General features: G+C 35.3%; 10 protein-coding genes and 1 pseudogene across 12 annotated transcripts; 5 read left to right on the forward strand and 6 right to left on the reverse strand.

Annotated features, from left to right (window-relative positions):
* Nucleotides 1-13,444: 13,444 nt before the first annotated feature.
* On the reverse strand, nucleotides 13,445-15,506 carry LOC120205370 (cytochrome P450 CYP72A219-like). The gene is made up of 3 exons (XM_039205292.1): nucleotides 15,245-15,506; nucleotides 14,611-14,831; nucleotides 13,445-14,530 (listed from the first exon to the last, which is right to left on the reverse strand). The coding sequence occupies exons 1-3, from the start codon at nucleotides 15,504-15,506 to the stop codon at nucleotides 13,445-13,447; spliced, it is 1,569 nt and encodes a 522-aa protein (XP_039061223.1).
* A 2,019-nt stretch (nucleotides 15,507-17,525) lies between these two features.
* LOC120205105 (phospholipid-transporting ATPase 2) lies at nucleotides 17,526-31,634 on the forward strand. 2 transcript variants are annotated; one of them, XM_039205061.1, is made up of 25 exons: nucleotides 17,526-17,666; nucleotides 18,022-18,238; nucleotides 18,651-18,864; nucleotides 19,073-19,189; nucleotides 19,592-19,684; nucleotides 19,777-19,951; nucleotides 20,922-21,088; nucleotides 21,967-22,071; nucleotides 22,741-22,838; nucleotides 23,216-23,358; nucleotides 24,155-24,251; nucleotides 24,399-24,508; nucleotides 24,592-24,756; nucleotides 25,576-25,730; nucleotides 25,850-25,930; nucleotides 26,066-26,186; nucleotides 26,984-27,090; nucleotides 27,837-27,968; nucleotides 29,215-29,368; nucleotides 29,508-29,625; nucleotides 29,729-29,902; nucleotides 30,041-30,092; nucleotides 30,253-30,380; nucleotides 30,739-30,889; nucleotides 31,081-31,634. In XM_039205061.1, exons 2-25 carry the CDS (start codon nucleotides 18,114-18,116, stop codon nucleotides 31,414-31,416), a joined length of 3,318 nt encoding a protein of 1,105 aa, XP_039060992.1. In that variant the 5' UTR covers nucleotides 17,526-17,666; nucleotides 18,022-18,113; the 3' UTR covers nucleotides 31,417-31,634. The 2 variants fall into 2 exon arrangements, with proteins under 2 accessions (XP_039060992.1, XP_039061052.1); XM_039205121.1 differs by lacking the exons at nucleotides 30,041-30,092; nucleotides 30,253-30,380; nucleotides 30,739-30,889; nucleotides 31,081-31,634 and having other exon boundaries at nucleotides 29,746-29,896.
* Nucleotides 31,635-32,098: 464 nt separating this feature from the next.
* On the reverse strand, nucleotides 32,099-42,656 carry LOC120205272 (putative E3 ubiquitin-protein ligase RING1a). The gene is made up of 10 exons (XM_039205213.1): nucleotides 42,420-42,656; nucleotides 42,263-42,305; nucleotides 40,873-40,931; nucleotides 34,495-34,576; nucleotides 34,290-34,410; nucleotides 34,133-34,174; nucleotides 33,233-33,721; nucleotides 32,877-32,984; nucleotides 32,422-32,598; nucleotides 32,099-32,322 (listed from the first exon to the last, which is right to left on the reverse strand). The coding sequence occupies exons 1-10, from the start codon at nucleotides 42,454-42,456 to the stop codon at nucleotides 32,290-32,292; spliced, it is 1,191 nt and encodes a 396-aa protein (XP_039061144.1). The 5' UTR covers nucleotides 42,457-42,656; the 3' UTR covers nucleotides 32,099-32,289.
* A 3,123-nt stretch (nucleotides 42,657-45,779) lies between these two features.
* On the forward strand, nucleotides 45,780-47,495 carry LOC120205474 (ADP,ATP carrier protein 3, mitochondrial-like). The gene is made up of 3 exons (XM_039205361.1): nucleotides 45,780-46,263; nucleotides 46,709-47,080; nucleotides 47,186-47,495. Exons 1-3 carry the CDS (start codon nucleotides 45,802-45,804, stop codon nucleotides 47,483-47,485), a joined length of 1,134 nt encoding a protein of 377 aa, XP_039061292.1. The 5' UTR covers nucleotides 45,780-45,801; the 3' UTR covers nucleotides 47,486-47,495.
* A 520-nt stretch (nucleotides 47,496-48,015) lies between these two features.
* LOC120205572 (switch 2) lies at nucleotides 48,016-53,588 on the reverse strand. Its single transcript, XM_039205456.1, has 9 exons — nucleotides 53,115-53,588; nucleotides 52,903-53,009; nucleotides 51,455-52,382; nucleotides 50,685-50,932; nucleotides 49,896-50,022; nucleotides 49,537-49,812; nucleotides 49,046-49,304; nucleotides 48,343-48,700; nucleotides 48,016-48,209 (listed from the first exon to the last, which is right to left on the reverse strand). Exons 1-8 carry the CDS (start codon nucleotides 53,502-53,504, stop codon nucleotides 48,390-48,392), a joined length of 2,646 nt encoding a protein of 881 aa, XP_039061387.1. The 5' UTR covers nucleotides 53,505-53,588; the 3' UTR covers nucleotides 48,016-48,209; nucleotides 48,343-48,389.
* A 19,634-nt stretch (nucleotides 53,589-73,222) lies between these two features.
* LOC120205669 lies at nucleotides 73,223-74,263 on the reverse strand. Its single transcript, XM_039205537.1, has 2 exons — nucleotides 74,010-74,263; nucleotides 73,223-73,899 (listed from the first exon to the last, which is right to left on the reverse strand). Exons 1-2 carry the CDS (start codon nucleotides 74,226-74,228, stop codon nucleotides 73,249-73,251), a joined length of 870 nt encoding a protein of 289 aa, XP_039061468.1. The 5' UTR covers nucleotides 74,229-74,263; the 3' UTR covers nucleotides 73,223-73,248.
* Nucleotides 74,264-78,846: 4,583 nt separating this feature from the next.
* LOC120202261 lies at nucleotides 78,847-79,523 on the forward strand. Its single transcript, XM_039202986.1, has one exon. It carries the CDS (start codon nucleotides 79,107-79,109, stop codon nucleotides 79,521-79,523), a length of 417 nt encoding a protein of 138 aa, XP_039058917.1. The 5' UTR covers nucleotides 78,847-79,106.
* A 364-nt stretch (nucleotides 79,524-79,887) lies between these two features.
* On the reverse strand, nucleotides 79,888-81,555 carry LOC120203225 (pentatricopeptide repeat-containing protein At2g20710, mitochondrial-like). Its single transcript, XM_039203820.1, has 2 exons — nucleotides 81,239-81,555; nucleotides 79,888-81,138 (listed from the first exon to the last, which is right to left on the reverse strand). The coding sequence occupies exons 1-2, from the start codon at nucleotides 81,512-81,514 to the stop codon at nucleotides 79,927-79,929; spliced, it is 1,488 nt and encodes a 495-aa protein (XP_039059751.1). The 5' UTR covers nucleotides 81,515-81,555; the 3' UTR covers nucleotides 79,888-79,926.
* Nucleotides 81,556-85,468: 3,913 nt separating this feature from the next.
* LOC120144737 lies at nucleotides 85,469-85,990 on the forward strand. Its single transcript, XM_039158958.1, has one exon. It carries the CDS (start codon nucleotides 85,469-85,471, stop codon nucleotides 85,988-85,990), a length of 522 nt encoding a protein of 173 aa, XP_039014889.1.
* A 1,359-nt stretch (nucleotides 85,991-87,349) lies between these two features.
* On the forward strand, nucleotides 87,350-89,027 carry LOC120204219 (annotated as a pseudogene).
* Nucleotides 89,028-89,336: 309 nt separating this feature from the next.
* Nucleotides 89,337-91,613, reverse strand: LOC120205763. Of its 2 annotated transcripts, XM_039205647.1 has the most exons (6): nucleotides 91,253-91,612; nucleotides 91,038-91,170; nucleotides 90,861-90,964; nucleotides 90,602-90,773; nucleotides 90,379-90,510; nucleotides 89,337-90,307 (listed from the first exon to the last, which is right to left on the reverse strand). In XM_039205647.1, exons 1-6 carry the CDS (start codon nucleotides 91,291-91,293, stop codon nucleotides 89,390-89,392), a joined length of 1,500 nt encoding a protein of 499 aa, XP_039061578.1. In that variant the 5' UTR covers nucleotides 91,294-91,612; the 3' UTR covers nucleotides 89,337-89,389. The 2 variants fall into 2 exon arrangements, with proteins under 2 accessions (XP_039061578.1, XP_039061534.1); XM_039205603.1 differs by having other exon boundaries at nucleotides 90,602-90,964; nucleotides 91,253-91,613.
* Between the last annotated feature and the right edge of the window lie 26,249 nt (nucleotides 91,614-117,862).

Here is a 117,862-nt window from a genome sequence, read left to right on the forward strand (position 1 = left end):
AATAATTGAATGAAATTTAAATTCCAATTTGACAATATCATATACAGATGCCACTGTTTGATCTGAATTAGTTTTGTATATATTTCAAATAAAATATGAAACATAAAAGTATTTATTTATAATTTTTTACATTTATTTGATTAATTTGCTTAAAAACAATTTTATCACAATGATGATTATTTTCAGTTTGTCTTATATAGATTAGATAATGATTAACACGAATCAACTTGTCTCAGTGATTAAAGGAATTGTTATAATTCCTAGAGGTCATGAGTTCGAGTACCAACGATTGTAAGGGTGATTGAGCGTTTATTAATGTCCAATGATTGAAAGTATTTGGAGCATATATTGCTTTGTTATAATCACCTTAACTTAATAAAAAATTAGACAATGATTAATATAATAATTTTGTTAATAATATGTTAAACATATATATAGTATAAGTAGATTCCTATGAAATGATTTTTTTAAACTTTCATATTAATATTTTATTGAGCATTAAAGATTAATCTTATCTAAAGGGTATTATAAAAAAGATTTGAATAAAATATATTTAATAATTATTTATAATAATTGTAAGAATAAGTATTATTCAATTTTAAAATCTTTTATGTATTTGCTTATATATATCTATCTATCTTTTTAATTAATCCGATTTGGTACGTGAAGAGATCAACAATTGAAATCGCATGAATCAATTGAAAAATCTTAAGAAAAAAAACGAATTAGAGTAAGAGAAGATTGGATCTCCACCACAACTTAGGCTGAGATGTAAAGGATTTGTTTGTTTTGGTGTTTTATTTGGCATAATTTATATTTTATTATTTTTTATTGTAAATTTTTTAAATGTGTGGATGGCTTTTTTTTTCTATAAAAAATTGTAAATGAGTTTTGCAAAAATTTTGAGGCGCCTGCTCTGCTCGTGAAATGTTATATATATATATATATATTTATTTAAATGTTATTTTATAGTAAATGTTATTTTTTAAAAATGTTATATATATATATAATTTATAATAATTAATTGGGTAATTTACATAAATCATAAAAAACTTTCTTCTTTCTCCTATTTTGCTCACTTAACTTTAAATGCTCTCAATTTATTCGTTGAACTCTCGAATTACTCTTATTTTGGTCATTTCGCGGTCTATTTAACAGCGTTATGACATAGCGCAAACATCAAAACGATGTCATTTTGAAAAAGTAAAGTATACACCAAAACGACATCTTTTTAAATCTCTTTTCATTTCTTCATTTTTATCATTTTTCTCTCACCTCTTTTTTTTCCTTCTTCTATTTACACATAGTTACCACTGTCGACCACCGCACCATTTTCTACTGATCACCTCGTACAATTGTTGATGGTGGCGGTTAAACCCCAAATTTCTCTCGTAGACTCCTTTTCACCCTCGAACATGAATCCGACATTATTTTCACCAAACATACCCCAAAGTTGACATATATATGCTGAAACTCTTTAATTTTCTCTGTTTTTATCGTATTTATCCACCGTTGGATCAACTTCAAATCAAGATATGGTGTTTTTTCATCGTCATCCATCTTTTCACCGCTTTGATTATGGTATTTTTTTTTTTCGTAATCGTGTTTGCTTCAAGATTTGAATTGAGTTTTAGTTTTGGAAATAGGTTTTAGTTTTGGCTTCACAATGAGGGATTGTTGAAGGATTGAAATGATTCTCAAGTGAGTGAGGATTCAATGGCAGTGAATTAGAATGCAACGGAGCAAAGATGAAGATGACGATCGATAGTGAGTTGTTGACCAAATATCCAATTTAATGATAAATTATTTTTAAAAAATTATATTAATAAAATATTAGTAATTGTCTATGTGGAAATTAAAAAATTAATAAAAAGTGAATGTCATCATAATGTTAAGAGAGTTAACAAGAGTGATAAAAAAAATTCAATTTTCAAAGTTTAGTGAGTAAATTATAAAAAATTAAAATTTATTAAACAAAATATGAGAGAGAATAAAGTTTAATGATGATTTATATAATTTACCCTAGCTTTTTTTCTAATATATAAGAACATTTCTTTGAAAAAAGGGAATTGATGTGACAGTAGAATTGGATTGATATATATATATATATATATATATATATCTCTATATATATATACTGTGATTGTGTTTATCTGTTTGTACACTGATGAGGACCAGAAAAGAAAGTGATGGGTGCAATTAATGGTGAAACTTTTGGATAAATTTATTCAAATATTAATAGATTTAAGGTGAAGTATATTAAAATTTATTAGGTGAATTAAGTGATTAAAGTAAATGTTATTTTTTTTAAAGTTGAATTTTGAAGAAATTTTTAAAATGAATATTGCATATTAAAACATATTATTAATGTAATATATAGATGCACACTATTAATTAAATTATTTTTATTAAAGAAATATTAAAAAAATATAATGATTTATCTATAGTTAATTCTTTACTAAATTTTTTGATCTATCGAAAGAGTAAGAAAATTTATTTAAAATGTTTATTTAAATATTAAAAAATTTATTCAAATTTTTTTATCTATCGATAGAGTAATAAAAATATTAAAAAACATACTATTAATGATCTATCGATAGAGTAAGAATTTTTTTTAAAAAATATTATTTTATAATCACTCTATACCGTTTCAAAAATAAATTAGAAGTTTTACAACTATCAATAATTATTTAAATGTAATTCAACAACATCTATTTTACTTTATCAAAAGATTTAATACTTATTTCGTATCAACTTTTGTTAATTGTCTTTGTGTAGTGTTAAATTTATTTGTTTTCTATTTTATTTTTTCAAATTACTTACTTAGTAGTAATTTTTTGTATGATTTTTTTATTATTCAATGATTATTTTCACTCTTTATATACTGATTAATAGTTATTTTCAATTTGATTCCTGAATTTCTTTTAAACTATAATAATCACAAATTTTATTTTATTTTTATCTTTCAATGGCATGGATCAGTAAAATTATATCATAGGATTAAAATGATTAAAAATAAAAATATTAAATTTAATAAACAATGTGAATGAAAACTAAATATTTGTAAATTTCAAAGATTAAACGATATTTTATCTCAAGGACCCAACCGATTGAAGGGTCGTGCTTAAGAGAATCATGATGAGATTTGAGGTCCCAATCTTCCTGAATTGGTCGGTCTTGTCCTTTCCTTTAACTCTAGTTCCGTCCCTATCCCCCACTGTCTTGTTATTGCATTTAACATAATTTGAATTTGCCACCAAGACTTAGTAGCACCATAATTGTATAAACATATCGAAGAGAAGTAGACATGATGAAATGACACATCCAATAAAAGGGATTTTTGAAAGTTTTCTTGTAACATCCCAAATTACGGGTTAGTGACCAAATCGTAAATTTTTAGAATTTGGTGATTAAAGTAAAATAGTTGAATAGTTCAATGATTTATTTGGGGATATTTCTTGAAAGTTTATAGTAATTATCCAAAGAATTAAAGGGCAAAATAGTCATTTGTCATGAAAGATATTTTTTTTATCCCTTTAATAAGAGATAAAAACGTGTGAAGATGAAAACATTTCATCTTCTTCCTCCTTTCTTCTTCTCCAACCGTGGAAGACTAAGCAAAGGTGAGTTTCTATTTTTGTTGATTATTTGTTGAATTAATGGTTGGGTTTTTATCACTAGATGATAATTAAGCTTAAGGAAAGCTTAATTTACTCTAAAACAATAAGATGAAAGGTATAGGAGAGATTAAAGATTTTGAGTTCTTGAATGAAATCTTGGAATAGAATTGATAAGTTGAATTTAAGTTGAATTTGACTTGTCATCTATGAGAATAAGAAGTTAGAAGTGTTAGAACTAAGTTTGGATAACACGAAAAATTTGGTATGATTATTGATTTCTATATGGAGAATAGAATTTTGAGATTTAAGATGAAATAAATGGATATAAATTAGTTTAAGTATGTATATTTGAGTTAAGAATAGAAAAGTGAATGAAACATGAAGAATTTAAGTTGTTATAGTGAATTTTCGGCCATGAACAGTGATTTTCTGGGTTTAAACGAAATTTCCAGATTGTGTAGGGGGAACAGATTCCCCCTGGGGGGGTATCGATTCCCCGGGAACAGATTCCCCCTGGGGGGTATCGATTCCCCCTAAATGAAAAATGGAATTTGATTCATTAAACCGGTTTAAGTTATTAACATCAAGTTTAAAGTTTAGACTTCTGATAGTTGTTTGAAATGATATATTTATGTAGATATTGAGCCTAAACAAGTTCCGGAATAATCAAAGGATTAGGATCGAATCAAAGCAAGGCTAAAGTGAGTGCAATTTAATTGTACTTATGCTATCGAAAAACATTGGCTTGCGATGAGCCAGTGACAGAGTTACTATGGTAAAAAGTGACTCTTAAAATGTTAATTGATTTGTGATTTATATATATACATGAATAAATGAAATGAGTATAGGTTATTATATATGTGATATATGCTATGAGATATGATCAATGTGAAATGAGATAAGTTATGTGAATATATGAAATGATATATGAATATGCAATATGTGATGCATGTGATATGATATGAAATACATGGTTACACATACATGTGGTATGTGATAAAAAAGAAAGAACAAGTGATGAGAAAAGTATTCATCGTAAATGCCCATAGTATATGATACGAGAGCTATAGGTATAGTTGGCATGCCAAGAGTCGAGGGTTTCATAGGTCCTTCGGGACAATACAATGGTCATTCGGGACAAATTTCATATGCCACTCAGTGGGACTTATACGAGCTGTGGTGACAGCATTAGTGCACAACCTCAATGTACTCACATACTTTCAGTTCTCACCAATGTACCATGGGCTAATAAAGAGACAATAACAAATACATTATATAAGATGCATATGCTTATGATGATATGAACGGTATTGCATGGATTATAGGATGCTATGTGTTATAAGATATGTATAGAAATGTTCCACACATGCTTATATGATCACAAGGAGTTAGTAACAATAATATGAGTATCGAAAAGCATGTTAATGATATATGTTTTTATATGATATGATAATATTGACATATGTATACCTTTTGTTTATATGAAATGATAAATGGTTATAGTTTATGTTTTGTATGCCTCACTAAGTCAACGACTTAGCGTGTGATTGTTTCACGCGTAGGTTCCGAGAAGAGGAAGATTGGTAAAAGTTATTCCAGACAGGTCAGTTTCTCCTTTCCAAAGATCAGATCAGAACATAAATGTATAATATGTATTTTGTAACAATGATAGTGGTTGGCATGTAAATAAAGGTTTAAATCCGATATGTTTTAATCGGGTTTTGTAAAATCATATGATTAAGTCTTGTAAGGTTCATATGTAAATAGAGATTTTATATGAATTTATAAGTATTTTATCGAAAGTACTATAGCAGGTATTGTTCATACGATACTGTTCATACCGTATTTTACTGTTCATAAATACGTTTTTATCTCAAACTTTTATACCAAACACAATTGAACAATATATGATCATATTTTTTTTAATATAAGTTCAAATATTTTGATAATTTGTAAGAAAAAGGTTTTGAAAAGTCAATGTGACATCTCAGACTCGTATTCGGATCAGATACGGGTTGGGGTGTTACATTTAATGGTATCAGAGCCACGGTTTAGCCGATTCTAGGCTAAAAACGAAGTTAAAAGTGTTTTAAAAAGTATACATGCCAACACAAAGTGAAAAATTTTCTGATCTGATAGGGTAAGGAGTGTACTGTCTTGCTAATAGAATTAAAATGCTATGTTATATTATATATGATAATGAGAGCTTCTAAAGTGAAGCACAAGGCAATAGACTGAAGGTAATAGCATTCACCTGCCCTGGCCAGGCAGGGAGAAGAGCGAAAAACCTCAGGGAGTGCCTGTACAAGATTAGAGAATGTTTCATGATGTTGAATGATATTATGATGTGTTTTTAATTTTATACTTATATATTTCATAGAAGGAATGTATTGAAAAGAGTTGAGAACACTCGAGTTCAAGGGTGAATTCGAGAAATGTTCTATTGTTATAGACATTTGATTAAATGATAGGAAGATAATGTGAGAAAGTGTTCATTTCTCCAAAGTGAAGAAGTTAAATTGAATAGTTTCGTTACTAAGTGGGTAAGCTAGATTTTGGTAGAAAAATATCACCATAAGGATGTTAAAAGATCAAGTGACGTGATAATTGTTTGTAGAACATGTTGGAAATTTAGTGTGATTCTTGAATGCCATGTAAATGATAGAATTTTGAGTTTAAAGAAGTGATTATGGAGTAGAAATGAGTTTAAGTATGTGTATGAAAGTTAGGAATATTAAAGGGGGTGGAGTATGAAGTGTTGAGCTGAAAATGAAGTGATTTTCGAGCTAAAAATATGATTTCTGGGCTAGGGGAATCGGTACCCATTCAAGTGGGGAATCGATACCCCTTCAAACGAACAAAAATTTCCAGAATGTCATGAGGGAACCGATACCCCCATAGTAGGGAACCGATTCCCCCCTAAAGGGAAATTATAATGCCTGAGTTTGAACCCAGGAAAATTGCATTGTGTATGAGTATAAGTTTAATAAGTTAAACATATTTATTGTCGAGTTGATTCTGATTAAGAGGGATACATGTGATTAATTGTTTAAGGCTTGTGCCTTAAATTAAAAGAGTTTTACTGGTTTTGAAATTGTTCTCATTTAAAGAAATTGTTGATCGTGTTAAAGCTCTAGAGAGAGCTAAGAATAAAAGGATTGGAAAAAAAAATCTCAAATGATTAAGAGAATTAGTGCTTCATAGATTAAGCACCATCAAAGAAAGGTAGAGATTATGGTTTTCAACTTTAAACCAGACATGAATTAGTTGTATTCTCCATTAGAGAATCAAATCAGATGAGAGTTCGACAAACTCCAGCAGTAGGTTTGATCTTGAAAGATTAAACAAAGAGTTAATTGATGATAAGTCAGGGTTAAAGATAACCCTTGTGAATTGGGTTAAAAGCTCTGTCAGAAGTTATGTAAATCGAAGCAGAAAAAGTATTTTAAATGGATTAGATGAGTATTGAAATCTGGTGATTTTTGAAACAAGTGGAGAAAACATAAGAATAAGAATGATAAAGAATAAGGTTTTGTGAAAGTAAAGTTGACTATCAAAGTCATGAAAATGTGATAAGGGGTGATAGTTAAGGATAAATATTGTGATAAAAAAAACATGAGAGCATGAAGATATGATATGGATTAGTTATGTATAAGACAAAGGTAAAGGAAATGGTTGAATTCGAACCAAATGAATTGTATTATGGACGAATGAGAATGAAGGTTTGATAAGTGATGGAAATATCGAATGGATTATTTTGATTGGAAAGAATATATATATGGATAGTTTGATAAAGGTTTATATTTCAATTGAAAGAAATAAGTCGAATAATAAAGTAATTTGATAGAGAATGTATTAAAGATAAATGATTTGTATGTTTGACGGAAATAAAGATTGATAGAAAAGTTAAAAAGGAATAAAGAAGGAAAAGTATAAATGATATGAAATGAATGTAAAAGCATAAGAGAAAAGGTAATGAAAGAATTAAAGTAATGAAGTGAAGTTTATGATAGCACGAAAGATTTATTGAAGAAGTGATATATAAAAAGGAATAGTAGACATGTAAATAGTATTGGGTATAAGCAAGAGTGGGGATATGATGAGGGATTTGTATTATAAATGGAAAAAGTTAGCAATGGCTAATAAAAAAAATTATGTGATGGAAATGTATGGGAAGTATAAGAGATTGTTAAGTTATGATAACCAAATATGAAGTGGATTCGAATACAATGTATACTTTAATTATGTAATGTGATGTAGTGAAGGAGATAAGGATTTGAATGTTCAAGAGAATATAAAGAGTAATAGAAAAATTTGAGAATGAGTATGTCGGTGAACAATTTATAAGATAAAGGAAGTTATAACGTTGGATTTTGAAATAGAGGAATAATATTATGTGTGAATAAGAGTCCGAGTTTGAAAATTTGAATAAGATATCGATGAGGGAAATTTTGATGGAAAAGAATATATATGATCAAGTTGATAAGGGTTGTACCCTAGATTAAAAAGTTGAGCATTGTGTTAAAAAAGAAGAAGAAAAATTTAATGTACAACCGAATAATATTAGAGGATCTCCACTATCCTAAAGTGGAAAAGTTAGATGGAATAATGTAGTCGCTATACGGTTGAGCTAAAATATGGTAAACAAATGTTATAATGGGAATAATGGAAGATTCAGTGATGTGAATATTGTTTTGGGAAAAGTTCAAGAAATAAGTACGTCGGTGATTATTTTATAAGATGGAAGATGTTGAAATGTTAAGAGTGAACAAAGAAATTTCATGGTGCACGGGAATAAAGGTGGATTTGAAAAGTTAAGTAAACTGTGGTTGAGATAATTCTGATTGAAAAAAATATATATACCAAATAAATATATGATTAATTGATTAGGGTTTGTGCCCTAGAATGAACAGTTGTTATTAACTAGCTGTAAGAGAAAGGTGATAGAGTTATAAGATTGGAAAAAAAGAGATAAAGTGAATTAATCAAGTATGATATGGTTCTGAACATGGTTATGTATTTGGATCATATAAATATGACGAAGGCAACGAGAAGATTATTTACAAGTTTTAAAGGGAGTTTTAAAGAAAAAAAAATACAGGTATAAGAAATGGTGAAGAATAATATTCTATATAAGTAAAGTTGATTATCAAAGTTATAAAAATGTGGTAAATATCAATGATTAGAGATGAACATAAGTGATAGGAAAAGAGTATGTAAACATGAATAAAAAGATATTATCTTAGTATAAGGAGATTTTGCTTTGAAGGAATAAAGGAAAGGAAAGGAAATGATGATGTATAAAGGATCAAATGTGATAAAGGTTATATGAAAGTTTAGATGATAAGTTAGGTATAGAAACATGAGAAACGTGTAAGGTAATGTGAAGGATTGTTTGATTCCGTAAGGTATATGTTTAATTATGTTTGAGGAAGATTTAAAGTTAATACTTTTTGTTATAAAAAGGTGATTATTATTTGAACAAATACATGAGATTATATGAAAAGATTTTGTGTATTGTAATACAGACAAGAATTTAGGAATGAGTAAAGATTTGGTTTAAGGTGTAAAGTAATTAAAGAATGATGAAGAAAATCAATCGATTCATAATATTGAGTAGTAAGGATTGGATGTTACTGTTTACGTGATGAGTGATATTTTATGGAATTTTCAAAAGATCAAAGGAAAATGCAGAATCAAAGGAGAGAAAAGATAGAAATGGATGAGGTTACTGGTTACTGTTTATATGATGAACGACAGTAGATGGAAAGAAAAAAAAAATATTAGTGGAAGAACTAAATGAAGGAAAGAGTGAATAAAGGAAACAACATGAGAGTATTAAAAGATATGTTCTTATCAATGTGTGCAATAAAAATATTCGAGGACGAATTTTCTTAAAAAGGAGGGGAGATTTGTAACATCCCAAATTACGGGTTAGTGACCAAATCGTAAATTTTTAGAATTTGGTGATTAAAGTAAAATAGTTGAATAGTTCAATGATTTATTTGGGGATATTTTTTGAAAGTTTATAGTAATTATCCAAAGAATTAAAGGGCAAAATAATCATTTGTCATGAAAGATATTTTTTTTATCCCTTTAATAAGAGATAAAAACGTGTGAAGATGAAAACATTTCATCTTCTTCCTCCTTTTTTCTTCTCCAACCGTGGAAGACTAAGCAAAGGTGAGTTTCTATTTTTGTTGATTATTTGTTGAATTAATGGTTGGGTTTTTATCACTAGATGATAATTAAACTTAAGGAAAGCTTAATTTACTCTAAAACAATAAGATGAAAGGTATATGAGAGATTAAAGATTTTGAGTTCTTGAATGAAATCTTGGAATAGAATTGATAAGTTGAATTTTAAGTTGAATTTGACTTGTCATCTATGAGAATAAGAAGTTAGAAGTGTTAGAACTAAGTTTGGATAACACGAAAAATTTGGTATGATTATTGATTTCTATATGGAGAATAGAATTTTGAGGTTTAAGATGAAATAAATGGATATAAATTAGTTTAAGTATGTATATTTGAGTTAAGAATAGAAAAGTGAATAAAACATGAAGAATTTAAGTTGTTATAGTGAATTTTCGGCCATGAACAGTGATTTTCTGGGTTTAAACGAAATTTCCAGATTGTGTAGGGGGAACAGATTCCCCCCTGGGGGGGTATCGATTCCCCGGGAACAGATTCCCCCTGGGGGGGGGTATCGATTCCCCCTAAATGAAAAATGGAATTTGATTCATTAAACCGGTTTAAGTTATTAACATCAAGTTTAAAGTTTAGACTTCTGATAGTTGTTTTGAAATGATATATTTATGTAGATATTGAGCCTAAACAAGTTCCAGAATAATCAAAGGATTAGGATCGAATCAAAGCAAGGCTAAGGTGAGTGCAATTTAATTGTACTTATGCTATCGAAAAACATTGGCTTGCGATGAACCAGTGACAGAGTTACTATGGTAAAAAGTGACTCTTAAAATGTTAATTGATTTGTGATTTATATATATATGCATGAATAAATGAAATGAGTATAGGTTATTATATATGTGATATATGCTATGAGATATGATCAATGTGAAATGAGATAAGTTATGTGAATATATGAAATGATATATGAATATGCAATACGTGATGCATGTGATATGAATGGTTACATGTGGTATGTGATAGAAAAGAAAGAACAAGTGATGAGAAAATTATTCATCGTAAATGCCCATAGTATATGATACGAGAGCTATAGGTATAGTTGGCATGCCAAGAGTCGAGGGTTTCATAGGTCCTTCGGGACAATACAGTGGTCCTTCTGGACAAATTTCATATGCCACTCAGCAGTGGGACTTATACGAGCTGTGGTGACAGCATTAGTGCACAACCTCAATGTACTCACATACTTTCAGTTCTCACCAATGTACCATGGGCTAATAAAGAGACAATAACAAATACATTATATAAGATGCATATGCTTATGATGATATGAACGGTATTGCATGGATTATAGGATGCTATGTGTTATAAGATATGTATAGAAATGTTCCACACATGCTTATATGATCACAAGGAGTTAGTAACAATAATATGAGTATCGAAAAGCATGTTAATGATATATGTTTTTATATGATATGATAATATTGACATATGTATACCTTTTGTTTATATGAAATGATAAATGGTTATAGTTTATGTTTTGTATGCCTCACTAAGTCAACGACTTAGCGTGTGATTGTTTCACGCGTAGGTTCCGAGAAGAGGAAGATTGGTAAAAGTTATTCCAGACAGGTCAGTTTCTCCTTTCCAAAGATCAGATCAGAACATAAATGTATAATATGTATTTTGTAACAATGATAGTGGTTGGCATGTAAATAAAGGTTTAAATCCGATATGTTTTAATCGGTTTTGTAAAATCATATGATTAAGTCTTGTAAGGTTCATATGTAAATAGAGATTTTATATGAATTTATAAGTATTTTACCGAAAGTACTGTAGCAGGTACTGTTCATACGGAACTGTTCATACCGTATTTTACTGTTCATAAATACGTTTTTATCTCAAACTTTTATACCAAACACAATTGAACAATATATGATCATATTTTTTTAATATAAGTTCAAATGTTTTGATAATTTGTAAGAAAAAGGTTTTGAAAAGTCAATGTGACATCTCAGACTCGTATTCGGATCGGATACGGGTTGGGGTGTTACATTTCTTCTTCTTATTCTTTTCCCTGGATGCCTGGTTTTTTATATGTTATAAACATGTCAAATTATTATAAATAATCCCTACACGTTAATGAATTTTAGAGAAAACTATGCGCTTAATATATGAACTATCAATTTTAGTACGTTTTAGTACCTAATTTTTTATTTTTTTAAATCATATTTTACGTTTAGTTTTTATTTCATTTTAGTACTCCACCATTAAAAACTTAAAGGACGAGCTCGTCAGCCGTCGTATTCGTCAGCTAATAAAGCCCAAACTTTTTAGCCCACACCTTTTCAACCCCCTAAACGTGATTTATGCTTCTTTTTCACCGCAAAATGCCTTAATCTCCTCAAATCAACGATGTATTCTTTGATTTATTCATCATTCGATCTCCATGGTCCACCGTCTGATGGATCAGAAACTAGACTATGTTGGTCAACTCGTCATTCTCTCGTGTTCCATGATTCAGATTGGTCGTCCGTTTGAAGCTATGCCACGTCAGCCCATCCGTTAAGTTTTTAACGACGGGATACTAAAATAAAACAAAATTAAACATTAAGTATGATTTTGAAAAAAAAAATGAAAGTTTACATACTAAAACGGATTAAAATTGATAATTTAGATACTAAACGCGTACTTTACCCTAAATTTTAATAAATTTAATGACTATTTTATAACTGTTTTAAAAATTTAATAATCATTTTATAATATTTAAAAGTTTATTGATCAGTTTAGATCAAGTATTTATTAGGAATGGCAACATGGGGGTTCGGGGCGGGTTTTGCTCATCCTGTGCCCGAACCCGAAATGAATCCCCATCCCCGACCCGACCCCCTTCAAATTTTTTATCGGGGCGCTCCGTCGGGGATTTTTTTTTCCCCGTCCCTGAACTCGACCCAAAATATTATACTCAAAACCTGAACCCGAACCCGAAAATATTATATATATAATTAATATAAAAATATTATATATATATATAATCGGGCCCGACCCGAAAAAATCCCCGATATCCGACCCGACCTGAACTTGACCGGATTTCGGGTTTCCCCGTCAGATTCGGGTCATTCTGCCATCCTAGTATTTATTTAGTTCAATTATATTTACTTTTCAGCTATTCGAACTTTTGCATAACCATTAACTATTGTTGGCCGAACTTTTGTTCAGATCATTGATTAGGATTCGTGCTCATATGTCTTGCTAATCCAACTTTTATTTTTTAGAATCCTTATGTGAATATTGTCCTCCTCGTGTTGCTAATAAAATCTAACATAAATTCATTTGTTGTCGCTTGATAATTAATTTGTTGTCAGAATTTATAGGAAAAATTACACTCAAAATACATAGAACATGTTAAAAATCTAACGAATCTTTAGACATCTGATAATTTCATTGAGTTATGCACTTCAAGATAATTTTCTCTATAGATTTTCCTTGAAATGTAAGTTACCTTGTAACATCGCAGGCGTGATGACATAATATCAAAAAAAAAATTGTTTAAATCCGAGTTATCGAAAAGTACATATATGGAGATATGAAAATACTTCCAAGTTCCAACCAAATTACAGACCAGCCTCAGTTATTAAAAATTACACGTAAATATAATCGTAAATTATTGGAGCTTTTTCATAAGACTGCTGCAGTTCTAGTGACACTGGGTAGTTTATGTAAGATGACCGGAGCACCATATCGAGGCTGAAGTGTTACAGCTGAATATGGGGCGTGCGTATAATTTGGCGACAGTTCAAACGAGAAGTTGTGCAGGATTTTGGCCATGGCCAATTTGGATTCAAGCATGGCAAAGTTCTGTCCAACGCAGACTCTAGGCCCCCATCCGAAAGGATAGTACGACAATTTATCGTTTGTCGTCTCAAATTTCCCATCGGAAAACCTCTCCGGCTTGAACTCCATCACGTCGTCTCCCCATTGCTCTTTATCTCTATGCACAAGGTGCAATGGTATGAACAGTTGCACCCCTGTAGGAAGACACAGATCCCCGAGCTTCGTCTCTTTGTTCGTTGATCGGATCAGCGATGTCGAGGGATACAATCTCAGAACTTCGAGCAGGATCATGTTTACTATCTTCAGTCGGTTCAAGTCGTCGTAATTCGGTGGGGTGTTATTGTTCCGGAATACTCTAAACACTTCTTCCCTGGCTCGGTCCTGCCATTCAGGGTGCATGCTCAACACAATCATGGTCCATGTCAATAAATTGGATGTTGTTTCTTGACCGGCGAAATAGAACAACTTGCACTCTTCGATCACATCTTGCATGCTCATCCCTGCTTCCGAATTGTTGTTTGCCTGCACTTGTTCGAGGTTAGACTTGAGTAGCAAGCCTAGCAGATCGTCCTTGTGTTCTCCTGCTCTTATGAACTTCTCTCTCTTTTTTATTATTCTTGTCAATAAGGATCCCACTTCTCTGTTTATGTGCTTCATCCTTTTGTTTACTTTGGTTGGAAGATAGCTTAACAATGGGAAATTGATGTTCATCTGAGACTGTAAAAACAGCCGGCCCTGTTCCTTTTGCAGAAGGAAAATCAACCTCCCTTCTTCAAAATTGCTGCCGAAAGCCGCTCTTGATATGACATCGCCGGTTAAGTTTTGGAACTCGACCGACATGTCGACTTCGCTAGACCCCATGAAGTTCACTAGCTTTCTCCACTTCGAAATCATTTCGTCGGTGCAAACATCAAGTGCAGGCATCATATGCTTTAACACCCAGAAACCATGAAAATTAGCGAAGAAAGCAAGAATTTATAAAGCTAAAATAAATATAAAAAGATGATAACCTTCATCTTCTCTAAATGGAAAGCAGGATCAACGATCTTCCTGTGCTTGGCCCATTTATCTCCATTATAAGTGGCAAGGCCAGACACGAACAGCTGAGTAAATGAATTTGTTTTCGGCTTTGGGAAATCCCCAGATTTGTTGTTCAGAATCTCTTTGATTAAATTTGGCTCCATGATTGCCACGCGTGGAGTTGTTCCGTACCAAACAACGAATGATTTCTCTGCATGCATGCATGGTTTTCACATTTTCTTGCCAATTGCTTATATATATATGTATGTATGTTCTCATTCATCAACATTGACAACTTTCGCTGAAGCTTTTACTCTAACTTTAAGCATGCTAAACAAAATGTTAGATAGCTAAACGTCAACCCAATATATATATATATATATATATAAAAGAAAAAAGGTTCATTTCTCTAGGCATATTAAACCTAGAGTATATCAATATGATACTGCTATATATATATATATATATATGTATGTATGTATTATTTTCAAAAGTCAACTAACAATCGTAAATTTCTAGGGTGTACTGGTTTCGATTGCAATGATCCATATGCTTTTTTTTTTTCATCAGACATGAAAAAAGAAAGGGACAGAAACTAACTGAAATCGATAAGATATGACATACTATGAGTAGTGGCGAGATCATGAAGCAATGGATTGATACGAGGTAAGATGTCGTGGGGCTGCTCCGTCGGTTCCGACCCTTTTTCCCGAGCTAACTCCATCATCTCCTTGGTGTTCCCATAAACCAACTTGTAGGGGTAACCATGGATGCCCTGTTCCCTCAGCTTCTCCTCTATCATCTTGGGCTTCCACCAAACGGCATGCAACAGTTTGAGAGCCCAGGCGGCTGTCAGAGCACAAAGCACCGTCATTAGAACTGCCATCTCCGACTACAATACCAAGGATTATTTTTTGAAGTTTTGTTTTGAAACTTGGGGAAGATAGGGAGGAGCTCACGAGTCTTTATATGGGGGATTTGAAAAGGTTTTTGTTGGTGGATTCTTAAATTTGTTTTCTTGTACACTTCTGCTTTCTTAAGCTCATCATTTTACAATAGCAAGAACATCTCTTTGTCTTATCGATTGATTAAATAATTGCACTAAACTTCCAAGTTTGTACTCAAATTCGTCGTTATTTATCTTAATTACTAATTTTAAGATTTATAAATATAAATATACATTATGCTATTTAGGTATATTTATATTATATAAATAATATAAATTTGAACCTGTACAATAAATTATATCAATACTGATATATTCAAGTAATAGAGAAAAATGGTATATATATCTGTATAATATTAAATATTTTTATTTTAAAATAAAATTCATTAATTTGATTAATTTAAAAATAATTTAATTTGTTTCGATTGAATATTTATCCGTATAGTGGGCAAGGAAAAGACTGATATTCAAAGGGGATATCGGACTTGATTCGTTTATACCTAATGTATTGGGCTAGTTTTTTTACCATCGGCCTTTGAGGCTAAAGCAAGCTCTAATCGACATCCTCTTACGAGCATGTTTTACGTGCGGCCTACACACTCACCTGCAGAATAGGTCTGACCATGACAACTCACGGCTGGAGCTTATTATTTAAGCTTGCTTTTGTTGTGTTGTAATATTTTTAATTATATCTTTACATATTACAAACCAAAACAATATAATATTATTTTATTAAATAATATTATTTTGTTAATGATATTTTAATAAATTAATTTTTTTATTTGTTTCTTATACGGTTAGATCTGTTTATATCTATCTTTTGTTTGAATTTATTTAGTTAAATTTTTTAACATTTTTCTTGTAAAATTCTCGTGTCATCTTAAGGGTGCATTTGGTTCACGGAATGTAAGATTACCGGCGGGAATAGGATTACTGGCGAGAATAAGATTACTGAGAATGTTGCATTTTGTGTTTAGCTCGTTTAGCAGGAATGTAAGATTACAATATTTGGTTAAAGAAATAAAAGATTATTAGAATATATATTTTATCAAATTGTTCATATTATATATTTGTTTTTTTAACAAGTTGAATTCTACTATAATTAATTTATATATTTTCTTTAAAAAATTTAAATTCATAAAATTTATATAATTTGTTTTACAAAATTAAAAAGATTAATAGGTTTAATGAAATGGTAAAATTTTATTTTAACCCCTGAACTTCATATAAAATTCTAATTATGGATTTTTTTGTAAATATAAAAATAGTTTAAGGATAAATTTGTAATTTAACCTTTGAGATTTTTTTTATTCAACGACAGAAGAATGATATTTTTGAAAAAAAATTAAGAGCATTTTAATCCAAAACGCCTGAAATGTAACAATACCTAAGGAAAGGGAGTAATCACATTCCCGATAATATACCCCAAAATACCCCGGTTGGGAATAACTTATTACCGGGGGATGAGAATGTTTGCCAACCAAATGGGAGAATGACATTCCATTCTCAAGATAAATCTTCATTGAAATTTTAATATTTTTTATTTTTAATAAAGCTAATTGTTTTTATAAAAATATTAATTTAACAGGTAAATACCAATCATTTTATTATTGAGATGTATTAAAGAGTTGTAATTCCAAGATTAAATTCATATTTTTAAATTGTATCTTTGATAATAATGTTAATTGAATTAAAATTTATATGAAAATTGATATTATATTTTATTATTTAATATTATGACGTCAAAAATATTAAGCCCACACGATTGGTAGATAAAGTTTTTTTCTTTTGAAAAAAATTAAACAAATTTAAAGTGGGGATTGTGATCTCAATTAAATCACGTTAAAGTTGTACTCGGATCACGAAATCAAGATATTTCGTACGAGTAATGCGGTGACGCTTCTGATGGCTCAAAAGGGAAGTTTACAATAATCAAACGGATAATAGAGGAACGACAAAAGTCAAACAGTGGAACCGCGTACACCCAACAACCGACTCTTTTTTATCTTTCAAAGCAAAATGGAGAACAAAGACCGAGCCCGGGGAAGGTGATGAAGAAAGGAGAAGGAGAAACATCGACAGAAATTAGAAAAAAAAGAGGTACGATCAATCATATTTTCCGTTAAAATTTCGAATTCAAGATTCAAAATCTTAGGTGCCAAAAGCCTTGTTGAAATCCTTTGAAATTTTACGGTAACAATCTAGTAATGGTTTTTTATCAATCAATTGACGGTTCATTCATCGGATTAATTGACGCCTCATTTCAGAATTTTACATTTCATGATATGGTCTCATATTTTATTTTTTAACGATAAATTATTAGAAAATCTTAGTTTGAACTAACTGAATGAAGATTCTACGATGTGATGTGTAATTAATTGCGCTGCTTTCCCGTACAATTTCAGAAAAGGAAAAAAATGGTGAATTGCTTCTAATGTTATAATTTTCATGTCAGGTAAAGTGACAGGCTCGTTACCGCTGTTGAGCTCTGTAATGAGCTTGGGGGGGGAAACTGGATAGTGGTCATTGATTGCTTCTGAGGCAAAAATGAAGCGATATGTTTACATTAATGACAATGAATCATCACACAAGCTTTACTGCGACAATCGAATTTCTAACCGAAAATATACTGTATTGAACTTTCTCCCTAAGAATTTATGGGAGCAGTTCGGGTATATCTTAAAAACTTCTCTTTTCAATTGGAGATTAGTTACCAAGATTAATATCTTGCTTTCCTTGGTTTCCTAAGCTAGATAAACAGAGTTTGTATTTGTTATATTATCAACTGTTTGCTATGCCTATTTATTTTTGTGTGTATATATATATATATATGATTTGCTTGTACAGTGATCAATTCATACCTTCTTCCTGACTATCATTGAGATTTCTCTCTCTCTCTTTTGAAGAATTGCCTCATGAGATGACTCTTACATGGAATCTGATGCATTTGATGATTCATTTATCAATTGTGCATGGCTATGTACTTAGGCTGGAGATCTTTGTTTTCTAATGATTCAATTTTTTTTCTATTTGCATTTCTTCGGCAACCACACTTTCTAATATGTCTATTGCTTCTTATTTCAGCCGGTTCATGAACCAGTATTTCTTATTGATTGCGTGCCTTCAGTTATGGTCGCTAATTACTCCAGTAAATCCTGCCAGTACATGGGGGCCACTAATTTTTATATTTGCAGTCTCTGCGTCAAAAGAAGCATGGGATGATTACAATAGATATTTTTCAGACAAGAAAGCAAATGAGAAACTAGTTTGGGTTGTTAGGCAGGGTATCAGAAAACATGTTAGTTTTTTAGTAATTCTTTTTTTTCATTTGTTATTTGATTTTTATGGAAAAGTTAATTTGCATTATCACTGGTTTTCTTTTTCTGTTAAAGTTGAATGACCTCTTGCTTTAGGATCACTTTCTATCACGTTCCTTTTGAACTTTGTAAAACTAACCGTTTACTTTCTCTTTTTATGTCGTTTGTGATTATGACAATCATTTGCAGATCCAAGCACAAGATATTCATGTCGGTAACATAGTGTGGCTTCGTGAGAATGATGAAGTGCCATGTGATCTTGTTTTGATTGGGACCTCTGATCCACAAGGTCTTTGCTATGTTGAGGTGAATTTGCTCCTCGTTAAAAGTGGTCAAATTCTGTAAATATTAGTTCACGGTTGAAATATCAGTGTGGACAGGGAAGGACACCAAAATTTTGGACAACAGAATCATGTGAACTTGAGCATACAGCTTCTTTTGGAAAAGTATTGGATTGAATGGATAGATTTGACTACCTTTTGTACTATGAGTTGTTACCAGTTCAGATGTTTGAAAATTTAAATCAGCATATGGTTTTGTTATTGTCTTTTAAAAGCCTGAGTAGAATGAATTCATATGGGATGATGTCAAGCTCTTAATATAAAAAATATAAGAGCCATAGAACATAAAATTGTTAAAATGCTCACACTATTAATGGATTTATTTTTAACTCTTTTACATTTACTGACTACACAAATTGTCTTGCAGACTTCTGCCCTTGATGGTGAAACTGATTTGAAGACAAGGGTTATACCTGCTACTTGCATGGGAATAGATTTTGAATTGCTGCATAAAATCAAGGCAAGATTTAAGTACCGTAAATTCATTTTTCCTTGGTATGTTAGACACCATTTGTTTATTTTGATCTTTACATGTTCTGTTTTCTTTTCCAGGGTGTTATTGAGTGTCCAAATCCAGATAAGGATATTAGAAGATTTGATGCCAATCTTCGTTTGTTCCCTCCATTTATTGATAATGATGTGTGTCCTTTAACCATAAAAAACACAATTCTTCAGTCATGCTATTTGAGGAACACAGAATGGGCTTGTGGAGTAGCTGTCTACACTGGCAAGTTCCTATATATGAAATTCCATGGCTAATGATAAAATATGCCATTAGTTTGTCATTGTTCTCTATTATTCATCATTTACCACCTTAATATCTAAGTGTTAGTGGGAGAAGCTAAAAAGATGATGAGAAAGAGCTGAGATGCAGAGGAGTAGGTCATTAAATAATGTAAAAATGGTTACATGCGCGCACAAAAAAGCAAGCAAAATTTGTTTTGGGTTCTGAAACATATCATGATATTTTAGTCGTTTTTTCTGGTGGGCTCTGAAGGGCACTGGTAAGTAAGCTTTATCTGGTATTCGATCATCAAGAAATTGAAACTTTGTCATTGTTGCATACAAACATCCTGGGATGTAGTAATCTCGAGAGCAGCAAATTGGGAAGCGGATGAATTAGCTAAAGCTGGTATAGGTTGATTTTTAGGTTTGTGTAATGCTTAAAGGTGTTGTGCCTTGGTTATTCTTATTAAGGGAGAATTTGGGTGTGTTATGTTTACAGAATTATGGTATTTGTTATGTAAGGAGTTGTTAGTTGTTGAGGTGTGGAGGTGTATTATTGTTCTCATTAATAAAAGTTAGAGGCGCTCTTTTCCTCCTTCCAATGTCCATGTTATGTTTGTAACATGTAGGATATGAAGGGGTTTTTTAATGAGGCCTTATTCTATCAAAAAAAAAGAAGTTAAAACGAACTTGACTTTAATACCACATAGATGGCCTACTTGAGTAGATTTTGATTGATGCCTTGATAACATGATAGCTTTTCTTTTCTTTCATTTCATTCCGAGTACTATCTGAACATGTATGGTTTATATTTTTGTGAATATTTCTGCCTCCCCCCCTCCCAACTTGCCTCTTGAGTTTTCCACACTCTGTATTTTTCTGATTCTTTGTTCATTTGATGGTTTCATTTATCATTCTGATGGTGTTAACATTTCTTCTGTAGTTTTTGAATTATTTGTTCCATCTTTCAGGAAATGAAACTAAGTTGGGTATGAGTAGGGGCATACCGGAGCCAAAGCTAACAGCCATGGATGCTATGATTGACAAGTTAACTGGTGCTATATTTGTTTTCCAGATAGTGGTTGTTATGGTTCTTGGTATAGCTGGGAACGTGTGGAAGGATACAGAAGCAAGAAAGGTTGTGAGAAATTACATTTTGTTCCCTTTATTTCCCAAACTTAATTCAAATTTGCATGGAGTCTATACTTTTTAACTGCACAGGAATCTATATTAGCCTTTCCCTTTAGTTGTAGGAACTTTCCTTTGTACAAAACGGATTAGTTTGCTTAGTTTTACGTCAGTGTTCATCTATTTCAATACTCTCTGAAATTTTGACATCTTGAGAGGACCTCTATTAACTGTTATCCTTGAAGTTGGATTTTGGTTCCTATTAAGGGAATATCCTAAAATCTGAATCATGGTATAAGATATGTGATCACCTAGTTCAGGGATGAAATTTGTGGGTTTGGCTACAAACCGATGTATATGCACTAGGTGGTGTTGCACTATTTTTTCCTCTGCAGTGTGATTTTATCTAACCGTCAATTTTGCATTGTGTAAACTTAGATGGTTGTCGTCATATTAAAAGCCAATACCAAGCTTCTGCAACCTGCCCATTTAAAGCATCAAAAGATTATTTTATATTAATATTTCAAAATATAATCAGATTTAGAATTAAATAAAAAAGTTATCTGTAAAACAATCTTTGTCTAGCTGTGCTGGGCCCAGGCCTAATACCTTAAACCAATCCTGACCTTAGGCTGGATGTTTGGGACTGGCTGGTTGTCTCCCTTGGATACCTGCATAATCCTAGTTGCTTTATTTCTTTCAAAATTGCTTGCTGCTCAGTTGCCTTTACTCCATGCATGCATGCGGTTTTCCATATATTTTCTGGATTCTTGTTGTTCTTGAGTCTTATTTTTATCTTTTAGCTTAGCACAAAAAATACACCCCCCCAAAAAAAATTATGTGCGACAATGTGTTGACTTTGTAGCAATGCCCACTTTTTTGTTGCAGCAATGGTATGTTCTATATCCACTTGAAGGTCCATGGTATGAACTATTGGTCATTCCTCTTCGTTTTGAGCTTCTGTGTTCCATCATGATACCCATATCTATTAAGGTAATCCAATATAAAAATTGTAATGATTTTGAATTGTTGCCCATGCTCTTTTTGGTGGTATGAACCTGGATATACTGAACGGACCAGCTTGTCGCTAATAGCACAGAAGGTTCTTAGCTAGAGTCACTGTCCTGTGTTACGCAGTTATTGACTATATCAAAATACTGGCGCAACAGTGGTGTGAGTTTTGAGTTTAAAATAATAATAATCTGTGGCATGATTACAATATGATTAGGAGTGCATTACAACTTTACCAATGTAGAAATGTTTTAGTTTCATTTGGTTGTACTAGAAATAAATAGAAAACCTAGTAGGACAAGTGTAGAATGTTTTTGTTCAATCATTTGATTGTTAATAGGAAGTGGGTGTCAAAAACTAGTTCTAGTTTAAATTTATTGTAGACACATCCCCTTGTACTGAAGTCCAAGTTGATAGCTCTTGGATTAATGGGTTATTTTCTAATACTCTTAGGTTGGGTGGTTGGGAGATGATCAGTTTCTTTACTTGAAGTCTAAGGTTTCGAATAGATGAGAATATAAGTTTCATCTTAAACATCCTTATAATTGTTGCTGCTAATCTTGTTTATTTGCTTCAATTTTGATTTCATTTCCATATTTGAGTTCTTTCTCAGATATTTTACCTTGTTAACCATCAAGCCTTTTTTTGCAGGTCTCTCTGGATCTTGTGAAAAGTTTATATGCAAAGTTTATTGATTGGGATTCTGAGATGATAGATTATGAGACTGGTATTCCTTCACATGCAACGAAGTAAGTATTTTTTCCAAGAAATTTGTTAGTTGGAGTGTCCTTCGTAGTATACAAAGCTGGTAGCTGTGTTGATATCACTCGAACTAAACATTATCTGTTCAAATGTTTGAGTAGATGTTGGAGTCTTGTACGACTTGGTCTCACTTAACTCTCTTTTTGTTTCTCTTTCTCCCTTTTGTTTTTACTTTTCACAACTCTTCTCTCTCTCTCTCTTTTCTTACCATATTATTAAGTTTATTTTTACTACTAAAACTTTGTTATATAGGAGATGCTTTTGAAAAGAATTATATGCGATTATTTAGCTATATGGTTGGATTCTGCCATAGATTTTAGTGAATGTATATGTTTGATAAGATTGGTTTGTTTTTATGCGGCAGCACAGCAATAAGTGAGGACCTTGGACAAGTTGAGTACATAATGACCGACAAAACTGGAACACTAACTGAAAATAGAATGATCTTTAGAAGATGCTGCATTAGTGGCGTTTTCTACGGAAATGAGAGTGGTGATGCACTGAAAGGTTCGTTATCTACTTTTCACCTGCTTGCTCGTTGCCTAATCTTTTCTCATTGAATCCATTTTTTAGGTTTTCATTTATGTTGAATGAATATGTGTTGCTTGAAATAATCAGGGACAATTTGTCTTTTTATAACTTGTTAATAAAAGCTGATATTTTATAATTGAGGGGGGTCCAAAATTGGGAATGGAGTTTAATCTCGCTTAATTTGATAACTAGCTGTATTGCTGTAGAATGTGACTGTGTATTATCGAAGCTTCTATGTTGGGTCTAGTAAGTATACTCTTTCTTAACTCCTAGCTATTTTGTACATTTCCTGATACTTCTTTGTGTTGCACAATGCTCCAAGCTGCTGGTGTTATATAGTAGTCCAGGCTTTCAGCAATTCTGCACATCTACTTTGCCCGTGGGCCATAAATTATGGGAGGAAAAATGTTTGACCATTTTAAGAGTGTGTTACAGTTTATTACTTATATCAATATAAGATGTACAACTGAATACCATTTTACCCTCTTTATAATGTCAGTTCTGATTTATCATTTAAAATAGTCTTTAATAAGTTATTTTTTATGGTTTTAGTATTTATTCTTGGAAATAACATAATGACTTGAAGCAAATTGTATGCTTTTAGATAAATGAGCTCAGTATTCTTAATATTTTATGCTTCTTATTTTGCTAGAAATAGTTTAAAATTCATTCGGAGGATCTTTAAATCAGTTAGTGTTTCTTTTGGTTTTCAAATATTGAAGACATTTTCTTGTAAACTATGATTATGAACGATTTTGCCACTGGTGCACAGATACAAAGCTGCTTAATGCTGTTGCTGTTAGCTCTCCTGACGTTGTTCAATTTGTCACAGTTATGGCTATATGTAATACTGTTATTCCTATAAAGAGGTGATTCTATCTTCTATCTTGGTATAATCTTTTAGCTGCAATTTAGAGATAGATCGTAACAGTATCATAACTTTATTCTTAATTTCAAAATTCTATTGTATACATTTGCTAATACATATCATCCCAACCGGTTTTTATCATCTGTAGCAAAACCGGAGCCATCTTGTACAAGGCACAGTCTCAGGATGAAGATGCTCTTGTTAATGCTGCTGCTCAATTGCATATGGTTTATGCCAATAAGAATGCAAATATTCTAGGTAAAAAATCCTTCTTTTTTTGCTGTAAAGAAGTTGATTGCTGGGATGATTATTTATGATTTCCTGTATTAAATACTGTACAGAGATCAGGTTCAATGGTTCAGTAATTAAGTATGAACTATTGGAAATTTTGGAGTTCACTTCTGATAGGAAAAGAATGTCGGTGGTTGTTAAAGATTGCCAGAATGGAAAATTTGTACTTTTGTCAAAAGGTGCAGATGAAGCAATTCTTCCTTATGCTTATGATGGTAATGTTTTTATTCAATCTTTTGCTAATCTTGGTAATTTCATTATTTTTTCAATCTATTTATTTGATGGTCGACTTCGTTGGCAGTGTAGATGCCTGTTTGTCTGCATGATTTAATTTTTTGATGATTGTTGCATCTATGTGCACGGACATCCTTTTTCTTTGATGAATATCTTTGGCTTACTAGTACAAATAATTGTGGATATCCTGCCTTGCACAATGACCATGTGCATCGATTTGAGGATGGCGTGTTGGAGGTTTGGATTCTTGTAGTAAGTCCATGTTGCCCGATATATTTGTTTCAACTTCAAGTCTCATTCTTGTCATTTCATTTTCATGAACTTATATTTTTTAGGTTTGGAAGTTCTTTAATATCCTTGTTGGAACCTCATTCTAATCAGAGAAAAAGTACTTACTAAATTTTAGCAGCTAGAATTGAAAAGGTTTCCTATGGTGGCTTCTGTTGTTTCTGTCTTTGTCACAGGCAATCTTCATTATGGGTTTGATGCTGTTGGGCTATTACTTTATACATTTATGGGACTTCGGCTGATTTCCTAGTTGATTTCCCCCCTCTTTTGTATATAATTTCTGGATCATGCATCGAGAATCATAAACTTGCCTTACCCCTCATCTTGCTGACTTGCTAATATATTTATATGTTCTAATAGTTGGAAGGTTTTTGTGAGGCTTGTAATGTATTGTGATTCACTAATATAAATTATTGTTATCGCATGTTAGAAAATGCAATTTTTAAAAGGGTAACAGATATTAGTGACTGCATCAGTTGTTTTTCTATATGATATAATCATTACTTTTTCAGGGCAACAAACAAGAACATTTATTGAAGCGGTAGAACAATATGCTCAGTTGGGGCTACGTACTTTATGCTTAGCTTGGCGTGAATTGAAAGAAGATGAGTATCAAGAGTGGTCTTTGATGTTCAAAGAGGCTAGTAGCACATTAGTTGACAGGGAGGTGAAGTACTATCCAATGATCTTCTTGTGTTTTCCATTTGCTTATGTTTACCTTTTTGCACACTTTTGGTCAAGTTTGGTGATGAGTGACTCAGTTACTCTTGTCGCCACATTCTCCAGTGGAGGATTGCTGAGGTTTGCCAAAGATTAGAACGTGATTTTGAGGTTCTAGGAGTCACTGCAATAGAGGACCGTCTACAGGTGAAGTTGAGCTATTAAATCCAACTTGTGTATAAAACCTTTTTCATCTATATTTAAGTAAAATATACGTTATATCCATGGAATGTATTTTGGATGTTAACATTTGTCCCTTTATTCTATTTTTAATTGATTTAGGATGGTGTACCTGAAACAATTGAGACACTCAGGAAAGCAGGAATAAATTTTTGGATGCTGACCGGAGACAAGCAGAATACTGCCATACAGATTGCTCTTTCTTGCAATTTTATTTCCCCAGGTAGGTTAATCATTTACATAAATTTCAATTCTTTGTGTGAATTACATGTCTGGCTGTTTATGTTGTTTCAAATATCTAGGTCGATGAGAAGGACTAGTTTTCATGGTTTCTAAATGTTTGAAACTATGCTACTTGTATGATTTGTTGCTTGGATTGAACAACTACAATTATTCAAGTTTTCATTCTTGCATCTCTCCACATACCTGCAAATACTTCGTGTGTTCTTATGTGTTCTAATGAAGATAAAAGAAACAGAACTTGTGTTTGGGGCAAACATAAAAAAAATTAGAGTTTAGCCTTTTCTTCGAAATTTTAACACCTGAAATTGTTGCGGTTGATAATATTTTACACTGCTTTTCCTTATATGTTTTAAAGATGCTTAAAAAGGAGCAAAATGGGTTGGGAGGGTCGCTCACATAATGGGCCTCTGCAGTACCTGATCTGAAATAGTTGGCCAATGGGTCAGATACGAGTGATTATACCAAAAAAAAATTAAGGATGCTTAAAAATGTTGTTATACTTGATTATCATTTTTGCTGTTTCAAGCCATATTAATGATTAAGCTAATGGATTTGGTGGGGGCAATAATTGAGGTTTTGTTTTGTTACAAGAGGTCATTATGCATTGTTAGGTGATTTGTCTGGTGGAATTGGTCTTCTGCTGTCAGTGTTGTATTGGTGCCACAAGAAATTTGATTGCTTTAATCAATTAATAGAATATGTCAAAGTTTGAATTCTTATCAGTGTTCATTTCACATTTATATTGTTTCCTCCTTGTGCTTCCTTCTGAACTATCAGAACCAAAAGGCCAGCTTCTTCTAATTGATGGAAAAACTGAAGATGAAGTTTGTAGAAGTTTAGAGAGAGTTTTGCTTACAATGAGGATAACATCTTCAGAACCAAAGGTAAACCATTGCTCCATCTTTGTAAATTTATGTTTAGGGTTATCATGTTATTTTTCTTTCTGGCTGCTATTCTTTTGTGTTTGCAATTTCATAATTGCAGTTAATTGTAGTGTTTAAAAAGAGTAAATTGATGACTTGATTAAGGGGAAATTTTCTGGTTCTAAACTGAATTGTGATTCTGGAAAACAAATAGAGGGCCACCTAACACTCAAGACACTCCAAAAATACCACTGCCTTCAGAAAACCTCAGGTCCTTGTTAACTTAATCAGATCATCATAGGATGAAGCTCAGCGGTTCTTCTATACAAACTAAATTGTTGAAGTGGCTGCAAAAGTTATTTTCACTAGAATCGGACAATATGTCTGAGGCTCACAAGATTCACTTATTCACTCATGTATGCATAAACCAAAAACTGAATATATAATTTCTATAAAAAAATGAAATGGGGGATTGTTGACTTATGTCTATTGACTAGTCTGATGGTAATGATATTTATTTAATTCGTCACATTCTTGGTGGAGTATTTAATTGAAATTCATGCTACCTTACAATAATTGTAACGAATGGTACCCCAAACAACCCTGTAAAGAACCTTTATTCCTTTTTATTGTTTCTTTAAGGTTTGATTATTTTACTATGCTCATAGAATGAACTATTTGGTAAGTTTTTCTGTCTATGTTTAACTCAAAAGGTTTTATTCACTATCGCCTTTTTCCCTATTTTTAACTTTCCCATTTCATTGCAGGATGTGGCATTTGTTGTTGATGGATGGGCTCTTGAAATTGCACTTAAGCATTATAGGAAAGTCTTTACAGAATTAGCTATTTTGTCAAGGACTGCTATATGTTGTCGTGTTACACCATCCCAGAAAGCACAGGTTTTGATTTTGTTATTAATTTTAAATATATTTTGGATTGATATTTTGAACTTGAGTTACAACTACAGAACTTTCTTAGTATGTTCTCATTCGTAGTAATATTTATCATGCTCACTTTTTTCTATTTTCTATAATTTTCCCGCTTAAGGCTGTTAACCTCCACAACCATGCTAGGATATTTGGAACTAAAAAAAGTTACTGTCTGAACTTTAAAAATCATTGATGGCCCTTCATACAATAAGTGTTGCCACTTTTTATAGGGAATTTTCCTAGTAGAAATATATCAATAAAATCCCTAAAATCCTCAAACCAAAATACACTATATGATTAAAACTTGAAGAGGAGTATTATGCTGACTCATAATAGACAGCAATTTGATCCTTGTCTTCACGTTTCTTTCATCCAATAACATTCATGGCTTTATAACCTGATGTACAAGCTAATTATTGAAGATGAAAAGGGATACATCACAGGCTGCTTGTATTTTGCTGCATGTATCTATTGATAAGAACATCCAGGAGCGTTAGTGAGGGCAGAATAAATGTTTTGCATGAATCTATTGATATGTCTTTTTCCAACATTTTATGTATGGATAATATCTCTATGCTCAGAATGGAGAGGAGAATAGGAAAGAACTGTTGAATCTATCTTTCTGCAGACTATAGAGGATTGGCTGGTACTACTATGAAGAAGCAAGGGGAATTTATACCTTCTGATTTTCTTGCTTCTAAGAAAAAATATTGAGTGAACACTGGTATGGCTTTGCCTCATACATACTGAGAGTTCCAAGTACTAATATAAATGTAAATTTGGAAAAAGGAAAAGAAAAGAGAAAAGGAAAGGGGAAAAGGACAATGAAACTTGGGAGTCTTGATACATCTTTTTGGTAGCTTTTTTTTTTTAAGTTATATCACTTCTCATTATGTAGTGTGGATTATCATTTCCCTAATATATCTTAGCTAGACCAGCTTCTAATGTTCATGCTCTGAACTCTCTTTGTTAGAAGTACATATATTGTGTACTGAAGTTTTGTAATTCTCTTATAGTTTAATCTCATTGAATTTTTTACAGTATTAGGCTGTATTTTACTTTTTTCTGAGTTAATCTTATCCTTACTAATTTAAACTGCTGAGTATTTTAGTTGTGGTTCATTAATGGTATTTATAAAGATTATATTCGTTAGTTATTAACTTTTTTATATGGAAGTGTTGACTGTTGAATGTAAATGAAATGATAATTTTGGCAGCTTGTCGAACTCTTGAAATCGTGTGATTATAGAACATTGGCTATTGGGGATGGTGGAAATGATGTGAGAATGATTCAACAAGCCGATATTGGTGTTGGCATTAGTGGAAGAGAAGGGCTGCAGGCTGCAAGGGCAGCTGATTATAGTATTGGAAGTAAGTAACCTTTAAATATATTGAAAAGCTTTCAGACTGGTTGCCTGTTGTTTGTCCTCTTTTTGACGGTTATTAAATTATGAAGAAAGTTGTAATGAATCTAGACTAATCTTTTCCTAAATACCTCTCTTGGTTGCAGAGTTCAGGTTTCTCAAAAGGTTGATACTTGTTCATGGCCGTTATTCCTATAATCGCACGGCATTTCTATCCCAGTATTCCTTCTATAAGTCACTAGTTATATGTTTCATCCAAATTTTGTGAGTTCCTACATATAATCCTCCCTTTGTTGCTTTTTACCTTACTTGATTCCCACTTAGACTTGCTTATTATTTCTTTTCTGCTGACACCAGAACATATCAGTTTCTCTTTTATTTCAGGAGTTTCTGGAACTAGTCTTTTCAATTCTGTCAGCTTGATGGCTTATAATGTTTTCTACACTAGTGTTCCTGTTCTGGTCAGTGTCCTTGACAAAGATCTTAGTGAAGGAACGGTTATGCAGCATCCGCAAATTTTATTTTACTGCCAAGCAGGAAGGTTTGTTGATTCTCCCCCCTCCCCCCATCTGAAGATTAGGATATGGAACTGGACAATTGGCTGTATCCTTTTAGCATACAACTACGTAGACTTCTGATTAATGTTCATCTAACTGATGCGGGATTGTTTCTGTCACAGGCTTCTGAATCCAAGTACATTTGCTGGATGGTTTGGTCGATCTCTGTTCCATGTGAGTGCTTTTCTTTATCAAAGAATCTTTACTGATATTGCTCGTGAAGTAATTGAAACAAATCTGAAAACATGTAATGATCCATGAAGGTAGTTAAATTTTCATTGGTGATTGGAACTTCATTAGCTTTATTGCCTCATCAATTTGAGGGGATTTGCAGGCAATTGTTGTGTTTGTGATCACCATACATGCCTATGCCTACGAGAAAAGTGAAATGGAAGAGCTTTCTATGGTGGCACTTTCTGGATGTATATGGTTGCAGGCTTTTGTTGTGGCATTGGAGACAAAGTATGCTTCCATTTAACTGTAGAATGCAGTAAATATGTTAAATTTCTGTTTTCTTTTCCCTTTTTTCTTCCCACAAGGTCTTTTAGGCCAGCTTATAAAGGATTTGGTAAATGGCATGTGATTTAGTTTATCCTTGCTTGAGAATCAATGCAAATATGATTGCTCCATAAGTGCTGTTAAGGGGAGTATTACTGTATTAGTTTGTCATTGTCATTCCATGGCCTGCACCCCCACAGAACGTGCATCTTAACCCGTGATAAATAACCTCTAACCATTTTTTTTACAATGGTTTCCCCAAATCCCTACTACTAATAGATTCAAATATCCTGATGTGCTGAATTGTAATTGGTGCTTGCAGTTCCTTCACAATATTGCAACATCTTGCCATATGGGGGAATTTAGTTGCTTTCTATGTAATTAATTGGATTATCAGCGCGATTCCTGCGTCAGGGATGTATACTATCATGTTTCGGTTATGTAGACAACCGTCTTATTGGATAACTATGTTTGTAAGTCTCACTTCTGTCTTCAATTTGCTTCTTTAGATGTTAAAAGGAGGGGTTCATTTCCTTTTCTCTTTCTCCTGTTTAATTAGTTAGGTTATCTGAGTTTATTTCCACCTCTTGTCGGCTTATCAGTATTATGGCTTTTATATTTGAATTCTGATTTGTTGTTTTTTTTTCCCCATATCTTAAAACAGCTCATAGTTGCAGCAGGGATGGGTCCGGTTCTAGCCTTGAAATACTTCCGGTATACATACAGACCAAGTAAAATCAATACACTTCAGCAGGCTGAACGAATGGGTGGGCCGATTCTAACTCTAGGCAATATCGAGCCACAACCAAGATCTATTGAAAAAGAAGTTTCTCCCTTGTCGATTACTCAACCAAAGAGCAGAAGCCCGGTTTATGAACCTCTTCTATCGGATTCACCAAACTCTTCGAGAAAGTCGATGGGTTCAGGAACTCCTTTCGATTTCTTTCAGTCGCAATCTAGACTGTCTTCGAGCTATTCAAGGAACTGCAAGGACAACTGAGGTAGACCAATTTAGCCTAAATACATTATTTACATTTTGACATGATGCTGCATTCATTTCAACAAACTGCAAGTATCGACGTTATGGTTTCGTGTTAACATTACTACACTTGATACCGGGATTACGAAGAGCGCTCTAGTCCGAAGATCTTGTACATCCTCTCTGTTTTAAAATTTTCGTGAGAAACAATAAATAATGCAAACTAAGGTTTAAGACAAGTTCAAAGATAGCGATTTGCTTATGTAAAAGCTACACGTAAGCAATTAATATTTTTTTTATTTAAAGATATAATCTATTTGATATTTTAAAGTGTTTTTTAAGGTACGTTCCAAATTTTTGTTGACACGTTAAATTCTTTTACGGATATGATATTTTAAAATTCAAAAATAAAACGTTATCCTACGGGATATCATAATAGATTTGTTTTATTAAATTCGTTCAATAATATAACATTTTAAAATTATTAAAAAAGACACATTTTAAAAAATGAAATTGCAACGGTTTTAAATTCAACTGAAAAGCTTTAATAATTAAAAATTTTGAAGAAAAATTTACCAAACAGACAAATAATTAAAAGTAAAATGTTATTCTGAAGAACAAAAAGATAATATATGTTATAACACCTTTCCATCGAGACCTACCAAGTAAAAGCCAAACAGTCGAGTTATTGATAGCATCCTCGAAAATGCCAACTCAAATGTCCTAATTTTACATTACCTAGAAGCCAACTCAAACGATGGTTTCATCAAACCACCAGACACCTGCCCAACCATTGTATCTACACATACAAAACTAGAGTTTTAAGTTATCAGAGTGAACTGTCAACAACCTGTCTTGTAGAACTATTGTTTTCGATGATGACGCAATCGTGCTTTAGCTGCCTTGCCTCCTCCGATATGCTAGTATCTGAAACAAAAACATGATTGTGACCCTTGATTTGAGATTATAATATCGAAGGATATTCCGAGACAAATAGAGATGTCAAATGCCAAGAAATGTACTCACCAATTGATTCATTCCGGAACTCCACTTGACCTTAAGCCCTCCCAAAGTTTCTTGACCTTCCAAGACTTGTAGTGCATCCTCTGAGAGGTTGGCACAGTTGTCATCGGTACGGTATGGTCTCTTTACCATTAATATTTCTACTTCTTCAGCTCGCAATGGTGTCTGAAGAGCAATGTACTGTGCACCAAACAATCACTATGATTTTAGACAATCATCCTATAAAAGTTTACGCATAGGATATCCGTTAGAAAATCAACGAGTTTATGCATCAGAGTCAACCCCAAAACTTAACCATATGGGATACATAAGCCAAACGCTACGTATTAAGGTGACTGGCTGGATTTGGGTAAACCTAAATCACCGATTTTAATGCATTATACCCATTTGACCGAATGTTGAATCATAGCTTTATAAAGAGGCATTCTATGTTTAAGCTGGTGGGAAAGAAATCTCACTTCGCATAGCTGCTTAACTGACAGGCTGGGCCGACAACAAAGGTAGGGTTGATGCAAACTTGATGTGCTGTTTTTGTCCACCGAAATAAGCTTGAGATGAACATCCAACTGCATGCAAAGAATAGGCTTTAATTACACAAAAATGAGGGCCTGCATACAAATGGGGAATAGAAGGGGGGGGGGGGGGAAGGTGGGGGCCGGGAGGGCAGAGAGCATGGAGAGAAGAATCCTACTATATAACTCCAGTGGAACTCGTAAATTAGATAAGAACCACCATAAAGTTATACTAATAATTTGAGCTTAATATCAGAGATAGATTGGATTAGAAACCATATTATTAAGGAGTCTGCTAGTACCTCATCATCATTTTCCTCCAAGCTCCTAAGATACTCTACCAATCTATTTAAGCGAGCACGTGAACTCTTGCTACTGCCGCTGCCAGAATTTCCATGTCGAGTGTGACTCCGAATACCACCTCTTCCCCAAGCAAGCAAATCCGGGTTCCAGACAAGCCCAGGAGAAATGCCCCTGCAGTCTCTAGACACTTCTGTATCATTTTCAACATATCCACCATCTGAATTTACCACTGATGAAGAAGGTAGGGACATCCGGATTCCAGTCCGTCTTTTGCGTCTTCTCTGCCTCACTTCTGTACATCGCTCATCTGTGGAAGATGAATCTTTACCTCCATTATCATCATTTTCATCCTCATTGTCTTCAGATCCTTGATGCTCAGCTCCAAGGGAGTTCCGTCGTCTACGAGGATGACTACGCCGAGGATGACTACGCCGTTTAACAAGTGCTTCTGATTGTCTCTGCAAAACTTGGGCTATTGATGCTTGGATCTATACAAAATATAGAAACAACTATCGGTAAGAACAAAAAATGTGTTAAGGTCTTGAACTTATAACATGGTCCAATGGTATTCTTAGAACAGAGAATTGGATAGGGAATACCAAGCAATCATTTAAGACAGGTTTACGGCAAGTTTTACCACCTCACATCTATGAAATGAGAAATAGAGTTCTTCCATTTTAGTTATCGATCGCACCGAAGTCACAAAGACGAAAGGAGTAACATCGATTGAAATAAATGCAGAAATAACACTTGATACAAGTAACCATGAAATGAGTCAGGTTGCATGTTATAAGCCAGGCAAATGAACAAAAATCACCACATTAACAATGAGCAAGTACAGCAGAGAGAAATAAATGCATGCAGTAACAAAAACTATACATATATACGCATATATACACCTGTTTATTGCGAGTCCTTTCCTCTTCATGAAAAGCCAATTCCTGAGAGACCAAATGCAGAAAATCAGCATTGATTAGCCAGATCATACCGTAAGAACTTTCATAATAGCATCATGGATTGAAAAAATATAAAGAGGAGAAAGGAAAGAACTTTTACCTGTTCTTCGTACTTATCAATGTCTGGATATAAAGCTGCAATTAAGGCATCATAGTTTGGATCATCTCTTAGAGAACGTCGACTAGCACAATGCGTACGACAAGCAGGACACTCATTGTTCCTACAATCAGAATCAAGAAATTCCATACATTTACAAAATTAACCCCAACAGAGGCAAGTTAGTAGCAATCCACTTGTAACATACCCCAGACGCATTGATTTGTCAATGCATTCTCTGCAAAAACGGTGTAGGCATTCCATTACAGTTCTTGTTTTCTTTATGATTCCTGTACACAGAAAGCAATAAATGCTAGTGCTAACTGACAATGAAATGCACAATAAAAAAGATATCAAGAAATAAACCAACAGCATTAATGCTGACCACAAGGCACCAGGGCAAGAAAGATTAAAAAACCAACAAGCATAACATTACCTGATGCAATCAAACATAGCAAATGACTTTTATCCAGTATGTGTCTCCATGAAAAAGTAAAAGCAACACATTCCATTCAATGTATTAGCATTAATGCTAGTACATTTATATAATTTTAACGAGGCTTCCTATTCCTATCAAAAAAAAAATTTATATAAATTTAACTAAAATCTGTTTACCGACATATTGCACCTTCTCGGCTAGAATTTACATATTGTGTAAATTCCCCTAAATGATAAGCATTTTACTAACACATGCTCACATGATCTAACTTATCTGCATATATTTATTTTTTGATAGAAATAGGAGGCCTCATTAAAAACCTCCCTCATAGTGGTTCATTTCCCGAAAGAAAGAACCAACCAGTGGAAGGAGGAAAAGAGTGCCTTAATTTATTAATATAACAGCATTACATAAGACTTAACAATTACACCAGAAAACAGAAACTACAAAAACGAATAAAACGCCTAAAACCAGAACCTTACATTCACCTAATCCCTTCCTTTGCTAAACTATCTGCCTCACAATTACAAGACCTTGGAATTCTCAATGACTAAAGGTCTTCGACAGGGTTGTTCTCTGTCTCCTTTGTTGTTTAACTTAGTAGGGGAGCTACTTAATCTGCTGATTCGAAGGGTTGTGTCACAGGGCTTATTTTCTGGAATGGTGATTGGCAGGGAACAGGGGTCTGTAAATGTGTCCCATTTACAGTTTGTTGATCATTTAATTATATTTTCTGGTGCTTCGAAAATGCAAATTTTGAATGTCAAAAGGGTGCTTCGAGTTTTTCAAGTGATTTCTGGTTTACAGCTGAATTTGAAGAAGAGTAATTATTGGTGTTAATGTTAATGAGGAGGAACTGCTGGAATGGGCTACTACTATTGGATGTTCAATTGGCAGATTTCCTTCTGAATATCTAGGGCTTCCCCTTGGTGCTAGTAGAAATTCTGCAGCTATTTGGGATCTTGTCATCAATAATTTTTTAACAAGCTAACCGGGTGGAAGGCAACCTCTTTTTCTTTAGCATGAAGATGGTGTTGATTAAGGCGGTTCTTTACTCGCTTCCACTATTATTATCCATGTTTAAAATTCCAGCTTCGGTTCTTAAAACATTAACTTATTATGTCCAATTTCTATGGGGAGGGGAAATGGCACTAGAAAAATTCACTAGGTTAGCTGGTCAATGTTAGCAAGTCGAAGAGTGAAGGGGTTCCTTCTGAATATCTAGGGCTTCCCCTTGGTGCTAGTAGAAATTCTGCAGCTATTTGGGATCTTGTCATCAATAATTTTTTTAACAAGCTAACCGGGTGGAAGGCAACCTCTTTTTCTTTAGCATGAAGACTGGTGTTGATTAAGGCGGTTCTTTACTCGCTTCCTACATATTATCTATCCATGTTTAAAATTCCAGCTTCGGTTCTTAAAACCCTTAACTCTATTATGTCCAATTTCCTATGGGGAGGGGAAATGGCACTAGAAAAATTCACTAGGTTAGCTGGTCCAATGTTAGCAAGTCGAAGAGTGAAGGGGGTTTAGGAGTTCTTAATCTAAACTTGATGAATAGAGCACTTTTGGGGAAATGGACTTGGAGGTTTGCCAATGATAGGGATTTAATTTGGAGGGAAGTTGTTTGTGCCAAATATAGACTGGATTCTTCAGTTTTAATTCTTGACAGTAAAATTCCACCTAAGGTATCCTGGATTTGGAGACCAGTGCTAAATAATTATTTTAAAGAAGACTTCTTTGGCACTAAATTTAGAAGCATGTGTAGTTTTCATGTTGGTGATGGTAAAGTTATTCAGTTTTGGCAAGATATTTGGGCATTGGATCATCCACTTTATGTCATTTTCCCAAGACTATTTTCTATTTCCATAAATAAGTTTGGGAAATTATCTGAATTTGGGGAGTATATCTCTTTCGTTTGGACTTGGGATGTGAAGTTTAGAAGAAATCTTAATGACTGAGAACTTGAACCATGGTCTAACTTGTTGGCTATCATTACAAACTTTTCACTCTCATCGGAATTTTCTGATCGTTTGATTTGGAAAGGAACTGGGGATGGGGTTTTTACTGATAGATCAGTTGTTAATCTATGTTCATCGGAGACTTTGGGATCGGAGGAGGTCTTTTTCTGGAAGAAGATTATTTGGAGAGGTTTACTGCCTCCAAGAGTAGAGTGTTTTCTTTGGCAGATTGTTAATGGGAAGCTGGTTGTTAGGACTGAACTTGTCAAAAGAGGAGTTCAAGGAATTGAAGATGTGTTATGTCCCCTATGCAAGATGTCGGACGAGTCTCCCTCTCATTTGTTTGTTTTTATCTTGTCCGGTGGTGTGGTCTCTTCGGAATAAGTTATTAAATTTTTGGAGGATTTGTTCGGTTTTTCCAGCGGATGCTAAAAGCTTTTTTCTAGCTTGGGATGGTTTGAAGTCAAACTCTTCGATTTGGCCTTTTATTCCAGGGGTCGTTCTTTGGACCACTTGGAAAATAAGGAATTTTGTTGTGTTTGAAGGGGGAAAGTTTGATAAGGCAGAATACTTCTTTTTAGCAAGGTTTAGGCTTGCTTCTTGGTTCTTAGCAAAGTATAAAGAAGTGTCTATTCCTAAGGACTCACTCATTTCCGATCCTTCTCTAGGGGACTCTGTTTCTCTCCACTCTAATCAGATTGCAGCTAGTTTACCTTGGTTTCCTCCTCCTATGGGTTTTGTTAAATTAAATGTTGATGCTGCCACTACAAGGGATTGGAAGAAAAGCGGGTTAGGAGGAGTTTTAAAAGATTCCTCAAGTTCTACTTTAGGCTATTTCAAGGAACCAGTTGGTCCGGGACCTTCTACTTTGATGGAGTTAAAGGCTATTCTTATGGGGTTGTCTTTCTATGCTAATTATCGAGAGAGGATCAAAGACCGTTTGATTATTGAGAGTGACAGTAAGGTGGTTGTGGATTGGATTAAGGGGGTTGAGTTATGTCCCTGTTGTGTATGCCTTCTTGATTAAAGATATTGTTCATAGGCTTAATGCCTTTGAAGGTGTTGTTAGATGGGTTAATAGGACAACCAATTTAGAGGCTGATGCCTTAGCTAAAGAAGGCATAGGCTGAGTTAGTGTTGTTGTTTATGGCTGCCTAGGGTTGTTTCTTGGTTTTCTATGTTTTGTAAGGGGATTATTATTGTTGTTTTCGTTGTAATTCTTTATGACGAATAATATATAGGCACTCTTTTCCCCCTTCCGCTGATTAAAGAGCTTTCCTACAAGATCCATTAATCAAGAAGGGGGTTTTTAACGAGGCCTAGCATTCTTATAAAAAAAAGACACCTTATCAGAAAAAAGAGACAAAATCTCCTTAACTAAAGAGTTAAAGAAGACAAGAGCCGGAGACAGAGACTGAATCCACTCCACTGTAGACTTACAATCACTTTCAACAATCAACCTACCAACAGAAACCCAAAGTAAAGAAAGAAGGATTTCAATGTCTATTTTAATAGGTTTTAATTCAGCAACTGGAGGGGGCCCTTGACCAATACTTTCCGAAAAAGTCATTAGAGTACAACAATTCCAATCTCTTAAAATACCACCTATACCTCCGACCAACCCATCAAGCCTTACAGTTCCATCAACATTCATCTTAAGAAAATCCCGTGGAGGCCAGCAAAGCACAAGACAACTCTTAGATTTAGGAACAGAGACACTATCTGCGAGGGAATGATCTCCAATCAGCACATCCTCCTGGATAAGAACTTGAGGACACTTGGCTAGAAACCACTTAGATAACCTAAATCTAACAATGAAGAAAAGAGATATCATGTACAGAGAGGCTCTATAAAAAACAATTGCATTCCTAACTTTCCAAATGGACCAAAAAACAACACCCGGAATAAACTTCCAAATCATCGAATGCACCCTCAATTCGGACCATGAGCTAAGGAGAGAAGGAGGATCCTTTAACAAAACTACAGATAAATCCCAAAAATTGATAATCTTATTCCAGAGTTCCCAAGCGACAGAACATGAAATAAAAAGATGTTGCACTGATTCCTCATGTTATCTACAAAGAGAACAGAGAATATCTTCACCAATGGGCACCACCCTCTTAACCAACTCTACTTTGACTGCCACTTTCTGATGAGATAACTGCCAAACGAAAGATTCAACACGAGGAGGAGCTAGACCCAACCACACCCATTTCTTCCTCAAACAAATTATTCCCAAAGGACTCATTAAGGGTTCTTCTGCAAGATTTAACCGAGAACAATCCATCACCACTTGCAGACCAAGATAGGTAATCTTCCATTGAATTGGTCAAATTTATGCTATTCAATTTAAACAACAAATCCACCCATTGGTCCAATTTCCAATCACACAAATTTCTCCAAGTTTGTATGTTCCACACCCAACCATTGGACTCAAAACTACCGAACTCAGTTACCTTACCCCATTTATTAGAAGAAAGAGCAAAAATCCTAGTAAACAGATTTTTGAGAGGAGTGTCATTAATCCAAACATCCGTCCAAAAAAGATGGACTTACCATTACCCACTTGCAACTTTGAATTCGATCTTAGGCACTCTCCCTCTGAATCATTCTTCAGGTAGTTATTAGCAATACCTCTCAAAATCCATGATGCCTGAGGAGAAAAAACCTTTGAAATAGACATGGAGTTGCAACTGACCTTATGCTTACTGCACAACATTTTTTTCCATAACGAATCCTTCTCATTGGCAAACTACCACACCCATTTTCCTACTAGAGCCCGATTGGTAAGATTTAGATCCAGAACTCCAAGCCCACCATGATTTAAAGGCCGCCAAACTGTACTCCATTTCACCCAATGAATCCGTTTCTTCTCCTCAGAATCTCCTCAAAGAAAATTGGCCATCAAAGAGTTGTAAAATTCAAACATCACAAAATCAACAATCTTTGATTATCCTTTTTCCCATCTTTTTTTTTATAGGAATTGAAGGCCTCGTTAAAAACCCCCTTCTTGATTAAAGGAGTTTTAAAGACAAACTCCTTAGTCATCGGAAGGAGGAAAAGAGTGCCTTAGGATTTCATTGAAACAAAAGAAATTACAAGATACAACCAGAAATCCACCCCAACATAAACAGAACACCAAAAACAATCGAAAATAACCCTAAAAAACAGCATAAACTCTGCCTAATCCACCTTAGCTAGATCAACAACCTCAAAAAAGACTGATCACAGTTAAAACCTAAGCTTGGCCCGAAAGACACCACAACACAAAACAACTTTAATAAAAGCCAGATATACCATCTTCTCAACTTTAGATCTTTCAAGGAGCAGCCAGATATACAACTCTCCTTGGTTTTCCTTATTATTTATGGGTCCTAGTGCAATCATAAGTTTTTATTAAATTTATGATTTTATATACTAAATCTTCTAACACCATTAAGCACAACAGTGAAGATAACTTTTCAACTTGAGCAATTGTCATGACAAAACAAAATGGACATTACACAAAGTAGAATATCCACAAAAGATGTTGTAATAAAAGGGCCTGATAGGATCTACCATTTGGAAATCAAACTAAAAAAAGTATGCTTAGAAAGTTGGTTATGTAAAATTAAACTTTATATTCCTTTATAGAACACACTCATATTAACAGTTCTTTTGTATTGACAAGTGACAATTCATTTTCTATACGACAAACCTGATCATAAGTTATAACTTCAGCACAAGCTAGAAAGAGGGAGACGACATTTAATTTGTACAAAACCAGCTAAAGAAGATATCAATTTCAGACACTATAACTAAAACTGCAATCGGAAAATTTTCTGCATAACCTTAGAACATTTATGAAAGAAAGCACTATGTTCTACTTATATGTCAGGAAAAAATAAGACATACTTTATCAACTAATAGTGTTAATATATGCACTAAACAGTAAACATATGACACTTGATTTTCCTCTTGTAATGGTTCATATGATTTTCCAAAGATAAAATTTAATCAACAATATATACTCATAATAAAGAGAAGGTGATGGGTTGACCTCCACATAGTATGTAACCAAAAAGGAGATGTTCATAAATCATAATAGTATATTACGACCACTGATTCATATATCTAAACTCCTAATAACAGATATTCAACAGAAATTATAGGAGCAAAGTATATAATTGGTAGCATATTGAAGTATTACCTAAACAAATTGGGCATTGAACATCTTTACGAATTTCTGGAAGCTCTACGAAGACATATCTGGAATTCGAACATAAAAATGTAAATAGAACTTTCTATCATGTCATTTATAGATTAAAGCAACATTATAAACCATATGCATAAATATCCCAGCAAGCATGTCAGTAGAAAGATAGATTTGTTGTTTTCATCAATGTAAATATCAGAACACAAAGTGTCAACTAATACTTTATTATCACATACTAAGAATGACCGAGGAAAAAAAAATTAAGCTGTTACTTTTTAGTAAATCTAGCAATATATATATATTTTTTAGCTGACCCTATTCCCATGTGTAATGGGGTAAGGGGAGGTAGGATAGTAGGCTGCCCCCAACGCCAGATTGAGAGCATCAATACATATATATATATATAAAGAGAGAGGGTAAGAGAGAAATAGAACCAAGCCCAAACCAACTCAGTATGAGAATCCTGACATGTTTCCATACCAAAAGAGTGACCCAAATGTTATGGTTTATGAACGAGATTCCACAATAACATACTCCATGATAGCTAGTTCCCATTTCCCAAGCATTGTTTCCTCCAAAGACTAGAATAGACGATGAAAAGCTGCACTTTTTAAACCTCACTAGCCTGCCTCGGCTCTTACTTTCATTCTTGTTCACAGACCCGCCAGCTCCAGTGTATTTTACTCGGGTAAATACTCTTTGAAGAAATAACAGTTCAAAAGCCTAGGCACAGTCACCTCCCTAGTCCCAATACATAGACTCTTTGACTGAAAGCTTAACAAAGCTATCCTAGTGACACTGACTCATTAAGGTTTTATTAGATTCTCTAGAGTTGAACCCAGATGCATAATGGGATTCAGAAAAACGCAAGGTGGGGAAGAAAAAGAACACAGAATCAAAACAAAATGCGTTTATAGACAAATCATGCACATTTTGAACAGTGAAATAATATAGTAGGACGTGTTTTCAAGCTAGTATTTTACAAGTTGGTAAAGAGTGCTCTAAGTGTTTTACTGGACTAACAAGAACCCGGGAGGGATAAAGAATATAATATGAACGGATGTCAGAATTTCCCAGCCTTATGTGGTTACGAGCATATACAGCACACAGATCGTTGACATGCAAAATGCAAATCGATTAAACGATGAGGAAACATATCACAGAAACGCAATGTCATATAGCAAATAAGGCAAATCCCAACAAGTAAAACTCAAATCCTTTTCTCTCCAGCAGCTAAAACATCGAAAAGAAAGAAGAATGCTCGTCGTAAAGAAATGAAATCGCAGCAAACCCAACTCATAAAAGTAGAGCGAAAGCTAATCGTGAAGCTAAAATAGATTAAGAAATATAAATGATGGACAGAGAAAGAGATGGAAAAGAGTACTCGGGTTTCTCTTGAGAAGTAGAAGATTGGCTCCCATCAGAATCTGAGAACAAAAAAGAAAGCCCAAGAATCGAAATCAACTTCAAACATGTGTTTACACCTATGCATCGAGCTATATACGGAAACATAAGTATGAAAAAAGAGAAAAGGACGTCACCATCTTCGTCTTCTCCATCTCCAGGAGTCTTCTTCATCGTCGAGATTCTCCGGCAATGACCGCTTCTGGGCTGGCATTGATGACTGTAGGTCCGCCGATTGTGTGAATCCTTTATTATTATTTTGTTTACCAAAAACACCCTGCCGAGGAGGGACGACGACGACCCAGAGATTACTCTCACTTCTTTTTTTCCTTCTCTCCTGTATGGGTCGATACAAAGAATAAACTAAAAGAAATAGCTGAGGAGAGGGTTTTTTCTTTCTTTCTCTTTGATAATTTTTACATTTTAATTCATTTAATTAATTAATTAATTAAGAAGAGATCAGATTCATCTGCTGCTAAATGAGCACATGCTGGTTCGGTGGGCGGCCTTCTGTGCCTCTATCTTTTTTACTTCTCAACAGTGTATGCATTTTATAAATAAATTATTTATATTAATTACTGTATAATTATATTTTTATATTTAACCAAGGCTTCTGTAATCAATTTTATATTACAAATGAATATTTATGGTTACTTTTAAAAAACTATGATAAAAATTTTAATGTATTATATATACATACTAGTCGTCTCACGGTCATGTTACACCCATTATACAGGTGAAAAGTAAAAAAAAAATGTAAATAAATATTTAAAAATAATTATTTATTTGAAAAAATAATAATTATTGATAAAAATAAAAATTATTTAAAAAAGTTACTAATTTTGTATTCCATCCTTAAGTAATGAGCTTATATGCTCATAACCCCCATTTTCAGTTTTCACATAAGCTTCCGCAACTTTTATTCAAAGTATAATTTTTTAAAATTTTACAAAAATTATTTTATTATTTAGATTTTATTTAAAAAATTAAGTTGAATCGAGCTTGTAAAATTTAAATTAATTAAATATATTATTTGTGTTTTTGTTCAGATTTAAATATAATTATTTATAATATCATAGTATTATTTGGTTTCAGTTTAAACATTACCTCTAATCATATATTATATACATATATATTCCTTCATTTTTTTTCTCACGTGTGTAAATAATATTAGTAATGTTAATTAATAAATCACATGTCATATAATATATTTTTAATATTATTTTTAAAAGAAGGGATTTTGAAAAAAAAAGTATTGATGGCAGTGAAAATTAGTCAAGAAATTAGTGGGAATAAATAATTTATAAATAGTTACAATGGGACTATATTGAATAAAATGTAAAATTGAGGATTAAAATTTTAAAATATAATTTTGTTGTCATAAAGAAAAAATGTAGTTACATATGGTTTTTACAGTGACAGAGAGACATGTGATTCTAGTTTGATCAAAATTGACTTCAAACTGAGAAGAAATCGAAGAAACAAAGAAATTATACAAAATTAAGAAATTCAATTGAAAATTAGAGAATTTATTGTCGGAAATAATAATTGAAGCTATATAAATATTATAAAGTGGTGAGGAGTACGTGGTTTAAATTTGGTCAAAAACATAAACGCCAAACGAAGGAGGAATCGAAGAAACAATCAAATTATGGACTGATTCACAAAACAATCAAATAAACCGGCTAAAAATTCAAAGTGATATCGTTTTAATTTTTTATTATAATAAAGTTATAATTTTAAGATTAAAATATGATTGAAAACTTTAAATCAACTCGACTAATTTAAATAATTTAATTTTTAAAAAATAATATAACGAATTTTGTTACAAATTATGAGACTTCAATGCATACTTAGATTTGAAGAATGTGATATAAAAACCCTAAAGTGGATCTTGATATAATTTGAGGATGGTTCCCGGATAACATAGTTAGGTCATAGAGAAGGTGTATATTAGGAGGGGCCTATGCCCCAACTTCATTTAATTTAAATTACATTTTAACTCCTCTTGGTATTAAACTAAGAAAATTCAGCCCCTTCTAATTTCATTTACGTTAAAAATATATTAAGTAAATCTTTTGATTAATATAATTAATCTTTAATTATTAATAATAATTAACGTATATATAACATCATATTAGCCTATGAAAGTTTTATCCCAATTCAATCCATGGTCACGGGCAAGCCCTAGGAGGTTATGTAAATGTACAGTTGAGTTTGGCAAGTGATACATTTTGCAGGGATGACCATGTCAGATATCAAACAGGATTCATCAGCTGTGGGCAAGCAAGTCCCTACTTGATCAACAATGCCAATTTGCAGAATTGGCGTCTTTAATTTCAATGGAATCATTACCTTGACCCCACGGACACATATGGACTTGTGCCCTATGTGTCCTCCTTATCATGCTTATCACATACACAAAATGTCCCAAATGGTGGCTATACTTATAACTATATTCTCTAATGTTTAATTATACTTATAAGCTATAATGATTCAAATTAATTGTCTTGGTAATGATCAAATAAGTATAATTATATTTCTACCTCAACTAAACTACATATTAATTATAGAAAATAACGAATAAACAATCAAATGATAATAATAATAAATATATATTAATTTTCATGAGATTTTTTTAATTACAAATTATGAAGTGGAATTTTATTTAATCGACGATAAATTATAATATTATACGAGAATATATAAAATTCTATATAACATATTTAGTTTTGGGGGCTTAAGTCCAGACCTCCAACTATGAATATGAAACAAATTTGAAGGAGACCTGTGGACCGTCATTACTCATAGGTCAATGCCTCAGTGCCAGTGATGGCACAAGCACAATTCAAACAGCGAAGCGAGGTCAAATCCGTCATTATGATGCAGAAGCAAAACCTTAAACCTAAATCCGGACATATAAATTGACTCGCCCCTTGAAGTAGTCAAACAGCTTCCTCGTCGACCTTTCAGGTTACGTTTCGTCTTCATCTTTATTTCATGTTGTTTCCGTGCTTAGAAATTGAATTAAAAAGTCATTGCTGCTTCTTTGCGGCGTGGTTCAAATTAGCTTTGTTATTCTTCTCATAGTTTCATTTGTAGCTGCCAAAAAGAACTGTATATTACTCTGTATTGATATTTCGGTATGCCGTGCTTTAGTTTTAAGTAATGGTGATCGGATTCTTACTTTACTAGTTCTTGTAAATTGCAGATCTGTCGTATATTTTACCATGTTCATGTTTGTATATGGAAATATGTGGGATAATTTTGAATTATGTGGAAAATCTTTAAATTTCGCTTGCAAAATTAGGATGATCCGGTGTTGATGTAATTCTGGGGTTTCTCTTAATTTCATCCCATTAGTCTGTAAAAATTTCTTTTTAAGGCTTGAGTTTGTCTCTCATATTTAGACTAAAAGCCCATTCTTACCTCGTTTTGTTGTTCTCGTTAATGTTTTTTTTTTCATTTCCCCCCTACTTCTGTTTACTTGCAGGTCATTCACTATCTTGAGCTGTAAGCATGGCAGATGGATCAAAGCGTCGTCCATCACTGTTTCAAACAGTCAATGGGCAGTCCTATTTGATTTCCATGCTTTCTCCTAACTTGCCTGCCAGTAATTATAATGTGACGAGTGGAGGAATTCATGTTGCTTTACAGCCATCACGTCAAGCCACTGGGTTGGCATATGTGTCCCCTGTTTCTCCAGTATTTGTATATGCTCCCGCTGAGAAAGGTTTTTCCGGTTTTATGGTGGATTTCCTCATGGGAGGAGTTTCTGCTGCTGTTTCCAAGACAGCAGCTGCTCCTATCGAGCGAGTTAAGCTTCTAATCCAAAATCAGGATGAAATGATCAAATCCGGGAGGTTGTCTGAACCATACAAGGGAATTACTGACTGCTTTGCAAGGACCATGAAGGATGAAGGTGTTCTTGCCCTCTGGAGAGGCAACACTGCTAATGTTCTCAGATACTTCCCCACCCAGGTTACTTTTCTTTTCATTTGTTTTTAATTGCTTTCCATTACTTTTCTGCCATCCCTATTAAAGTGATTTTGTATTTTTGTTTTTTTTACTAACCAAGTTTGTCTGTTATATCCCTGTGCTATCTGCTATCTTAGCAGACCTCTTCTTGGGAAAGAAGCAGAAACAAACACCCCAAAAATTGAGTCTTTTGATGTACATGTAACATACAGTGTTGTTACTTGGCCTTATTTTACTCGGGCTATCATCTTTTTTTGTCTTGTTCCTTAAGTAATAGAAGGGTTCTAATGCTTGAAGTGCACCTTGTACTCTTGGCAACACCGATTATATGTTTGATGTAGTATTTAATATGTCAATCTGGTCAAAGGACAAACTTTTCTTCTGTTTTATTCTCTTTTCCTCATTTTATTTTTTCCTGCTTGTAGCTTAACTCAGTTATATGTGCCAGGCTCTGAACTTTGCCTTCAAGGATTATTTCAAGAGGATGTTCAACTTTAAGAAGGACAAAGATGGCTACTGGAAATGGTTTGCTGGGAACTTGGCATCTGGTGGTGCTGCTGGTGCTTCTTCCCTTCTTTTTGTTTACTCTCTGGATTATGCTCGTACCCGTTTGGCTAATGATAATAAGGCTGCTAAGAAGGGTGGTCAGAGGCAGTTTAATGGTTTAGTTGATGTCTATAAGAAAACCATCCAATCTGATGGTATCGCGGGTCTTTACCGTGGATTCAATATCTCATGTGTTGGTATCATTGTCTACCGTGGGCTCTACTTTGGAATGTACGATTCACTGAAGCCTGTTGTATTGGTTGGTGGATTGCAGGTATGTATCTGTTTCCTTGCCCTCGTAACCATGTCTAAACAGCAACATTACCTGGAGTTTATCGGTTGAAACATGCCTGATTCTGTGTGCATTTGGTATTCACAGGATAGTTTCTTGGCAAGTTTCTTTCTGGGTTGGGGTATCACGATAGGTGCGGGACTGGCATCTTATCCAATTGATACAGTACGTAGAAGAATGATGATGACCTCTGGAGAAGCAGTCAAATACAAGAGCTCGTTGGATGCATTCTCCCAAATCATCAAGAATGAAGGTACAAAATCACTGTTCAAGGGTGCTGGTGCAAACATTCTCCGTGCCGTTGCGGGTGCTGGTGTGCTTGCTGGCTATGACAAGCTGCAAGTCATTTTCTTGGGCAAGAAATACGGATCTGGTGGCGGCGGCTAATGATATCAAACAACAGCGAAAGGTGATACTGCAGCCAAATTCGAATAGTTTTGGAAGGACATAATGCTTTTCATTGTTCCTAGTAATTAGGGGTTTAAAGTGAAGTTGGTGACGAAAAATATACTTTAGCTTTGAGTGTTACATGTATTTAGTTCCAGGACCTTGTGCTTTTTTTTTGGGATTTGAGAATAACTAAACAGTGCTTTTCTTCGAATACATGCTTGATTCTGCAGTATATGAACTCCATTTTCATATCGTGATTGTTATTTGTTGGTGTCTGTTTTTCCTTTAAACTGTTGGATTTTGGTTACGGGGATATGATAGAGATCCTCGATATGAATTTTTTGGTAATATGATTGCGATCCAATTCACAATTCATTGACTGATTAATTCAGATTTTATGTAATTAAGATCTTTCGTAATCACTGAACTAAAAGTTAAAACGTTCTAACAACCATGGACTCTAAATACTTTTCACAGTTCTTGCATCTTGAAACAATGACAATGGAAAGGAAACAAAAATGCAAAAAGGAACAAATGATGTTAAATATTACATGGGAAAGTATTCAAAAAGTACACATATAAATTCTTGTGCCTCTCCATCTGAGCAACGCCCTACAGTCAATTTGTATTGTACATTGTGAAAAGTGAAAACTTGTTTATTTTGGTACAAAGACAATGCAAGGTTTGAGATTCAGTCCTAAACTTATGTTAGATATCACCACTAAAGGCTGGCTACATGAACTAAATGTTAAAGCCTAAACCGGGATCACATTCGAAAACCTTTTGAATTTACTACATAAAACTACTTAGACCTATCACTAAAAGAAGGGCTAAAAGAAATGAAGACTATCGACAATCTGTTTATTTACAAGTTCATGATTGTGCTTGCCAACACTCTGTTTCAACCATTTGATGTCTCTTTTTTTCTTCTTTTGTAGTCCTGAAGCAAACTCTCCCTCTCCGAAGCTGTAGCAGAGAGTACCCACTTACTGAACTCAACCAGTCTCATGCCCTTGATCTGCGCCAGGCCACCGTATTGAATCTTTTTCTTGCCTCTACTTGAGGCAGCTTTTTCCTCCCCATATGTTTTCCGTTTCCGTGAAGCATTTGCATCTATTCTCGGGTTATTGTCATTAGTAATGAGTACTATTTTCTGGTGTATCCCAGGTCTATTGTTGACAATATCTTCGTTACGATGGGCATACAAGATACCTGAAGATAAAAGAGTTAGAGCACCGATTTTTATTTCCCTAATCGAGGAAAATATAGGACATGCATTTAAAATGGTAACTGGTCAATCATGTAGCATCTTTGGAGTGAACATATGTTAAGCACATTATATCCATTGGCTTGTAAAAACAACACAACAGAACACAGCATCAAATTGCGTATTAACTCGAAATAAAAACCGATTATAACCAGCTTTACTTTTGTCTCATTTCCATGAGAAAAAAATAAAAAGAATTGAAATGATCAAAAATGAATGGAAGATCAGGCCATTGACTAAATGTAAACACATATAAAGGAGCAGGAAACATAATAGTAAAAGAAACATACCCAAGTCTTCAAGGACTGGTTTACCAGCAGCAGCACTCTCTATGGTCCTAGGATGCAAATTCTTGGACACTGATGACAATGTTTCACTTCCTTCCAATGGAGTTGGAAGGACCCCTAGATTGATCGATTCATGCTTATCGGTATGGTGCTCCCATTGCTTTTCATGTAATTCAAGAATTTCACTAGTGAAAACTTTATCTGAAAGATCACGAAACAGATTGCAGATTCCAAAAAGCTCGCCTTGAAATTCCTTACAGTCCTGAAAACAATATGGAAGACGGATCATGGAATGCAGAAAACTCGAACTCAGAAAGGATGACTGAGACCATTCCACATCTAAAATACACCCACAAGTTCAGTAGATTCTTCACTTAGTTTATCAAATGGATCTTGTTGATGAGTTAAGTTGCATCAATGTACAGGCATCTAAAACATAATCAGATTACTAAGAGAGTAGTTAAGCCACAAATAAAAAAATTCCATATCTATACCTGCACACCTTCAAAGTATCTTTTTTCCATTTTTCCAGAGACGGCAATGTTTGATAGCTGCTGCTTATACACCTGACGTGAATATACAAGTTCCTCAAGGGAACCAGCTGCAAGAAGGCGGAAAACTACAACATGCCGCCTCTGTCCAAAACGAAATGATCTGTCCTGGGCCTGTAAATCTTGGGCAGGGTTCCAATTTGGATCAAATATAACCACGCGATTAGCACTTACAAGATTCAATCCAAGCCCACCAGCTCGGGTTGATATAAGGAACACCTGAAACCAAAAGAAAGAATCAAAATGATATGAAGATTCAAATTAAAAACCCTGCTAGAGATCAAGGTAACTTGAAATAATACTTGTTTGCTTGGACATGAGTTAAACTCATCAACAAGAGACTGGCGCATGTTAGTTGGAGTAGATCCATCAAGTCTTGAAAAGCAAAAGCCTTTTCGTATAAGAAACTTTTCCAATATATCGAGCATCCTGACAATTGTTTTTCAATGCAATAAGCAAAAAAAGGGGGGGAGGGAATGGAGCAAGTGAATAGATGCATGATAAATCATTCAAACTTCAATCTTCAAGAACCTACCTGTCGACTATATGAACAAGTTTTGCTATAAAATAGCTAACTTGTACCATAAAAAAAATTAAAAAAAGAAGTCCCTTTCATATTCTAATGCTTATCATACGCCAGATATTCTTTTAGCCTATTCCTCATTGAAGATTAAATTACTTCTAATTGAAGGTATCTCTTTCTCAATTTTGGAAGATGAAATGTTGAAATCAGAAGAGTTTCCAGTCTCTGCAACTTTTCACAACATTGTACATGAAACAATTTTGACAAGTGGTCTTGATTCAATTTAATTCAATCAAAGACAAAAATTACAAATTTATTTTCCCAGTATTGATATTGGGAAGTGTTATCTTCAATTTTCTGCTAAATAAAAATATAGTGACAAATATTATCTTCAGGAAATACATGCAAATTATGAGAATTTTGGCCTATCAGGAAATAATTCACAATGTTTTGAATTTGGCTAGTATATTGAGTAAACACACAAGTTATGCCCCTAAAGGTCCAGATTTCATGGTCTAGTAATCAGACAACCCAAACTAAGCACTGAAGTATGAAATACGAATATTACCTGACAGAGTAGCTAAAAAGAAGGATTTTGTCACCCATCAAAGCCCATGAGGACATTAAATTTTCCAAGGCCCTCATCTTGCCACAATATCTAGTATCACTTAAATCCATAAAGCTCTTACTTGGGCCATTCCCTCTCACCATATCAATATCTGGACCAAAGACTGCAGAGGCAAATTCTGCATCTTTTCTTTGTTTTTCCGGTTCATCCCTTGGATTAGGCTTAATAAGCTCCAAGTGATTGCTAATCTGCAATGCAGATCCAAAGGTGAGCACAAGACAGATCCACAACAATGCAACAAGACTTATGTTCAAAGTTTATGCAAACTAAACTCTCTTTGATATCTAATGCTCGAGATAAATATGGGATTTCTAATCTTAAATTTCAATATAACGTGCCACAAAACATTTTTTTTTAATAATGATTCAGTATACGTTTTGAGGAATGCAATGCTCATGATTTCCAATCTGAAATCAATGTGATAGTATAGCTTATAGAAGAACAAATCCATGAGATAATAAAGAAAACTTTCTGGAGTCTCATACCATGCATAAATGGAATTAGAAGGAAAATGTATCAGTTATATATCTGGTAAATGTTTTTAGTCAAAGGGTTCCTGTATTGCACAGATGTGCAGGCGTTCTCTTCTCAAACAATGAATTGGAGATCTTTCTAGAGTGCCTAAATGAACCTAATAGGTTATACTTAAGGACAAGCATCAAAAATTGTGAGAGGGGGCCAAAAAGAGACAGGAGGAGGAAGTCATTGACCTGTTGCAGCTTGACAAGGCAGGGAAGGACAAGGCAGAAAGGGCATGAATCACAACCCTCTGGGATGTCCCTATGAAGGTAAGGCCATATAATTCCATCAGGCACAGTCCTCTTACAACATTCCCCTTGTTTAAGTGGGCTTCCACAACTACAGGGCAGGTCCTTGTTTACAAGACATTGGATGTCTGGCAGCTGCAACATTCTCTGATACACCCGTTTTTGCAATTGGCTCATGGCACAAAATACAACATTATCTTCCTTTCCCAACATATGTTGTCCAATAGTCTCCTCTTTCGTCCTTCGTAGCATATATTTATGGAGTACTGCTGCCAGGTGCTGTTTACGCTCATCAGCTACCCGAACAAATCTTTCAGGAGCAGTTGACCTCTGGCCATGTTTGAGGGGTTCATCATAAAACTCCCGAAAATGTTCCCTTGTTCCCAAGGATCCAGGAGCAACCCAGTCAAAGAGGTTAAAGAGTTCCATAATTTTGTTCTGCATGATGGTTCCTGTAAGACCAATTCGTCTGCAAGTCTTAATCTCTAAACATGCTATATAAAGTTTTGATTTTTCATTTTTTAGGCGGTGTGCTTCATCAACAATCACAATCTCCCAATTGATCTCTGACAAAAGATTGCCATGAATTCTGAACGTGTCAAAACTAGTAACCAGAACTTCAACTCCATTGGCTTGTAGCTTCTCAAGAATTAATTCGCGGCTTGACCCATGGTAAATAGAAACATTAAAGGGTGCCCATTTGGAGAATTCACACTCCCAATTATGGATGACAGAAGTGGGACAGATTATTAATACAGGTCCTTTTTGTTCAACCTGGTTTTCCTTTACTGGTCTGGAGTCGCCATATTCCTCATCTTTTCCATATACAGCAGCGAGAAATGCGATTGTCTGGATTGTCTTGCCAAGTCCCCTGCATCAATTTTTTTTTAGAAAGGTGAAAGTTCTTCCTACTGAAAGAAGGCACTCCTAGACAAATACAGACAATCTAAGGCTCACCAAAGCCAGTGGCTTGGTTTTCAAAAAAGTAGAAGTTGAGGCGGAAAAATAAGAAATAAAGAGAAGAACCACCAGAAAACAATGTATGACATAGAAATGGACCCTAAAATGGTTATCAAGTGTTGTAAGTTTTCACTTATAAATTCCTCTGCAAAAAATGTTTATTTCTCGGTTCATGCTACCACTCACATTCATGACATAAACACAAGTAGATATTTTTAACATAACATATCATAATTGTTACAGAATTTAACAAATCTTGGGTTCCATTCAAATGCTATAATCTACTAATAATCTATAAAAATCACCTCACTTATCGAAAAGGCAAACGCATTCAGGCCATGAACATACTAATAATAAGTATTCTCTGAAAACAAACTAAATATACAATTTACTAATGACACAGAGAGTGAAAATGTTGGATAAGTACTCACATGTCGTCACCAAGAATGCCCCCATGGTTGTTTTTGTACAGCCTGTATAAAAACTTGATTCCCTCTCTTTGATGGGCAAGCAACCTGCAGTTAATATATGCAGGCACCTGCCATAACCAACGACTATAAAAATCAACCAATTAACAAAAGAAAAATAGTAACTTTAAATCACTGCTACAACTCTCAAAGGAATTAAATTGTAAAATTACGACCTGTATAATTGGGAATTCACCATCGGAAGACAATGCCAACGGCTCATAAGGACCCGTATCCTCAAACTGAACCCGACCTAATTCGGGTCTCCCAAATTCTTTGACAACTTCCTCCTCAGCCTCTTCTTCTTCTTGATTATGACCATTGTTTTTGACTTGGGTCAATGGGAATTTAGGGTTTTTGTAATGGGATTCCTGCGTTGAAGGGAAATAGTCGTGTTCGAGGCGTTGAAGCTGCCGTGAAAGCGAGGATTTGGGGGGTTTCCTCTGGTTTATTACGGTTGGTTCAGGCTCTTCTTGGGATAACGAGGATTGTGAAAACGATGATGAAAAGGAAGGTTTTTTACTGCAGGGTTTCAGTGCTTCTTTGAAAGAGCGTAGCAGTGACATGAGGAATCTTGCAGGCGTCTCGGTTTGATTGAACTGAAGAAGGAAACATTAATATTTGAACTTTAAATTTCAGAAATATAGGCAACCGCCTCTCGTTGACCTCACCTCATTCAATCAATCCCAAAAACTATATAGGGTAAACTACATTATTGGTCATCATACTTTTTACTTACCTCCTATTTTAGTCATCATATTATTTCTTCTCCATAATTAATCGCTAATGCTATATTTTTATTTTAATCACTTTTCATTGAATATTAAAAGAGAAGATGACATATTCTGATATGATAGTATTTTTAGTTTTCAAAATTTATATATATATTATTAATTTGTCCTTAATTTAAAATAATTTAATAGATTTAACTTTTAATATTTTAAAAATTATCAATTTGATATTTAATTTAATTTTAAATAATTTTATAAATTTTATAAATGAAAAAGGATGATTCTATTGAATTATTTGGAATTAAGATCCAATTGATAAATATATAATATGTAGGATTAAATTTATTATTATCTTAATTTAAAACGAGATATATTATCATTTCCATTGGTGATCAAAATTGATTCAAGTTGGATTAATATCAAAACCAAACGTTAATAACTTAATTTATTAAAAAATATTTAATACTAACTAAATAAAATTCATTTATTTATTTTATTTTATTGTGTCATGAAATATGCGGATCGCTACTTCACCTCCATCTTCATGAAATATGCGGATCGTCTCATGAAACGTTTACTGACAGTCGTCCGTTCCCGTCGTCAAAGCCACCTCCATCGCCGTACCCGATTCGTTAATCCTGATTTTACTGCTACGATCGGTGCGTTTGTAAGATCTCTTCGTTCCACATTAGACAACCCTCCTTCTCCCTAAATTCCCCCGATCTCGTTTGCAGGCTCTTTATGTAATCCACATTTGTTCCGGCAGTGTCAGTAGACCCTGCAATCAGCATAGCATCCAAACTAAGAATTTATGCTATTAATGAAGGATCGTGATTTCTGGCAAATTGACTATAATCCTTCCTACAGCTGGTGCTTAAACCGCATCCTAAAATCCAGAACAGAAGCTGCTGCTGTTTTTTCTGCTGGAGCATTGAGTATTCGATCTATTTGGGAGGAAATAAGAGAGAAAGGAGATAGGGCATCTTGGCATAAATTGGTATGGTATCCTTTACATATTCCTAAACATAGTATGATTATATGGATGACTTTGTTAGATAGACTTTCTACTAGAGCTCGTTTACAACGAATGAGAATTGTTAATGATACAAACTGCTGCCTTTGTAACAAGCAATTGAAACTAGAGACCATTTGTTTTTTTACTGCTGTTTTGCTTCTCATGTATGGAATCAAGTGATTCTGCATACTAGGTTGATAAATTCTTCTCGTTCTTGGGAGGACATGATTGTTCAAGCTTGTGAATTTTGGACAGGAAATTCACTGCTTACCACTATCCTTAAGATCTTGTGGTGCCCTTTTGTCTATACCGTTTGGGAGGAACGAAACAAACGCCTTTTTCAAGGATGTTCCAGACCACCTGAAGATATCTTTAAAGCTATCAAAGAGATAGTAGGGATCCAACTCAGAGGAAAGAAAATTAACCGTTTTGATTATGTTAATATTCAACTTTGTAATGCTTGGGGTATAGGTTAGCCGATTATTTGTATGTAGGCTGTAATTAGTTTTGTTTGTTTTGATTCTGGAAGTGCTTGTACCAGACTTAAGTTATTGGATAATTGTAGACACATTTTTTTTTTAAAATCACACATATTTATATGTTATATATATATTATATATTGTATAAATATTATTATTTTAGTAAACTAACAAATTTACATTTGTTTTGTTTCTATGTCAGACCCAACACGCGCAACCCTAGCATTTCCCCCATCCAGCGCCGCATGCTTCGCTCAAGGACTCCTCCACACCGAAGGCCTCTTATCCTTCACGTCTCCATGCTTCTCGGCAACAAACCAACAACGTGCATGTGGAAAACAACAAAGCATTAGAGTTCCATTAGGACTCAAACATGTAGTCTAAAATTAGGTTTTTCACGTCTCCATGCTTCTCGGCAACAAACCAACAACGTGCATGTGGAAAACCACAAAGCATTAGAGTTCCATTAGGACTCAAACATGTAGTCTAAAATTAGGTTTTTATTTTAGTATAAATAGGCTTGTAATTAACACAACAAAGGGGATTTTTTTTGGATACTGGATTCACATACAAAATCACTGTGTAACATCCACCCACACACAATAGCCAAGAAGGTCCAAGCCCTTGTAAAGACGTTCGAAAAAATCAATAAAAAAGAGGTAGTTTTTTTTTTTAAAATCACACATATTTATATGTTATATATATATTATATATTGTATAAATATTATATTTAGTAAACTAACAATTTACATTTGTTTTGTTTCTATGTCAGACCCAACACGCGCAACCCTAGCAGTTTCCCCCATCCAGCGCCGCATGCTTCGCTCAGGACTCTCCACACCGAAGGCCTCTATCCTTCACGTCTCCATGCTTCTGCAACAAACCAACAACGGCATGTGGAAAACAACAAGCATTAGAGTTCCATTGGACTCAACATGTAGTTCTAAATTAGGTTTTTATTTTAGTATAAATAGGCTTGTATCAGACCCAACACGCGCAACCCTAGCAGTTTCCCCCATCCAGCGCCGCATGCTTCGCTCAAGGACTCCCCACACCGAAGGCCTCTTATCCTTCACGTCTCCATGCTCTCGCAACAACCAACAACGGCATGTGGAAAACAACAAGCATTAGAGTTCCATTAGGACTCAACATGTAGTTCTAAAAGGTTTTTATTTTAGTATAAATAGGCTTGTATTAACACAAAGGGATTTTTTTGGATACTGGATTCACATCAAATCACTGTGTACATCCACCCACACACACATAGCCAGAAGGTCCAAGCCCTTGTAAAGACGTTCGAAAAAATCAATAAAAAGAGGTAGTTTTTTTTTTTCTTTTACCTTGTCTGTTCGGTTTCCTCACCTTGCATGTTGTATCTCCTGTGTGTTTGGTGCGAACGACCCATGAGGTCACCATTCTCAGGCGGCGGCGCATGGCCCTTGTTCTTCATGTCTGAAGAACAAGGCAGAGGAAGAAGGGAATGGGAGAGAGCCTTCGGTTTCAACTAAGGCTAGAATGAATTTTAAAATGTTTTATTGGCTTAAATATTGAACCCATCAGGAGATCCGCGTGCAACCCGACCCATCATGAGGGGATCCGCGTGTTTCTGTTGTTTTAAAGGGTAAATCGCGTTTTTGACCCTCCTGTTTTGAAAGTTTCAATTTTAACCCCAAATCCAGTTTTTTAAACTCGATTTTTTAAATTCGACCTTCAATCGTGGTTTCTTTCGATTTAGTCCAGTTACTATTATTTTGCCTTTTTTTAAATTTTAATATAGCCATTTTTTATTATTACTTTATATATACATGTATTTTTTCTCCCTTATTCATGACTTTTTATTTTTGTTACAATTATCATATGTATTTATATATATAAACGTTTCATCCCTTAGTTTTATTAGTTTTTTTTATATTTTAATTATATATATGTACATATATTTTCTAGTGTTTTCTTTAGCGTTATATGTGTACGTATCCTATCTTTTTGTTGTTTTGCATTAAAAACTATGTATTATTATTATGGATATATGTACTATTATTTTCTCTTACATTTATTTCTATTTTCTTTATTTCTTTTTTTAATTCATTCAGGTATTCATCTATTTGTTTACTATACGTACATCATCATTATTATTTTCTTATGTTGTTCATTTCCTTTATGTTTGACATTGTTTATTTTGTTTCCATCTATTCCATTGTAGGTATTCCATTTCTTATTTATCCTTACCTTATCTTATTTTTTATTTCCTTTATTTCATTTTTCATTATTCAATACCTTTTTAACATGATTCTTGACTTTTTAAAGATATTTTCAAATCAATCTAAGGTAAATAATTTGGATTACGTTACCTTTTAATTTACTTTCAATTTTCTTTATAAAGACAACTGGAAATTACACAGTACCGAAAGGGCAGTTCAAGGGTGCTAGCCCTTCCTTGACTGTAACCGATTCCCGAATCCGACACATCTCAGGTAAGACGCAGATCAGGTAAGAAATAGGGTATCCGATCAACCCATTTATTTTTAAATAAATGATCGGTGGCGACTCCAATCTACATTTTTCAAGTCGAAGCCCAATTCCGGGGCCCAACCGAAAGACGGTTGCGACAACTTGGCGACTCCGCTGGGGACACAGGTAAGTGGGTCAGGCTAAGGTAATTTCCAGTTGTCTTTTTAATGAAAAGGGTAAGTTGGAACTTTAAGGTAACATTTCGATCCTTATTACTTACTTTTGGTTATATATTTTTTTTTGAGTAAATAGTTGGACTGACCGTTTTCTAATGATTTCAGTTTTCCAAACCTTTTCATCCAAAGGCTCTATACCGAGCTCCGAACCCTTTAAGTGGGGTGAAAGCGACGCATTCGTGTGAATTTATTCACCGCATATGCCTAGCGAGTAGCCCTCGGGATTCATATACCTTGTTTCGTGTGAATTTATTCTCCGCATAGACATAGGGAAGTGTCCCCTCGAGTTTAACTTAGTCCACACAAGCCTGTGATGGGTTTAGGACTAAGGGTCTGGTAAGCCCAAGGGGCACCAGCAAGGAAACTCGGTACCGTTTTTAGAACCTAAACCAGGAGACTTCGAAGAAATAGAGCCTACCCCAAAACCACATTCCAAAACCTAGGACAATATTTTATTTTCATTTATTTTTTTACTACCATTTGCCTTTGTGTTGTTTTAGCATTGCATCATAACAAGAGGCCATTGATCCCTAAAAAGACGTTCATTACGCACAAAATAATCTGAATTAATGGATAAAGGTGTTGTAATACAAGAGATTAAAAACCCTGAGGTACGACTATGGTCCGAGAAGACTCAGAAGGACAAGGGAGACAGTCTTCAAGACAGCTATGTGTCAGAGCTGGTTAGCTACGCCTCGATCAGCCTAAAGCAAAATGACGTACAAGAGCTCCGGGATATCTGGGACGGTTGGAAGAATGAGGTGAAACAGAAGTTCAGCCAACGGTACGGTGATGTTGCACTTTTGCTTCATGTTAAGATTGATGAGCCCTTAATTAGAGCCTTGGTTCAATTCTGGAACCCGGGATACAGTTGCTTCACCTTTAACCGGGAAGACATGGTGCCCACCATAGAAGAGTACACTACACTGCTGCATTGTGAAAACATCAAACTCGAGCGGGCCTACTTAAGCACATTAAAAGTCAACTTTCAAAACACTAGCAAGGTTGCCGGAGTTGATGAAAAATGGGTAACTGACCGAGCTCGATGTAAGGGTAGTGGAGAAGGAATCGCTTGGCTTCATATCAAACAACTAATGAAGCACATCCTGATGAATGGAAGACAATAGACCTGTTGCATTAGGTCTGTATGGTCTAATTCTATCCCAAGACCTTGGGATACATCGATGCCACCGGTGGAGCTATTCGAACAACTCTCGAGAAGGGTCAATCCAGCACCAGCCATCTTGGCGGAGACCTTTCGATCTCTCAATCATTGCCGAAGAACTGGGGAGGAAGATTCACCGGGTGCATTCAGCTCCTTCAAGTCTGGATTCACAGCCTTCTGGAAGACTGACGGGGTTGCCTACCGCCGTTCAGCACCACCTATTCACCTCTAGGTGAATTTATTACCTTAAAATGGCATGAAGGCGCCTCGAAAGAAAAATGGATGAAGGTCTTTACGCATCTTCAAGACCGAGATATTGTTTGGAGAGCCCTTGGTTATTCCTCAGTGATGTTCTTTTTCGATGTGGTGACTCCGACACTGTGACCTTACTTGGACTTTGGGGAGCAGTCGGGTATGCTCCGCTATTAGCACTTAGACAATATGGAGCACGTCAGTTTGTCCCAGCAACATGCGGGTTAGCTAGGTCAGAGTTTGAGTATCACGGCGACAGCTATAAGAAAATGATCAAAGAAGTAGCCGATTCGTGGAGGAAAGTATTCCGGATGGATGTTGTAGCTGCCAGAAGTATGCTCACTCCGGATTATGTGGAGTGGCGAAGATGAGAAAGAATGACAATATCCCTGTGCCAGACTGTGATGACACCCGGACCATGGAGGAACATCTCAGGCATGTCCCTTCTGAACTAGAGATAGCTAAGACCGAGTTTGAAGCCGTGAGTAATGAGCTGAAGCAAAGGATAAAGGAACTTGAAGCTGAACGTTATCAGTGGAAGCTTGATGCTGACTCAGAAAGATCGGGCAGAAAAACTGGAAAAAGAACAAAAAAGAGTCCGTTTTGAGCTCGAAGACTTGAGAAAGGGGTATCAAGATAAGGTCAAGGATAACTCCAAGTTGAAGGTAGCCTCTGAATACTGGAAAGACGAAGCTCATAGCCTGAAAAGGAAGTTCGAGGGGCCTGATGAGAGAGCTTGGAAAGAACAAACAAAGACTGTCCAAAGACGCTTGGCAGATAGTCAATATCAGAACCAACGCTTGAGAGTTCGAGTAGCTGACTTAGAGAAACAGCATGAGAAAGATGGCAAGACGATAGCTGAGTTAGAAGCTATTATAGATGGGTTCAACAGGCAAGCAAACGAGCTTCAGATGGTGCCCTTCGACGGAGGACTACAATGGCGTTTCCGTTGGGAACAAGCACAACGAAGGGTGAGGGCCCGAGACGCAACCATCCGAGATTTCCTGGATCAAGTGCAAAAAGCAGCCCGTCATCTTCACGGCCTAGCAAGGGAAGCTGGTGTGGTTCGACAAGGCATTCAACCAGTGACAGATGAAGGCAGAAGACTTGTCAACCTACTAGAAGCTGTTCGGGGTCTAGAGGATTTAGTCCGAATGTACCTTTAATCTGTCTTTATGTCTCTAAAAAGATAAAACATTTTTGTCTGAATAAGGATTATTTATAATAATGAACACTTTTCTGGATCAATGCCTCCAATTGCATACATCATACATTACATTTCTTGCATTTTATATTTCATGTTTGTTTATTTTATATTTTCCATGTTTTTACATTCTATTAACTAACAGAACATGTCTCAGACACCGAGCTTACCACCGCAAGCATCAGATACACATCACCCGCACAATACTCGAGCAAAAAAGAGACAAATGGAAGCCAGAATGGAGAAGATCGAAGAACACATGGCAAGACTTCAAAAGGAGCTAGAAGATAAGATGACTCAGAACAGTGAAAGTACTCTTGAGTCCATCAAGAAAAATCAGGAGTCCTTGGTCGACCAAATCGTAGCCAAGTTGTCAGGTCTACAGCAAGCTAGTGCATCAGGGGGCATCTCTTCCGAGGGGGTGGCCATACCACCAACCCAGCAAGTGGTTCTCTCACCCGGAATATTACCCGGGGACGCATCTGCTACTAAAGGGAAAGCAGCACTACCCGGGGACCATTCGCTACCAAAGCGAAAGTTGCACTGCTGTGAAGATACAAACTTCTACAATCATCCCTGATGATCATCCGGATGATTATAATGTCCCAGACTTTGACGAGGAAGATAAAGCCAAAAAGATGGAAGAAAAGATAAAAAATATTAGAAGATCAAATAAAGATGGTCCAGGGAGACCATGATTATTATGGAGTGGACGCAATGGAGCTAAGCCTAGTTCCAGACTTGGTACTTCCACCAAAGTTTAAAATTCCTGAGTTTGAGAAGTTCGACGGGAACAGCTGCCCTTCAGCCCATATCACTATGTTCTGTCGAAAGATGACAGGATATGGAGGGAATGATCAACTCCTGATCCATTGTTTTCAGGAGAGCCTGTCCGGTTCAGCTATTCGGTGGTACAACCAGCTTAGCCGAACTCATATCAAGACGTGGAAAGACTTAGCCAAGTCTTTCCTGGAGCAGTATAAGCATATCAACGATATGAGACCAGACCGGGTCATGTTAAAAAGCCTGGAGAAGAAACACAATGAGAGTTTCCGACAGTACGCACAGAGATGGAGGGATTTATCTGTGCAAGTTCATCCACCTTTGGATGAAAAGGAAACTAGAAAGCTGTTTGTACAGACCCTGAGGGCACCTTACTTCGGGCATTTGGTAGCAATCACGTCGGGGTTTTTCAGATTTAGTCATGGCCGGCGAAATGATCGAGTTGGCCATTAAACAAGGAAAGATTGAGGGATGAGACTCCAGTAAAAAGCCTCCCACGAAAAACAAGGAGCGAGAGATCAACAATGTAAACACCTACAGTGTCAGCAAGGGGGTTACGATCTCGAGCTCAAATTCCACAGCAGCTGTACCATCCGGTACTTCTAGACAGAACCAGAGAGAACCAAGAAGAGAAAGGGAAAGGGAGCAGTTTGACCCCATTCCCATGACGTATAAAGAATTATACCAACAGCTCTTCGACACTCATGCAGTGTCGCCTTATCCTATGAATCCAATAAATCCCCCTTACCCGAAATGGTATGACGAGAGCGCTCATTGCGAATACCATGGCGGTGTGCAGGGGCATTCGATTGAAAGTTGTCTCGCATTCAAGAGACTTGTGCAAAGAATGAGAAACAAGAATTGGATCACTTTCAATTCCGGAGCACCAAACGTCGCTCAGAATCCCTTGCCCAATCATCAGGAGACAGGAATCAATGCCATTACTACTGAAAGGGGAAGGAGAATTAAATCAAGTGTTTCGGAAATCAAATCTCCTTTGGCTTGGGTATGGAGCCAAATGGTAAAAGCAGGATTTCTTGCACCATATTCAGATACGATAGAAAATGAAGATGGTAACCATTGTTGTTACCACAACAAAGAAGGGCATAAAGTGCAAGATTGCCCAGAGTTCAGATTGTTAGTCCAGCTCATGATGGATCGAAAGGAGTTGGAATTTTACGAAGAAATTCAAGATTCTTGGGAAGCAGATGTTTGTGCCCCCGGAGAATCATCAGATAGAAAATTTGGTAGGGGAAGTCCTTTGATAATTACCCCTAAGGCAAGCATGACAGTGACAACACCAGCCAAGGTGGTAATCTCCGCACCACGGCCTTTTCAATATAAGGACAATCGGCAAGTGCCATGGAAGTACGAATGTCAGGTGAGTACTTCCGGAGGAGGTAATAGTAAAGTGGGGCAAAGACCACTGGAGCCTTTCAAAGAAGATGTGCTAGTCGTCAAGAACCTATAAAGGAGAAGAAGCTAAGAGTTCCTCAAGATCTTGAAGCACAGCGAATACAACATTGTAGAACAGCTCCACAACTTACCTACACGTACTTCAATGCTAGCACTATTTTTAAGCTTGGAAGCACACCGAGAAGCATTGTTAAATGTCCTTAATCAAACGTTCGTGCCACAAGACATACCAGTCAGCAAGATGGATCGACTGGTGAACAATATTCAAGCTGATAATCTCATCTCGTTTTCAGATGATGAGATTCCATCCGGAGGAAGAGGTCGAACAAAGGCGTTACATATTACTACCTACTGTAAAGGGCACGCTTTACCAAGTGTCTTAATTGATAACGGTTCAGCCCTGAACGTGATGCCTTCGATTACATTGAAGAGGCTACCAATAGATACCTCTCATATGAGAGCTTGTCATAATGTGGTCCGAGCATTTGATGGGACCAAAAGAGAGGTAATCGGAAAGATTGAGGTACCATTGACCATCGGACCAGCCACCTATGATGTTGAGTTCCTTGTGATGGATATCATGCCGTCCTATAGTTGTCTTTTGGGAAGGCCGTGGATTCATCAAGCAGGTGCAGTACCCTCCACGTTGCACCAGAAAGTTAAATTTGTCATTGACGGGGCCTTAGTAATCATCAACGCTGAGGAAGATATCGTGGCAAGCGTGACCACGGAGGCTCCATACATCGAAGTAGACGAGGAAGCGGTAGAATGTTCGTTCCGCTCTTTGGAGTTTGTGAATGCCACATTTGTGGCAGAAGGAAAGAGAATCCCAAGACCTCGACTCTCCAAATGCACAAGGATGGAGATAAAGCAAACCCTAGGCCGAGGCGCCAGAACCGGGAGAGGTTTTGGGAAATATTTGCAAGGGATGATCAATCCTGTCATTCCTATCTCAAAATTAGACCAATTTGGGCTCGTTTTCAGCCAGTTATCATGAAAAGAGAAAGGAGATCCAAAAGAACCGGGAGAGAAGATTGGCCAGATTGACTGGGAACGAATTTCAAAGGAAGCCCATGACATTCCCGCCGCTTTTCAGAACATTCAAGTCAGGTGGTTATGTGTTTGAGACCACCACATCCGAGTTAGAAACGGCTCTGGAAGATCTGAACGTTAATGCCATGACCACAGAAGATGTCGACAACGGAGATAGATCCGGGATATGCCTTCTGCCACATGGGTTCGTGCCTAGCAGTTGGTCGGTGGAAGAACTACCTGTGGTTTACAAGAATCTTTCAGAGTAATATTCGAACTATCCCTATTTGCCTATACCCGGGGCAATAGGTGATCTTTTGTAAGGGTGAATAAATGTTTTGTTTAAGTCTAATAAAAGATGCATTTTTCTTTTCCATGGCAAACAAACTTTTCTTTTATTTTTGAATTCATTCTCTATCTCCTTCATTCCAGTACTTCATTTCCAGTTACTCTCAAAGTTAGTTTTTGACCATTCCGTGTGGGATATTATCCTCTCACACATACACATCTTCCTCCTTTCAGGTTCCCAGATAATGATAATGTGGGCACTAATGACCCTGATCCGGAGGTGGATTTTGAATCAACCATTTGTCTTGGGGAATTTGAAGAATGCGATAATGAAGAAGGGTACAACTTGCCTACCGAATTGTTGAGAATGATAGAAAAAGAAGAAAAGCAAATACTGCCACATGAGGAGGCGATCGAAATCTTAAATTTGGGCACTGAGGTAGATCGAAAGGAGGTTAAAATCGGCACAACTCTTTCGACTGAAGCAAGAAAAAACCTGATAGCCTTACTTCAGGAGTACGAAGATGTTTTGCTTGGTCGTATCAAGACATGCCGGACTAGACACAGATATGGTAGTTCACAAACTACCAATCAAACCAGAATTCAAACCAGTGCAGCAAAAACTGAGAAGAATGCGACCAGAAATGCTTCTTAAGATCAAGGAAGAAATCAAGAAGCAATTTGATGCCAGTTTTCTCCAAGTGGCCAAATACCCTGAGTGGGTGGCCAACATAGTGCCTGTGCCGAAAAAGGACGGGAAAGTACGCATGTGTGTCGATTACCGGGACCTTAATAAGGCCAGTCCCAAGGACAACTTTCCTCTGCCACACATAGACACTCTGGTGGACAATACGGCCGGGAACGCCTACTTTTCATTCATGGATGGATTTTCGGGGTACAATCAGATCAAGATGCATCCCGAAGACATGGAGAAGACCACTTTCGTCACAATGTGGGGAACTTTCTGTTACAAAGTGATGCCTTTCGGATTAAAGAATGCTGGGGCAACATATCAGAGAGCTATGGTGACCCTGTTCCATGACATGATGCACAAAGAAATCGAGGTTTATGTCGACGACATGATTGTCAAGGCAGAGACCGAGAGTGAACATGTCAAGAATCTGAGGAAGCTCTTCCAGAGATTGAGAAAGTTCCAGCTGAGACTAAACCCTAGCAAGTGTACCTTCGGGGTAACATCTGGAAAACTACTAGGCTTTATAGTCAGCAGGAGAGGCATACAGGTCGATCCTGATAAGGTTAAGGCTATCCAGAATCTACCTCCACCACGAACCCAAAAAGAAGTCCGAGGTTTTCTGGGCAGACTAAACTACATAGCTCGGTTCATCTCTCAGTTAACCGACAAATGTGACCCCATCTTTCGTCTCCTCCGAAAGAATAGCCCTGGAGCATGGGATAAAAATTGTCAGATTGCATTTGAGAAGGTAAAAGAGTACTTGTCTCACACTCCTGTCCTGATGTCCCCTATCCCAGGAAAACCTCTGTTTTTGTATCTCTCCATATTCGAGAACTCCATGGGGTGTGTTCTGGGCCAACACGATGAGTCTGGGAAGAAGGAAAGAGCCATCTACTACTTAAGCAAGAAGTTCACCGATGGCGAGGTCTGATATCCTCCTATTGAGAAGGTTTGTTGTGCCCTGATATGGGCTACAAAAAGACTTCGACAATACATGTTGTATCACACCACTTGGCTGATTTCCAAGTTAGACCCACTAAAATACATGATGGGTGTACCTGCTCTATCCGGAAGGTTAGCCCGATGGCAGATGCTTTTGTCTGAATTTGACATCGAATACGTTAGCCAAAAAGCGGTAAAAGGCAGCGCCATATCCGATTTTTTGGCAAGCAGAACTGATGAGAGCTATGAGCCGCTGGACTTTGATTTCCCAGATGAGGACTTAATGGCCATATCTTTAGAGGAAGCAAGCATTTCAACGGACGGTTCCTGGAGAATGCACTTCGATGGGGCATCAAACGCACTAGGACATGGCATCGGAGCAATTTTAATCTCCCCAGAAGGGAGTCACTACCCATTTACCAGCAGACTGAACTTTGATTGCACCAATAACATGGCAGAATATGAAGCATGTGTCTTGGGAATTCGGGCTGCACTGGGGCAAAATATAAAGACTTTACGGGTGTATGGAGACTCAGCCTTAGTAATCTATCAGCTCCGAGGAGAGTGGGAAACCAAGGATATAAAGCTGTTAGAGTACCGAAAACTAGTGTTGGATCTGCTCGAAGAGTTCGACGAAGTCACCTTCCACTACGTGCCTAGAGAAGAAAATCAAATGGCTGACGCTTTAGCTACCTTGGCAGCCACATTCAAGGCTGGCGGGGAGTCTGAAATGATGCCAATTAACATGCAGTCGTATGAGTACCCAGCTCATTGTTACCAAATTGAAGAAGTGAAAGACACTAAGCCTTGGTACTACGACATTCTGCAGTATATCAAGCATCGGAGTTATCCAGAAAAAACCACTGAAATCGAGAAGAGAACCCTTAGAAGGTTGGCAGCTGGATATGTCCTTGACAGAGAGGTTTTATACAAGAAAAGCCATAACCAAGTTCTGTTAAGGTGCGTCGATGCTGAAGAGGCAAAAATGATAGTGGAAGAAGTACATGATGGGGTTTGTGGAGCACATGCAAATGGGCATATGATGTCAAGACAAATAATGAGATGCGGATATTTTTGGTCCACACTGGAAAGTGATTGCATCAACTATGCTAGGAGATGTCATAAATGTCAGATTTATGGAGACAAGATAAATGTTCCACCCCATTCACTTCATGTAATGACGTCACCATGGCCTTTTTCTGTGTGGGGCATGGACGTTATCGGGCAAATCCATCCGAAGGCTTCGAATGGTCACCGTTTCATTCTCGTAGCAATTGACTATTTCACGAAATGGGTAGAGGCTGCGTCATACGCCAGTGTCACTCAATCCACTATTTGCAAGTTTCTGAAGAAAGAAATTATATGTCGGTATGGTCTACCTGAAAGGATTATCACCGATAACGCAACAAACTTGAACAACAAGATGGTGAGTGCTGCTTGCGAACAGTTCAACATAAAACATCACAATTCCACTGCTTACAGACCAAAGATGAACGGAGCAGTAGAAGCAGCAAACAAAAATATTAAGAAGATAGTGGAGAAAACAACTGAAACTTACAAAGACTGGCATGAGAAGTTGCCTTTTGCTTTGTTCGCTTATCGAACCTCGGTACGAACTTCGACTGGGGCAACTCCATTTTCGCTAGCCTATGGAATGGAAGCAGTGCTACCCATTGAAGTCGAGATTCCGTCTCTTAGGGTCTTGTCAGAAGTCAAACTGGATGATGCAGAATGGGCACAATCCAGATATGATCAGCTTAATCTGATAGATGAAAAAAGACTGAAAGCCATTCATCATGGTCAAATCTATCAGAAACGAATGATCCGAGCACATGACAAAAAGGTGCGCCCGAGAATATTCCGCGAAGGGGATCTAGTGCTAAAAAGAATTTGGCCGGTCCATAAAGATGTCCGAGGAAAATGGACGCCAAATTGGGAAGGACCTTATGTCGTGAAAAAGGCTTTCTCCGGAGGAGCCCTCGTCCTGGCTGAAATGGACGGACCTGAACTGCCACATCCCATCAACTCGGACGCAGTCAAGAAATACTTCGCTTAGGATGAAAACCCGAGAGGGCGTCCTAAGTTGAAAAAAAAAAAAACGTTTAGGGTGAAAACCCGAAAGGGCGCCCTAAAATTAAAAAAAGAAAAAGAAAAAAGAAGAGAAAATAAGGTGGGTTCAAGATGAAAACCCGCAAAGGGCGTCTTGCAACTAAGGATGGGTCCAAGTTGAAAACCCGGAAAGGGCGATTTGGATATCAACAGTGGAAACATCCCGGCACATGAATCTTCTACGAACTCAACAAATCGGAGAAATGTTGCACCCTCCCAAACATCGTCGCATTTTCAAAGATCCTTTGGCAAAGGCTGCACTCAAAGTCACCAAACGGCTTTTCAACTCAGATGTGCCCACGTTATCGAGATCTAAGACATTCATTTACACATCATTGTGTATTCGTTTTCTAGAATGTTTGCCATGTATTATTTGTTCTTCTCCGCCTTTATGAATAAAGACCATCTTTCCTCCAATACCTTTTGAGCATCTTGAATTAGATTTAAACCTAATGGTTTATTTATTTTTATGAAAGATAATCGCATATTGCTGTACAAAGATTCATTGAAAAGTACAGGTACCCAGAAGCCGATCAAGGCTCATGCACATGCTTGAGATGGTTGAGGAGCATCTTCAAAAAAAAAAAAAATCATCAAACGTTTGAAGAATTTAAGATCAGAGATCGGAACTTCAAGCTCAAGAGTCAACAACGACAGGCCACCGGAGATCGAGATTACTCTCCAGAGCTCAGGATAACATATGTTGCATATGCATTTTAGGCATACCTAAGAGCATGACATCCATAACATCACATATATGCATATCTTTGCAGGTTTTACCCAGAGCTAATTTCAGCTTCACAACGAAGGATATTGGACTCCGGACAACGCAAGTTCAACTTCACAACGAAGGGACCGCTGGTTGTCAACAAACATTTCTCAATTTCAGAGCCAATTTCAACTTCACAACGAAGGATATTGGACTCCAGACAACGCAAGTTCAACTTCACGACGAAGGGACCGCTGGTTGTCAACAAACATTTCTCAATTTCAGAGCCAATTTCAACTTCACAACGAAGGATATTGGACTCCAGACAACGCAAGTTCAACTTCACGACGAAGGGACCGCTGGTTGTCAACAAACATTTCTCAATTTCAGAGCCAATTTCAACTTCACAACGAAGGATATTGGACTCCAGACAACGCAAGTTCAACTTCACGACGAAGGGACCGCTGGTTGTCAACAAACATTTCTCAAATTCAGAGCCAATTTCAACTTCACAACGAAGGATATTGGACTCCAGACAACACAAGCTCAACTTCACAACGAAGGGGCGGCTGACTGTCAACAAACAATTTCCCAGTTCCAGAACCAATTTCAACTTCACGGCGGAGGATATTGGACTCGGAACAATGCAACTTACTTGGATTTCAACTTCACAACGAAGGATATCCAATTCCAGGCTCAACTTCACAACAAATGGTATCGTACCCTAACAGATTGACCCAACTTCACGACAAAGGGGTCACCTGTAACATCACAACACCAAAGTCTTCAGGTCAAGTTCCACCTTCACAACGAAGTATCTTGAGCCAGAAGACGATTCAGAGGCCACTTGTCAAAAGCTTTGAGCTCGTTTTCAACTTCGCGACGAAGGATTTCGTGCTCAGAATTTTCCAATTTTGGCTCAACCTCCCGGCGAGGGAGTAATTGTATGATTTAGTCCAATGATCGGATTTCAACTCTACAGGAGAGGATATTCGATGGGACTTGACCCTTATATGGATGATGTTAAATTTGGATACGTTTTGGGTAAACGAAAAGTGTGTCTTTTAATCTTTGCCCTATCCCCGTTACACGACTATGGGCAAAGAGGGGCAGCTGTAGACACATTTTTTTTTAAAATCACACATATTTATATGTTATATATATATTATATATTGTATAAATATTATTATTTTAGTAAACTAACAAATTTACATTTGTTTTGTTTCTATGTCAGACCCAACACGCGCAACCCTAGCAGTTTCCCCCATCCAGCGCCGCATGCTTCGCTCAAGGACTCCTCCACACCGAAGGCCTCTTATCCTTCACGTCTCCATGCTTCTCGGCAACAAACCAACAACGTGCATGTGGAAAACAACAAAGCATTAGAGTTCCATTAGGACTCAAACATGTAGTCTAAAATTAGGTTTTTATTTTAGTATAAATAGGCTTGTAATTAACACAACAAAGGGGATTTTTTTTGGATACTGGATTCACATACAAAATCACTGTGTAACATCCACCCACACACAATAGCCAAGAAGGTCCAAGCCCTTGTAAAGACGTTCGAAAAAATCAATAAAAAAGAGGTAGTTTTTTTTTTCTTTTACCTTGTCTGTTCGGTTTCTCACCTTGCATGTTGTATCTCCTGTGTTGTTTGGTGCGAACGGAACCCATGAGTTGCATTTTGGCCGACGAGCGAAGTGAAGCATTTTTTTCTGGAAAATCTATTTCCTAGATCTGTGTTTTTTTAAGTTTGATTTCTGAAAAACCGGTTGGATTTTGAACTATGAGAGAAGGATGCTCTTTAAAAATTTGGGTTTCGTGGTGGATCATCGCTGATGAGCGGCGGCGAGGCGGTGGTCACCATTCTCAGGCGGCGGCGCATGGCCCTTGTTCTTCATGTCTGAAGAACAAGGCAGAGGAAGAAGGGAATGGGAGAGAGCCTTCGGTTTCAACTAAGGCTAGAATGAATTTTAAAATGTTTTATTGGCTTAAATATTGAACCCATCAGGAGATCCGCGTGCAACCCGACCCATCATGAGGGGATCCGCGTGTTTCTGTTGTTTTAAAGGGTAAATCGCGTTTTTGACCCTCCTGTTTTGAAAGTTTCAATTTTAACCCCAAATCCAGTTTTTTAAACTCGATTTTTTTTAAATTCGACCTTCAATCGTGGTTTTCTTTCGATTTAGTCCAGTTACTATTATTTTGCCTTTTTTTAAATTTTAATATAGCCATTTTTTATTATTATTACTTTATATATACATGTATTTTTTTCTCCCTTATTTCATGACTTTTTATTTTTGTTTACAAATTATCATATGTATTTATATATATAAACGTTTCATCCCTTAGTTTTATTAGTTTTTTTTATAAATATTTTAATTATATATATGTACATATATTTTCTAGTGTTTTCTTTAGCGTTATATGTGTACGTATCCTATCATTTTTATGTTGTTTTGCATTAAAAACTATTGTATTATTATTATGGATATATGTACTATTATTTTCTCTTACATTTATTTCTATTTTCTTTATTTCTTTTTTTAATTCATTCAGGTATTCATCTATTTGTTTACTATACGTACATCATCATTATTATTTTCTTTATGTTGTTCATTTCCTTTATGTTTGACATTGTTTTATTTTGTTTCCATCTATTCCATTGTAGGTATTCCATTTTCTTATTTTATCCTTACCTTATCTCATTTTTTATTTCCTTTATTTCATTTTTCATTATTTTCAATACCTTTTTAACATGATTCTTGACTTTTTAAAGATATTTTCAAATCAATCTAAGGTAAATAATTTTGGATTATACGTTACCTTTTAATTTAACTTTCAATTTTCTTTATTAAAGACAACTGGAAATTACACAGTACCGAAAGGGCAGTTCAAGGGTGCTAGCCCTTCCTTGACTGTAACCGATTCCCGAATCCGACACATCTCAGGTAAGACGCAGATCAGGTAAGAAATAGGGTATCCGATCAACCCATTTATTTTTAAATAAATGATCGGTGGCGACTCCAATCTACATTTTTCAAGTCGAAGCCCAATTCCGGGGCCCAACCGAAAGACGGTTGCGACAATAATAAATTCAAATTTATCAAAAAAAATAAATTAAAATACCTTGGGATTATGACGGGGGAGGAGTGAATTGAGCAGGGAGAGCAAATCCTTCATATGATTTCTCCTGTTTTTCTCAATGATTCTCCTCTCAACTTTAGCAGAAGAGCAACGAGACCGTTTCGTTCCCTTTCTCGAACCCCAATTTTGAGCCAAGTGTTCCATATGAAGCTCCATCGCCGTAGACCCAACATGAAGCTGGCTTATTTTGGTGTCATTATATATACACAGACAAACAAATGTCGTTATTAATTTACCGAAAGGGAATGAAGCTGTGCAATGGACTCCCGCGCCCAACGATTGGATTTCTCTTAACACTGATGGCGCTGTAAATTCTCGCTCCTCTCTTAACACTGTTGGTGGAATTATTTGAAACTACGAAAGAACATAGTTAGTAGGATTCAACAAATACATTGGTCGCTCCACCATTCTTCAAGCTGAACTTTGGGGTATCTATGAAGGCCTTAAACTAGCTTGAAATTATGGTTATAATAAGGTTCAATGTCAAACTAATAGTGCCGAGGCTTTTCACCTCATCACTTCCTCTACCTATCCGACCTCCCCAATTTATATGATTCGTATGATTAACCAAATCATCTCCAAGAATTGATTATTAGAATTCAAATTGATTAAGCGTGAAGCGAATTTTGTTGCCGGTTATCTAGCTAAAACTGATGTCAACAATGATGGCTCAATATGCATCTTCCAATCAGCTCCAACTGCTCTTCACAACAGTCTTAGCCGAGATATTCTCGGACCATCCCACCATAGGACTAGTTTCTCTCTAATGTAAAATCTCTACTCTATTATTAAAAAAATGGAAAACGTCGAAATCGCCATTACGATGGATGATGGGAGATAAGAGTGAGATCAGGTGGTTTCGTCACTCAGCTTACGTAACCTGCCGGTTGAAAGGAAAACACTGCTCAAACTGCGGCTCCACCTATTAATAATGATTGCTCAAACACCCCATAGTTGGACAGCCAATGGAGGAGCACAAATTCTGATAGATATTTTGCAACTTCGATGGAAAATTAAATAATGAACTAAATATAACCCTTCCAATAACTTGGTTTTGTTATAAGCTTCTCTTTTAAAAAATTAATTAATAAGAATAATCAATTTTATAAAATAAATAAGAAATATTTAAAAATATTTAAAAAATAAATAATTTTATTTGAAATGATTATGAACAACTATCAATGTGATATAATAAGTCTGATTATTCAAATCACAATTATAATAATAAAATAATCAAATAAAAACAATTAAGGAGACATTAAATCTAACTCTAAAACAATGCTATAAGAGTAGGAGAATCAATTTATGAACCATAGTCAATAAGTATAAGCCTAGAAGTGATAAATTCTTTAATGGTAATAAATTTAATTTATGAAATTAAGAAAAAAATTATAGTATTAAGAAATCGAGTATAAAAAATATTAAACTCGTTTGAGTATTTACTATGCTCTTCTTAATTAATATTATACAGTAGAAATTATGAGCCAAAACAAACCTAGTTCTTCTCTCCGTCCTCTAATCATACTTAACAGCTTCTACCACCCTTTGCGAATTTAGAAAAGCCAAGAGATTATAATCATAATAGTGTGATTACTATCTACAAAGAGGTGATCAAAACTTAATTTGTTTATTTAAACAAAATTATGGTTCTCGTTTCCATTCACCGCACAACTTCGACAGCAGTGTAATGCATGGCAGGCAAATTCTCCCGCAGATCAAAGGTTAACATCGAAGCCTTGGGCTTCTGTGGCCGGTCGGAATACCCCAACTGCAACGGTGCTGGCGTTGTACTCTCGTACGTTCCAAGCCACTTGGCTTGCATGTACCTGTGCCTCCTCCATGGAGCCAAGTGCATCTTCTTCTCTTTCATGCATTTTTTGGCTGCCACGCATAGTATTTTGATCAATGCTCTCAGCCTCTCCGTTTTGCCGACGAACAGTTCCGGTAGCAGAGCGGTTAACTTGTTGTAATCTTCGTTGGCCCTCGCCATTTCGAATTCGGCTCGAAAATTCAACTCGATCACCACCGTTACGTTACCTCTTTTGGGATTCGATTTGTCGAGTACTTCTAAATACGTGTACTCCCCGGAGGGAATTTCAGGGGAGCTCCTCCACTTGGACTTGCATGTGTAACAATTGAAACCTGCGGTTTGGAGACGAACCGAGAGTTCCCTTTGTAAACATCTCCGGCATTGTCCGGCCACCGGTCTCCGACAAGCACATTGCACTCCCACCGTATTCAGTTCACTCAATGCTTCTTTCGTAGCTCGTCGAATTTTCAATTCTAGAGAAGTAGTTCGAAACAACGTTGCCTAAACCAACGTTGATGACAAAAAAAATGTTAATCATCCAATCTTTAAATTCTCCCAAGTCTATGGTTTTTTGTGTGTGTGTTTAATTTAAATTATTGGGCAACGTTTACCTGAAGAAGCCGTTCTTGGTTTTCCCAGAAAATTATCCTCTGTTCAACCTGTGTATCATCCTCATCGTCGCCGCCGCCGACGAAGTCTCCCGATTTTTTTTCGTTTAAATCTTTGCTTTCGTCCATGAACCCAAACATCATATCAGCAAAACTCGCCGCTCCGTCTAGGAATTTGTCGAATTCATCGGAATTCTGTCGAGTCACGGAGACCTTTTCCATTCCTCCGGCCACCGGAAACAATTTATTGCTTTAGGATTTTGGTGTCGACGGGTTTCGGGTTAGGAGACCAAATTTATAGCAGAAGTTGCATCAAACACTAAAATTATAACAAGAGCGTGTTGGGTCCTACGTGGGGTCCAGCTGTCCCAGGTGGACGAAGAAATCGCCGCGGCCAAGGAAACGGGTGAGGTCAATGCTTACGTGTCGAGCGGTCATTGTTTGCTGAGTCAGATCAAACGAAGCATGATACGAATTGAAGACCGAAGAAGCAGTGTGGATGTGCTTCGAAAATAAAAATATTCCGATATTAGCTTTAAGTTTTATTTGTTTTTTTTATTGTTATTTTAATTTTAAAACTGATTAGAGCTGCAAAATTGTCGTTTGGGGTTATGCTAATCCTAATGGTGGGGACTAACGATGGACATCTGATCGCCTAAGAAGCTGCCACGTCGCCTGAGATGGTACGTGGCTTTGACAAGAGATGATGTGATGGAATGCGCTTTTCCATTTTAGTAGGATCCACATCTTCTTGGAATATTCGAGTATCCAATATAAACAAGTGTAATCTACATATTTATTCATGCAACTGTTATTGTAATTTCATTTTAGTTATTTAATTTTTTAAATAATATCTAATATTACGTTTTGATCATATATTATTAAAAAATAAATGAAATTATTGATATGTGGATTCTGTTTAGATATATTTTGATCATATCTTTTATTTTGAATGTGTATTTTGATCATATCTTTGTATATTATAATGATGAATTTTAATTATAGTTCAGCAATCTATTTTTATTGTAATTATAACTTGATTTGTTATTTTTAAATGTACTTTTAAGACTTGTATACATCAAATTAATAATAATAATTGTATGGAGATAGGTATGCCTTGTCACTTAATGGCAAGTGGAATGGAGAAATTGATGAGCCGAATGAAAATAAATTAGAAAAAAGATTAATTGTTATCAGTTCTAAGTCTAAGGTTGTGATATTTCAATTAATTAAAACTCAACAACCCACCAGTTTTTTTATTAAAAAAAATTTATAAATACGAAGCAAGCGAATTTGGTGGTAAATGAATTGTTATTATTCCTTAGGGTTCCGAATTTAAGCACCATGAATACTAGAAATGTAAGCATTCGATGTCGAGAGTTGTTTTTAAACACATAGTACCTTATACTTATCTCATATTAATAAAAAAAGAAAACTTTACAAACAATTAAATAATAATAATAACAACAAACAATAAAAATTGCAAGAGAATCTTGCTGGTAAGATCCGAGATAAAAGGATAGAACTTACACTACAATAAAATAGGTATGTAACCACGTTTATAGTGTTTTTTTAAAATCAAAAGCTGCTAACTTTATACATATAGCGGCGTTTATAGTCAAAACGTCATAAAATGATAATATCAGTGGTGTTTTTTAAACAAACACCGCTACAGATATGTACTTTAGCGACGCTTTTTACGACGTTTTTACTGGTGTTAGGAAAGGTTTTAGCGGCACTTAAAAACACGCTATAAAACTTTAAAAACACTGCAAAAAATCTATTTTGGTGCAGTGTTAACAATTCAAAATGGAACACAACTATTCATACATATACTTCAACAAAGTAATAATCTATAATTGAGGGATTATTTTAATTTTTAATAGTTAAACGACTCAATAAAGTAATATCCTATAGTCAATGAGTCATTTGTATATATCACCTTTAATAATTATATATTTTCAGGATAATGGAACACATTAGAAACCAATATATCTTTGCTCTGTTTTTTACTTTCTTCAAACATTTGAAAAGTATTAAAATTTAAATATAAAAATTATATACACTAACAAATTATTTAAAAAAATCACATAAATACTAGACACTAAAATTTTAAAAAATTAAAAAAAAATCAGAAAAAAAATATTAAAATATTACAGAAAAAATCATTGAGAATAATTAACTTCACAACTTAAGTAATTCTGAATTCCAAAAAGAAAGAATATAATAATTTATATGTGAAATCAAGTCCAAGGCAGCATTGCAAGTGGCATGTATTGATGGTAGACTAATTAGTAAAGTATTAATCAACAAATGAGAGTAGGTCAACGAGGCTAATTTGGATAAGATTCAACCTCATATTACCATGGAAAACTGTTCAATGTTTATTTTTTTTTTTCTTTACATTACAACAAATATCAGTAAATTAAAGTGAACCCACAACTTTTATCAGTGCATGGGGCACCATCGAGGAGTTTTAAGCTCCCACGTCATCATAAAATAATGCACTTTTTTTGGATAAATAATAATGCACTTTTCTTGCTTTCTTTATTAGTTATTTTTTCACGTTTGAAGGCGATGGATAGGCTAAGCCGAAGCAGATGAATCCAAAAGAGCATATGTATATGGTCGTTGTGTGAATAATTTCAAGATAAAGTTACAATGGGAAAAGGTTGATGATGATGATGCATTCAGTTTGTATTAATCTATATCTGACAGAGAGGAAACAACTTTGAAACCCTAAACCTGACGTAACTTTCCACTAAAATATTGCAGTCTGAGGTTTTATAGGCGAAGGAGACAACAAAATTTAAACTATTAATGATCTTAATTATCAATATAAGTTAATTAATTTACATTATGAAATGAGTAATGTCCTGCATGAATCAAATGGATACAATCTTATGAATGTTAGCCTTCTATGGATAGACAGACGAGTAATACATGTCACGAGGAGCGTAAAACACAGAAAGATACCACCATTGCTGTTGGTTTGGTGTTTGTCTTGCAGGGTTACAAGTTATTGTCTGTGTGCATTTTACGATCTATGAAAACCAATATTTTCGGAGTTTGTGATTATCTTTTGCAATAATATTATTTCTAAGGATCGAATCTGTGCTTTTTTCTTAGGAGTACATTGTGTCTTATTACTACAACGGAATTATAATTATGGATCTAAGCAGATTGGATTAATAACGTATCAGATTATGCACACAACACAAAGGTGAAAAGTGCATGCAATAGAAATGGTTTGAATAGCGAAATGATACAGAAAAAGAAAAAGAATGATAAGGAGAAGCGAGTTGAAGATTCAAGATGGAATGAGTTAAGCAGTTTCGATGGACAGGCGGATAAGACCATTGGAGGTATCTCATTCAATGGACAACGCGTTCGGATGCATAGACGACACACTAAATGAAAAAAATGGAAAATTTGAAAAGAACATGCACCAGCCTGGAATAGAACCTTAAGTCTGTGTCATGGCAGGGTACTATTCAACCACTAGACTACTAGTGCTACTTGCTTCCCTTTGGACAGTTACCTATTAATTTATATCCATTAAACATTGACAAAAAGAAATACAAGCTTGTATTAGGGAACAAATAGACAATAAAAATATGTACCCGAAATCTGAAGGGGGAGTGGGAGTGAAAATTTTGAAATGTTGGAACATAACTTGTATTTTATTTTTGGTGAGGAGTTTGCTTGCTGGGGAAGGCTCCTTTTAGGTTGCCTGAGTCAGAATTTATGCTTTGAAGGGTGTAGATTTTTGGCTTGTTGAGAGTAAGCCCTATTTCAGTTGGTGCCTAAGGAAAATGCTGAAGAGGAGAGGTGAGGTTCAGGCCTTCTTTACTGGAAACTTGAATGGGACTAAGACCTCTGCTAGATGGTTTTGGAAAGAGATTAGGGAGAAGCATGAGAAGGTTGTGTGGCAGAAGGTTATATGGTTCCCTATGCATGTTCCCAAGCATTCCATAATTGTTTGGTTGGCTATTCTGGATAGGTTGCCTACTGATGGGAGCTGCAGGACTGTGTGGTGCCTGAGACTAGATGCCATATATTCTTTGGATGCTGTTTTTCTCTAGTAGTTTGGAAGGCTATTCTTTGTTTGTTTAGAATTGATAGGGCTGTGGGAAGCAGGGAAGGTGAGTTAAATTGGGCTGTTGCTTGTCTTAAGGGCAAGTCTTTGGTTGTTAACATTCTTAAAATTGCTTGGTGTGTTTATATATATTGTATGGGAGGAGAGAAACTATAGGCAACTCAGGGGTATAAGTAGGAATATTGGAGAAATTGTTGAAAATATTAAAGGGATTGTGAGGGTTAAGGTGTACAAGAGAATCATTAGAAGTGATGTGGTTAACCATAATCTTTGTATAGCATAGCATGAGGAATTAAGTCCTCTTAGAGGGATATTTTGTGTCTTGTATTGATTGGTAGCAGCATTTCTTTTAATTGTTTCTTGGATAATAAAATGAATTACTTATATAAAAAAATAGATAATAAAACCAAATTAATTGAATAAATTAAACATGCAACTAAAAATTTTAGTTGATTTGATTTTCAATCCAAATATGTTTATAATATTTGATGCTTATGATTGTATATATAATTATATTTGTATTTTTTAATAATAAATAAACCAGCAAATGCAAATGGGTTTGATAGAACATAGAAAAGAAGGATCCACAATTATGGACAAAAAGATCACAAAACTGTCAAACACGACGCCGCTGGAAAGCACACATCCCAAAGAAACTCCACAGCTCAGATTTGGATCATTTTAATCCCCGATTCCAGATCAGATTCTCTTCATTCAACTTTTCAAACTCATTATCAACGATCCTACCTCATGTATCTCTCTCTTACTCATCCAAATCTTTGAACTATTAAGATTCTCCATTGGTGAGTTCGTCTGCTAAGGATTTCATCGGTTGGATTCCTCTGCATTCTCATTGTAAAGTTGGTTTTTTTTCTTTTATTTTTTCCCTTTTGAATCTTCATTGGAACATTTTTGGGATTGTGAAGACAATGGGAAGACGATCCAGGCAACAACTGAATCAAGGCATGTTATAGACGAAATTCGGTGCAATAGGTCTGTCTATGTTCTTCGTGATCTGCATTCTTCACTCGGCGATTGCCATTACGAGTGGATCCTTGAAAATGTTCTACCTTGACGAGATTTGTGTATTCGGCCACGGTGTCGAAACGGCTCAAAAGCTTTCAGGTTCAACCCCACATGATCAACTGTTGATTCAGACATCCAATTCTTTCGTCGGTTTGCTTCTCTTCGTAGTTGGATTCTTGGTGTTCATAGTAGCATTCATCAACGACAAACAGTTCCAGAGCTTTTTCGCCAAAGGGTGTGTGCTCCTCCACTTATCGATGGCTCTTTGGAGAGTTAATTTCGAGAGGAGATTGGAGGATCTGGCTTGGGATTGGCCCAGACAAGTGGTTGGTGATTTCCTGCTGGCTCTTTCTTGGATCTTCATTTTACTCCACTTGGAAAGAGAAGTATGATTAGCATTATTATTTACCCTAAATTTGATAAATGCTTTTACATGTAATGTGTTCTGGGGAATGAAATGCAAGTTTGCTAGCTTAAGTAGTCATGATTCATGAACCAGTATTTAAGCTAAATCCTTCATTTTTTTTAATATGTTACATTTACTGTCAATGTTAATGGAACAAAGCTAGAGCTGAAAGAAAATTGAAGGGATTAACTAAAATGTTACGATGGAATTCGTTTATCGGACGAAACCAATTCCCAACACAGTTGGTCATCGTACAATCAGAATCAAATATGATGTAATCGAAATATAGACTCAAAGAACAGAAATCGATTCTGCAACAAAAAAAAGTACAGCAGAAAATTAATGCAGGAGGCAACCATCATTTTGGCAGTCTAACAAGAATATAAAGGTTAGATGGTACTTTCTTCATCAGAAGTTTCCGAGTCCCCTATCGGGCCAAGGGAACTGACATCAACGTTTCCGTCTGCAATACTCCTAACTAATCTATCATAAGCATCAATTGACAAATGGCCTTTAACATTAAACAACTCCAACAGCTCTTTAGCCGCTTCTAAGTTATTCTCGCGTTCCAAAAATTTGAGACAAGCAGCCAAAGTACCAGTGTTAGGTTTCCACCTTGAGTTGCTACACGAAATTGCAGCCTTCAAGGTTTCAACTGCCTCAGCCATCTGTCCGTCCATTTGATATCCAGTTGCCAGACTATTCAATATAAATGCATCAGGCTCTTTAATGACACCTCTTTCTATCAGTCTCTTTGTATATGCTTCAGCCTTTTCAACATATCCCTTTTTGCAATATGCACTGATCATCACATTCGGAATCCGAGCATCGCAAAATGAGCATCCAATCTCCCATTCTGCCAGAACCTTCTCGGCACCATCCAAATCATCCAACTTTACCAATGAGCTTATCATGCATAAATAGCCTGAATTAAAGAATTTCCCCAAGTTTCTGTACAAGTTCCATATACGATATACATCTTCTTTTCTCCCTAGATTAGTATATATCGTGAGGAACACTTCATAAGCATGCTTTCTTGATGACTGGGGAACTAGTTGCTCTGCTCTGCTCAACATTTGTAAAGCCTTTACAGTTAACTTGGCTTTCAAGTACGCATTTGATGCAATAACATAAGCATTCCAATCCATAGAGATTTCAGCATCATTCTCCATCCTGGTCAGGAATTTCTCCATCCCCTCAATATCGTAAGACGACGCATATGCATTCAGCCGAATGTTGTTCGTGAAAGCATTATGCTTAATTCCCTTATCTGTCATCTCTTGCATAAGGGCATCTAACTTTTCATGTTTTCCTAGGTGGTTGTAGAGATTCAACATTACATTATAGGACACTGCAAAAATCGGAAGCCCCGATTTCCTCATGATTTGGAAGGTGTCCTCTGCTTTTTCTAAACATTCGTGATTTGCATAGCAATTTAAAAGGGCACCATATACCTGGAAAGTTTTCATAGCCTCAGGAAGACTGTTGAAATATTTCTCAGCTTGATCCAAACCGTGCACTTTTGAGATCAAATCCAGCTTTACAGCCATATCTCCAACTGAAATATTATACTTCATTTCTTCGCTCATATACTCCGATACCTGCCAAAATATCATTTTTAAAGATTCAGGGGTCACATGAATATGGGGCAATCTTAGAAAATAAGATTTCCCTGTTGCTTCTCGTTACATTCTAGTGTACCTCAAGGGCGTGCTTGTAGCGTCGGAAACTGCGGAGATGTCGGATTATAACTTGGAGCGTGGATTGCTTCATGGGTTTGCCCTCTTCGAGCCATTGGTTGAGCACAGGGACGACGGAAGATTTGGGATCGCCGGACCGAGAGACGCGAGTGTGCAAAGTATCGGGTGACTTTGAAGGGGAAGGGCGGCTGAGAGTCTTCGTGGAGTAGGCCATAACTCTCAGAATCCTAGAAATGGAAGAATAGGTCCATGGATTTGATACAATGGGAAGCTTCATCGCTACACTAAAGAATATGACTTTTCGACAAGAGGGGGTCGATTTCGATACAGTGTTGAAAACTTAGAGTGAATGACTATTTTAATCAGACTAGGGTTTATGAGAACCGAAAAGCCGAGGGTTTTAGTGTGGATCCGGCGGGCCTCTTAGATTTGATTTTAATACTTATTTTAATATTTAAAAATAATTTTTAATAGTCTAAAAAGATTACGAGTTAATATATATTTAATTTTTTTAATTATTTATAATAGATATATATTTTATAGACATAGTTGTTTAAATCGGGCAAGAAATGACCATCTAGCTCAGTTGGTAGAGCACAAGGTTCTTAACCTTAAGGTCGTGGGATCGAGTTTTATGGAGGGCATTTCATAATTTGGAGGTCTCCTACGGAAGCTGCTCTCAACCTAGTGTTGGGGGCAACCTACTATCTTACCTCCCCTTACCCCATTACATATGGGAACAAGGTACAACCATTTATTGTTTAAATCGGGACATCTAAAGAAAACAATACTTAATTTATTATTAAGACATTTGATGAATTAGATAATTTAAACTATATAGATTATAAAAACAAATTCTAAAATATTTTAAATCAAAAATAAAAAATTATCAAGTTCGGGATTAATTATTACTTTATTATTCGTATAAAATTTCTTTTTTCAAATAAAAAATCCATTAGTTAACTCGTTAAAGATATTCATATTATCTCCTCATGACATTTATCTTAGAAATATAATATTTCTCTATTTAATAAAAAGTAAAATTGATATTCATAAATGTTATGTATTTGTAATTCGAATAGCATATTTAGATATTCAAACAATTATAAATTCATAGATTGTGAATTCAAATAATATTCGGATTATAATATTAAAATTATTATTCTTACGAATTCAGAGTATTATAACTATAAAAATTTCGATACAAGTGCAGCAGTTCATGCCCGAAAGGGAAACAATGACAAGCTTTCCGTCCATATCATACAAGTATTAAGTATACGTTTGTTTTTTTACTCTATCTCTTCACTCATTTTACAGGACCATATTGGCGATCAATTTATCCCGGGATCAGGTCCGGATGGAGGTACCGGCTGACCTTTCGGAAGCATTGTTCCGAGAGCCGCAAACCTCGGCTCTAGGGATGGCAACGGGGCCGTTTCGGACCGGAGATTGGTCCCCTGTCCCCGTTTAAAAAACTCATACTCATCGCCGTTTAAAAAACAGCGGGAATTTAAACGGATATCCCCATCGGGTAATCGAAGAAAATCGCGGGGAAACGGATATCCCCGTTTAGCATAAACGGTTATTTAAACGGGTAATTTTCACCGCAGGAAAAGTGATGAGTAGGTCAAGATGTGTTCTCCTAAATCCTAATCTCCTTTATATATATATATTTTTAATTTAATTTAAATTTATTAATATTATATATATATATATAAAATAATTATTTTTAACATTTATCGGGTCAGGTATTATGGTAATCGGGGCGGAGATTACCAAACTCGTCCCTGTCCCTATCCCGTTTAAAAAATTCGGTTTTTCTCCGTCCCCGTCCCCATTTATCATCCCCGAACCTGACCCGTTTAATTCAGTTTTTCTCGACGGGTTCGGTTTTTTTGCCATCCCTACTCGACTCCAATGTGTTATCGGCTCGAAATCCAGAAAACCCTGCCGGAGATGAGGGGCGTGCATGAAACTGTGAACCTCCCAAGAGAAAGAGAGCAACAATGGCTACAACGATCAAGAAATTCATCAACGATCGGTTTAAGTTTCCCATTCTTTTAGTGCCTTGAGTAGAAGAAATTATAAGGGCTTATATATAAAAGGCTGACGAGCATCTTCGTGCATGAAAGGTGGGCCGGACCGGCTTGTCAACTGGGATATTGCACAGCCTGTACGAGTAAGGATGGAGCATGCAGTTGCCGGCTGATTTGAGGATTGCTCATTGTTTTTGCTTAAAATATTTTCCGGAATTCCAAATGGCCGGCTACTTGTTGCCGCTAAAATGGAAGAAAACTTATTTGAAAACCCATGTACAAAATCAATTGTAAGTTTGATTACTTGATTTTATTTTTCAAATTTTAGATATTACCAAAGGTGGTGTCATAAATTGATGAATTTTAGAATTGAAAGGGTAAAACTTAAAAAAAAAACTTAAAAATGAATGATATAATTTAACCCATAGTTTGTAAATAAATGGGTGGAAAAAAAGTTGATATATCATGTATAGGGGTGTACAAAAATACCCGACCCGTCGACCCAAACCTAAAAAAGGGGCAATTTTCTAAAAAATTACTCGACCCGATATTTCCTGGGTCGGACCCGGGTCACAAAATTGAGTTTTTCCGGGTACCCGATTACCTGTGTACCCTGTTAGTTTATATATATATATGTATAATATAATCCAATTACTAAACCATTAACATGATAATTTGTATAAATATTGATATTATTTGTAATTGGATTAAGTTTTGATAGTTTAGTAATTGGATTATGGCTATCAAATATGATATTAATTTTATTGTATTAATTTGTAATTGGATTATAATTGGATTAAGTTGTGATAGTCTAGGTAATTAAAATCTAGGTAATTAAATTATATAAATGGGTTGTGATTATAATTTAATATCATAATTGGATTAAGTTTTGATAGTTTAGTAATTGGATGTTAATGACTATCATAATTCATATTTACCCTAGTTAGCTATGAATTTTTATGTTTTATTTATATTATAGATTATTAGATTTTGTATTTCGAACTTTTAAATTTTATGTTCGGATGTTGGAGTATGTAATTCGAAGTTTCGAACATTTAAGTTTGTGTGCATATTTTTTAAAATTAATAATTTGAAAATGAAAAAAAATCGGGTACCCGAATTACAATACCTGCAAAATCCGAGTATCCGACATCCGAGTCGGGACACGGGCCGACAAATCAACTACCCAAAGACTCAGGTACCCGACACTTCGGGTACCCGGATTTGAACACCCCTAATCATGTATATAAACATGTTTGTGAATCTAAATAAATATACTTATGAATGTTAAATGAGCATGTCACAAATATATATTTAAAGATATTTACGAATATTAAATAAATATGTTTACGAAAATTAAATTGACATGTTTACTGAACGAATGAATGTAAACCTATATAAATACTCTTGAAAATATTTACAAATATTAAATAAATATGTTCACAAAAATTAAATAGATATGTTTACTATTTGAATATAAACTCATATAAATACTCTTGAAAATAAACAAACAAAAACTCCTGCTCAGATAAACCAATATCATAAATCAAAAGCAATCTATGAGACATAGAAGAACATAAGAAGATAAACTCGTAATCAGTGAGAACAAAATCAAACAGGACCAAATCCTTCAAAATTTAAACAAAACAGAGAGATTCACAAGGGAGAATAATGCTTCGTTGGCAATCGTCATCAGGTTCTAATATGCTTGACCTTGGACCAGCCTTTCTTGCAGGAATTTCCGACGATCTTCACACCCTTCTTGAAGAATACCTTGAGCTCCTTGGCTCTCTCCTTCAATCGCAGCTCGAAACCCGCCATTGACAACGACAAGTTAAAGGTCTTCAAGCTTTGCGTAGCGTCTGTAGTTTCCTCTGTAAACTTCTGGAATCAGGGAGTAAACCCCAGGCCCCTTTTTAAGCTGACCAATAGCTGAGAGCGAGTGCCTCGTGGGTCTTTCCAGATTTGACGAAGCTGCAAGCTTTGCAATACGGTCAGCTACACGGTTCCGTCTCGTGCTATGTACTTGAATCGAACGTTCCAGCTTTTCTTCTCCAATTCTCGAATGTGTGATAGTATGACCATTCTGTCTTGGTTTCCAATCTTGTTTTCCATTAGCTGAATGGCGTCCTCATTGTCTAGTTCCACCTCGATTTGGTGAAGCCCCAGTTCCCATCCCATTTTCATTCCTATATATGCACCCCAAAGTTCAGCTGGATTTCTGGAATTTTGAAGCTGGATCTAATGTCAGCTGGAGCTTTTGCCGAATTCTCAAGTTGAGATCTATTGCTTTCCCTATAGTCTCGGGTGCTCATCAGCCGATCAAGGAAGTCTGGGATAAGATTCGGATACAACGCATGAAGGTTTGTTGGCACAAACTTATCTGGTACCCTTTGCATATCCCAAAACACAGTTTTATTTCATGGATGGCCTTATTGAATCGGTTACCAACCAGAGACAGGTTGCAAAAATTGGGTTTATGTACTGATTCTACATGTGTTAACTGCTGCCAAGATCAAGAATCGCGGGATCACCTATTCTCTCACTGTCCTTTTGTTATTGGACTTTGGAAAGCAGTTTTACGACTGAATGATATGACTATTCCTACTCTTACTTGGGAAACTATGGTTTCTTGGGCTAGCACAACTTGGAGAGGGAAGTCTCTTATCACCACCTTATTGAAGATTTCTTGGAACGCTTTTATCTACTTCATCTGACAGGAAAGGAATTATCGTATTTTCCAGGGTCGGCAAAGATCGATTGATATTTTGCTTAATGACATTATTGAAACTGTTAGCATTAGACTTAGGGGCCAAGCTATTAATAGACTTGATAGTACTAACCAATTGCTTTGTAATGCTTGGGGTATAGTCTAACCAATCTTTGGTTTTTTGTTTTAGGTTACTTTGTCTCTTTGTTGGTTGATTTGTTGTAGCATAACATTGCTATTTTGGGTAATAAATTCTTATTTATCCAAAAAAAAAGTTCAGCTTCAAGTAATATTTTATTTTGGAGTAAAAGAGTTTTTTTATTGATGCAAACTATTATTCAACAAATAGTTAATGCTATAAAATAAATTTATTTTTTATTTTAATCTTAAAATGAATAGTTATTGTCAAAATGTTTTTAAAAAAGGAATAAAAAAATAAAGTGATTAATTAATCAAGTTAGGAGTATTTTTATCCAAAAATAAAATATTAAGATAAAATACTCCAAAATAAAGAATAAGGATAAAAAATTACATAATCAAATGTTAAAAGTATTGTTAATGTTATGCCTAAAATAAAATAAGTGTCCAATTATTAATGGATGGTAAAACACCACTTAATGTTTTAATAACAATGTGATAAATGATTATCTTGTTGTTCATAAATAACAACACCTACCACGTTCTTATTAACTGATATAATTAAGAGACTAAACTAAGTATCAGTGTAGCCTTTAATACGTTTGGATCGCACAAGAAGAAGAGATAATGTGGAAGAAACATCTTATAAGTCAGGAAAAAGGCTCTCGTTTTTCACACTCAATATATATATATGCATTAACCATACCCAGGGGCGGACCTCCATGGTGCCCGGGTATCCCGGGCAACCCCTCATCCAGGGGCGGATCTCTATGGTGTCCGGGGTATCCCAAGCAATCCCTCCACAAGTATCACCCTTAATACAAGTGTCACCTCTGAACTCTTGCAACTCCTGAATTTTTGTCCTGAGTCCGCCACTGACCATAACTGCTACAATATATATATATATATATATATTAGTGGAAAGAGAAGAAGAAATAGACAGATTTAATTGGTGATTTATTCCCCAACGATCAGTTCAGTGGTCCATGTTAGTGCTTTTTCACAAAATATTAAAAAAATAAAATAAAATTAGAACACTCGACTCTTTTTCTCTTATTCATATATGAAGGCTGCCCAAGCTGTCTGCAAGACACTCAAATTTTCAATGCTAACATAAACTGTCGGCAGAAACTAGTTTCCACTGCTGTCCTACCTTTTCCCTTTACTTTCGTCAACTTAATATCCACCGTCTAAGGCTGAACAGGCGGTGGTGCCGCCTGTTTACACAATGCAGCACCGCGGTGGAGTTGTGTTTGTCACATTATGCTTCATTGTGTTTCTGCAGTGTTTAATGGCGTCTAGTCAGGTCCCGGCGCCGCATAAAATGGACCTACATTAGCATCCCACCACCGCCACTTGGTAAGGAAGTCCTGAAGGAGATGGTAGCGACGGTAAGTATCCACAATTGGATTAATGCATCTTAGATATGAGACTCAATATTTTGGCTTGGATTTTACTTTTTTTCTCTTCTAAAGTAATAATGGTGGTTTGTGTTTGGGATATTGTGCAGGTGGGGCATGTGGGTACGGGTCACTAGTCGACGTGAAACCATTCAGGGCAAGAGTAGGAGCGGTGAGCCCGGTGCTGTTCAAGAACGGGGTAGGGCGTGGGCCATGCTTCAAAGTGAAGTGCCTCGACAAGAGCATATGCTCAAGGAGAGCCGTCACCATCATTGTAACCGACGAGTGTCCCGGAGGGTACTGCGCTAATGGCCGCACCCATTTCGACCTAAGTGGTGCGGCCTTTGGCCGTATGGCTATAATCGGTGAGAATTCGCAGCTCAGGAACAGAGGCGAACTACCAGTTGTTTATAGAAGGTATGGCTACCAGTTGTCATTTCTTTCCTTTTATTTACATTTTACACAGTTTTTTATTTAGTTTCTAAAATGAAAATTATAGGACCCCATGTAAATATCCGGGGAAGAACATTGCCTTCCATGTTAATGAAGGCTCGACTGATTACTGGCTATCTCTTCTGGTGGAGTTTGAGGATGGTGATGGAGATGTTGGGTCAATGTATATAAGAGAAGTACGCCCTCTTCACTTTTCCCACAAAACTATTTAACCCTCAATTTTACTTTCATGCTTGCATGAAAAAAATAACATTAATAACAATGTGGTGCCCATACCTTTAAAAGGGTAATGGCAGAATGTTTTTAAAACCCTTTCATTATTATATTAACCCATGTTTAAAGGTAGGGTAGTCCCAATATATTGGATATGTCTGTTAAAATAGGTCAACATATACCCCACTTTTATTAAGAAAACATTGCCTTTATGTAAATGGCGCCAATGTGCAAAATGCTCAAAACCCCACTTTTTCTTCAACTGATTACTTGAGTATTGTCTTGCATCTTCACTCCCCCTGCATGTGACAATAGTGAACCCAGTCTTACACTCAAAGCTTACACATTCTTCTCTCATTCTCTTTTGTCTTCCCTTTAAACCACAAAAGGCAAAAGTTCATCATATCATCACATCACCATGTATGATTAGGGTACCGCCAACATAGATAAATGATGTCTGACCTTAATAAGTTCGATCAAATTTATTTTTGATTTTTTTGTTGTAATAATTTATCAAAGTTCAAAAAGATATGCGTAAATTGTTTCTAGAAAAAGGCCTATGTATATGAATGGATATTGAGAAATTGGATGTTGTTGACAATGGTAGGCAAATTCTAATGAGTGGTTGGAGATGAGCCATGTTTGGGGAGCAAATTGGTGTATTATTAAGGGACCCTTGAAAGGACCCTTCTCGGTGAAACTAACAACATTGTCAACAGGAAGAACACTGTCCGCAAGGGATGTAATTCCCAGAAACTGGTCGTCAAAAGCAACTTACACCTCTCGCCTTAACTTCAAGCTCTGAAATTAAAGAGCAAAACAACAATTGGTCCATGGCAAAGTGCCCTTTATTTTGTTTATCATATGGTTTTGTTTCAGTTACTATCTGCAGTGTGCAAGTGTGATTATATAGATCAGTGTAGGTCAAATAATTTCTTAATCTAATCCTAATTATTTTATGATATATATATATATATATATGTTCATTTTATTCATACACATTATTAAAATTTCCTTTTACAGATAAATTAAAATTCAATTTAATTAACTCCGAGTTTAATTGAATACCTGGTTTTCAGTATCAAGCTTCAACATTAGAGTTCTTGCTTTAACGCAATAAAACATAAAAAAATTAAAATTTACATTCTCCATATGATCTAACATGAGAAGAAAAGAATACCAGAGAATCTTTAGGATGTTCATCACTGCTTATGTAGCAGACGCTCCTTTTTGAGAGCCATGAATTTGGCTGCTATGTCTTCATACTGCGGCAGCTTCGGATGGACATGGTTAGGGTTGTGAACCGATAATGAATTCGACCGAGCAACGTTGTACCTATGTATCTCTCTCGGCCTTTCTTGCGGCATTGTTACGGCCCTCAGATATGGACCTTCCGTTCCTTTTCTCGTCTCGGAACCACCCACAGTCTCCTTTTGTATTCTCGGTAATGCCAAAACTTCATACACACTCGGACCATCGTCGTAGCTTCTTCTCCTCAGATTCCGGGTTTCGTTATTGGAAGAACATCGACAATTGCAAAACTTGTCACCTGGAATTTCTTCCGCAACACAAACAGTACACTGCCCCGACTTTTGAGCAATGCGGTGAGGCTGTTTAGGCCTCTTCAGAACATAAGTTGCTTCTTTACTTTCTGCTAATGTTTCCTTATTGTGGAGCTTTCTGCCGTGATGAGATTTATGCTTGTGATTCTCGTAATAAATCTCGTGATCAACGTCCTTCATGCTTGAACGTTCGATGCAGAACGACCTCCTCCTTGATTTGTTCCGCGGCTTTGGCTTCTCATTATCCGTTTCACCGTCACCATCCATGCCGCCAACAACCACTCCACTTGTAGGCAGACTGAGCGACTTGAACTTGAATAGTCTCTGGTCCTGACAATCTGCTTCTTTTCTCATGGAAGATTGTAGCTCTTCTATGTCATCAAGATAGACAACTACTTCCTCAGAGAACCGAGGCACACTTTCTGAGGAAGACGTCGCTTTCCGAGGCAAACTAATCCGGTCGATGTTCCGGCCTTGTCGATCATCGAGACAATCCGCTGTCGATTGAAATTGCAAAGGATCAACTTGTATGGATTTGCCTTCACTCCCATCTGAACCCTGCATTTTGGGAATTCTTTGTTTCACTTATGGTCACATTAGCATGTAGGACTTCATCAAAAACTAGTTACCTGGCGTTGCAAATCGGGGAAGTATTCAAGTGCTAGAAATGCAGGCTGTAAGCAGTAATTTCGAGTTATTTCATCGATCAATCTGCACTTAGAATCATCCGAAACCGATTTTACAGACAGCTTCTCTTGTATCTGCGTTCCAAATTTATCAAATGCTTTGTATCAATAATCAATCAATGATTAAAAGCAAGTAAAACCAACACTTAGGATAACAAATGACAACCTCACGGTTCACCAGATTCCCGGGAAGTAATTCAACAGCCACCGTCACGAACCGATGCCCGTAACGGTCCCCGAAGAGCTTACGAATCGCAGTAAGCTCGGGAAGTTCCGCGCATCTTGCAGAAGCGAATATAAGGCTAGAAACTGCTTCATTGATATCATTAGGGCAGTCCCTAAAATACCAGAATTGTTCATAGTCAGAAACATGAATCGATTGTGAAAAGGAAACTGTTGTTAAGAACTTAAGATGGAAAAAGTACTTGTTTCTGCAAATATAAGACAATTGAAATTTGATAAATTCACAGAACTGATCCAACATATCATAGACTGCCATTAGATTCTCATCATTAAGAAGCTGCTCAGCCTGAAAACGAAAGAGTTAACAGAGGAACACAGCAGAGGAGAATAACAAGAGTAAACAAATCTCGCCTCTTTACCCGATTAAAAGCAGTTTCTTCATAGCCAAGTTTAATGAGCTGAGCAAGATCCTCCCGTAGCTGTTTCACAATCGTAAACCTCTTGTTCTTCAAGAGCTTCAAGCGACACTGAACACGCTTGATAAGCTTTTTACTGCAAATGCGAAAAACACACACAAATAAAACCAATAAAACACCGTATCCAATAAGCCTCTTTTCTTCCCTAAGACCATTACCATTTTGAAGCTTTCCTCCAGCCGAAAAAGATGTCGAACATGCTTCAAGAACTATATATAGATAACCCTTTGGTGTGTTGTAGGTTCAGCGGTGAGACAGAGGGAGCAACAAGCAATGAAAGTGAAAGCTAAAGCTTGAGCTTCTGGTTCATGATGATTAGGTATGGGGGGATTGGTGATGGAGGAGGGCATACCGCATATGCATGAATGAATGATTGGTGGTTTTGGGTGTTAATAATTAGGTGGAGTTGGTTTGAAAAGTGATGAAAGTGGGAGCAGACAGTTCAAGTCTGTGGGAAGAAAAAAGAAACTGCTTCCACCACTCTCCTTAATGACTACACTTTGGCATGTGTCACTCTTTAACTTGATTATAAAGATCAAGAAAACCTAAAATAAAATAATTGTAATCTAATTAGGAGAAGAAATGCCACGTGTCATTCTGTATGAAACGAACAAATGATAAAAACTGAAACCTTAATCCAGAAGCTGTGACCCCATTTCTGATGTGCTAATGTCGAAGAAAGTGGAAGAAAGTACAAAACAAACAACAAAAGAGGTTGGAGAGAGCAGAAGAGTGCGTGGTTATTAGCAGCGGCAGGCGCTGCGGTCAAACAAATAGGTAATCAAGCCCACCACCTTCTTCGTTTAACTTCATAATTGGTGCTGCTGCCAAGCATGCAAACGCTGTGCATAACGTGCACAAAGGACAGTGGGGTCATTGCTTAAACCCATGTAAGAATGGATTAGATAGGCTATTCATAAATTATAAGATGATAATGAATTCAATATTAAACAAATATAGAAATAATGATGATGGTGACCCCAAACTTCACCCTTACGTATTCTCATTTTTGTATTAGTTTTCGTCTGAACCAGGAAGTGGTCAAAACTTGTCCAAGTGGGGGTTTATGTGGTTTGTCCTCGTATATATTATAGTTTCGTGTAGGGAAATTCAAATACTAATCACGGCCCTTAAAGATGTAAAAGTGCATTTTAGTCCCTTCCAAAGTTTAAAACTTTAATTTGGACCCTTTAAAAGAGTTTTCCAGCTCCACCAATTCCATGCTAACCCTTTTTCGATTTTATAGTTTCTTTGAATATTTATTAATCAAAGAGTGGCTGATTAGTTCACTGCATGCATACATGTAATTTAACAATTGTTGGGTTTTTTTTTCTAAATAAAAATTTCATTTATTTTCTTTTTCACCAACGAAATGATTCACCAGAATCACAGCATTTATCCCTAAAACATCCCCTAATCAGCACACAAAATCAGATTAACCCTATCAGTTCTATCAATATAACACCTACTCAATTTAATCCTAACCATCTCCTTTACACATTCAACAATGACAGAAACCGATCGCCTAGTTACTCTTAACAAACGATGATTACGCTCCTCCCAAATGTAATAAAGCAACCCTGCCCAAGCCAGCTTTAGGATACGAACAAGAAGAGAACCACCTTTCAAGTTTTCTATTGCCCACAGAAGTTGATCATCCCAACTCAACCCTCTGAATTTCAGCCTGCAAGCACACAAAATTCCCCTCCAAACCTCATTTGAGAAGGGGCACTCAATGAACAAATGGCATCTAGACTCCATAGCGACATCACAAAGATCACACATACCATCAGTAGTTATCCCAATCTATCTTTTGAAGGCAACTTGTCTAAGATGGCCATCCAAACTATAATGGAATACTTCAGCACATGGATAGGGAACAAAAGAAGCCTGTGTCACTATACTTTTTCCTTCAAAACTTTAGTATTATCTCAAATTCACTTACAATTAACCTTAGACCAATTCAAACTAGAATTGAACAAGGCACTAGCTTCACCTCTCAACTTAAGCATTTTTCTAAAAATCCAGCTGAAATGAGCCTTTCATTTCACCTACAAAAATCATTACCCTCCAACACATATTCCTTCAACCAAGCCACCAAAAGAGATCCCTCATTCGCAAGAATATTTTTAACCAACAACAGATTACATATCCTACTCCAGCAAAGCAAACTTCTCAATCCCAAATCCCCCTCGGATTTTAAGGGGCAAACGTGAGATCAGCTTACCCGAGCCCCCTTCGCAGGAACATCATTGTCCTTCCAGAAAAATCGCATACACAATCTCTCAATCTGCAAAATCACAGCCTTAGGCAAAATAAGCTATCTACTCTAATAACTAAAAACACTAAACAACACCGCTTTAATCAATTACAACCTCTCACCATAACTGAGATTCCTATTAGACCACTTGCCAAGCTTATCCCTGATTTTCTCCAACAAAGGCAAGCAATCTTTTTCTCTAATTTTTCTTGTCACCAGAGATACTCCAAGGTACCTCATAGGGTGATGATCTGTCTTGAAACCAGTGACTCCTTGAATTTTCATAATCTTGTCACCAGCTAAACCACTAACAAAAAACTCGGTCTTAGCTGCATTAAGTATGAGGCCAAACATTTCATAAAATTGCTCCAGAGTACTTAACACCCTCAAGACAGCATCCAAAGACCCATGACAAAAAATAAGCAAATCATTCGCGAAGCACAAATGGGTAAAAGGCACCCTACGACACTTGGGATGAAACCTGAAAACCTCATTTATTGCAACAACATCCAATATAGCAGATAAAACATTCATGACTATCACAAACAGGTAAGGGGAAAGAGGATCCCCTCCCTGATACCCCTTTCACCCTTAAAATAGCCAACCAAGCTACCATTGAAAGAAATTGAGTACATCGGATTGCTGATACACACCTTAATCCATCATTGGAATTTTCCAGAAAGACCTAAAGCCTCAAAAAAAAAATCCTAGTTAACAGAGTCAAATGTCTTCTGCAAATCAATCTTAATAACACATCGAGGAGAAATAGATTTCCTTCCATACCTCCAAACCAGTTTCCTGAGCAAGCAATGTTGAAATCATATTAGGGAAACAACCAGCAATCCTATTTACAAGGATTCTAGTAATATTTTTATAAACTACTGAGCAGCAGGAAATTGGCCTAAACTTAGCGATACTAGCATTCAAAGATTTAGGAATGAAAGCTATTGCCGTAACATTAAACGCAACCAACAAAGAGGATTCTGTAAAAAAGTACTTAATTGCATCCAAGAAATCCTCCTTCACAATCTCCCAAGGCACCTTAAAAAATCAAGCAGTATATCCATCAGGTCCCGGGCTCTTATCATTGCCCTATCGAAACAAGCCATGCTTAATCTCAATAACCGAAACCACTCTATCCAGCTCCTCAGCAGGCAAATTATAATTCAGCAACCCCTAAGACACTCAACAGAACAACTTTTAACTTCAGGATCCACTGCTCCGATGAGACTAGTATAAAACCGAATCATCTCAGCAGACATGTCCTCAAAGTCTCCAGCTTTGCACCATCCTCCTTTCTCATTACACGAATCGTATTTTTCTTTTTATTCCCTTTCACAGTCGAGTGAAAAAATCGAGTGCTCAAATCACCATCCTGCAACCAGTGAGCTTTAGCTCTTTGCTTATAAAATGCAAGTTCAACAACTTCCAATTTCAGTAGCTCAATATGAACCAAACGCTCATCACTCAATCTACTCTGTGCAACATGAGTGAGGTTATACAATTAGATTTGCTCTAACTACACCCTCTTAGCCTCGACCTTGTCATAAATATCCGAATAATGAGCCTTATTAAACTCTTTCAGTCTCGGCTTAAGTCTCTTTAACTTACAAAATAACCTCTGCATCGCATTCCCACGGGCTTCATCCTGCCACGAGCCCCTTACAATATCCATAAAATTAAGAAATTATATAACTTTCGAGTAAGCATATTTAGTTGGTCGGTTAAAATCTTCATTTTTGTTCTCTCATTTTCTTTTAGGTCATGAGTTTTAAACCCTAATAATATTCTCCTTCTTTTCCGTAGAGTCCTCCTTTCTCTTCTCTATAGATAAAATTAAGATTAGATTTAAATATGATTCATGTTCAGATTGCAAGAAGAGGGAATCACATTGAAAATGTTTTCTGGTTTTGAACCGAGAGTACGATGTAAATCGTGCAAGCAGTTTGGGCACATGGACAACTTTGTGCATTGTTGATGTTTATATATATATAATATTCATCGGTTTTGCAAAATCAATACATTAATGATGATGATATATTAAAAAAAGTAGAACAAATTATTGTATAAAGTAAAATATAAATTTCATTATTTAATTTTTTTTCATTTGTATTTTAATAATTAAAATCTTAGTTTCTTTAATTTACTTATTAAATTTCGATTAATTTTATTTTGATAATTAAGATATTAAATCATGAATGAAAGAATGACATAACAATAGTATGTGTTGATGTAGACTATTTTTTTTATTAATATGGAATATATATTTCATTCACATAATTTTTCATCTCTTTTCCTTTTATTTTATCTTCTTCTTCCAAAGATGGAAGTTTTACGATTTCATCATCATATCACGTCGACACTTAATTACTATTCTCTAATGTCTTCGCCGACTACTCAAGATATCGATGGATTCGTCTCATTATCTCGTATCATTCTATCAATTTAGATTTTACTTAAAACCGTTTTAAAACTCATAAAATTCAATCTCAATACCTAAACTCGTGAAACTCCAAACCATTTTAATCTATAATATCCACCATCTGATCAACGTGAAATCAAGATATACAATTCACTCTCTCCTTCACCTTACCACCATTAGAATTTGGAAGAAGTTGCTTCATCATAGAAAAACCAAAAGAAATTCAAAAGTAGGAGTTTTTTTCATTAAAAAGAAAATAAGAAAAATTTAGGGTAATTTTATAATTTTTAGAAAGAAAATTATCTAATCATAATGTCATTAAGCATTTAACAGTAATATGATTAAAATATGAACAAATAAAATATTTAGCGAATAAGTTGAAAATTTTGATACTCTAGTGATCAAAATAAGATGAGATGAAAGTTGATTACCGCTGCTGTTGTTTCACCTAAACATAATAAGTGTCAAGTTAAAGTAGAGATAATACTAACCAGAGGAAAGTAAAGCTTACACAGCCCACCTTCCTCGAAAGTGGCATATTCAACATTCAACAACAATTCTTAAACGATATCGGAACAGCCGCGCAAATCGCCGATCGACAATTACATGATTTCAAAGAACCAAACCGCATAAACGATACCAGCGATACCACAGCCGTCTTAATCTTAATCCCCACCATCTTCAGTTTCCTCGGCTTCGCCTTGGGTTTTCCCCACTCGTCTCCCACCGCTGATAACTTGTATGATCTCAAGAATATCTGCCTCTTCTTAGCTCGATCTCGCCTGTAACTCAACGAAGCCACCACGCTCTGACCTCTCCTCTTGGAAAACGTCCTGTATTCTCCCGAAGTTTCTTCCTTCGTTTCCTCACCTTGATCCAACATCTCGTAGCCATCGACCCTGCGGCTAAAATTTGCGGTGGCGTTTCGAACAAGAGAGTTCATGGCTACTACCAAAACACCAGCTCTGCAACTGGAGATGGATAAGCTTTATCATACTGTTATATATAGAAAAAGGGTAATTAAAAAATCATAATAAAAGTTGTTGAAAATCAAACCTTTTGAGGGGCGCCTGCCTATGCTATGAATCGTTTGCGTTTATGCTGACGATCAAGGAATGTGTAATCTCGTGATGCTACACGTGGTAGTTTTCACGAAATGAACAGTCGAGATTTGTCTGAATTGGGTTCAATTCAAAGATGGCCAGTCCAGGTAAAAAAGTTTGATTACTACTTGAAAAAACATAGTTTTAAATTTGCTCTTACCTATTTGTTGTTCTTGACCTTTGACCAGGGCGTGATATATGTATTTAATCCCCGAACAATGACTCATATTCTAATTTTGTCCCCACATTTCTATATATTTTAATTTAATTCTTAATGTTTCAACATTCTTTTAGTTATTTCCTTATGAAATCAGTGTAACGTAACACGTGACATCCACCGATAAAAACTATTGGATTTAACAGTCAATGTTAGTCAAAGGGATAAATTGATGAAGTTTTAAAGTACAAACACTTAATTGAGTATAAAAAAGTTAAAATTTTAATTGATTTTTCTTAAATTCGAGGACTTCTGATGCTCTCAAACCTTAAAACTTATTAAGGTATTTTGAATTTTTAAATTAAAAATTATTAGATCAAATAGTCAATGTTAGTTAAAGGGGTTAATTGATGAAGTTTTAGAGTATAAATACTTACACGAACCAACTTACCTTAGTGATTAAATGCATCATTGTCGTTCTTAGAGGCCACAGGTTTGTACTCCCACGACTGCAAGGATGATTGAGAGATCAATGTCATATAGTTGGGAGTATTTTTTTTAATAATTCATATCCAAATTATTCATACAATGAACACATATTTACATTTTAATTTATGTACTCTATGTCAAATTTAATTTAATAGTTAATACTCAAATGACGATAAAATTAATAAAAAAAATCTAATTAATACACCTATTTACTTTGAAAACTAAATTAATAAATTCCAAGACAAACCATATAGAAAATAGTGTTTTTTATGGATATATGTGACGAAGCATTGAAATAAATGGTTACACTTTACTTCTAGAAAGGCTATAAATTAATTACAGTGGTTGAATGGTCCAAATGTTTGACCAGGGACATATCACTGTAATTAAACTTCAATTTATAGGTTAGTTGGTGGAAATAAACTAAGGAGATGTATAAAATTATCCAGAAATGATCATCCAGTTCATTTGGTAGAGCACAAGACTCTTAATCTTGGGTCATGGGATCGAGTCTCACGGAGGGCATTTCATAATTTGGAGGTCTCCTACGAAAGCTGCTCTCAACCTGACGTTGGGGGCAGCTTACTAACCTACCTCCCCTTACTCCATTACATATGGGAGTAAGAGTTAGCTAATTTAGATGTATAAAATTATCAAGAAACACTATAGGATCAAATCGATGGGATCGAGGAAGAAATGTTAATTAATTAAAATTAAGAGCGATTAACGTTTATTTTTAACTTAAAATAATTTACAACTTGTAAACCTTACAAAAAAATATAATTAAATATTTTAAGCCATGATTTTCACATGTACGGCCTATCTATTTTTTAATAAAATTAATCTACGTTTTTCATGTTGATTCCCCCCCCCCTTTCTGCGTTATCTTCTTTTATATTTGATAATGACTCATACAACTAATGGAATAGGGTTGGATCAAAATGTAATTATGTGTTTATTGTATCACTGTGGTTGATAATGACTCATACAACTTTTTACAGTTAAGCCATTGTTGAGTCAAACTTGGGTAACAAAGAAATATATTGTTGTGTTTGATGTTGAGGACAAGGAAAGATGATTTGAAAGTAGGCATTAAATCAACAGCCTTGAAAATTGGGTGAATCAACCAAGGAGTTGATCACTGGCTTTGCAATCGCATGCATTAGCAGTTTTGCTCCTTACCGGATACGATGCTGCATTGGGTATCTAATTACTTACTACGGCTTTTGGTTGGGACATTTCAACACACACTTAAATTTAATTACTTTGGTCCTCTTTTTGTCCTTGTTTTCGTTAATAATTAACTGATCCTATGTTTGTTTTGGGAGCAGGGTGGCCATTTTATGCATTTTTAGCAACTGTAGCTGTATATCTGCAATAGCATATGTTCAACAATAAGTGGTCAGATGGATGGTGTGGAATACGTTCAGAGAAAATAAAAATGGATGTCCTTTGTTCCCATATGTAATGGGATAAGAGAGAGGTAAGATAGTAGGTTGCACCCAACACGAGATTAAGAGCAGTTTCCGTAGAAAATACAATTCACTAAACAAAAAATACGCGAAAATTATAAATCTATAAAATACAACAACAACAACAAAAAAACCCAATTCCTATATGCAATGGGGTAAGGGGGAGGTAGGGTAGTAGGCTGCCCCCAACGCCAGGTTGAGAGTAGCTTCCGTGGAAGACCTCCGACAGTCAGAAAATTAAAAATATAGATAAAATGCACAGCATGTATAAATAAATACATAAATACATAGTTGAACAGTATTCATATGCAGTCATAAATATCATTAATATGATATGCGCGTTTGAAATGGGAAGTAATCCATTCAAATAAATCCCTGCAAAAAAATCTCTGCATATAGATAGAAACGTAAGACCCGACTAAATTTAAAAGTGAAGAGAATATTACACAGAAGTCCACGATAGCAAGCCCAGTTCTAAGCCTTCATAAATACCAATAACAGAAACGTATAAAAAGTTGAATTCATGGAAATTACTACAAAGGCATTAAAAGAAGACATAGATGATACACCCTAGAGATATGACCCACACTACTCGACTACCCTAGTCTTTAGTCTCCATACTTTCCTATCAGAGGTCATGTCCTCGGTAAGGGCTAAATCCATCAAATCAGATCTCAAGCAGTCTTTCCACTTCCGCCTTGGTCGTCCTCTCCTTCTGGCACTGTCGACTGTAATCGACTCTACCCTCCTGACCGCATCCGACGGTAGTCGCCTAAGGACATGCCCAAACCACCGTAGTCTTCCCTCCCTCAATTTTTCAAAAACAGGCACCACCCCCAAGGACATCCTAATAATAGAGTTTGTTGTCATAGCCCACAGAGTCCTACTGCATGTCCATCGAAGCATTCTCATTTCTGCAGCCTCTATCCTCCTTACATGATCCTTCTTGGTTGCCCAACATTCTGATCCATACAACAACGCTGGTCTTATTGCCATTCTATAAAATTTTCCCTTAAGTTTTAGAGGCACCTTCTTGTCACACAAAACTCCAGTAGCAACCCTCCACTTTAGCCATCCCGCCTTTATACGGTGTGTTACATCATCATCTACACCCTCATCTTTATGTAACATAGACCCTAGGTACTTGAAACAATCCTTTGAGGGGAGAACGTGTCCTTCTATGCATACTTCTACATCTTCATCGTTTTGGTCCCCACTGAAGTTTGAACATAAATACTCTGTCTTTTCAATATTGATCCTTAGACCTTTTTCTTCCAAAGCAGTCTTCCAGGTAGTCAGTCTATTATTCAACTCAGATTTTGTTTCAGCAACTAGGACAATGTCGTCAGCGAAAAGCATACACCATGGTACACCGTCTGGTGTCGCACAATAGATGTCGTCCATAATCAAGGCGAAGATGTAAGGACTAAGAGCCGACCCCTGGTGGAGTCCGATTTCCACCGGGAATGCCTCGGTGTCGCCAACTGTAGTAATAAAGTGATGAGTACTATAAAATATACGCAAATAATGTGCAAGTATACACAATAGCTCAAGTAATAAAGTGATGAGTGAGTATCGTCTCCACAGGGATTGGAAGGATATTGAGTAAAGTTTATGCACTATTTTATCTAAGTATAGTTAGTCTTGATATATACAAATGTCACGACAATGGATATGTGTATACTGGTGAATGTGGATTGATGGTGTGATCGTGTAGCAAATGGAAATGCAGTGGCAAGAATAGATGTTTAGTGTTGAAAATGATGAAATGTCAAGACAATGAAAAATGGTAAAAACAGTAAATAAAAGATAAATAAAATGAAAAGAAGATAATCCTCACGTGACAAGCTTTCAATGGAATGAATGGTAGGGATTGATCTAAGAATTCTAAACTTATCTCTCAGGCAGATTTAAGCTATCTGGTCTTTACTTACTCGACAGGGCTTTCCTAAAATGTTCTCACATGAACCTAACAGAATAGCATGCCAAGACATCTGCTATCACTCAACGATGTTGGACAGCCTACCCTATTGATAAAGACACCCTTTTTAGTCGTTGAAATCCTATCCTAGTCTCTTCCGAGATCTAAGGGATTAGGTTATAATATTCCTAGGCCGGTTCAAAGCCCCTTGAAAATACTATAACCCATTGCTTATGAGGATCTTGCCTTGCGTTTCTTCCGAATACTTACAAGTATTTTTAGCTTAGGATTCTTCCGAACACCTAACCTTCATCTAAGAAATGGACGTTTCCATGCCTCTTACAAGCCTAGATGGTGAAGCATTCATAAACAAAGCAAATAAAGAACCAAAATAAACTTAAATATACCATTAAAATAAAGTTAAAACATCCATTAAACCAACACCACCAAATAAGTTAGTTCATGGTGGGGTTCGAAATATCCATAGAAAAATCCACAAAATATTCGTTCCAACAACCCACAAATAAAATAAATAAAATAACAACAAAGGGAAGTGAGAAAGAGCCTTCGACGCGCGCCACCGGAGGTCTCCTCGGCCACCACGAACCTCCTTAGCTCGCTATCTCCTCTCGGCGCCTAGCTCGCCACTCCTTGAAGCTTTATCAATGGAGGAAAACCCAAGGAAGAATAAAGGAAAAGGGAAAATAAAAATATGATTTTTCTGCTACAATATGCGTCTCTTTTCTTCCACCCACTCTCTTTCTTGTGAGGTGTAATATATAAAAAATATCTAGGGGTAATGATGAGGTTGTTGGGATATTGTTGGGTGCAAAATACCCCTCATACCCCTAGAATCACATGTTGTGCATGAACCTTATCCTCCAGGTGTCAGTGGTCCCCTAGCAGGCTGTTACAACCATCATTTCACGTACAGAGCCAGCTGTCCACATACAACTGTATATTTTTGTCGTTTTCTGCGCCAGAAATGCCAAGGCATTTCAATATGCTTCAGCAACGTGTGATGTCGCGGCATTACTTCCCAGCTCGCCTATTTTGCTTGTTATTTCCTGCACATACTAAAAACCACACATTCTTCTTCATATAGCACCTTAATAAAATAAAATAACATAACCACCAAAAATGCAATTATATGCAGCTACATACATCTAAAATGACCTATATGTACCCTTAAACAAACAATAACTTAAGTTGAAAAGGCCTTAAAAATAGTCTTTTTACGGAGTTATCACCTTACGTGTGTAGTAGATCTACAATACATATCACGAATCGCCCGGATATAAGCAGTTGGGATCCGTCTCATTTCCAAAGTCTTCCAAATCGTATCTCAGGGAACGCTATCATAAGCCTTCTCAAGGTCAATGAACGCCAAGTGAAGATCTCTAGACTTTTCCCTATATTTCTCCATAAGTCGTCGAAGTAGATGAATCGCCTCCGTGGTAGACCTGCCTGGCATAAATCCAAATTGGTTTTTCGAAATCCTAGTAACTTGTCTCAACCTAGCCTCTATCACCCTTTCCCATAGCTTCATGGTATGACTGAGTAGTTTAATACCTCTGTAGTTACCACAACTTTAATCCAACCTTTAAGTCAAGTCATCTAAAATGTTAAGTTAAGACAATGCTAATAAAGTTTTCATAGATGAAAATTTAACTCTACCATCCTATTACCTTCAATCAGTTGGCAGCTGAGTTTTGAACATTTGACACGTGTACTCTAATGAATATAAAAGGGTAACTTTTAATGAAAACTATTTGATATACATGTGTATACACTTATTTTCTTCTATGACATACTGGAGTTTTCATATGTGTTGTGTAGTATTATTATATATTATATAGTATATAGTATATAGTATATAGTATATAGTATATAGTATATAGTATATAGTATATAGTATATACCGTATAGTATTTATATTATATTATAGTATTATTGTAATACCCCCGACCCGTATCCGATCCGGATCCGAGTCAGAAGTGTCACATTGACTTTTCAAAAACCTTTACTTGTATAAAATAGTGAGTAATTAAAATTTATTATTACATATAAATGTTTCAAAACCTTTATCGAACTATTCAGAGCTTATACAATATATTATTTTGAATACATGCCAACTAGAACTTTATGTATTAAAATACATATTATTCACCTTTCTTCTGATCTGATATTTGGTAAGGAGAACTGACCTGTCTTGCTCCACATTGCTCTTTACTCTTTTCACTTTGGTAACATACGTGTGAAATAATCACACACTAAGTCGATGACTTAGTGAGGCAATAACATAAAATATAAACTATAGCTTGTAATCATATATGAACCATTACTACTATCACTCATACCCTTATTCATGTAACAAATCCCTATAACACATATGCAATATATATCATTACATATAAAAACATATACACACTTATATTCCTCACTCATCATTTCTATCATTAACCTTATTTCACTATCCATATTATTATCATTTATATGTGTTGATCATATCCTCTTGAACCTAACCTTGTTAACCAACATATGCTTCGTGTAACCAAACAATACACATATCATCATATGACTCGTGCAATACACATATCAACATATATCACAAAAGCATATTTTTCACATGTAATATATTTATTGTTATATCTTTGTCTAGCCCATGTACATTTCTGAGAACTATAGATATGTGAGTTTATAGAGGTTGTGCACTAATGTTGTCACCACAGCTCGTATAAATGCACCGAAGTGCCACGTAGAATTGCACCGTAGTGCCTCATAGAAATGCACCGAAGTGCCATATAAGGTTGTCCCTAAGGACCACATATCATTCCTTAAGAATCATATACATATGCCAAGGATCAAGTATGTGTCTCAAAAGACCTCACACATGTTCCAAAGAATACATATATGTCCCGAAGGACCGCGTAGACCCTCGACTCTTGGCATGCCAACTATACCCTAGCTTATATCATTCCATATTTCTTATATTATGTCATTTATGTCATTTCACATTTTCACATAAACACATAGATTATGTCACATAAGTTGAATCACATATACATATAATAACGTAGATCACTTTTAAACAACTTTTAATAACTTTACACGTCATTTCACATTTCTTATCACCTTGCTTATATCTTATTCTTATTGTTCAGTTAATCGATCTACGGAATCGGCCAAGAGGGGGGTGAATTGGCAATTAAAAATTTCGTGGAAGCTTTTGCAGAAAATTTAAAGTAATTGCACAGCGATTTACAGTGGTTCGACTTTCTCAAACAAAGTCTACGTCCACTACCTTAGCTATCCACACTAAGGATTTTCTAACAAATTCACTAATTTGTTCTTTCTTTTGAGGCCAAAGAGATAACCTTACAAAATCCCTCAAGAGTATACCCCAACTCTTGAGAACACTATTTTTCCCAAAGAGAATATTACAAATTTGCAAACTTACAAGAAAACCTCACAAGGTAAGATGTTTGCACAATTCTAGAACAAAGAAAAGAACACTCAAGGATAAATACAATTGAGTACAAAAGTGTTCTTGAAAGCAAATGAATATTGGATGAAAAATAGGCTTGAAATACTCAAACTTGAGGTTTGATGCTTTCTCTTTGATTCTCTCTTGATTCTAGTTGATTGATGTTTCTTGTTATTGATCAATGGCTCCAGAACTTGTTTAAATACCCCTTGAATCAATTCTGAACGTTGGTGATAATTTGTGGGGATAATAGAGCCGTTTAAGTGTGAAAATAATTGATTTTTCTAGGTGGAGCGTCTCATGCATCGATGCATGATCAAGTATGCATCGGTGCATTCGTGTAAAATTCAAATATTTTGACTGTTGGAACACTTGATGCATCGGTGCACCAAGTGTGCATCGATGCATGAAATGCATTCAATGTTTGAAAAATAGCCTGATGCATCGATGCATGGATTGTGCATCGATGCATCAAATGCATTCGATGTTTTGAAAATATTCAGAGTGCATCGATGCATGGAGAGTGCATCGGTGCATGGAATGCATTCAATGTTCAATTAATTCATCGATACATCGATGCATGTACTGATGAATCGGTGCATGCCTTTGAATAATTGATTTAAGGCTTGTTTTTGGTTCAAAATACTTTGTGAAAATTGTTTCAAAAATAGTTTAAGTACAAATCACAATTTTACACATTTAGTAAGGATTAAAATTGATCTTGAAAAACTTGGAGTAATAATTTGATATTCAGTTAATTGAATCGAATTTGTAAAATCATTTGTGAAATCTTAAAATTCATTTAACTTAATTTGTTATATCGAAATATCAAAAATGTTTTCAACAATCTCCCCCTTTTTGATATAACAAAACATTTGAATAATTTTAAGATTTGTTTAAGAAATTATTTTTGAAATCGATTTTGAAAAACTTACTCCCCCTTACTATAGCACATCTTAAATTTTCTCCCCCTTTTTGTTAAATCAAAAAGACTCTATATAAACGTTTTAAACAAGAATTTTAAAAAAAACATTAGCCAATTGATTTATTAATAATAAGCTGCTAAGATCACAATCAAAAGAGAGATTAGCCATTAGTTTTCATAAACAATATTCATAATAAAATGTGAAATTGCATAATTGGTCATATATCTAATGATGCAAAATGAATAAAATTCAAACCAAATATATTAAAATTAAGTTCAAACATTCAAGCATCCAAACATCCAAACAAACATAAACATTCAAATCAAAAAGTTTAACAATCCAAGTTCTTAAAGTTTAAAACCAAATATCATCAAATAACGTTTAATCATCCATAGCGGAATCGGGAGGAGGAGGAGGATAATGAGCTCTAACTTCAAGAGTAAGAGCATCCATACGATCACGCATCTCCCTCTGAAACTCAGTAATCGTAGACTCCATGGAAGCAAAACGCAGATCAAACGACTCTAGAAAAGATTGGAAATAAGGTGGCGTTTGATCATCTTGCCGAGCTGGTACTTCCTCGTCAATATCTCTCATAAGCCTTTGAAGCTCTGGATCATTATCAGCGTCAGGAGATGGAGGAGGAGGAGGAGCACGAGAAAAACTAGGAGCAGCTCGTGAAGAACTAGCTCCCGGGGTTTGCTTACCGGGTCGAAAAGACCATAGTCTGGTGTTCTCATCCAATTTCCAATCCGATTTCTTTAAGGATGTGATATTGATTGGGTTTTGGAGCGGAATAGGATTGTCAAGGGAGACATCTAGGCCGAGTTTGATAAACAAATTGCTTAGTAGACAACCATAAGGTAGGGTTTCTACATGCTTTGAGGGAATGATGTTTATGATATCGACAAGCGCGCTAAAGACAATATGTGGAAAATTGATTTTCTTTTTGTTCTTTATACAGTGCATCCACCATAAGTCTGTAGTACGTAGTGTGGAGTACCGACCTGCGGATGGTCTAAACCACCAAGAGATCATTAAGTGAAGAAATCGATCGTGGTGAGACCTAAAGGTACTGACACTAGCATTAGGAAGATATGGATATTCCACATCTTCCTTCTCATTAAATAAACCCTCGTCATCTAAACCAAAATGAGATGCGATGGATTCAGAAGTAATAGTAATATATTGTCCTAAAAGATAGGATCTAATCGCTATAGTACCGCACTGAGTTGTGTTCTGAATACAAACCGCATTGGAATAAAAGATGCGGACAAGTTGGTGAAAGACGATGGGTTGAAGAGAAAATAGTTTATCAAACTTCCATCGGCGAAGAATTGAGAGGTATTCAAATTCAAGTTTTATCATAGCTTGTAGAGAAGGAATACACTCTTCCCTAATACGATAGGATTGGAAGGAGTTCATGTACCTAGAGTATAATTCATCCCTACGGTTTTCAGGCATGTTAAAACAAGTACTAATGAGGGATGAAGGAATATTGGATGGATTTTGAGGTCTAGGAGCGGGAGGACGGTTTTGGTGAGACCGACTCGAGGATGATCTAGGGTGTTTGGGATTAGACATGGTTAGGAAAATCGGAAAAGAAATATCACCTGCAATTTAAAAACACATGTATGCACAAAATTCAATCCCAAAACTCAAATGAGTCCTCAATAATTCAAGGTTCTCTAACATAATCCTAATGAGCAAAGTTTTGAAAACTATTTAAAATTAATATCATAATACGCATAATTTTCATGAAAACAACACAATTGAATCAATAATTTTCGAAATAATTTTTTTTAAATTCGAAATTTCCAAATAATTTTGAAAAATTATGCGTTTTTGATGAAATTCGTTGTAGAAACTAGTTTAGAATCATCATATAGCCAATGCCCGATAATTATTTCAAACTAGAACTAATCTAAACTAGTCCTAAGTTCAAAAATTTAATGAAATAGAGTTTTTGTGAAAATACATTGAAAAATTCGGATTGAGGGGAATGAGGAGATGTTTTGCGCGATTTAATGAGTGTAGCAGGTTTGTAGGATGAAAAACTTGAAGAATCCGATGTTTTCCCGAAGATTTTGAGCAAAAATAGAGATTTGAGGTGAGAGTGGGACGAATGGTCGTGAGTTTATGTTTTAGGTTTTGAGAAAAATGAAGAAGATGAAGATTTTAAACCTAAAACCCGACGGATGCATCGGTGCATGGTCTTATGCATCGATGCATATTCAAGTATGCATCGATGCATTGTTAAATGCATCGGTGCATGAAGCACAAAAATGTCAAAAATCCGTTTTAAACACTTAAAATGCTAAATAATTTGGCTCTAATGGTAATGGCAACTCATATATCAAAAATTAATTATGTTCAATCAATGAAATTAATCTTCAAACTTTATTTGAACATAAAATTAATTTTTATTAAGAATCATAAACTCCCCCTAACTAATAGCAAGAATACAATCAAAAATTATTATTATTATAAGCATTTTTCAGTATTTATTAAAAGTGCTAAATTATTTTAAACACTAAGTGAAGATAGGTCAGTTAAACCTAATTCTCTTCTAAGTGTCCAAAATCTTTCTTTATCTAAGGGTTTTGTAAAAATATCCGCTAATTGGTGCAAAGTATCAACAAATTCTAGAACTACATCTTCCTTAGTGACATGGTCCCTAATGAAGTGATGTCTTATTTCAATATGCTTAGTTCTAGAGTGTTGGATGGGATTTTTAGTGAGACAAATAGCACTAGTATTGTCACACTTGATAGGAATGGTACCTACTTCAATTCCATAATCAAAAAGTTGTTGTTTCATCCATAAAACTTGTGCACAACAACTACCGGCTGAAATGTATTCCGCTTCAGTGGTAGATAATGCAACACAATTTTGTTTCTTTGAAAACCAAGAAATCAACATATTTCCAAGGAATTGACAAGTACCGGAGGTGCTTTTCCTATCTAATTTGCATCCTCCATAATCCGCATCAGAAAAGGCATGCAAGCTAAAGCTAGAGTCTCTAGGATACCAAAGTCCTAAACTAGGAGTGTCCTTAAGGTATCTAAAGATTCTCTTAACAGCTAGTAAATGTGATTCCTTAGGACATGATTGAAATCTAGCACATAAGCAAACACTAAACATAATGTCCGATCTACTTGCAGTTAGATAAAGCAAAGAGCCAATCATTGACCTATATAATTTAACATCTACACATTTACCTCCTTCATCTAAGTCAAGCTTTGTTGAAGAGCTCATTGGAGTGTTATGAGGTTTCCCATTTTCCAGTCCAAACTTCTTGAGCATATCTTTGACGTACTTAGCTTGATTAATGAAGATGCCATCTTTTCTTTGCTTGATTTGGAGTCCCAAGAAAAATGAGAGCTCCCCCATCATACTCATCTCAAACTCACTTTGCATTAGCTTAGAAAATTCTTGGCAAAGAACATCATTAGTAGAGCCAAATATTATATCATCAATATAAATTTGAACTACTAATAAATCTTTACCTTTATGTTTTAAAAACAATGTAGTGTCAACCTTTCCTTTTGAAAAACCTTTTTCAATTAAAAAATTTGACAATCTTTCATACCAAGCTCTAGGAGCTTGTTTTAAACCATAAAGAGCTTTTGTCAATTTAAGAACGTGATCTGGAAATTTTGAATCTTCTTTGTTTCACATAAAACCATTTAAAAATGCACTTTTAACATCCATTTGATATAATTTAAATTCATGAAAACATGCAAATGCTAATAACATTCTAATTGCTTCCATCCTAGCTATGGGAGTGTATGTTTCATCATAGTCTATGCCCTCTTCTTGAGTATAGCCTTGAGCAACAAGTCTAGCCTTGTTCCTCACTATATTACCACTTTCATCAAGTTTATTTCTAAAAACCCATCTAGTACCTACAGTAGATTTATTACTAGGCCTTTCAACTAATGTCCATACTTTACTTCTCTCAAATTGATTTAATTCTTCTTGCATAGCCATAATCCAATGTTCATCTTTTAATGCTTCTTTGATGTTCTTAGGCTCTATGCATGAAATAAATGCAACATAATTACAGATATTTCTAAGAGAAGATCGAGTAGTTACCCCTTTTGATGGATCACCTATAATTTCACCATCCTTGACATAGTTGTACTCCCTTGGAAAAGATACTTCCCTTTCTTCAATGGTTGGATTCTCGAGGGGATCATGAGTTTCCTCATCTTTTGTTTCTTCCTTTGATGATGATTCTCCAACGTCATGTCTAACGTCATTTGCTTGTGCAATACCTACATCATCATTAACAGAAGAATCCTTCCTTGGAAGGGGATTATCATCGAAAACAACATGTATAGACTCTTCTACAACTAAAGTTCTTTTATTAAATACACGATAAGCTTTAGAATTTAAGGAATAACCCAGAAAAATTCCTTCATCACTTTTAGCATCAAATTTGCCAAGATTTTCTTTACCGTTATTTAAAACAAAACATTTACATCCAAAAGGATGAAAATAGCTAATGTTAGGCTTTTTATTTTTGAGAATTTCATATGGAGTTTTCTTTAAAATTGGCCTAATCATTACTCGATTTACAACATAACAAGCGGTATTTGTGGCTTTCGCCCAAAAATATTTTGGCAAATTATTTTCACAAAGCATGGTTCTAGCCATTTCTTCTAAAGTTCAATTTTTCCTCTCAACAACTCCATTTTGTTGAGGGGTTCTAGGTGCTGAAAAATTATGGCTAATACCATTAGAATTACAAAACTCAATAAATCCAAGATTTTCAAATTCAGTTCCATGATCACTTCTAACACTAGTGATAGAGTAACATTTTTCATTTTGGATTATTTTTGAAAATGTGATGAAATTTTCTAATGCTTCATCTTTAGTACTTAAGAATAGAACCCAAGTGTATCTAGAATAGTCATCTACCAAGACAAATGCATATTGTTTTCCTCCCAAGCTAGTAGTTCTAGTTGGCCCAAAAAGATCTAAATGGATCAATTGTAATACTCTACTAGTTGATACATCATTAATAGATTTAAAAGAAACTCGTTTTTGTTTTCCTTTAGCACAAGCATCAAAGATTTTATCATTATCAAATTTAAGCTTAGGCAACCCTCTTACTAAGTCTCCTTGAATTAACCGTTGCAAAACACTCATACTAGCATGACCTAGTCTCCTATGCCATAACCAACTATCATGCTCATCCTTAGCAACTAGGCATAAATTAGTCATATCAATAGAATCTAAATGCACCATGTAAATGTTTCCTATTCTATGACCAACAAGCATAATCCGATTAGATGCAATGTCAATGACTTTACAACCATTAATTTCAAATAAGATATTGAATCCTTTATCGCATAATTGACTAATACTCAATAGATTATGCTTTAATCCATTCACATATAAAACATTCTTAATTTGTATGGAAGAGGTATTACCTATTGTACCAATACCTTCAATGTGACCTTTTGAATTGTCTCCAAAAGTCACTTCTCCTCCATTTTTGGCGTTAAGCTCAATGAACCGGCTTTTGTCTCCGGTCATATGTCTTGAGCATCCACTATCAAGGTACCATGAATTTGAATTTGTTTCCCGTGCCTTGTAGCAATGCTCCTTTCCCTACAAACATAGATTAATTTTTGATTTTTGGTACCCAAATTCTTTTGGGTCCATATTCATTAGTTTCCAAAATCCTAGTCCCCTTAGGTATCCATTTGTGTAGGATATCTTTATCTTTAGTAGTAATGAGTTCTTTAGGAACCCACATACTTCTAATGATTTTTCCATTAGAGGTTCTTTGGGGACCTCTATGATTGTAGTTTCTAAAACTTTTTCTAACAAAGTTGGATTTTGAATTTCCACCTTTTTCAAAATGTTTTGTTCCAACTTTATCAAAAGAAGTTTTAAGATCATCAATTTTCTTTTGATGATCATCATTGATCTTTGAAAGTAAATTTTGCAAATCTAAATTTTTCTTTTCAAACTCTTCTAGTTTGATTTGCAAATCTTTGATTTTACTTTCAAGATCGTTGTTGGTTTTGGATATGAGTTTGTTTTCATTTTTCAATTTTGAAACATCATTTTTATATTTTAAAAACAATTTCTCATAATCCGAAGCCAACCCATTGTACTCCTCAAATAACTCATCATAAGATAAATCATCAAAATCGGATGAGTTAGAGGTTACCTTAGAATCTTCCCTGAATGCCATCAAGCACAAGTTTGCTACTTCTTGTTCCTCTTCATCGGAACCTTTTTCATTGCTCCATGTAGCCACATGAGCCTTGTGCTTATTCTTTGATTGACCATTTCTTTTCAATTGTGGGCAATCATATTTGACATGCCCTGGTTTTTTGCATTCATAGCAAATGATCGGGTCCTTCTCTTTTGGTTCATTTTTGAGGCCTTCGTTTCGTTTGAATTTTCTTCCTTGGTAAGGTCTCATCATTTTTCTGAACCGTTTGGCAAACAATGCCATTTCCTCGTCATCATCATCATTATTAGAATCACTCTCATCTTTTGTGGATTTGAGAGCAACTCCAATATTTTTCTTCTTCTCCTTTTCCTTTGGTGTCTCTTCAACTTTATCAAGGTCCACCTCATCTTCGAGCATCATCTCATGAGTGAGGAGTGAACCGATAAGTTCTTCAAGAGTTAAGGACGATAGGTCCTTAGACTCGATGATTGCCGTCTTCTTTGATTGCCATGATTTTGGGAGGGAGTAGACTAACTTCCTCATAAGCTTTTCATTTGAGATGATCTCTCCATATGATTTGAGACCATTGACAATCGTTGAAAATCTATCCGTCATAGCTTTGATGTCTTCATTTGGTTTCATCCTGAAATTTTCATAGCTATGCGTTAGAATACTAATTTTTGATTTCTTTACCTCATATGTACCTTCATGTGTGACTTGAAGCTTGTCCCATATTTCTTTGGCGGTTGTACACGATGAAACTCTTCCGTATTCATCTGGTCCAAGAGCACAAAAAATAATATGGATGGCTTTGGAGTTGAGCTGGAACATTCTTGTCTCTCCTTCACTCCACAACCTTGGATGAGTGATAGGCTTAATGTATCCTTCTTCTACGGCATTCCATGCTCCCATGTCACTTGCTTGAATGAAGTACATCATTCTATTCTTCCAATAGGCGTAATTAGCTCAATTGAAGAAAGGAGGCTTGTTGACGGGCATCGAATCAAGACCGGAGTCGTAATTTGAAGTGGAGGCCATTGATGACTTGGTAATCGATGTAACTCTTCTCGAATCGACTCAAAAGGCGATTAAACCTTCAAATGAGTGAGGCTCTGATACCAATTGTTGAGTTAATCGATCTACGGAATCGGCCAAGAGGGGGTGAATTGGCAATTAAAAATTTCGTGGAAGCTTTTGCAGAAAATTTAAAGTAATTGCACAACGATTTACAGTGGTTCGACTTTCTCAAACAAAGTCTACGTCCACTACCTTAGCTATCCACACTAAGGATTTTCCAACAAATTCACTAATTTGTTCTTTCTTTTGAGGCCAAAGAGATAACCTTACAAAATCCCTCAAGAGTATACCCCAACTCTTGAGAACACTCTTTTTCCCAAAGAGAAGATTACAAATTTGCAAACTTACAAGAAAACCTCACAAGGTAAGATGTTTGCACAATTCTAGAACAAAGAAAAGAACACTCAAGGATAAATACAATTGAGTACAAAAGTGTTCTTGAAAGCAAATGAATATTGGATGAAAAATAGGCTTGAAATACTCAAACTTGAGGTTTGATGCTTTCTCTTTGATTCTCTCTTGATTCTAGTTGATTGATGTTTCTTGTTATTGATCAATGGCTCCAGAACTTGTTTAAATACCCCTTGAATCAATTCTGAACGTTGGTGATAATTAGTGGGGATAATAGAGCCGTTTAAGTGTGAAAACAATTAATTTTTCTAGGTGGTGCATCTCATGCATCGATGCATGATCAAGTATGCATCGGTGCATTCGTGTAAAATTCAAATATTTTGACCGTTGGAACACTTGATGCATCGGTGCACCAAGTGTGCATCGATGCATGAAATGCATTCGATGTTTGAAAAATAGCCTGATGCATCGATGCATGGATTGTGCATCGATGCATCAAATGCATTCGATGTTTTGAAAATATTCAGAGTGCATCGATGCATGGAGAGTGCATCGGTGCATGGAATGCATTCGATGTTCAATTAATTCATCGATGCATCGATGTATGTACTGATGCATCGGTGCATGCCTTTGAATAATTGATTTAAGGCTTGTTTTTGGTTCAAAATACTTTGTGAAAATTGTTTCAAAAATAGTTTAAGTACAAATCACAATTTTACACATTTAGTAAGGATTAAAATTGATCTTGAAAAACTTGGAGTAATAATTTGATATTCGGTTAATTGAATCGAATTTGTAAAATCATTTGTGAAATCTTAAAATTCATTTAACTTAATTTGTTATATCGAAATATCAAAAATGTTTTCAACACTTATGTCTTCTCATAGACATATATTCACATGTTCATATAGTTCACCATCTCATCATATAAATATGTACTCATTTCATTTCACATATAGTCTCATAATTTATCCTAGTATAAATCATATAACATTATTCCAACTCATAGTCATATATATATATATATATATATATATATCATTTTACCTATACTTATATTCACATGGTTTATGTTCTTCTTCTCATAGTCACATATATCATATTTAATAACTTATATAATCTCATATAGCTTAAGCTTCATTCTATTATATTTAGCTATATCATGTAATCTATGACATACTTATAAACATGTATCACTTCTATCATTTCACTTATATATATATATATATATATATTAATCTAATTTATTTACTTAGTTCAATTTTATATACCTTATATGTCATAATTTTATTCAAGTACATGAGTTTTCCCCTTATAGCTTATCTTATATGTTAGTTTATCTATATTCTTATTAAATCATATAATTCTATTATACTAATGCATATAAATGATCACCTAACTATGTACTTAGCCAATTCATGTTTCTATTGTTCATATAACTTTTATACATGCTTACCCAGTTCAAATCGCTTCTCATAAACTCACTTATATCATATTCTCCTATTTTTACCTAATCTTTCTTATAGACATGTATTCATATAGTCTCATCTTTCCTTGTTATATGGATTATATTTTATTCTCTTATTTCTCTCTATGTACATATATTTACACATCTCACCATTTATATGTAGTTTACATTACATTTTCATATATCACATAATAATATTTTTACATAAATCATATAGCAGATACAAAAACATATCAATACATATAATCATGAATACATACAAATCAGGAAATTCACATACTTATATTCATGACTTAATGCACTACAACTATAGGAATTAGACTTATCGCAAGTCCAATTTCCACATAATCCTATATTAAAATAAGATGCACTCACCTGAGCCTCACTAAGTTCCAATCAATTTTTATAATTTTCTCTCTTGCGATCAAATCATAACTTGATAATCGCTCCGGGACTTGTTCGTGCTCGATATCTATATAATCATACATTGATACATATTAGTATCCAATTGATATACACTAATCTATCATTTCTTAGACCAAAAGAAAGGTATAATTATATTTCCCTTGAAGTGCATCGATGCATTCTACAGTGTATCGATGCATCCCTTAACATGTGCATCGATGCACTCCTTATGCATCGATGCATTAATTGCATTCGATGTTTTCATTTTTAAGGGTGCATCGATGCACTTCCTGTGCATCGATACACACTAAACAATTTCTGGAAATTTACCCTTGATGCATCAGTGCACATATCCCAGAATTCATTTTTAAACCTGAAATCTACTCAAATCAACTCAAATGCTTCATCTTTCAATCCCTTTCATGTTCTCAACTCATATACACATGCTTAAACCAATTTATATCCATATAAACCATATTTAGCTTCAAAATTCTTTTCCTCATATGTAACTCAAGAATTAAACCAACTTTGCAATATGTTTTAATTCTAATTCTATGGCTTCTAACTTCTTAACTAGACCATTGACAAGTCAAATTTAACTTCCAACTCTAGTTATGAACTCTATTTCAAGATTTCACCCAAGAACCTCAAATCTTTAATCCCTCCTAACTCCATCATACTTTGATTTTAAGATAACTTAAGCTTTCCTTAAGCTTAGTTATCATCTAATAATCAAAACTCAACCTTAAAATCAACAATTAATTCATAAACAAAGAAACTCACCTTTGAGCTTGGAGATACGGAAGGAGGAAGAAGAATGAAGAAAACTCTGCATAATTCTCTCGTTTCCCACGTGGTTCCTTATCTTATAAAAGGAATATAAAAAATCTTACTTGTCAATTGACCATTTTACCCTTTAATTCATTCAATAATTACTAAATAACCTTCATCATATTTCCAATAAATCATTGAACTATTCAATTATCCTACTTTAATCACCAATTTCTAAAACTTTACAATTTGGTCACTAACCCGATATTGAGGATGCTACAAATCTCCTCTCCTTTAAAGAAAATTCGTCCTCGAATTTTCACTGAACAAATCAATAAGAACACATCTTCTATTTTTCTCATATTACCTCATTTCTTAATCTTTTCTTCCTTTATTTCTTCAACTACCTTTTTCCTTTATACATTTATCTACTGTCACTGATCATATAAACAATAACAAGTAACTTTAATCCCTTTCTGTCTTTTCTCTCCTTCCATTATGCATTTTCCTTTTACTATTTCTGTGACTTCATATATTATCACTAATCATATAGACAGTAACATCTATTTTCATCACTCAACATCATAATTTCATCTCTAACTGCTTTACAATAATAGCCAAATTCGTTTCCATAATCATTTAACCAAAAACACGACCTTAAATCTTCTTTAAATATGATTTCACATACACTTTAAAGAATCTTTTTGCATCATCTTGCACACTTTTTTTACTTTTATATCAAAATTATCATCTACACTTCCATATAACCCTTATCGTATATGATCTTTTAACTAAATTCCTTTCATTTCTTTACTCCATTATTCCTTTATTTATTCCTTATACCCCAAATCATATCTTTCCTTTCATGTTCACATACTCTTATCTTATCACTTATACTCATCTCTATGTACCAATCTTTATGACATCCTCATAACTTTGATAACTCATTTACTTATACAAAACTTCATTCTTTATCATTCTTATACTTGTATTTTCCTTCCTTAAGGTTCCATGCAAATACTTATCTTCTTTTCTACATCATAGCTATCTGATCAGAATACACAACTACATTCATTTCACATCATAATTGATTAACTCAACTTTACCTTTTCTTCCAGTCTTATAACCTTTACTCTGATAATTAATCAATAACATCTGTCCAATCGAGGGCACAAACCCTAGTCAACCAATCACATACATCCTTTCCAATCGAAATTATCTCAAAATTTGTTTACTTAACTTGTCAATTTCACCTCCATTCTCATACATCCTGAAATTTCCGTTATTCAAATTCAACATCATAACTTCCTTTGTCTTATAAACTGATCATTGATATATACATTCTCAAACTCTTCTTATCAATCCTCAGCTTTACTCAAATATACAAATCCTTATTTCTTTTACTATATCACCTTACTATGGTCCAAATATACAACTGTATCCATATCCATTTTATATTTGGTTGTCTTATCCTGACAATATCTCAAAATATTAAATTATATACCTTTTCCATCACATAATCTGGTTAGCGAACGCTAACTCTATCCATCCAAAATGCAAATCCTTATTCTATCCACATTCTTGCTTATACACGATACTATTCCTTTATTTCAAACTCATCAACTCTGGCTGTATATATCTTATACGCTTGTCACTGATGCACTTATTATCGAATTCTCCACAAATTCTAATCACATCTTTAGATCTTGTAACGTCCTTATGGTGACACTTGCTCACCATATTCTATCTTATATACTTTATAACAAAACTTCCCCATATCACTTTTTCGATTCGAAACAGTGAAAACCTTTTATCACTATTCAAATATGATTTCAATTTCTGAAATCAACCTTTAATCTTATAAGACACTTTCTGAGGTTTCTGCTCTTCATCATGCCTGGCCAGGGCAAGTGAATTGCTATCATCATCAGATTTGTTAGCTATCGATTCACTACGACAATTTCTATAATCAATTTCTACTATATTATACAAATCTTGTTCTATCGGCAAGACAACATACTCCTTACCCTATCAAATCAGAAATTTTCACTCTGTGTTGGCATGTACACATTTTATGACACTTTGGACTTTAGTTTATGCCGAGAATCAGCTAAACCGTAGCTCTGATACCATTAAATGTAACACCCCCGACCCGTATCCGACCCAAATCCGAGTCCGAAGTGTCACATTGACTTTTCAAAAACCTTTACTTGTATAAAATAGTAAGTAATTAAAATTTATTATTACATATAAATGTTTC

The sequence above is a fragment of the Hibiscus syriacus genome, unplaced genomic scaffold (genome assembly GCF_006381635.1).
Source record: "Hibiscus syriacus cultivar Baekdansim isolate YM2019G1 unplaced genomic scaffold, ASM638163v2 tig00000002_pilon, whole genome shotgun sequence".
Taxonomy (NCBI): Eukaryota; Viridiplantae; Streptophyta; class Magnoliopsida; order Malvales; family Malvaceae; genus Hibiscus; species Hibiscus syriacus.

Coding starts and splice junctions, on each gene's coding strand:
- LOC120205572 (XM_039205456.1), bottom strand. CDS start 53,504: ATGTCACTGCTACGCTCTTTCAAAGAAGCACTGAAACCCTGCAGTAAA. Junction 50,933..51,454: donor GCCTTGTCAAGCTGCAACAG/GTCAATGACTTC, acceptor TCTGCATTGCAG/ATTAGCAATCACTTGGAGCT. Junction 49,305..49,536: donor GATACTTTGAAGGTGTGCAG/GTATAGATATGG, acceptor TATTGTTTTCAG/GACTGTAAGGAATTTCAAGG.
- LOC120205105 (XM_039205061.1), top strand. CDS start 18,114: ATGAAGCGATATGTTTACATTAATGACAATGAATCATCACACAAGCTT. Junction 19,952..20,921: donor TGGAGTAGCTGTCTACACTG/GCAAGTTCCTAT, acceptor TCCATCTTTCAG/GAAATGAAACTAAGTTGGGT. Junction 22,839..23,215: donor ATTCCTTCACATGCAACGAA/GTAAGTATTTTT, acceptor TTTATGCGGCAG/CACAGCAATAAGTGAGGACC.
- LOC120205474 (XM_039205361.1), top strand. CDS start 45,802: ATGGCAGATGGATCAAAGCGTCGTCCATCACTGTTTCAAACAGTCAAT. Junction 46,264..46,708: donor TCAGATACTTCCCCACCCAG/GTTACTTTTCTT, acceptor TATATGTGCCAG/GCTCTGAACTTTGCCTTCAA. Junction 47,081..47,185: donor TATTGGTTGGTGGATTGCAG/GTATGTATCTGT, acceptor TGGTATTCACAG/GATAGTTTCTTGGCAAGTTT.
- LOC120205763 (XM_039205603.1), bottom strand. CDS start 91,293: ATGTTCGACATCTTTTTCGGCTGGAGGAAAGCTTCAAAATG. Junction 90,965..91,037: donor AAGAAACTGCTTTTAATCGG/GTAAAGAGGCGA, acceptor TTTCGTTTTCAG/GCTGAGCAGCTTCTTAATGA. Junction 90,308..90,378: donor TCCCCGATTTGCAACGCCAG/GTAACTAGTTTT, acceptor CCCAAAATGCAG/GGTTCAGATGGGAGTGAAGG.
- LOC120202261 (XM_039202986.1), top strand. CDS start 79,107: ATGTTCTTCGTGATCTGCATTCTTCACTCGGCGATTGCCATTACGAGT.
- LOC120205370 (XM_039205292.1), bottom strand. CDS start 15,506: ATGGCAGTTCTAATGACGGTGCTTTGTGCTCTGACAGCCGCCTGGGCT. Junction 14,832..15,244: donor TGATCTCGCCACTACTCATA/GTATGTCATATC, acceptor GCATGCATGCAG/AGAAATCATTCGTTGTTTGG. Junction 14,531..14,610: donor TCCATTTAGAGAAGATGAAG/GTTATCATCTTT, acceptor TGGGTGTTAAAG/CATATGATGCCTGCACTTGA.
- LOC120205272 (XM_039205213.1), bottom strand. CDS start 42,456: ATGAAGAAGACTCCTGGAGATGGAGAAGACGAAGATG. Junction 42,306..42,419: donor AGATGGAGAAGACGAAGATG/GTGACGTCCTTT, acceptor TTTTGTTCTCAG/ATTCTGATGGGAGCCAATCT. Junction 34,175..34,289: donor TTGATAAGTACGAAGAACAG/GTAAAAGTTCTT, acceptor TTGGTCTCTCAG/GAATTGGCTTTTCATGAAGA.
- LOC120205669 (XM_039205537.1), bottom strand. CDS start 74,228: ATGGAAAAGGTCTCCGTGACTCGACAGAATTCCGATGAATTCGACAAA. Junction 73,900..74,009: donor ACCAAGAACGGCTTCTTCAG/GTAAACGTTGCC, acceptor ACGTTGGTTTAG/GCAACGTTGTTTCGAACTAC.
- LOC120203225 (XM_039203820.1), bottom strand. CDS start 81,514: ATGAAGCTTCCCATTGTATCAAATCCATGGACCTATTCTTCCATTTCT. Junction 81,139..81,238: donor GCTACAAGCACGCCCTTGAG/GTACACTAGAAT, acceptor ATATTTTGGCAG/GTATCGGAGTATATGAGCGA.
- LOC120144737 (XM_039158958.1), top strand. CDS start 85,469: ATGCACCCCAAAGTTCAGCTGGATTTCTGGAATTTTGAAGCTGGATCT.